This window comes from Dendropsophus ebraccatus, chromosome 8 (genome assembly GCF_027789765.1).
Source record: "Dendropsophus ebraccatus isolate aDenEbr1 chromosome 8, aDenEbr1.pat, whole genome shotgun sequence".
NCBI lineage: Eukaryota > Metazoa > Chordata > Amphibia > Anura > Hylidae > Dendropsophus > Dendropsophus ebraccatus.
The window spans coordinates 84,761,307-84,905,485 of record NC_091461.1 but is presented as its reverse complement, the minus strand read 5'-3'; the positions used below and the strand labels follow the sequence as shown (position 1 = coordinate 84,905,485).

Genomic DNA, 144,179 nt, shown 5'->3' with positions numbered 1-144,179 from the left:
TATAGGCTCATGCATAGAGCTATGGTTTTAATATTCCTCCTCATCCCTTAGCCCCAGACAGGCTTCTGGCCTGCCCTAAATGCCATCAGCCAAAAACAGACCTAACTCATGGCATATGGTCTTGCCCCCATACTTGTAACTTTTGGTCTCAACTGGGGAAGTTAATACGGGCCAAATGGAAATTGGAGCTACCTATGTTGCCACAGCTTCTTCTCTTCCATTCGGCTCCGGACTCTATGCGTATTCCATTGGCCCTCCACGCACTCCTGCTAGTGGCCAAAAGGTGTATATTGAGGGCATGGGTTCAGCCAGTCATGCCTTCCATGGCAGAGGTCCTCTCACAGATGAAACACTTTCTGTTTCTGGACAGGGTGGAGTGTGAAACCCAAGAGCACGGTAAAATTTTTTAAGAAATGGAGACGTTTTATCGAGCTCTTTTATACGGATGGGGAAATTAAGGATCTGATGAAGGTGTTTAGGGGGACCAAATGGTACCTGACTTCTGATATTGCTGGAACATTAGGCCGTTTGAAAATGTAGTAGTCTGATACTCGATTGTGCGCAATACCAACCGTAAAACATCTGTTTTCGTCTTTTTGTTTTAGGTACCTGCATCTGTGGAAGGGGGGGTGGGGGGAGTTCGGGGGGGGGGGGCGGGGTTATTTTGTTTTCATAGAAGCATAGTTGGAACATATCACTATAGTGGCTTATATTTTGTAAGCTGAATACGGTGTCCTTTCTCACTACCATACCGATCTATGTAGGGCATCTATGAGTGTTACATGTGATTCTTTTCTGTACGGACACGAAATGTGAAGTGTCCTCTTTCTTGTGGTGTGATTTACTATATGTGGAAAAATAATAAAAAAGTTTGAAATAAAGGGATGGGACCCATTTCGCTCTTAATGGGACAGGACCCATGTCGCTTTTAAAGGGACGGGACTCATGTCGCCCTTAAAGGGACGGGACTCATGTCGCCCTTAAAGGGACAGGACTCATGTCGCCCTTAAAGGGACAGGACTCATGTCGCCCTTAAAGGGACGGGACCCAAGTCGTTCTTAAAGGGACGGGACCCAAGTCGTTCTTAAAGGGACGGGACCCAAGTCGCTCTTAATGGGACGGGTCCCAGGTCGCTCTTAATGGGACGGGACCCAGGTCGCTCTTAATGGGACGGGACCCAGGTCGCTCTTAATGGGACGGGACCCAAGTTGCTCTTAAAGGGACCCAAGTCGCTCTTAAAGGGACCCAAGTCGCTCTTAAAGGGACCCAAGTCGCTCTTAAAGGGATCCAAGTCGCTCTTAAAGGGATGGGACCCATTTCGCTCTTAATGGGACGGGACCCAGGTCGCTCTTAATGGGACGGGACCCAAGTTGCTCTTAAAGGGACCCAAGTCGCTCTTAAAGGGATGGGACCCATTTCGCTGTTAAAGGGATGGGACCAATGTCGCTCTTAAAGGGACGGGACCCAAGTCGCTCCTAAAGGGACAGAACCCAAGTTGCTCTTAAAGGGACGGGACCCAAGTCGCTATTAAAGGGACCCAAGTCGCTCTTAAAGGGACGGGAGCCAGGTCACTCTTAAAGGGATGGGACCCAAGTCGCTTTTAAAGGGACGGGACCCAAGTCGCTCTTAAAGGGACGGGACCCAAGTCGCTATTAAAGGGATCCAATTAGCTTTTAAAGGGATCCAATTAGCTCTTAAAGAGAGCGAAGTCGCTCTTAAAGGGACCGAAGTCGTTCTTAAAGAGAGCGAAGTCGCTCTTAAAGGGACCCAAGTTGCTCTTAAAGGGACCCAAGTCGCTCTTAAAGGGATCCAAGTTGCTCTTAAAGGGATGGGACCCATGTCGCTCTTCAAGGGACGGGACCCCTGTCGCTCTTAAAGGGATGTGACCCATGTAGCTCTTAAAGGGACGGGACCCATGTCGCTCTCAAAGGGACGGGACCCAAGTCGCTCTTAAAGGGACGGGACTCATGTCGCTCTTAAAGGCATGGGACTCAAGTCGCTTTTAAAGGGACAGGACCCAAGTCGCTCTTAAAGGGACCCAAGTTGCTCTTAAAGGGATGGAACCCATGTCGCTCTTAAATTGAAGGGACCCATGTCGCTCTTAAAGGGACGGGATCCAAGTCGCTCTTAAAGGGACGGGATCCAAGTCGCTCTTAAAGGGACGGGGACATATCACTTTTAAAGGGACGGGACCCAAGTCGCTCTTAAAGAGACAATTCCCAGGGTTAAAGTTTTCTTAAAAGGAAGTCACTGTTAAAGGGGCAGTCTTTTCAAGCACTATGTATTTCCCTGGAAATGCAAATCTAGTTACATGTGTATCTCTATGTCTGATTTGTGTCTATGTATGTTCCCCCAGAATTGTAAAGTGCTGCAGAATCTGTTGGCGCTATATAACTAAAAAAATATTATATAACTAAAAAAATATTACTGTAAATTACTTTAAGAGGAACTTCTTAAGAGCCTACATTTTCAATCTGTCTGATTTTTTTCTTGTCATTATAGGTTTTGTAAAGCACTCACTACACAACATTTGCTTATCAATATAGTGTTGACTTAGCAGTGTGTTTGCTTTACAGTTTTGCAATATTTTTACGAAGAGTAAATAGCGCTCATGAAGCTTGCCAGTCCTCCGTGCTTCAAAAGTTCCACTGGCTCTGTGTAAGTTTGTACATACAAATTGATCATTGACATTTATTTTTGTACTGTATCCCACCCAAAATGTTTATTCACAGGAATATGCTCTAAAAATATTTTTTCTTGTTACCTTGTTGTTGTCTGGTGCTCACACATTAACATGTTGCTGCCATATAAGAAAGCATAACAAATACGATATGCTTACCGTTCTGCGCTCCCCCGGTGTGCTGGGTGTACCCCACTGTCTTTTGGTCTATAGCTGACGGTACTTCCAAGACAAGCCCTTCTCTGGAGTGACAGCCTGCTCAGCCAATCACTGACTGAGATGGGACAGCGCAGTGGGCAATGATTGGCTGAGCGGCTATCACACTTGAGACAAGCTTATCCTGGGAGTAACAGCAGCTACAGACTGCTGGGAACACTGACGATACCGCAACAGGACACTGCGGGGAGCGCAGAGAGGTAAGCACAACATGTTTTTTATGTTTTCTTATGTGGCAGCAACATGTGAAAGTGCCTTTTCACAGCGGTTACTAAGGGGCTTTATTCTGATACATATGCTTTTTGATGCCGCATGTATCAAAAGGCTCTGAGGCGCTTCTGCGCCAGCATCGCAGGAGATCAGCTGTCAGTATGACAGCTGATTTCCCCCTGTAACCTGTTAAATGCTGCTGTTAAATCATGACAGTGGCTTCTAAAGGGTTGTTGGCACATGCGCCTGTATACTCACATGATTGGAGGTCCCACGGTGAGGTCCAAGCTTCCGATTGTGTCCATGGGAATCTTCTGAAGGCCCCCAGGATTGCCATGTATATTCCTCTACGATGTGGCGACATTAAAAAACAGTTGCTATACAGAGAAGCATTTTGGATCCATACATTAAATACCATTGAACCGCATGGTCTGAATAAAGACTATGAAGTCACACTTTTAACATGACTTTTCTTTTTTATTTATTTCTATTACAGATCCAAAGATTGGCTGAAAATACACAAGATAACACACAAACATATTGATTGCTGAGGATAAATCACAAAAGGGTCCTAGAGTGCATAGCTACATATAGTATATAAAGCCGGGTGCACAACCACTATATAGTAAGACTACCAAAGTATACGAAAACACAGTATATAGCAACAAATGCTGGCACACCAAAGTAATCAACAGTCAAACAATACTTTATTATATATCATGATAGATAAAAAAAAAAGTTCATACAGAAAATTAAAGATACATGATCATAAACCCCTAAAAACAATTAAAACCTCCCAAACATCTAGAGCTGTCGGTTATAACCTCAGCTCACTCCCCGTCCTATACAATAAATGCGACCGCCCCTGTATAATGAATACAAGTACCTAGAAACACCAAAGTGCTAATGCATAAACAATCAAAATACAAAGTGCCATTATAATACAGTCAAAGTGCAATAAAAAAACAGATACTAAGGGGGACATGTATCAACGGGCGTACAGGGTTTTTTCGGCGGAAAGTGCTGATTTGCGCATTATTTTATTTGCAAATGGCCGATTTGCGAATAAAATATTCGCAAATCGGCACTTTCCGCCGGGGGCGGGGAGGGGGTGTGAAGGGGGCGGAACGGAGGGCGAAGACTCAGAGTCCACGCTATTCACTATCCGTTCCGCCAAAAGATACGCCGAAAACCTACTCCAGTCCTCAGCTGGCGTAGGTTTTCGGCCGTGCGCACCGGAGCGCACGGAATTTATGTAGAGGCAGTCCTACATTATTAGTGTATCGGGGGATCATAGAATAATAATAATAATTTTTATTTATATAGCGCCAACAGATTCCGCAGCACTTTACAATTCTGGGGGTACATACATAGACAAAAAATAGATATTACAGAGATATACATATAATTATCCATACATGAGGAGTGAGGGCCCTGCTCGCATGCATCAGCTTACATACTATCAGGAGGGGGTGCGAGACAAAATGGCAGAGGGGCAAAGTGCATCATTGTTCTTATGGTCTGGCCATCTTTATAAATGCAGGTAAGGGTGGGTGAACCTGTCAGCCAGTGCCTGTGCCGCCTGGGGCCCTGACTTCCGGCACAGGAAGCTCACGTCAGAGGCACTTCCTGTGCCGGAACGGGACACCCCGGCAGCCACACATCAGCTGGGGACCAGACGAGGCTACAGGAGAGAGGATCGCCGGAGGAGTGCGTCGTTAGGTGAGTGAGTTGTTTTTTTGGTTTTTTTTTATCTGCTTTGAGGGAAGAAGGGGCGATCTATAAGGGAGGGGGGGGGGGAAGAGGGGGCCATCTATAAGGGGGTGGGGGGGAGAGGAGAAGGGGCCATCTATAAGGGGTGGGGGAAGAGGGGGCCATCTATAAGGGGGGGAGAGGAGAAGGGGCCATCTATAAGGGGTGGGGGAAGAGGGGGCCATCTATAAGGGGTGGGGGGAGCGGAGAAGGGGCCATCTATAAGGGGGTGGGGGAGAGGAGAAGGGGCCATCTATAAGTGGTGGGGGAAGAAGGGGACATCTATAAGGGGGAAGGGGGCCATCTATAAGGGGGAAGAGAAGAAGGGGTCATCTATAAGGGGTGGGGGGAGAGGAGAAGGGGCCACCTCTAAGGGGTGGGGGAAGAGGGGGCTATTTATAAGGGGGGGGAGAGGGGGCCATCTATAAGGGGTGGGGGGAGAGAAGGGGCCATCTATAAGGGGTGGAGGAAGAGGGGGCCATCTATAAGGTGTGGGGGAAGAGGGGGCCATCTATAAGGGATGGGGAAGAGGCGGCTATCTATAAGGGAGACTTGGAGAGGGGGCCATCTATAAAGGGACAACAAATGGGGAGAGGGGGCATATATAAAAGGGCATGCATGGAGGGGCATCTACTATAGTGGACTACACAGTGGGCCATCTATAAGAAAGAAGGGGCTACAGAGAGGAGGACCAAATACTATAGGGGATGCTCAGAGAGAAAACACCACACTGAGGATAGAGGTTACTGCTACACTAGTTATGTCTTCTCCTCCTTCTCTATATTACACAAGATATCTTCATATTACACTTCTGCTCATATACAGTCATCCAGCATCCAGCAAGAGAACAGCACAGATCTCCCCCCCCCCCCCCCCCCCACACACACACACACAATGGACTCTTCCAGCTCAGAAACAAACTGCCAAATAGCATACCTCCCAACTTACCCCGGATCCAGCGGGACATGTCCCGCCATCTTGGGGTCATGTTAGCCCCATGTGTCCCGCTAGCCCCCCCAAGCCTAGCCCCCGCACCCAGTTAGGCTGGCGGAGCAGGAGACATCAGTTTCCTGCTCTGCCAAAACTCTTCTGGCCAAAGACGTCGTTCTGCCTCCGGCCACAAGAGGACGCTCTCTCCCCCATAGCTCCAGAAATTAGTGACGTCACTCATGCGCACAGAGAAGGCAGAAGAGACGCTGGAGAACAGAGGAGCTCAGCTGCCAAGTTGAGTAAATGTTTTTTTTGTTTTTTTACTGTAGAGGGGGCATTGTCCACATGGGAGAGAGGAGTTCTACCTACCAAGGGGCAATGGCTACCTCAGGGGGGGCTTACTACCAGGGGGCAATGGCTACCTGAGGAGGGGGGGACTTACTACCAGGGGGCAATGGCTACCTGAGGGGGGGGCTTACTACCAGGGGGCAATAGCAGCTGCATACTGCTCCACAACTACAACTCTCAGTATGTCCTGACAGCTGCATACTGCTCCACAACTACTACCCCCAGCATGTCCTGACAGCTGCATACTGCTCCACAACTACAACCACCAGCATGTCCTGACAGCTGCATACTGCTCCACAACTACAAGCCCAGCATGTCCTGACAGCTGCATACTGCTCCACAACTACAACCCCCAGCCTGTCCTGACAGCTTCATACTGCTCCACAACTACAACCCCAGCATGTCCTGACAGCTGCATACTGCTCCACAACTACAACCCCCAGCATGTCCTGACAGCTGCATACTGCTCCACAACCCCAACCTACAACCCCAACTGCAGCCCTCAAGATGTTGCAAAACTACAGGCTACTACCTGGGGATAGAGCTTTAGCTACTATATGGTCTTACTACTATATGAGGGCACAGAGGTGGCTTACCTACAATAAGAGGGCACAGAGGTGACTTATCTACTATATGAGGGCACAGAGGGGCCTAAGTACTATTTGAGGGTCCACAGGAGGCCTAATCCCTACAGGGTGGCATAGAGTGAGCACTGTTAAAGTGCAGAGCAATATAGATGGGGACTTTGTATAGATGGTGAGAATGGGCCAAAAGCAAAAAGCCTAAAATATTTGTCTGGCAGATTCTTCAGGGACGAGGCATTTCCAGGAGTGGTTTTCATGATGAACTGTACCAGATGGAGAAGAAAAGAAAAAGTGAGCAATTCTGATCAGAGAAGACGCCCCCTGGTAATAGGTGACATGGATATGAGGGTGTGGCTATGGGGTTGTGGTTATGGAGAGAGCGTGGCTATAGGGGGCATGGTGCCTTGCCGTGACTGTTCCTTTTTCCTCCCAGCAAAAGTTGGGAGGTATGAAATAGTGACCGACAACTTTTCCCCGACCGACTAATAGGGCCAGTGTCCTATCAGAATGTTGCTCATAAAACATATTTGAGCAAAACTTGAAAAATGCATATCAAAACTCAATTCTAAATCTTTTAAAGATTTTTTTAAAGCTGGAGTCGAAGTCGATACATTTTTTCCGACTCCAACCAAAACTATCTCCGACTCCACGACTCCGACTCCACGACTCCGACTCCACAGCCCTGGTGGTCACAGCAACGTTGTAAGTGACCTGGGGCTCTACCTGGGAGACAGTGCACATCTCTGTCACAGCTGCAGCAGGAGTACTGACAGTAGCTGTGGCAGCAGGTCTCCGCCTGACATTCTGTCTGGTTGATGGTTACATAGTTACTTCCCTTACGTCCCATTGGCATCACAACATATGGGGTAAATTCGCCCCTGCGAGCCCCTGGGACGAAGGAATATTTAATGAAAAAATAACAATTAAATTTTAATCCCCTCCTCCATGAGGTATAAATAGGCTCCACCTCCCCCTAGACCTCAGTCTTTTTTTACTTCGTTGCTGTTAGCCCTAGGGGACTTTGTCCCTCCTCCGTTTTTATGCTTTGTTAACCTGTTGCATTCAGGTTTTCTCTCCAGGTAATGATTGCTGGGATGCCGCTGGAGCTGGTGTCCAGGTAGTATCCTGATATTTGCTTCTGCAGGTCTTAGCTTTTAAGTTTTTCTTACCTGGTGCGTCTTGGAACGCACTCTGCGTGTCACCCGAGCCGCTGGCTTTTCTTCCATTTGCGTTCGACTGTGGAACGCATCGGCGCTGCGTGCGTCTCAGCACTGCGGCATCAGCGCCATGTCACTTCCAGGGGCCGGCAGCGGCGCGCGCTCTCTGCATGCTGGATTAGCTGTGTGTTCAAGGCAGAAGGTAAGCTGTTGCTACCTCTAGGTCTGGCTGTCTTCCTCTGGAAGGATTTTCTGTGGCTCATTTGGATCTAATAGAAAACATCTGAGTGCAAAGTGCTGTGATCTCTCTTCTATATACTTAAAAGTAAGTGTTGCTGCCACCTAGTGTCTCTTTCCGATATCACTCTAGCCAGGCTAGTGGTTTATATGTATTGTAATACATTGATTATTTGCAGATGTCTGAAATGGAGACCAGTCCTGCTGCTCGCAAAAGACCTTCTAAGGAAGCACTTAATGTGCCGAGTGTGAGACTTCACTACCTGACGGCTATGGATACCGTAGGAGGATCATTTTTTCCAGATAAGATTCATCCTTTCTTTCATAAAAATATTTATGAATGCCTAAAAATATTTATAATGCCTAAGTACGCTGTCCTTCATGCAGACCTAAACCTATGAGGAGCCTGATGTTCAGGAGGTAGTTGTATGGGTCAAGGACTATGTGCAAAAGACTTTAGCGGCTAATGAGAATAGCCGCCCTTGTCCTAAGTTAAAGACCAAATGGAGCATTTCTCTCTCTACTCCCAGCCTCTGAGTATATTACTTTATGGCTGTAGGATTATGGTCATTTTCAGTTTTACTGTGATTGATGAAGTTAGGTCATCATCTTCTTCTGAAACCTCTTCTACTTCTGAAGATGAGAAAGAATTATTCAGGGGGTATTTCACAGCTGATAGAATTCACAAGCTCTGCTAAGCTGTGCAAGCTGAAATACACCCTGAGGAAATAGAAGAGGATAGGATTGGTCCTCCTCAAAAAAGCCTAGGGCTTTTTCTGTGGGAGAGACTTCATTGTCTATGTTACAGGCGGAATGGAAGGAACCGGAAGAGGCTCCGGGTTTGAGCAAGAGGTTTAAGACCTTATATGTTCTCAAGGAAGAACAATGTAAGGACTGGATTGAGCCTCCAAAGGTGGACCCGGCCATAGCCAAACTGTCAAAATGTACTGTGCTGCCTGCGGAGGACGGATCCAATCTTAAGGATCCGATGGATAGAAGGGTGGAGGTAGCCCTCAAGAGATCATATACGGCAGCGGCAGCCCAAGGGGCAGTTTCCATTTCTTCTTTGAGGTTTCTAGAAGCCTAAGAAGATGGCTGACCAAGGTCCAGGAAAATTTGGAAGGTAGAGCTAGCAGGGACAAGGTCCTTCGCTCCTTAAAAAAGGTCATTATGGCCATTGACTTCCTCTGCGATGATGCATCTCAGGGAACCAGGTTAGCGTAAAAAAACTAGTACGCTCTCAACCGCTGCCTAAGGGCGCTATGGTTAAAACCCTGGGTTGGAGATGCTAACTCCAAAATTCAGCTCTGTAATATGGAGTTCCAGCCAGGTAGGCTGTTTGGCTGTAAGCTGGATAAATTAATGGAGGAATTGTCTGACAAGGAGGGGAAGTCCCTACCATTGTCCTATAAGAGCGGTGATTCCTTACGCAGAGCAAAATCTCCTCAGCGAGGCAAAGGGAGATACCAGTACAGAGGTCGAGGAAGAAACTATTCCAGAAGAGGTTCCGGGAAGCAGCAGAATAAGGACACCAACAAGAAACCAGATTTCTGACGCAGAAGCTGTCCAGTGGGAACACGTCTGAGTTTGTTTCTCCCTGCCTGGGAAGAATTAAGAAAAGATCACTGGGTGTTAAATATTATTCAAAATGGTTATGTCCTTCATTTATCATCTCTTCCTTCTCCAAGATTTCTTTTGTCAAGAAATCTTAAGCCAGAAAGACACTTAGTCCTAGAGACGGAAATTCTTTACCTCCTTTCCATTGAGGCTTTAGAGGATGTTCCTCTATCCGAGATCGGTCAGGGAGTTTACTCCCCAGTGTTACTAGTGCTGAAGCCATCCGGAAATTGGAGGCTTATTATAGATTTGCGATATCTAAACAGGTGCATCGTAAAGAAGACGTTCCACATGGAGAACATAAGATCGGTAAAATCTATCCTCCAGGAGGGAGATTTTATGGTCACCATAGATCTACCGGATGCATATCTTCATGTACCGATTCTGAAGGCTCACAGGAGAGCCTTCGCCATCCAAATCCAGGGGAAGGTAAGACACTTACAATTCAAAGTCCTTCCATCCGGAATACCTCCGCACCCTTTGTTTTCACTAAGGTAGTGTCACCATGATGGTTCGCTTCCGTTTACAGGGGATAAAGTTATCCCTTACCTGGACGATTGGTTGATTATGACTCAGACTCAGGATCTTCTGAGAGTTCAGTTGAACTATGTCCAGGACATACTTCAACAATTAGGTTGGCTTATCAACATAGAGAAATCAGACTTAATTCCTAATTCCTCCTCGTCAGGTATCCATAAGAACATAAATGCGCTTTCTAGGGCTCCTTGCCTCAGCTGCGGACGCGGTGCCATGGGCGTTATGGCACATGAGATTTCTTCAGAGAGAAGCACTAACAGTATGGAACCGAGGACTGAAGGACTTGGATGCGATGATGTTCTATCGACTCAAACAAGACATTCTCTAATGTGGTGGAGACAAGTCAAACATGGAGTTTTATTTTCAGAACCACACTGGATAACCATCACGACAGATGCTTCAGGAACAGGTTGGGGAGCTCATCTGACAGTCATCACGACTGCAGGATCTTGGAGTCAACAGGAATCCGCTCTGCCCTCCAACGTGAGGGAGCTCAGAGCGATTTACCTAGCTCTTCTTCATTTTTCTCCTCCTATTTTACAGAGAGCAGTCAGAATCCGGATGAACGACATGACCTGTGTGGCGTACCTAAACAGGGAGGTACCAGATCCCTTTCTCTCCTCAGGGAAGTAGAGAAGATTTTTCTGTTAGGCAGAAACCAGAATAACCAGACTCTCTGCGATTCATATCAGGGGTGTCGACAATATATTGGCGGATTGAGTCGAGGCCTGACATTACCGGGGGAATGGTCTCTCTCAAGGAGAGTGTTCATTCAGTTAACCCAGAGGTGGGGGCTTCCTCAGAGAGACCTCATGGCATCAGCAAGCAATGCCAAACTGAGGAATTTCTGTTCCCTTTACAGGGCAGACAATCCCACGGTAGTGGACTCAATGACAATACCATGGACATACCAGCTGGCGTATATCTTTCCTCCCATAGCCATGATTCCCAGAGTTTGACTAAGATCAGTCTAGATCAGTCGTCAGTAATAATAATAACTCCCTTCTGGCCGAAGGGGTCATGGTTCACCCTGCCCATGAATATGAGCATAGGGGAATTTTGGAGATTACCTCTGCATCCGGATCTAATATTCCAGGGTCAACATCTGTGCAGAAATCTTTCCAGCCTCAGCTTGACAGCTCGGAGACTGAGAGGACCGTATTGGACTCTAGTTTTTCTGAGAAGGTATAGTATACTCTTTCTCACGCTCGTAGTAGCACTACAAATAAATCTTATGCACGTATTTGGAAGATTTTCAAGATTGGTGTGCAAGCAGGAGTATTGATGGACTTAAACCTTCTACTCCACAGTCATTGGAGTTTTTACAGGAAGGCTTCTATAAAGGATTAAAACCTAGTTCCATCAAGGTGCAGATAGCAGCCCTCTCTGCACACCTAAACTCACGTTTCTTTCAGATCTTGGAGGTAAAGAATTTTGTTAAGGCTAGACTAGGCCTAACCTGGTAAAGCAGGTAGACCCATGGGACTTATCCTTTGTGTTGAGACGCCTGTGTCTTCCTCCCTTTAAACCTTGGGAGGAAGTAAACTTCAAGTTAACATTGAAAGTTTCTCTTTTACTAGCCATTACCTCTGCTAAGAGAGTTGGAGAACTTCAAGCCCTTGGCTCCGCACCTCCATACGTGATTTTTTCCCAAGACAAAGTTATCCTTAGGTTCCTTCCAGGATTCCTGCCTATGGTGGCTTCATTTGCCAACATCAACCAGCCAATAGTATTGCCTGTATTTTCACCTACTGGATCATCTAAAGAAGACTTGGATCTTTCTTTATTGGACGTATCCAGAGCTATCAAGATCTATCTACATAGAGTAGGTGATTTTCGTAAAGACAAGAATTTCTTTATCCCTTTCGCAGGAAAGAACAAGGGGAGAAAGGCTTCAAAACCTTCAATATCCAGATGGATCTGTGACTCCATTGCCTTATGTTACTCTTCTGCTGATCTGGATCCACCAGAATTTACCAGGGCTCACTCTACTAGAGCTGTGGCCTCCACTTGGGCAGAGCGTGCCGCTGTGCCACTTGAGGACATATGCCAGGCAGCTACCTGTTTGTCTTTGACTACCTTTGTGAGATATTTCAGGCTGGATACTTCTTTTCTTGTCAAGAACAACCTTTGCAAGATCTGTTCTTAATGCGGACGTAATAAATAACCCGCCCATTGGGGATAATGCTTGCTAATTCCCCATATGTTGTGATGCCAATGGGACGTAAGGGAAGCTAAAATTATTATGTTAATTTGTTTTCCCTAAGACCCATTGGCATCACAAGACTCCCTCCCTGTGTTTTATGTTTCTTTATAATTAGACTGAGGTCTAGGGGGAGGTGGAGCCTATTTATACCTCATGGAGGAGGGGATTAAAATTTAATTGTTATTTTTTCATTAAATATTCCTTCGTCCCAGGGGCTCGCAGGGGCGAATTTACCCCATATGTTGTGATGCCAATGGGTCTTAGGGAAAACAAATTAACATAATAATTTTAGCATAGTTAATACGGTTGAAAAAAGACACATGTTAATCAAGTTCAACCAAGGAGGGGATGATACAGGGAAGGGAAGCCATGCATTTAACTCCCTAAGCTCCCGCTGTCTTTCCTGCGATGCGCATGGCATAGGCAGTATTCCAGAGAATACCACCTTGGAGGTCCTTCCCTTCAACTTAGCACCTAGTTCTCTAAAATTATTTTTAATAGACCTCCACCTACCTTGTATCCTGTCATTGGTTCCCACATGGACCACGACAGCTGGGTCATCCCCAGCCCCCCCAAGTAATTTATCCACCCTTTCCACCACATGCCGAACCCTGGCACCAGGGAGACAGCAAACCATTTGGTCTTGGCGACAAATTATTCTATCCGTCTTCCTGATTATAGAATCCCCTACAACCACTAACTGTCTAGGCCTACCTACAATATCATCCCTCCCACTACTAGTTGGACTGTTCCCCCGGCTGTTAGGGAGAACAGGTTCCACTAGAGCTGCCATTTCTGACACGGATGCCCTTGCATCATCACCTAACTTGGCAATTTTGCTTGGGTATACAGTAGGAGAAGTGGCCTTCCTTTTTTTGGATCCCTTACTGGTCCCTCTAACTACATTAACCCAGCTAGTTATTTGGGCCTCCTGATCTATATCACCACCCTCCATCTCTAACCCACTAACTTCCTGCTCAGTGAGCCGAAGTTCCCTCTCAAGGTGGCCATGTTCCCTCAGTGTTGCAATATGCTTCTCCAGATCTCTAACTTGAGCTTCTAGATGGGCAACATGCTCACATCTGTCACAGCGGTACTCACCCTGGAACTCCTGCTCCAGTTGTGCGTACATGCGGCAGACTGCGCACTGAATGAAACCTTCAATCTCGCTAGCCATCATCCTCAGTGCAACTAAAACAGTGAAAAAGAAAGAGATTTAGCACTTACCAGAACTTGTAACTCCTTTTTTCAACTCCACTTATTTTCAACCACTTGTCAGCAAGCACAGTGAGCAAGCACACACAGTGAGTGCTGAGCCTTGATTTTTTTTTTTGTAAATCAGATTTTATTTTCAGCTTTTTGAAGAAGAATAACAAAGAAAAGTAGCAAGATAAGCAGACATCTGGGAGGTATTCCCAGGAAGGCACAAAATGCATTCCAACAATAAAATGATACCAGCAGTACATACACCTATAAACCTCGTAATCAATCGTACGAACCGGTGTTGGGTATGTCATTGCTAATCACCTCTGGGGTCCTCTAGATTACACCGAACACATGCCCATGTATGCATGGGTCTGCAATATAGGATGCTATGAACACAACTAAGAAACCAAGAGAGGAAGAATGAAAGAAAGAGAAAGGGCAGGGAGGGGGTAGGAATAGGGGGGGGGGGGAGAAAGGTAGGCCAGGGGAAGCCTGCGTGCCATGTCGTCTCCAAAGCGGAAAGAAAAAGGGTCCCCCCGACTAGCTGCTTATGTTAACCTCTGGACAAACAGCGGGCTCGCCTTATACACTGTCCAAGGGAGCCATTGCTTTTCCACCTTTGAGCCCCGGGCCTGGTCCTCCCCCATCAGAGACTCCATCCTGTATAAAAAATCCATTTCATTCACCCACTCACCAAAGGAGGGCGGGGTCGTATCTCTCCAGTGACGAGGTATGACCGTGCGGGCTGCCGTCAAAAAATGGCGCAGCAGGCCCTTCCGTATGGCGGAGACCGGACCAGGGATCAAAGATAACAGTACCAGGCTCGGCGTAGGTGTGATTGGTTTGTCGGTTACCTGTGTGTATGTCTCAAAGACTGCTTGCCAAAACGGGCGCAGGGCCGAGCAGTCCCACCAGATATGTAGCATCGTACCGACCTCTGTGCCGCACCGCCAGCAAAGGTCCGACACCTCGGGATAACAGCGGTGGAGTAGTTGCAGACACCTATACCACCGCGTCAAGATTTTGAAATTTTTCTCTTGCGCCAGGCACGCCGTAGGCATCTTGTGGGACAAGGTAAAGATCTTAAGTTGGTCTGCCGGTGACAGGGAGATCTCCAGTTCCTTTTCCCAAGCAGCAATGTAGGGCAGATCTCTGTCAGCCTCGCACTCTAGGAGAATGCGATACAACTGGGAGATGACTTTGCTAGGAGGGGACGACTGTAGCAGTAAAGACTCCAAGTCCGTGGCAGTTGTCCTCCTAATTCCCTCTGGAAAGTGGAGCTTGAGGAATGCCTGAAGTTGTGCATGTTCTAGCCACGACAGCGTCCGCTCAGGGCAGGTCAGCTGCAGCATCGAAAGAGGCGGGAGAGACATCGCGACCCCAAAAACCTGAACCAGCCTGACACCCTCAGACGCCGACCAACACAAAAAGCTCTCTCTACCACATGCTGGTGCGAAGGCGGGATTGTCAAATAACGGGGTCATCAACCCCATGCGATGCGACAACCCCAGACGTGGTAACAGTCGGTCCCATACCTGCAGAAAGTCACGTGTCAAATGTGCCAATGAGGACAGCTGCGGCCTCTTGACCGGCATTACCCAGGGTAGAGATTTCAATGCTAGCGGAGTCAGCTCTGTTTCAATTCCCACCCACTGCTTGGATGTAACACCGTGGAACCAGTCCACTACCCTTAGTAAAATCGCCGCCCTATGATACAGCAACAGGTCAGGTAGTCCCGCTCCCCCTTTCTGTTTGGGGCGAGTTAGCATCTTATATTTCAACCGAGGTCTAAGAGAGCCCCAGACAAATTTTTTCAAGAGCCCCTGGAGTTGTCTCAGGTACATGAGGGGGATACTTATGGGGATCGACTGAAAGAAGTATAGAAAACGTGGCAAAATATCCATTTTTATGGCGTTCATTTTGCCGAACCAGGACAGCTGGGATCAATTATAGGATGTTAGTTCTGCTTTAGTGCGGGCCAAGAGAAGCGGAAAGTTCAGGGCGAACAACTGCGAGGAGCCGGTGGGAACATTCACACCCAGATATTTTATAGCCTTGTCCTGCCACTTAAATGAGAAGGAGCTGCGCAACTGATTAACCGTAGCGAGTGGAAGGGACACATTCAGGGCCTCTGTTTTCGTATAATTAGCTTTGAAATTGCTAACCTGGCCAAACCTGTCGAATTCCCGAAGGATCGCTGGGAAAGAGATTAGAGGGCTCGTCACGTAAAGCAATAGGTCGTCGGCGTATAACGCCAGTTTGTGGTGAGAGCGTGCGAGCTGAATGCCTGTGATGTCAGGGGATGCCCTCAGTGCCACAGCAAGATGTTCCATTGCCAACACATATAGCATGGGCGACAGAGGGCATCCTTGTCGCGTGCCGTTGGCTATGGGAAACGGGGCGGACAAGAGGCCATTGACTCGTACCCGAGCGGTGGGTCCTCTATAGAGAGCCATGATCTTCCCCAGCAATCCCTCTCCCAAGCCAATCTGGCGAAGGGTAGCTTGTAGGAATGACCAATGGACTCGGTCGAACGCCTTTTCGGCGTCGACCGAGACCAAGCATGCAGGCAAGGCAGATTTTTGGTCATGGGCCATTAGGAGCAATGTCTTGTTAAGTTTGTCTCTGGCCTCTCTCCGCGGCACAAACCCCACCTGATCCAGGTGGATAAGGGAGGGTAGGTGTAGAGCCAACCTGTTTGCTATAATTTTGGAATAGAATTTCAGGTCCACATTTATCAAGGAGATGGGGCGATAATTAGCACAAAGAGTCGCGTCCTTCCCAGGTTTGGGAATGACCACAATCGTTGCCATAAGGGACTGTGCCGGGAGGGGACAGGTTGAGGAGATGGCGTTAAGGGCCTTAACCAAGAAGGGTGACAGTTGTGGCGAAAATAACTTAAAGAATTGGGCCGTGAATCCGTCCGGTCCCGGACTTTTCCCGCTAGGAGTCTCTTTTATAACTGCTGCCAGTTCCGCCTCGGAGAAAGGGCTGTCCAGCTCCGCGGCCACCTCCCCTCCTAGGGATGGGAGTTTAGTGGCGGAGATGTATGTCTCTACTCTCTCGGAAGCTTTCCGGAGACATGTCTGCCAGGGGGCCTCTCAGGTTGTAAAGAGAGTGATAAAAGTCCCTAAAGGCTTCCACAATATCTGTGGGGGAGTGACAGGTTCCTCGCTGAGGCGTAGTGACCGAGGGGACATATGTGGTTAGGGATCTGGGATGGAGGAACCTGGCTAGCGCCGCTCCACATTTGTTGGAATATTCATAAAAGAAGCGGCGCATACGCTCTCTAAAGCGTGCGTGTTTCTTATCTAGGAGGCGTTGTAATTGCGTCCTATGTTTGATCAGCTCCGCTAATATTTGTGGGTCTCTTGTTTGCTTATGAGCCGTTTCCTCTGTATGGATTTTGGCCAGTAGTTTTTGTATCTGAGAGGCATACTCTCTTTTCAGTCGAGCCCCATGTTGCATCAGAACGCCCCTAAGTACACACTTAAGGGCTTCCCACTGGAGGGGCAGGGGGGTGTCGTCAGATCTGTGATTGGTTAAAAAGTCATCTATTGCCTTTTTGATATCGGCCTGACAGACGATATCCCTCAGCAAGTTAGGGTTGAGTCTCCACGTCCATTCTCGTGGGACAGCGTTAGGCAGAGGTAAGATCAGCGTGACTGGGGCATGGTCAGCCCAGATCATCTGGTCGATGGACGCCCGAGGGTGCCAGGCAAGAAGGTGGTGGTCTATAAGAAAGAAATCGATGCGGCTATATGAATCGTGCACCGGAGAGTAGAAGGTGTAATCCCTCACCCTGGGGTGCAGGACCCTCCACACATCTACCAGCCTAGAATCAAAAAGCAGTTTTTTCCATGAGTGGGATTGAGATGATGACAGTGCCGACCTGCCCGAGGAGGAGTCCATTCCTCTATCGAGGACCAGATTAAAATCACCCGCCGTGACCAGGAGCCCTTCTGCGAAGTCGTTCAGTTCGTTTAGGAACCGTCGTCCCGTCTAGACCTGCTGCTGATTGGGAAAATAGAAATTAGCAATAGTGAAAATGCGTTCCGCAATACGAAGTTTGAGAAAAAGATAGCGGCCCGAGGGGTCTGCCTTGGAGCCTAACACAGAGGCCTGTAGCGACTTGTGGAGAGCTATGCTCACTCCTTTAGTTTTTGCCTCCGGATTGCTGCTATGGTACCAATGTGGGTAGTATCTGGTCGGTAACACCGGGATGTGTCCTGTCCTAAAATGTGTTTCCTGAAACAGGAGTACATGTGCTCTTTGTTTGTGCATGTGGTATAAAAGCTGTGAGCGTCTCTCTGGAGCGTTGAGCCCTCGTATGTTCAGGGAAGTGAGCTTCAGAGACGACATGGCGCGGGGGGGGGGGGGGGGGGGAGTAGACAGGCAAAAAGGGAGGGGAAGGGCAGGGAGTGAGGGCAGGGAATGAGAAAAGCGCAGAGGGAAGAAAGAGAAGAGGTGGAAGAAGAAGTTGACAAGACTGTCAGAAGAAGGTTGTCGGCCTACGGCCAGAAAAACTTAGGACAGAGGGAGAGAAGTCTGTCCGCCTCAATCCACTAAGGACAGAGGAAAGAGAAGAACTGTAGCGACTGCGTTAACACCAACGCGTCAAAAAACTGTGGAACAGTGACTGGAACTATGACAGTTAAACATTCCATGCCTGTAAACCTATAACCTGCATGCTTAATTAGGACGTGGCGCCCTCAAAATACTGAGATCCTATCCCCTGATATCATCCCTGAGCTGGGAGTGAAAATATCATTGTGTCTCGGGCGGGGGGGGGGGGCGGGGGGGGGGGGGGGGAGGGACGAAGGGAGGAGGAAAAAAAAAAAAAAAAAAAGGGGGGGGGGACAAGGGAGGGGGGGGGAGAGACATGATAGGGCGAGGAGCGAATGACATGCATTCGGATGAGGGTGTACATTAATCATGTAAAGCATAAAGCATATAAAACATATAAAACAAAACATCACCTCTCAGGCGTCCCCCTCCCACCGCCCCCAATGGTCACAGTTGTATAGAGGCCTCGAGAGGGAACCGCATTCCGGAGAACTGCAGTAAGGGGTAAAACAGCACCAGCCTCCCGTAGAGATATCGCTGCGCCTCGGCATTGCTCTGGGGGTATCAAGAGCAGGGCGGTAAATAATTATAAATTTTTGGGAGCACATAAAACATCAACAAGACGGATCACAAGCCGATGGGCTTATAAACTGTGACCCCCTAAAGTTCTGGGCGAGTTGGGTCCTGGTCCCGTGCTGAGGAGCGTCGTCTCCTTCTCCTGTTCTGTGCAGGGCGGACTTGCATCCTAGGTCCCCTGCGCGTAGGAGGCTGAGCGAAGGGTGGAAGAAGCGGCCAATCATCTATGGTGACCTGGGGCAGTTGAAGCTCATCCAACAGTTGCGGCAGATCACCTGGGGTGCGCAGGTGCAGAAAGCGGTTATTGTGGCGGACCTGCAGTTGAAAGGGGTATCCCCACGAATAAAGGATATTCTTTTCCTGCAGTAGGGAGAGAAGAGGGCGGAGAGCCCGCCATTTCGCCAGCGTGGCGCGGGAAAGATCCGTGAGGAACAACAAGGTAGCTCCATCAAAGTCGCTGAGCCTTGATTTAAGCACCTGAGATCAATTAACCCCACCCCCAGGTGCAGAGCAGACCAGAAAAAAAACAACTGTTTGGACCTGTTTAAATAAGCAACTATGGTACTAGCTATCTATGCACTGCAGCAATGCACACCACACAATTGCACAAAAACAACAATATATCAGTCACTCCAAACCCACAGAATCACCAACAACTCCTTTTTTCAACTCCACTTATTTTCAACCACTTGTCAGCAAGCACAGTGAGCAAGTGGAGCTTTGGAACCTGTGGTAGTGACCAAAATAATCTGTTCCTCCATTGCTTTCTGCCAGTGATTAGCTTCCCAGGTCTCGTTCCAGTCCTGTGACGCAGTGGGCTTAAATGGCTCTTGGATATAGAACTTAGGTCTGGTGACAGCTGCTGCCCATTTCTCCCTCTCAAAGGTATATGGCGTATAGGCAATAATCTCACCCTCCTTCAGGTTGTGGCGAGTGGTAGGAATATAGGACCTTTTGACAGCCCGACGACTCACACGGATATGCTCACCAGTGTATGAGTCCTGGATAACCCCGAAGCCTTTCTCCATATCAAAGGATATCACAGTACCTCTCCGCCTCTCCATGGGTTTCTCACCAGGACGCGGTTGGTCAAATTGTCTGATGAACTCTTTCTGTAATTCTGCTGCGGTCACCCGCCGGGTAGCTGTGTCGCTTGTCCGTGGTGGAGCTGTAGCTGCTGGGGCTGTCTTGCTCTGTGCATTATCCCGTCCTGCTGTCGGATGACAGAGAGGTGACTGCTTAGCCGGGACAATGTCCAGGAGCTGCTGCGACTTATCTTTCCAGGCTCCTTGTGGCAGTGGAGGTCGTAGAGACGGTCCCGCCTCAGGAAGGTTGCCGCCTTGCGGCTCTGCTGCGGCCGGAGTCTGGAAACAGAACAGTGGCACAGGGATAGCCACGCAGTCATCTTCATCAAAGGCAGCTTCTGCCGCATACTCATCCTGTGCCAGACCGGTGATGGCAGGAACTGTTGCTGCAGTATACACGGGCTTCTCTCCAGAAGCAGCTGACCAGCGGTCCAGGGCTCCCACAATTTTCTGATATAGCTTGGGTCGCAGCATCTAACACGTGTTGCTCTCCGCTCGCCATCTTGTCGCAACTGAGGGTAGAGTCATCACTTCCAGTGAAGTGCAGGGGACGTACAGGGGCATCGGCCTCCACAATCATGGCCGTGCCGGAAGCACAAACAAGGAGGTATTGCACCATCAGGGGTCCTCCCGGAAACAACTTGATGCTCCTGAGTTCCGTCAGGGGGCAGTGTTGAGACTTTGGCGTGCTTTCTGCAGAACTTTCCCACACTTCTGAGCAGTTTTCCCGCATTTTGGCTGGCAGGCTGTTTGAAAGTTGTGGCGCACTTGGCAAATACAGGATACAGTCACGAAACAACAGGGAATGCCCCCTTACTGTTATGCACACTGTCAGGGCAACTTTCGTTGGGGCACTTATCTTCAAGGCAATTGGTGGTCCAGTACTCAGTCCTCGGTGACTTGCGTCTGCAATAAAAACCACACAGTTTTTGGCAATCCTTATACAGTGAAGCACACACCATACACAGTTCTTTAAGGTATCTAGAATAGACAGGTGACACGGCTGGTCACTTGCTAGATGGTGAAGTGTGATGCCATCATTATGGTGGTTGGCCGAGATGCAGCCGGACCCAGGGATATTGTATTATGACGCCAGTGCCGGTGGGGCACACAGATGTGGAGGCACACCTGCTTTTATTTTACAGGGCCGATTACACCTTGTTTCCCTTTGGTCAGTGACCTACCGGGCTGCTACGGGGTCCCTTGGGATGTTATCATGGTGGGCAGGAGTGGTGCAGTGACCCTCACGGACTGTCGGTACTGCCACCCACAGAAAGGGGATATGTCCCAAAGCTATGGTGTACACTGTGTAGGTGCGAGTCCCTTTACCATAAATAATCTGTAGTTTACTGTAGAAGTACTGGTGTGCAGTAGAACATACAACTTTGCATAGGCAATATACATTTCTCTTGAGAAAACACTTGATAGTACACTTGATAATACACAAGGTAGAACACTTAATAATACAGGATGCAGATCTGTCATAGTAGTGTAGTAGAGGGTACAGTCGCGCCGACTGAGTTGCATGCTGAGAGTTACAAAGAACCAAAGAAGCAGAGAGGAGGATGTTGTGAGAGTCCCAACCCAAGTAGTACTGTGCTTCGCCAGGATGTTGGAGGATGAGGTAGATGAATACTTAGAAGAAGAAGAGAATCCCTACGCCCGTGTTTTGACCTTTGGGTCTTTGCACCACCTTATGCCCACTAGATTTGGGGGACCCATCCTAGAGGGTGACACAGGGGCCAGACCTTGTTACCTGGGGTGAGCAGAATGCTGAGGGTTCCCTGCTTATAACCATGCTGTCAGATAGAGTTCATAGGCTCCTAGCAACTTTGCTCTATCTAGATCAGTTCCTAGCTCTGTGGCTTTTGTGAATACTGCACTGTGACTCTCCTAGTCCACGGCGTGGGTTGAGATGATCTCTGACTTGTCCTCTCCTTTAAGGGCTTAACACTGCATAGTGTGGTATATAGTCAACTGAAGGAAAACTGTTAGCTGTGTCCTGTCTCGCTTCCTACCCATACGGGGACCTGACTAAGACTAAAGACTGAAGCTGGGGAACTAGCAGCGGGTCAGTAGGGAGCTTTCTAGCTTGCGTCCTTCCCCTACAATGTCCAACACAAAAGACTCCACACTTATTGTCACCCATGTGACTTCCTTCCCCAGCGTATCTAAAGTGCACTGTGAGTGGGTGCTGCATGAAATATAATCTCTGATTCCTTGACCCGTCTGCTGAAGTGAAACTAGATGTTCGCTCTATGTTTGCACAAACCATGCACCCGGTGCATGGGTAACAACCCACTCTTTGGGTGCTAGTACTAGGCACGTAGTGACTTTGAACCAGGAGGTCCTTTAAGTTTTTACTCCTACGGGCTGTCATGAGTGGGGAATCTGATTTTTTTTGCTAACACTGAGTCAGTGCCCAGCACCAACCAGTGTTTTTTTCATAATTTCCCTTATTTTCTCCCAGTCAGAGTTATAGGTGGAAATGAACCTGATTTTATTGTCACTCTCCTGTTCTCTTCTCGTGTTTTTTGCCCTTATGTAGCCTTTCTTAATTTTTCTCCCACTGTATCCCCTTTCTCTAAATCTCTCCTTTAAATCTGTCCCTTGTCTATCGAACAGCTCATCAGAAGAGCAAAAACTGTCCGATCGGCACAGCGCCAATTGTAGCTGGCATATGCGCCAGACGCGTGCAACAGCGAGTTGACTGAGGTGGTTTTACACTACACATCAGTCTGAATCATACCATTCGCATTGATCTCCAATTGAACATCTAGAAATTCAATTCTGGTTTTACTATACTTATAGATCAAGTGGATATTAACCTCATTGAGGTTGAATGGCTCATGAATTCTTGGAGCTGGGACTCCGACCCAAAAAAACCCCAACAAAACATCATCAGTGCCACGTATCTGTAAATTAAAAATATCCTGAAAAACAAAAACATTTGTGTGTTAATATGAAGTTAAATAACTGTAAAATCAAATCGCAGGTGTCAGAGTCCCAGTTTCTCATCCTCAAGAAGTCCAAAGAAAAAATCTAAGCAGCATCAGTAAAGCAGTGTATGAGCTTGGGTACATGTCTTACCGGACCTAGGTCCGTGTAGGTATCCAAAAATTGATTACCACTGGTGTGATTAAAGTGAAGATTTCTTTTGGATGTGCAGTCTCATCCTCAAGAAGAATTCTACTGCCTCTAATCCCACCTCCATGCAGATCCCATCAATCCTAGCCAGGGCAACCGTATTGTCTCGAATATATAATGGCAAATTCTCCACCATAGGTTTAAGGTAGTGATCTACAAATTTGCAGATGGGATCACATAACCCATCTATCCCTGACACTATAGGACGCCCTAAAGGATTGAGGGGATCTTTGTGGATCTTAGGTAAAAGGTAGAATGTCGGAACCTGGGGGTACAGCTGGAGCAAAGCCTCAAAGATCTTTTTTGGGATAACACCATTATCCACAGCCCTTTGTAAAATGGATATTAGTTCTTTCATAAAACTATCCAGCGGGTTGAAGGTTAGTTTTTTATATGTGGATCTATCCCTTAATTGTCTTAGGGCCTCCTTCTCATATTTTTCTATTGGCAAAATGACAATATTTCCCCCTTTATCGGAGCCCTTGAAGACCAGTCATCCATAGCCTGTAGCTCCTTAAGGGCCCGACGTTGTGCTGCATCCAGATTGTCATCTCTTAGGGTCCTATTACACTGAGCGATTTTTAACAATTGACGGCTAACGATAAACGATCGCAAATGAGATTGTTTATCATTAACCTTAAATCCTTCACCATATTACACAGAACGATAATTGTTAGTTACAATCGTTATTATGATCATTATTGCAATCGTTACTATGATCGTTTACTGCTTCTGATCCCAGCAAAACAATGGGGACTGAACGATTAGTGAAAAAATGCGGAACTTGAGCGAACGAACATGGAATTACAGCGAATGATTAGCGAACGATTAACGATAATTTTAGGTTCAGATCTAAATCAACGATCAACGACATAAGAACGATTTTTCGATCGTTGCCTGCAATTACACAGAACGATTATCGTTTAAATTCAGACGATTTTACGATTTTTCGCGCTATAATCGTCCCGTGTAATAGGGCCCTTATTGATGGCCGGATTTGGCGGAATTCCTCCTCAACCAATCTAGTAAAGATGTCAATCTGGGGGCATAACATTAATGGGGGGAATGTTTTATATTTTGGAATGATGTTATCGGGGAACCTATCTTGTCCCCGACTTTCCTGTACCTGCAATAAATCCTCTAAAGCATGTAATGCCCCTATTTCCAATTCCTCCTCACTGTTAGGATCCGGTCCTGGTTTTATGTTTGCTGTGTTTGTGGGCATTTCTGCCTCTTTGCAAGATGGCCACTGCAGCTTCAGTGGCCATCTTACCTGCTCTCCGAGGCTATAATAATGTGTGCACCTGTGCCCCTCCCTGCCTGAGTATCAGTTAGAACTCAGCTTCTGTCTGCCTCTAGCTTACAGACTCTCCTGTTTGTATATTGCTGCGGTCCTCTTATTCCAGAGTCCTGCTACTAGACCTCCTGATTATTACTACTGCTGCACATGGGATCACTCTGCTGTTTAAACTCCTTAGCAAGGTTTACCTAGTGCTACACATCCTGCCTGCTGTCTCTCAGCGGCGCTGCCGCTCACCTACCCAGGACCCGCTCCTGCTGTGTGTTATCTTCCTACAGATCCGTTAGTGGAACAGCCGCTTACCACCTCCAGCTCTGCTGAACCACACTCTGCTCACCTGCCGGACATCATCCAGCGCTGCAACAAAACGTGAGTCTGCATATACTTACTGTTACTGTTATTTGCTGTGTACACCCCTACCAGCCATAGGCTTCCACAAAGTATCCACACAAAGTGTAACAAGATACTCAGGCCTACAAGATGGAGGCTGCTGGGTCTGGGGATTTGGAAGCCCGTATTAAGAGACTTCATCAAATCACATCTTCTATACATACTGAAGTGCAGTCTCTAAAGACTAAAATAATTGCTCTGGAGACTCAAGCAAATGAAAATGTGCATGAACTTAACATAGCAATCCACGATTTGCGCGCTAGGACCACCTCTGTTGAGGCGCAGATGCCAGCTTCCCCTGTAGTACTGGGTCCTCCTAAATTGCCACCGTTCAGGTTCGGTGGAGATCGTGACAAGTTCCGTGGCTTTGTTAATCAGTGTCAGCTATACTTTGATGTACACGCCAGCCAATTCCCGAATGACCGCGCCAAAGTACTCTGTATCATCATGCTTTTGACACACAAGGCTCTAGCATGGGCAAATCCACTAATTGAGACCGGTGATCCCTGTTTGAACAGTCTGACTCAGTTCCTGGCTGGCATGAGGCTAATGTTTGATGATCCAAATCGTCGCATCACCGCAGAGACCAACTTATTGGCGCTCCGACAAGGCAGACGTTCTGTCACAGAATACGCCATGGAATTTAAGAGATGGTCCATTGATACGGCTTGGAATTCTGAGGCCCAACTCCCTCTCTTTAGGAAAGGATTATCTAGCGCCATCAAGGACGAGCTGGCCCGCAGTGAGGCTCCCTCAGAATTTGGAGATTTTGTATATCATTGCATTCGGATAGATATTCGTTTATCTGAACGGAGACAAGAGAAGTGGGCAGCATTGAATTGAAGGGACAGTCCATCAGCTTCCCCATCTGCATATCCAAGGGAACCTTCTAACAAATCCCCACAGGATGTTGAGCCGATGCAATTAGATGCAGTACAGAGATCAGAGAGTAATGCTCGCAGAGAGCGCAGGCTGCGGGAAGGTTTATGTCTTTATTGTGGAGAGTCTGGCCACTTTCTTATAAATTGCCCTAATCGGCCTCGCAGAACAGCCGCAGCCTTGGCAGAAGTTGATCTGTCTGACTCTGAATCAGAGCACTCAGAAGCATCAGAGCAGTTGAATGCAGTTATTCAGACCCTGTCTTCTGTGGCACCACAGCTTGAGAAGAAGAAAAAGAACACCCATTGCTTCTTGCCTATTCAGATTTGGACCAGCAAGTGCTGGGTCTCCACTTCAGCTATGGTGGATTCCGGGGCTAGCGGCAACTTCATGGATCTTGCCTTTGCCAAGGAACATGGTATTGCCACCCAACTAAAAGCTTCACCTGTGCTTATGGAGACCGTGGATGGTTCCCCCCTGGCCTCAGGGCCGATAGATCAGGAAACAAGACCCCTGAGGATCTCCATGCCACCCGACCATCAAGAGATACTCTCTTTCATGCTCATCTCCTCTCCTCATTTTCCAATCATCTTAGGCCTCCCATGGTTGAAGAAGCAAAACCCAGTTATCAATTGGGAAACTAGGGAGATACGCTTCCCAGCAAGTAATACGTCAGCCATTTGCCCAGCCAAATCTATTCCTGACAGTGTCTCAAACTATCTTCCATTAGTCTATCATGACTACTTGGATGTATGCGACAAGAAGAATGCGGATAAGCTTCCTCCGCACCGGCCGTACGACTGTCCGATTGAGCTTCTGCCCGGTGCAGCGATACCGTTTGGTCACATCTATCCCCTGGCTGGACCAGAGTTAAAGGCCCTCAAGGAGTACATTGATGAGAACCTGGCAAAGGGATTTATCCGTCCTTCTTCATCCCCAGCGGGTGCTCCAATTTTCTTTGTGAAAAAGAAAGATGGGTCCCTTAGACCCTGCATTGATTATCGGGAGCTGAATAAAGTAACTGTCCGGAATCACTATCCGCTTCCTCTGATCCCTGAACTTCTGGAAAGAGTTCGCCGTGCCAAAATTTTCTCTAAATTAGATCTTCGTGGAGCTTACAATTTGGTGTGGATCAGACCTGGGGACTAGTGGAAGACTGCCTTTCGGTGTCGCTATGGACATTTTGAGTACCTCGTCATGCCATTTGGGCTTTGCAATGCCCCAGCTACTTTCCAGCACCTTGCTAATGACATCTTCCGGGATCTCTTGGATCAGTTCATGGTGGTCTATCTCGATGATATTCTTATCTTCTCCAATACCCTACAAGAACATCAGGAGCATGTGAAGACCGTTCTGGACCGCCTTCGAGTAAACCATCTTTACATCAAACTTGAAAAATGGGAGTTCCACAAGACTGAGATCCAGTTTCTGGGCTATGTAATCTCGCCACAAGGGTTGCATATGGATACCAGCAAGATCCAAGCAGTTATTGATTGGCCAGTCCCAAAGAACATCCGGGAAGTACAACGCTTTGTAGGCTTTGCCAACTTTTACCGGCGCTTCATCAAGCACTTTTCAGAGATCGTCAGTTCTATCACTCAACTTATCAAGAAGGGGACAGTATTTCATTGGACACCTCAGGCCCAGGCGGCATTCACCCGCCTTAAATCAAAATTCACATCTGCCCCAGTATTAATACATCCTGATCCAGAGTTGGCATTCATAATCGAGGTGGATGCCTCAGATTGTGCTGTGGGGGCTGTTTTATCCCAGAGGACGGGGGAAAAAGGTCTGTTGCACCCCTGCGCGTTCTTCTCTCGAAAGTTATCATCTGCTGAGAGGAACTATGATGTTGGAAACAAGGAGCTACTGGCGATCATCTCCACGTTCAAGGAATGGAGGCATCACTTGCAGGGGGCTTCTCAGCAAATTGTCGTACTCACCGATCACCGTAATTTAGAATTTGTCCGATCAGCAAGATGTCTTTCCCCCCGACAGGTTCGCTGGAGCCTATTTCTAAACCAATTTAATTTCATCATCTCCTACCGACCAGGCTCCCGTAACAGCAAGGCTGACGCCCTTTCCCGGATGTTCTCTACTGAATTAGATTCTGCTTCATCATCTAAGACCATAGTACCAGATGCTATTGTAGTAGGAGTGATACAGAATCAAGACCTAATTAATATCTTTAAGGAAGCCTATGCCAATGACCCTCTTTTGTCCCAGCCGGCTGATGACGTGCACTTAACCTTCAAAAGTGGAGTATGGTTCCAAGGTCAATGCCTATATGTGCCTAAAACTGCTAGATTAAGAGTGCTGAAACTGATGAATGACTCCAAGGTGGCAGGTCATAAAGGGGTACAGAAGACTCAGGAGTTCCTTTCACGATTCTTCTGGTGGCCCGGCTATCAGGGGGATGTTAAAAGCTATGTCCGCTCCTGTGAGGTCTGTCCAGGTGTAAGACACCCAGGTCTGCTCCGACTGGACTCCTATAACCGTTGCCGGTGCCTTCTCGTCCATGGGGTTCCATCTCTATGGACTTCATTGTTGACTTGCCCACCTCTAAGGGAATGAACACCATTCTAGTAGTGGTTGACCGATTGACCAAGGCTGCTCACTTCATACCCTGCTCTGGACTACCATCTGCGAAGGACACTGTGGAATTAATTATTCAAAATGTCTTTCGGCTACACGGGGTCCCCGACGAAGTCATTTCAGACCGAGAAGCCCAATTTATGGCAAGATTCTGGCAAGGATTTTGTTCGGCATTGGACATCAAGGTCTGCTTGTCTTCTGCTTATCATCCACAGTCAAATGGACAGACCGAACGGACTAATCAGACCTTGGAACAGTACTTGCGTTGTTTCATCAGTCATTTGCAGGATGATTGGCTGGATCTTCTCCCTCTGGCGGAGTTTTCCTACAACAACTCCCAGAGTGCCTCCACAAAGATGTCACCCTTCTATGCCAATCTGGGGTTCCATCCCAAGATTCTACCAAGACTGCCAGTTGATGTTGCCATGCCAGCAGTTGCAGAACGTGTAACAGCTCTTCAGCAAAACCTGGAAGTGCTGAAGGAAACCTTGACCTCAGCCCAGGAGAGATATAAAAGATCTGCTGATCAGTCTCGTAGACCAGCACCCATGTTCAAAGTAGGAGATTCTGTCTGGCTCTCCACTAAAAATTTAAAAATGAGAGTACCTTCTCCGAAGCTTGGGCAGAAATTTGTGGGTCCATTCAAAATAAGTACCATCATAAGTGCAGTGGCTGTTCGGCTAAAGCTCCCCAAGACCATGAAGGTCCATCCAGTATTTCATGTCTCACTATTGAAGGCTGCTGTCCCTAATCCTTTCCCCGGACGATCTGCCCAACCACCCGCTCCGGTATTGATTGGTGGTGAGGAACAATTTGTGGTGGAGGAAATTCTTGATTCCAGGATCCATAGGAACCGGCTGCAATATTTAGTCAAGTGGGAAGGGTATCCAGCCGAAGAAAATTCTTGGGAACCTGTGGAAAATATTAATGCTCCCCGCTTGTTATCCGAGTTTCACCGAAGACATCCTGGAAAGCCTGGCCAAAGGGCGTCCGGAGGCCGCTCCTGAGGTGGGGGTAGTGTTAGGATCCGCTCCTGGTTTTATGTTTGCTGTGTTTGTGGGCATTTCTGCCTCTTTGCAAGATGGCCACTGCAGCTTCAGTGGCCATCTTACCTGCTCTCTGAGGCTATAATAATGTGTGCACCTGTGCCCCTCCCTGCCTGAGTATCAGTTAGAACTTAGCTTCTGTCTGCCTCTAGCTTACAGACTCTCCTGTTTGTATATTGCTGCGGTCCTCTTATTCCAGAGTCCTGCTACTAGACCTCCTGATTATTACTACTGCTGCACATGGGATCACTCTGCTGTTTAAACTCCTCAGCAAGGTTTACCTAGTGCTACACATCCTGCCTGCTGTCTGTCAGCGGCGCTGCCGCTCACCTACCCAGGTCCCGCTCCTGCTGTGTGTTATCTTCCTACAGATCCGTTAGTGGAACAGCCGCTTACCACCTCCAGCTCTGCTAAACCACACTCTGCTCACCTGCCGGACATCATCCAGCGCTGCTGCAACAAAACGTGAGTCTGCATATACTTACTGTTACTGTTATCTGCTGTGTACACCCCTACCAGCCATAGGCTTCCACAAAGTATCCACACAAAGTGTAACACTCACGTTTGTTCCACATTTCCGCCCTTGCATGGAGCTTCATCAACAACAACTTCCGTGAGAATAAATGAAGGTCTTTTAGTGCTTTTAGGTAAAAAGGTTAAACCTTTAGACAACAGATCAGGTTGGACACCAGTGAGGATATGAGAGTTCCACACGCGCCGGATATGCATTCCAGCGCTGAGTGGCCAGAAGCGGAAGTGACGTGATTCCGGCAAGGCCCGGTCGTCAGCACCAACGTCATCAACAGGCATCGGAGATCCCGAGATTATAGTTAAACCACACCCTCCTGAGGAAACGATACAATGCGAAACGTGCGTTTAGGGGGTTAGGGGGCAGTCACACATGTGCGGCAATCATATGGGTGAGTCTCTGTGATGTAACTTATATTGTATATGTGTCTCTGGTTACCGGATTGTTACATGTATATCCTATGTGGGATTGCAGTGATATATAGGGAATTAATCAGATGGATGCATGTTGATTAGTTATAAAATTCCATCCAGAGCAATGACATGATTGTTTTGTGAATAACTATAAGCTGCTGTGTGCACTGTCACTTTAATTCTGGTCTGTCTTTTTCTTTATTTGTTTTGTGGTTTATTATTTTTTTTATAATGTATGGCATTTTATTGTGAAAACTAGCCTTTTTGTTTCTGAGTGTATAATTCTGTTACTTCCTGCAGTCTTTGCCAATTCTTTTTGCTTGGTAAAGTAAGCCAACAATGGTAACAGCTTTAGTGTGTGTTCTGGGATCAGGGATGTTGCACAACCTGGTGAATTTCTCCATCTCAGAACATTTCACAACATCAGATAATCTTAACAACACATCTAAATATTTGATGTTAAAGGCAGGTAGGGGTGGCCCAAGAGGAACATTACTGATGACCCCTCTGTCACCTATAGGTGCCCCCATGACCAGGGCCTAAAAGAATCAGTGGTTCTGAAGGAGAAAACTAAAAAGTTGCTTCTTCCTGGAGGAGGTTCTTACTATCTTACTATAAAATTTCATGATAGATCTTCCCACCATTTTCTCCTCCTCACCATCTAAGAGCCATAACTTTTCCCCCACTGGTAGTCATATGACAAGTTATTTCTTTGCATCGCTATATTCTGACCCTATGACTTTCTTATTTTTCTGCTTATACAGCTGTGTGAGGCTCATTTTATGCATGGTGAATATTTCTTGATTAAGGCTATGTTCACACTATGTAAAAGTACGGCCGTTGTTGCCATGGGCAACAACGGCCGTACTTTGCCCGTGTATGCACATTGCCTCTACTTCTATAGGATCCCGGCTGGAGCTTATACACATTGTATACGCTCCGGCCGGGATCCCATGCGGCGCCGCAAAGAACTGACATGTCAGTTTTCTGCGGCCACAATTCAGTGAATTGCGACCGTAGAAAGACCTTTCAATTCACACAATAAAGCGAGCACACAGGAGGGAGCTGTCCAATGCGATCAATCTGTCTGGCAGCCTCTGCAGAGGGTGTGGCGATTGCTATCACCACTCAAATAAGTATCAAAACTGTGCAATAAAAAACGGATACCAAGACTACACCAGTCTCTCACTGTCAGTATCTGGGGGATGAAAAACAAAAAAGTGGGTAAGGACAAAGATAGCTGTCCATAATATCCCCTACTCTAGTACCCTAAACCCAGGTAGACTGGTCGCCCTAATAAGAGCATAACTACTAGTATTAGGGTCCCTAGGCTTAGGTTCCAGAGAGGAACTGCTCTTATTAAGGTTACCACCCTGCCTAGGTTTAGGGGACTGGAGTAGGGGATATTAGAGACAGCTATCTTTGTCCTGAGTTCTATAAGAGCCCCTGCTGAGCCAATTACACCATTTTAGTTTGTCATCCCCCAGATACTGACACTGACACATGGGTGTAGTGTTGGTATCTTGTTTTTATTGCACAGTTTTGATACTTATATGAGGCATTTTATCTATATTTATTAGGCTATGTTCACATTTGGTAGGAGGCCGTGTCAGTTTTCTACGGTGCCGCTAGGGATCCCGGCCGGAGTGTATACTGTTTCCTGATTATTTTTCCAGGAAAAAAAATGATGAATTGAGACTCAGAGTCCGCGACTCCCGTTCCGCCCCCTCCACAACCCCTCCCCGCCCCGCTGGCGTATCGGGCGGAAAGTGGCCAGACGCGAATATTTTATTCGCAAAACGGCCATCTGCGAATAAATTAATGTAAGTAAGTAATGTAAGTGCCGTAGAAATCACGGCCGTTGTTACAATGGAACTTACGTAGTGTGAACATAGCCTTAAACATTAAGGGGGAAATTTATCAAAGGGTATAAAATTTAGACTGGTGCAAACTGCCCACAGCAACCGCCCACAGCAACCAATCACAGCTCAGCTTTCAGCTCTGGTGAAAGGAAAGAGGAGCTGTGATTGGTTTCTGTGGGCAGTTTGCACCAGTCAAAATTTTACACCCTTTGATAAATCTCCCCCCAAGTTTTACTTATCTCTTCTTACATCACATTACATGCACCCAGGAACAAATACACATCACATGCACCCAGGAACACATATACATTACATTACACGCACCCAGGAACATATATACAGTGAGCTAGCACACAGACAGGAAGCTGCAGTGTCTGCCATACAACTGTCAGGAGGTTCTACGCAGAGAGGAGGTTAGCCGGGCCCCCCTGATTCTAGTTTTTGGCCCGGGCCTCTTACACTTGTACCAGCAATACATGTAAATGCCTACTTATTATTGGACAAGTTATTTCTTTGCATTGCTATATTCCAAACCTATAACTTTACAAAATAACAATGAGAAAGGGATTTCATAAAAAACTAGATGTGCATTTCCAGGAGAAAATACATAGTGCTTGAAAACAGTGCCCCTTTAACAGGGACTTTTCTTTAATGTTAAGGTTAACATTTGACATCCACCCTTTAAGTGGACTTTGGAGTCGTCCCTTTAAGAGCTACTAATGTACTGTCCCTTTAAAAGCAACTTATGTACCACCCCTTAAAGAGCGACTTTAGTGCTGTCCCTTTCATGCCGCCCCTTTAAGAGTGACTTTAGTGCCGCAACTTTAGGAGTGGCTTTGGTGCCAACCCTTTAAGAGTGACTTTGGTGCTGTCCTATTAAAAGTGAATTAAGTGCTTCCCTTTAAGAGCGACTTTGGTACTGTCCCTTTAAGAGTGACTTTGGTACTAGCCCTTTAAGAGCTATTTTATCTCCACTTTTTTAAAAAGAGAGAATTTAGCCCCCGACTCTTTAAGAGCTAATTTGACCCCTACCCTTTAAGAGCGACTTCGGTAACACTCCTTTAAGAGCGGCTTTGGTACCGACTCTTAGAGTGACTTTGATACCAACTCCTTAACAGTGACATCCACAGCGGCCTTATAATAGTAAAGAAAATTGCTCGGTTACCATGACAATCTTGTAAAAATCTGTATTAATGTCAAGAAAAATTATGTCAAGAAAAGGACCTGCAATCTTCTACATCTACTGCATCCTCTACATCTTCTATTGGCCAATAGGGAACATGTGACTGTGTGGATGTTGTCAGGCATTAAATGAAAGACCTACAAGTTTCTATGCTACATTTCAGCTATTTGCATATGTGCTGGTTAGTCTATGCTCTGTGCTCTTTGTGCTGTGGGAAGTTTTTCAACATTTTGGGTCTTTAAACGTAAATTTATTAAAAATGACAAACCTCATTGAAACAAAAAATACTTAGCACACCTGTCACCGGCGAAGGCTTTGAAAGGCAGTTTGAACGGAGTTTGTGCGCAAATGGTTCGGGCTGTATTAATTGCATAAAAAAGCTGGAAGAAGAAAGAATACAGATTACAATATAGAGCTGTTTCAAGCACTATAATAACCTTTATTAGATATTCCTTAAAAAACATCACCATCATGAGTTTTCACATGTCATAATATAAAAGAAAATTTCCCTCAAGTGCTAATACCGACAGCTACAACAGTCAGTCGTGAGGCACCGTTGACCAGTCCTGGCACGTCTTTTGCATCATAAACTGTCACCACACTGGTGCTGAGTCCAGTTCTGGGTATTGCACTATAGCAAATAGTGTACAGGCTTGTTTGTCACCAACAACTGAATTGGTATAGCAAAACAATGGATATAGCAATATAGTGGAACTAGCAATGCAAATTTCATGATAAGGGTCAGCCCACATTCCTTCTGAGGGAAAACACCGCGTACAGATCTCTACCTATAAATACCTTTACTGCAGAGGAGCTGAGGAGCAGTGCAGCCATGGAGAAGAAGATGCCTGAACAGTTCGATATGTCGCTGCCTGTAAGTAAGAAGAGACATATATAAGAATATAATCCTATAACAGTATGTAGGAGAATAGTAGTAATATGAGATACAACATGTAGAATAGTAGTAATATAATATACAGTATATAATGCTCAGAATAATAATGCATTAAGGGGGAGATTTATTAAAGGGTGTAAAATATACACTGGTGTAAACTGCCCACAGCAACCAATCATAGCTCAGCTTTCAGCTGTGATAAATTGAAAGGGGAGCTGTGATTGGTTGCTGGGAGTAGTTTACACCAGTCTATATTTTCCCTTTGATAAATCTGGGCCTTAGTGTCCAAATAAATAGTGCATACAGTGCCCAAACATGATATGCAGTGCTCAAATACTGTATACAGTGCTCAGATAAATAGTGTATACAGTGCTCAGATAAATAGTGTATACAATGCTCAGATAAATAGTGTATACAGTGCACAGATAGTGTATACAGTGCACAGATAAATAGTGTATAGCGTGGTCAGATTAATAGTGTATAGCGTGCTCAAATAAATAGTGTATGTGTGTGTGAGTATGTGCGCTAACCCCCCGCTGCCCGCAGCCCCGCAGCCGAGAGCATACATTACCTGCTCGGCGACGCGGCTGCATGTGAGGCTCCTGACTCTGGTCCCACTCAGCTGAGCGGGATCGGAGCCGGGAGCCTGACAAGCAGCCACGTCGCCAAGCAGGTAATGTATGCTCTCGGCTGCGGGGCTGTGGGCAGCGGGGGGTTAACTCATACTCACAGGGGAATGTTAATCCCGCTGTGAGTATGTGCTATCATAGGGATAAATGGCACTGGATCCGCAGCGGATTTTGGCACTGGATTCGCAGTGTGAAATCCGCTGCGGATCTGGTAGGTGTGAAGGCACCGAAATAGTGTATAGTGTGCTCAGATAAATAGTGTATACAGTGCTCAGATAGTGTATACCATGCTCAGATAAATACTGTACATACAAGGGGAGAGATTTATCAAACATGGTGTAAAGTGTAACTGGCTCAGTTGCCCCTAGCAACCAATCAGATTCCACCTTTCATTCCTCACAGACTCTTTGGAAAATTAAAGGTGGAATCTGATTGGTTGCTAGGGGCAACTGAGACAGTTTCACTTTACACCATGTTTGATAAATCTCCCCCAAGATCTATAAATAGTGAATAAAGTGCTAAAATAGTGAATAAAGTACCCTAATAAATACTGCATAAAGTGCCTAGATAAATGGTGTATATAGTGCTTAAAAATATAATGAACACAAATGTGCCCAGTATTAGGTACTATGCACAGAACTACCACACAGACTCGACCATGTCTCTACTATAGTTGAATCCATCCCATTGCATAACCCTCATATATACTAATAAACTAATAAACAAATCCACTTCACTAATTCTATCGATTTCTGCTGGTGTACCTTCCTCTTTTCATAGATGTGTAAGGGTCAGGGCCAATCATTCAAGAAGTGGTGGAGTGTGGGTATTGGAGTTGTGGTGCTGCTGATCGGGATCATCGTGGTTGCGACTTTAATTGGCATTTACATGACACAGAAACATACGGAGAAGGTGAGTGTTACAAATGATACAGGTGATGGCAAGAAATGTTAGCCCAGAGAATTATTACTTTCCTAGACGTCCTACAGCAGCAAAACAATGGGTTAAGTTTATGTCCCCAAAGATACAGTAAGTTTTAGTTCTTCTGTACAGGAAAGAGACTTGTATCAGAGATATGGTTTTTCTAATATAGTGGTTCCTTGGTTTCATTGAATTGCGGCCGCAGAAAACTGACATGTCAGTTATTTGCGGCGCCGCACGTGATCCCGGCCGGAGCGTATATGATGCGTGTATGCTCCGGCCGGGATCCCATAGATCAATAGGCAGTGTTCACAGGCGTACAAAGTACGGCCTTTGTTGCCCATGGCAACAACGGCCGTACTTTTACGTAGTGTGAACATAGCCTCATTGTGTCACCGAATTATTTGCAGTACTTTATCATTTCATTGTAGTCCCACCCACACAGCGCACTGTATTCTCTACCTGTAACACAGATATTGGAATAAAGAACTTTTTGATTTTAATTTTACATTTTTTTCTTTTCATCTCCACAAACGTATAATGATCAAGCATATTTTATCTTTGAAGTTGAGCCCCACAATAAGGACTTTACTGTTTATGCCTTGTTTTTTGTCTAGGTGGGATTGGCAGTGCCGGCTCTGATCCTCTGTTCTGTTTAGCATCATTCAATTGTGTTACTGCATCATTTTTTATGCAGTACTTCAATGAAACTCCAACATGTGTGAACATGGCCCTAATTTTATTTCAGAGTTTTGCACAATCAGCGAATTTGCTGGACCTGCTTCTGGCCGGTCAGAGATGGTGAATCACTCAGGGGATTAGGGGATCCAGCCAAGCCTCCTGTGAGATCACGCCCTGCCCCCTGTCTGCATCATCAGCCTGTGCTCAGCAAACACGCACAATGTGAGACAGAAGCATGGAATATTTGTCTCCTAAGGTGAGACAGCAGTGGGAGCAGGAGACAACGTGGATTGGCACAGAGGCCATTTTTCTTCACTTCCTGGATTTCTATCAGCTACCAGTGTGGCAGAACCATACAGATACGGTAACACATTGTATAGACACATCTATATAACTTTTAATGTACTTTTAATAGAAAACAAGTTTTCCTTATCCGGAGTTCCCCTTTAAGGTCATGTAAACAGTAAGTGTGCCCTACTATTACTGTTGTCTTTAGCTAATATGCTGTAAGCGGTCCCTTCAATTTAGCATTGTTGTATAATAACCTTTCACGGCAGAGAGTGATCCCTGCTTAGGTTATATATACTATTAATGATGATATGTGTTCCTGTGATTGGGTTTGTTAAAGCGAATGTACCACCGTTACATTGCTTTTCTGATATTTACATCGATAGACTGGCACCGCTGCTGGGTTGCCGGTGCTGCAGTCTTTTTCTGAACCGCAGCCCGATTCCCGCGTACGGTGTCAGTGTATTTCCAGGCACCGACAAGGGGTGAAGCACTGGAGGCAAGACGGCCTGCTCCCAGTGGGAGAAAAACCCCTCCCCTCTATGATGCGGCTCCATTGATTTTGATTCCATTGATTTCCGGCTCTGTGGTCTAAGCACATGCAGCGAGTGTACCCTGTGGCCCATGCTGTACCTTACTGGTGAGTGTATTTCTGTGCTACTTTTTTTCCCATGTGCCATAATGGTGCCGCACTCTGGCTCTGGCATGTGGTCGTGTATGTGTCTGACATCATGGTGTACCATAAGTGACTAGGGACACTGTGTGCTCCTCTTTCAGCACTGGTAGTAAGGTTATTATTATTAAAATCTTAAGTCCTAGTTCCAGATGGATTCCAGATAAGAGTTCATCTAACTTCCAGATTCAAGTCCATCTCTAAAATCAATCCAGAGATTTCTGAAACTTGGGAGCTGGACCTAAAGTTGATCTTGCGGTAGCTAAACTGTCAAAAAAATGCAGTCTTTCCCCTTGAAGAGTCTTCACTCCTCTGTACCCACAATCTGCCCCCCCTAAAGCGTCTGTACCGTCAAAATCTGTCCTGGGGTCCTTTCGACAGGTGATGCAGTTATTGGCCTGAAAAACAAGTTTTAAACTTGCAGCCCTGTGTCAAATAGCACTGGCCTAGAGTACCCATTCCCTAGGCCTGTACCGCCTTTCCGACCCTCCTCTCTGCCCTCTTCATCATTTGGAACGCCCCAGGGAGGATTTCTCCTATTCATCACCTGTTTGAACACTGCACATGTGCCTTAACGATCCAACACATGTGCATTGTTCAGACAAGTGATGTTTAGAAGAAATCCAGTCTGAGGCATTCCTAATGATGAAGAGGGCGGTGCAGGCCTAGGGCACGGGTACACGCCATTTTGACACAGCGCTACAAGTTTAAAAGTAGTTTTTTAGGACAATAACAGATTATGGGTACAGAGTTGCTTTAAAGACCCTATGGTTAAGAAGGCTAATGCCTTAGCGAAGAAAGCTTACTCTGCTGTTTTGTCTCCAAAGCTTCTATGTCAGCTGTCCCTTACCAGGGCCCTTCGCACTTGGCTAAGCCAATTTACTAAATATCTGCAGGAAGGAGTCTCTAGCAAGGACATTTTAAAGGAGCTTTCTACAATGAAATCAGCTGCAAAGCTCCTGTGTGATTTTACGTTAGACATGCTTCACCTCTCATTTAGAAGCCTTGCCCAAACCACGGTTGTTTCAAAATAATGGCAATTTTTTGCCATTAAATGGCGACCATCCACTCAATTTCAACATTGTGTGAGCATAGCCTTTCTGGGTTTTCAATCCACTCCTGGTTTTGGTTGCAAAATACTGACCAAAAATACTGTGTGGGAACATAGCCCCGGTGGCCAGCCTCGGACTGGGCCACCGGGGAGCCGGGGGATCCCCCGGTGGGCCCCACCCCCGGTGGGCCCCACCCCCTCCTCCCTCTTGCTGGGCCCGTTCTCTCTGTAATCATGGGCCCTCCCCTCCCCCTGCTCACCTGACTCCCTTACATCAGCTTCCGGCCTCAGCGCTGCCCTCTTCCTGCCTGTCACAAGATGCCAAGAGCAGCAGCAGCAGCAGCAGGCCCCTCTGTCCCCCCTCCCCTCTGCAATCATGTGACTCTCTCCTGTTGCTATGTGTGCAGTCGGTGCACAGGAGAAGGGGGAGAGGCTGCAGGTTGCCCGGCCTGGCTGGGAGAAGAGAAGATGGAGACAAGAAGACTGAAGCTTCCTGCCCTGCTGAACATGTGAGTGAGTGTGTGTGTGTGTGTGTGTGTGTATTTGTCCATCTTTGTCATCTGTGTGTGTCTGTACATCTATGTCATGTGCTTATGCATGTGAGTGTTATATATGTGTCTATGTAATGTGCATCTACCATGTATATAGTGTATATTATGTAATGTAGTTCTATAGATGTTTTATATATGCTTTTGTATCTGTGTATCTATGTTTGTGTGTCTGTCATGAGTCTGTGTGTGTTAGTATGATTAGATGTACATATGTGTGTTATGTCTGCATGTTAGGCAGTATGTCTATTTGTGTATATATGTATACAGTGTGTGTCTGCAGTATGTCTATTTGTGTATATATGTATACAGTGTGTGTCTGCAGTATGTCTATTTGTGTATATATGTATACTGTATGTATGTGATAAGAAAAAGTTCACACTCTGGAGGCCCAGTTGTGCAGGAGATCCATGAGGCTTAGGGCCCTATTCCACAGGCCGAGCAACCATGTAAACGAGCGCCGATCTGCTAGATCGGGGCTCGTTTACTGGGCCTATTACACGGCCCGATGCTCATGAAACAAGGGCTGTGAAGACATTGTTACCAATGTCCTTGCAGCCCTTGTTTCATACATTACCTGTCCGGGCCGCAGATCTTCTTCCCCCGGTCCCGCGCGGCAGCATCGGCTTCGGAGCAGAGCTGTCTGAACTGACAGACCGCTCAGCCAATCACTGGCCGCCGCGTTTCCGGCCAGTGATTGGCTGAGCGCTCTGTCAGTTCAGATAGCCCCGCTCCGAAGCCAACGCTGCCACGCAGGACCGGGAGAAGAAGATCTGCGGCCCGGACAGGTAATGTATGATGCTGCTGAAATTGTCAGTCACCGCCACGCAGCGCTATTCAACCGTAGCAATGCGCTGGTGGCGAACGTCTATTTTAGGTCTGAACATTAATGAACGATCAGCCAATTCGGGTCGAATCGGGCCAATTCGGCCGATTATCGCTCCTGTGGAATAGGGCCCTTAGGCTCTGATCAGCTGATTCAGGATTCTCATATCAAAGATGATAGGTGTTGTAGTAGCTATAACAGTAAGACTTTAATCAATGGATTCATGGATTTTAAAACATGAGCCGTTATGAAATAATGGTCATTATTTGTCATAAAATCACGGCCATCTACTAAATTTCAACAGTGTGAACATAGCCTTTCTGTGTTTTCAATCCATGCCTGGTTTTGGTTGCAAAATACTGAGCAAAAATACAGTATGGGAACATAGCCTAAGACACCATGCTTCCTGCTCCTTTTCCTCTGGTGCACTCCCATCTGCTTCTCCTGGTCCTGACTCACTGACAACTTGCTCAGCCATTCATTATGAATATTTGCAGTCTTTAACCCCTTAACGACAAAGGGCGTATAGGTACGCCCTATTGCCGGTAAGGGCGTTCAGAGCGGGGCCGCACGGCGACCCCGCTCTGAACCGCGGCGGTCCCGGGTGCCGCTTGTAGCCCGGGACCGTAGGTATTAGCGGGCACGGTCCGATCGCCGTGCCCGCTAATACAGTAATCAGATGCAGCTGTCAAACATGACAGCTGCATCCGATTACCGGATCCAGCGTCTCCCTGGTGTCTAGTGGCGGAGATCGCTCCTCCGGGATGTTATCCCGGAGGAGCGATCTCCGTTTCTGAAGCCGGCCGGGGACCGCTCCAAGATGGCGCCGTCCCCGGCTCGGCACTCGTTTACTTCCGGCTGCAGCAGTGCCTATCTCATGGATCTCTGCAGCATATCTATGCTGCAGAGATCTCAATGAGAGATCAAAGTGTATATACTAGAAGTCCCCTAGGGGGGAATAACCCTAACCCCAGGGGGGAATAACCCTAACCCCAGGGGGGAATAACCCTAACCCCAGGGGGGAATAACCCTAACCCCAGGGGGGCTTCTAGTATATGTGTAAAAAAAAAATATATAGTGTTGTTGTCAATAAAAATCCCCCTCCCCTAATAAAAGTCTGAATCACCCCCCTTTTCCCAGGTTATAAATAAAAGTAAACAAATAAATAAATAAATAAACATGTTTGCTATCGCCGCGTGTGTAATCGCCCGAACTATTAATTAATCACATTCCTGATCTCGTACGGTAAACCGTGTAAGCGCAAAAAAATCCCAAAGTGCAATTTTGGTCGCATCAAATCCAGAAAAATTGTAATAAAAAGCGATCAAAAAGTCGTATATGCGCAATCAAGGTACCGATAGAAAGAACACATCATGGTGCAAAGAATGACACCTGACACAGCCCCATAGACCAAAGGATAAAAGCGTTATAAGCCTGGGAATGGAGCGATTTTAAGTTACGTATATTTGTTGACAATGGTTTGAATTTTTTACAGGCCATCAGATACAATATAAGTTATACATGTTATATATCGTTTTAATCGTACCGACTTAAGGAACATGCATAACAAGTCAGTTTTACCCGAGGGCGTATGGCGTAAAAACACATTTCCCCCAAATAAACAAAATGCGGGTTTTTTTTTCAATTTCACCACACTTTGAATTTTTTTCTGGTTTTGCAGTGTACTTTATGCAAAAATTCAGCCTGTCATTGCAAAGTACAATTAGTGACGCAAAAAATAAGGATAAGGGCTCATGTGGGTCTCTAGGTGGAAAAATGCAAGTGCTATGGCCTTTGATGCACAAGGAGGAAAAAACGAAAATGCAAAAATCTAAATTGGCTCTGTCCTTAAGGGGTTAAAGTGTTAACTGTTATTTGAAGGAACTTTTGACATATGAGAGGTTTAGCTTGGTCGGGGTCTCTCTATGATAGTAACAGCCAGGTGAAGCATCACTCCCAGACCTTGTGCGCAGTCCGGCTGATTACAGGTCACAGTCTCCACTATATTATATGAAGCTCGTTTCCTGTAATCAGCAGAACCCATACGATATAGTACATGTTATTATATGGCCCAGATTGCAACCAGGCTCCTTAGGGTCCATTTACACAGAAAGATTATCTGGCTTCAAATCTTTGGCAGATAATCTGTCAAAGCCAGAAATGGATTTGAAAAGAGGAGAAATCTCAGTCTTTCCTTTATGACCTGATCTCTGTTTATAGTCTGTTCCTGGCTTTGGCTTCAAATCTTGAGCAGATAATCTGTCAGATAATCTTTCTGTGTAAATGCACCATTAGACTTGGGTGTTGGGTGTCTCAGTCCTGACACCAATTAAACTTTTAATCATGTCTGTCTGACATTTTGTATTGACATTAAAGGGGTACTCTGGTGAAAAATATTTTTTCCAAATTAACTGGTGTGAGAAAGTTATACGAATTTGTATATTACTTCTAATTAAAAGTCTCCAGTCTTCCAATACTTACCAGCTGCTGCATGTTCTGCAGGAAGTGGTGTATTCTCTCTAGACTGACACAGTGCTCTCTGCTGCCACCTCTGTCCATGTCAGGAACTGTCCAGGAAAGGTTTTCCATGGGGATTTGCTGCTGCTCTGGACAGTTCCTGACATGGACAGAGGTGGCAGCAGAGAGTGTCAGACTGGAGAGAATACACCACTTCCTGCAGGACATACAGCAGCTGATAAGTACTGGAAGACTAAAGATTTTTCATTAGAAGTAATTTACTGATCTGTGACTTCTATAAACAGATTTTTAAAAAATGTGTCTCTTCTGCTGGAGATTGTAATAGAAAAGCAGACTAGATCATTTTCTCCTTCATCTTCTATGTTTCTAAGGCTGTGTTCACACGTGACATTTTTTATGTGTTTTTACAGCAATATTGTTGGAATTTCATTGAAGTTTCTACATAAATGGTGCAGTTTTACCACAACTGCATAAATCAGTAACAACTGTATAAGTGACTGGCACTGCACTAGCATTGCTGGTCACATACGCAGCTCTATGCAAAGTAACGTGGAAGGTTTGTCGCTAATTATGTCTGTGTATGTAGGGTGGGCCCCAAGAATCAATTTCCCTGGTGGGCCCAAGGTACCCCAGTCCGACACTGCCTAAGGCTGTAAGAAACATTAATTCATCAGTCTGTATTCCTACCTATGTGTGGTGTCTTGCATCCCTTTGAACTAATAGAAGAACAGGATATAAAATTCTTCTCTTGGAAGATTCTCTCTTTTGTTGCTATCTCATGCCCATGAGCTGCAAGCTTTGTCTTCAAGAGAGCCCTACCTAAGGGATATTAAAGATTATCTTTCTCTCTGTTCTATGCCAAGTTTCCTTCAATTTAAAACAGGAGATCATATTACCATGTTTTAATTCAGTAAGGTCTGAAAATACCACCAGGGCACAGTCTATGAACTCCATGGCTGCTTCTTGGGCAGAATCAAGAAAAAATCTGAAGCATTATAGACTAGACATGTCTGAAACTTCAGTTTTTAGCAGACAAGGTGCAAAGTGCTTCAGTGTTCTGCAAAATGAAACCCACCCTTGGCACTGCTATTTAAGTCCAATTGTTGTGCTGCTATAGGACATCCAGGAAGGGATAACATTTTAATTCCTAAAATTTTCTTTTCCTGGAGTCCTTAGGCAACACAAGTCAACACCCATCCTGAAATCCAGGTCCAGTCTTCTGAAGGCAGATTTTCTGACACATGAATTCCGGCCAGTATAGAGAGTCACGGCTCAACGTGTCCGTCATTCACATGACTGCCTTCTCTCTGTAAGCGCTCAGATGGCCTGGGATACACAGGACTTTCTGTTTTATGACTGTTTCCTGTTTCTTTGTTTTTTTTAGAAAAAAACTGTCAGATTATAGGAAGTGCCGTGTTAACTAAAAAAAAAATATAATGAATGTAAATTGAAAACTTGCTTTATATGACATCTAATGTTCATTTAGATTTTGAAAGTTATAACGACAGTGACATTTTAAGTCTCTTCTGCCTTATTCCAGTCGACGTAAACTTCACTCATTGTTGTGCTGCCTATGGACTTGAGCAAAAGAAATTTTTTACGTAAGCAAACTTTCCCTTTTCCCACGGCTCACAGACGTCCTTTATTTCTACAGATGGTGATGTTAGACTTAAATGACAGAGATGGGCAGAAGGTTCGGCAAACAATTTCGGTCAACGAACAAGAAAATATTGCCGCCATTTTTGTCAGCAGCAAGAACTATTCTGCTACCACATTGTATGATTACAGGAAGGTAAGATGTAGACGTCCCCAGTTGCCAGTTTCCCCTGTAGATAATATCCCCAGCTGCCAGTTAACCCCTGTAGGTAATAACCCAGTTGCCCCTGTAGGTAGTAAGCCCAGTTGCCAGCAGGTTTCCCCTGTAGGCGGTATCCCCAGTTGCCAGGTTCCACTGTACTGTAGGTAATATCCCCAGTTGACAGTTCCCCATAGGTAGTATCCCCTGTAGGCAGTATCCCCAGTCGCCAGCAGGTCCCCCCTGTAGGTAGTATCCCCAGTCATCAGCAGGTCCCCTCCTGTAGGTAGTATCCTTAGTTGCCAGTTCCCCCTGTAGGTAGTATCCCCAGCTACTAGCAGGTCCCCCCTGTAGGTAGTATCCCCATTTGCCAGCAGGTCCCCTCCTTTAGGTATTTTCCCCAGTTTCCAGGTCCCCTGTAAGTAGCCTTAAGTATCCAGGTCCCCTCCCCTATACTCCAGAAACCCACACTATTTATACTGTGTTGCATATACATCTTGCACTTATATTTTTTCCCACTTAGAACCTCATTGGAATCAGGACAATAAACAGCAACGTGTGTTGTGTTCTGAGGATGGACAGATCCCAGATTCCATCTATACAGGATATGCTCACACTGATGGATAATGCCAAGAACAATGTAAGTGTCAGTAATGCTTTGACTATAGGGGGACAGGGGCCACAATTCAATCTCTGCACAAGAACACCTTTCTATATACACAATAAAATTCCTATAATCCGCCAAAATTGGCATATGCAGATAAGTTTCGAAGTAAATTTACCAAATATATGAAACCATAAAATATGATCTGCTCACTGATGCCAGGGAATTTTACTTTCTAACCCTTCTCTGTATAACGCATCTCTACTATTTGCTCAGAACCCATCCAGTGATGATGAGATTACCTATCGTGTTACACTGGAGCAGGCAGCAAACCCTGTAGACGTGGGGATGAGCGTGAACCTTCTTTGCAGCAATGTCGACATCTACTGGGCAAAAATGGTAAGATTATAATCTTCACCTCATACAGTAATATTTGTGGGATTTATAAACATAGTTACTCAGATTTGTAAATTACTTCTATTTCAAGCCTTCAAGTACTTGTCAGCTGCTGTTTGTCCTGCAGGAAGTTGCGTATTCTTTCCAGTCTGAAACAGTGCTCTCTGCTGCCACCTCTCTCTGTGACAGGAACTGTCCAAAGCAGTAGTAAAAATTCCCATAGAAAACCTTTCCAGCTTTGGACAGTTCCTGTCACAGACAGAGGTGTCAGCAGAGAGCACTGTTACAAACTGGAAAGAAACTTCCTGTAGGACATACAGCAGCTGAGGGTGCAACAACCTTGGGACCAGCGCCGTTTCTATAAGAGGGCGGGCCGGGCGACCGCACGGGGCGCCGACAGCTAGAGGGCGCTGGTGTCACTCCCGGCCGCCCGCCCACCCCATCATCTGCCCCTCTGGCCGCCCCTCCACCTACTGCCCCTGCCCATCTGCCCCTCCGCTGCTGGACCCCATCACCTGGCCCGCAGCTCTGCTCAGCTTGTGGTCTGAGGCTGCATTCTGCCTCCGGCCACAAAAGGCCGCTCTCTCCCCCCAGAGCTCCGGCATAGGAGTGACGTCACTCCTGTGCTTGTGCTCAGAGCGGGGAGAGAAGACGCGGGACGCCGGACCTGCTGTTCTGCATTTAGGTGAGTATATACTATTTTTTTGTTTTATGCAGAGCCTACAAAGTTGGGAGGGGGTCATAACAACAGGGGAGATGCCTACGTAAGGGGGGGATCTAACAGGAGAGATGCCTACATAAGGGGGGGGGGGATCTAACAGGGGAGATGCCTACATAAGGGGGATCTAACGGGAGATGCCTACAGAAGGGGGGGGGATCTAACAGGGGAGATGCCTGCATAAGGGGGGGATCTAACAGGGGAGATGCCTACATAAGGGGGGATCTAACAGGGGAGATGCCTACATAAGGGGGATCTAACAGGGGAGATGCCGGCATAAGGGGGGGATCTAACAGGGGAGATGCCGGCATAAGGGGGGGATCTAACAGGGGAGATGCCTACATAAGGGGGGATCTAACAGGGGAGATGCCTGCATAAGGGGGGGATCTAACAGGGGAGATGCCTGCATAAGGGGGATCTAACAGGGGAGATGCCTACATAAGGGGGGGGGATCTAACAGGGGAGATGCCTACATAAGGGGGGATCTAACAGGGGAGATGCCTACATAAGGGGGGGATCTAACAGGGGAGATGCCTACATAAGGGGAGGATCTAACAGGGGATATGCCTGCATAAGGGGGGATCTAACAGGGGAGATGCCTACATAAGGGGGGGGGGATCTAACAGGGGAGATGCCTACATAAGGGGAGGATCTAACAGGGGAGATGCCTACATAAGGGGGATCTAACAGGGGAGATGCCGGCATAAGGGGGGGATCTAACAGGGGAGATGCCTACATAAGGGGGGATCTAACAGGGGAGATGCCTGCATAAGGGGGGGATCTAACAGGGGAGATGCCTGCATAAGGGGGATCTAACAGGGGAGATGCCTACATAAGGGGGGGGATCTAACAGGGAGATGCTTACATAAGGGGGGATCTAACAGGGGAGATGCCTACATAAGGGGGGGATCTAACAGGGGAGATGCCTACATAAGGGGAGGATCTAACAGGGGATATGCCTGCATAAGGGGGGATCTAACAGGGGAGATGCCTACATAAGGGGGGGGGGATCTAACAGGGGAGATGCCTACATAAGGGGAGGATCTAACAGGGGAGATGCATGCATAAGGGGGGATCTAACAGGGGAGCTGCCTGCATAAGGGGGGATCCAACAGGGGAGATGCCTACATAAGGGGGAGGGGGTCTAACAGGGGAGATGCCTGCATAAAAGGGGGGGGGGGGTCTAACAGGGAAGATGCCTGCATAAGGGGGATCTAACAGGGGAGATGCCTGCATAAGGGGGGGATCTAACAGGGGAGATGCCTGCATAAGGGGGTGAGGGGGGCTAAACCATTATGGGGATGCCTACATAGCAGGTGAGTAGGGCTAACTGAGGAAATGTCTATAAGAGGCAGGGGGCTAACTACCAGGGGGAGTGCCTACCATGGGGATGCTTTCTGCTGGGGGGCTAACTAACTACCTTAACTGGGATGTCTCCTACATTGGGGTTACTATATATATATATATTAACTATCAGGGAGATTACTTACAGGGGGTATGGCTAAATGCCTAAGGTGGTGGGGGCTAACTAACGGGGGATCACCTACAGAGGGAATACTACATACTGGTGGGCTTACTATTGGAGGGATCCCTACCTGCTACGTGCTGTGGAGACTACCTAAATGGGATTAGCTACATTGAGGACACTACCTTGGAAGGGGGGGCAACCTGAACAGAGAGGCCTAACTTCTATACAGATGCACACAGGGGGGCCTGTAGACACTATTACTATATGAGGGCACAGCAGTGGATCCTACATACAGGGGGCAACCCACATACCTACTGACTTTACTGCACATGACACAAAAAAGTGAAAGTTGTTGAAAAAGTGCGGAGCCTAATGGTGCGCTTACACGTAACGATAATTGGCCCGATTGTACGATTAACGATGTCGGAGTAACAATTTTTATTTTCATAACGAGCAGCGTTTAGACAGTACGATATATCGTATGGAAAATTAGTTTTGCGATCGTTTTGCGAACGCTTAAGCCTATCTCACACATTGGTCAAATCGGCGAACGACTGTTCACACGGAACTATTTGCGAATTTTTTGCGAACGACGATTTGATAACATGTTGAAAGATCAAAATGAGCGATGTATCGTTCGTCGTTTGATCGTTCGCTGCGTTTACACGTGCGATTATCGTTCGAATTCGTTATCGCGCAAATTCGTACGATAATTGTTACGTGTAAACGCACCATTAGATGTTCCTCTGGCAGGTTCAGAAGAGATTAATTGTTCCTGCAAGAAATCATCATGGAGGTCTAGGCCAGATGGAGAGGAAAAGGAAAGTGACACCTCAGACCAAAGGAGACGTCATCTGTGAGTTACTGAATTACTTTTTTTTGTGCCTCAAATTGAAAAGGGTTGAATACCACTGCTCTATGCCATACTACACATACTGCTTCTTCCTAGTAACAAAGGCCCCCCCCCGACATCACGGGGGGGGGGGGAGGGGCGCTTTTAGCAAGATTCGCCCTGTCGTTAAAATTACCTAGAAACGGCCTTGCTTGGGACAGCAAATGGGGGACACATCAAAAACTTTACTCCAACATTGCAGAATCTGGTTTTGATATTGCACTCATTACACACACACAAAATCCCGGTTATCTATCAAAAATCACTCAGTAAGGCCTCATCTAGGCATCATCTGCTTCATCTCCCCTGAAATCCATCATGTGGCAGACAGATACTGGGCACAGGAATCACTCTTTGCCTCCCACAGGTGCATCAACTTCTCAGGCACAAGGGCTTGTGACCTTTTAGGTTTGGACCTAAAATCGTCGGGTGCCGACCACGCATCACTACATGTAACAGCAATGCGGAGCCGACACATCGTTTACTAATTCAGATCGGCCCTCGTTTATTCAAATGATCGGGCCGTAGTCTGCCCGTATAATAAGACTCTTGTGTGGTGCATGGACTCCCTCACAGACACGGTTATGAAAGTAGCATTCAGTTCCAATATTAATAAGGTCATCCCTCCCAGGGATGTGCTGTGACCCAATAAGAGGTCCCATAGGCCAGGTCTAGTCAAGTCCTGTCATGAAAACCTGTAGCAGACTGTAGTAGTAGCAACTTGACTGTAGATAAGCTCTCTTTTGGAAAAACATATCCACTTGTCTCACTAGCACATTCAGGGGAAATTCCCCACAGCTGAGAAATTCTCACTTTCCTCCTTCCAACTTACAGACCAGGACTAATGCTGCGTTTACACGGAACGATTATCGTGCGAATTTGAACGATAATCGTACATGTAAACGCAGCGACGAGCGAGAAATCGTTCATTTTGATCTTTGAACATGTTCTCAAATCGTCGTTGGTCGTTCGCAAAAAATTCGCATATCGTTCCGTGTAACCAGCCATTCACCGAATTAAGCTATGTGCGCGATAGGCTTAAGCCATCGCCAAAGGTTCACAAAAAATTTTTCCATACGATATATCGTTCCGTGTAAACGCTGATCGTTATAAAGAAAAAAACGTACTTTGAAATCGTTAATCGTACGATCGGGCGAATTATAGCTCCATGTAAACGCAGCATAATTTGATGTAATATCCTGGAGGGAATTCATTGCAGAAACAAGCATCACCCCAAGCTGTCTTGGACTACTCTCACTAACCACGCTCACTGATAAAATGATCATAACCAAGTAATAAGAGATTATATATTTCTTTTTCAGGAGAGTCCGAGAGATGTGAGACGGTTTAAGCTTAAAAAGCCTAGTTGGCTGAAGAAACCAAAGTGGAGCGTTGTTGCAAATATTGCAATACCCTTTGGATAAAATTGTACCTGCTGCTTTTATTAACAGAAGAGGGACACAGTGTCTATGATCTACATAGCAACCAGACTTCAATCCATTTATAACAAAAAATTTATTTTTACTTTTTTACTTTGCAACCAGATTTAAAACCTCCAATCTTTGTAGGCTGCACTAAGAAGGGAAAACTGCAAGATAGAAACAAATGGGGAGATTTATCAAACATGGTGCAAAGTGAAACTGGCTCAGTTGCCCCTAGCAACCAATCAGATTCCACCTTTCATTTTCCAAAGAGTCTGTGTGAAATGAAAGGTGGAATCTGATTGGTTGCTAGGGGCAACTGAGCCAGTTTCACTTTACACCATGTTTGATAAATCTCGCTTAAAGGCTTCTAAATAAAAATGACAATGTCTTGATTTTTAGCAATGATCAATGTGATTCATATAGTAGCGGGTGGCAGTGCTGTGTCATGTGATAGCTGGCTATATCCTGATGTCCCTTCATTTTATAATCATGTATCAGAATAAACTTTGTGATTTGTGATGGAGATGATGTCTATATGGTGATTCTTGAAGTATGTATCACCCCAATTATGCCCCAACCTCACCCTTAGATATTGGAGGTTTTTTTTTCTAAACTCCTTTGAGCTCCAGATGGAGATCAGGAGCTGAAATCAGGCAACTACATCAGAATATTTGACACCAGTGAGGTCCGTGATCAGATGTTCAGAGCATCTGCAGCTTTGGGGCCCAAAAAGAAAGAGGTTCCATCTCTGGTTCCCCCACCCTTCACCCCATGTGCTTGACAAAGGCAGATGCCGAAAATCACATGGGGGCAGGAGCCTGTGGTAACCCAGGGGATACTGGTATATATAACTGTTTGAGAGGTAATCCATCTTTCTGTGTATTTTTTCACTTACTCAGTTGTTTGCATGGTGCACTGATCATTGTATACAAACTTGGGAATTACATTTAACCCTTTGAAGACCAAGCCCAAAATGACCCAGTGGACCGCACCAATTTTCATTTTTGCATTTTCGTTTTTCCCTCCTCCCCTTCTAATAGCTCTAGCACTTTTTTTCTGGGAATAGGTGTACTGTGTAATGGCATCTTTCATTCTACCATAACATGTATGACAGAACCCCCAAAATATTATTTATGAAAATATAAATTGGTGAAATTGGAAAAAACAATGCAATATGGTAACTTTTGGGGGGTTCCTGTATCTACGTAATGCACTATACGGTAAAAGCGACATGATACCATTATTCTATAGGTCAGTCTCAACACAACCATATGCAGGTTTACACAGTTTTTCAATTTTTTTATTTTTTTTTTAATTGAAATTCTTCTTTTTTTTTTTTGCAATTAGTTATTAATAAAACGGCCCTTTTGTAACTCACAACGGTTTTAGTTTTTCACCTATGGGGCTGTATGGGGTGTCATGTTTTGCCCCATGAGCTCTTCTTTTTATTAATACCCTATTAAGGTAGATCGGACGTTTTGATCACTTTTTATTAATTTTTTAATATATAATGTAACAAAAAATTGGTAATCCTGGTACCTTTTCCCCTCTTTTCGTTTACGCTGTTCGCCGTACAGAATGACCATTGTTATATTTTAATAGATTGAACAATAACACATGCTATGCTATATAATATGTTTATTTAATTATTTTTATATGTTTTATTTATCAAATGGGATAGGGGGGTGATTTTAACTTTTACTGGGGGAGGGGCTTTGGGGGTATTGTAAAAAAAAAATTTACTTTTTTTTTTTTTTTTTACACATTTTAAGTCCCCCTGGGGGACTTTTACATTCAATACTTAGATTGCAGACATTGTACAATGCTATGCCATAGGCATAGCATTGATCAGTGTAACAGGCGTTCTGCTGATTGAGCCCGCCTGTGGTAGACTCAATCAGTATAGCGCCGATCTGACCGCACAGAGGTAAGAGACCTCTGGCGGTCCATTAAAGCGATCGGGACCTGTGGGTCCTGATCGGTAAGTGACAGGAGAGGCCTATGTCACACTTAAACGCTTATTGTTAAATCGTTCGAATCTAAACGATAATCATTCGTTTGAATAGCAGTTAAGGACTAACGACCGAACAAGAAATTGTTGATTGTTTCATAATATCTGGACCTATTTTTATCGTTAATCGTTTGCATTGAATAAGAAGTCGTTCGGTCATTCCCAGTAGTGACGAACGCAATAGCGACAACAAGACGACCGCAAGTAACGATTATCTTTCCATGTAAATGGGTGAACGATTTCAGGTGGTTTGGATAGTTTATCGTTAACGATTATGCGAAGGATATATACCCATGGAAGGGTATATATATATATATATATATATATATATATATATATATATATATATATATATATATATATATATATATATATATATATATTATATAATATATATATATTATATAATATATATATATATATTATATAATATATATATATATATATATATATATATATAGTTCACATGGGTAATACATAGTCATAATGGAATAGTCTATACCCACAATTGTCCACAAGATGGCATTGTAGTATTAAATGAATATAAAAAGATCCATACTCACAACTGTCCACAAGATGGCATTGTAGTATTAAATGAATATAAAAAGATCCATACTCACAACTGTCCACAAGATGGCATTGTCAGAGACTTAGGGTGGTATTACACGGAACAATTATCATTCGAAAAATCGTTAAATCGTTCGGATTTGAACGATAATCATTTCGTGTAATAGCAGGCAACGATTAAAAGACCAACGAGAAATTGTTGATCGTTTAATAGGATCCGGACCTATTTTTATCGTTTGATCCTTCGCACATTGTTCGCATATCGTTCGGTGGAATAAGAATTCACAGCTGAAACGTACGCAATAGCGACGACTGAACGACCGCAAGAACGATCATAAATAACGATCATCGTTTCGTGTACTTGGGCGAACGATTTCGGGTCGTTTGAAAATTGCTTGGTGTAATAGTACCCTTAAAGTGTCAATGTCGTTTAACCCCTTAGTGACCGCCGATACGGCTTTCTACGGCGGTCACTAATGGGCCTTATTCTGCTGCCATCAGCTTTTTACGGCGATGGCAGAGAATAAGGCTGCGGGGCCGGGACGGCCCCCACCCCATCCCCCCGGCTACCGGAGGTAGCTGAGGGGTTGGGGCAGGGTGTGAGGTCCGTCCCGGCCCCCCCCCCCTTACCGACGATCGCCGCTATTAACGTTATAGCGGCGACCGTCGGTAAATGAGAGTACCGGTGCCGCCGCCACCTTTCATCTCCCCCCGCCGTGAATCTACGGCGGGGGGAGATGAAATAAGTATCCCCCAGACCTCAGATCAGCCCCCCCTAGTGCCCCGATAACTAACCCCCCTCCCCCGGCGGCCATCATTTCCAAGATGGCCGCCGCTATCGCTGTGAACCGACTAACGTCGGTTCACAGCGATTAAAAGGTTAAAATGAATGAAAGCCCCATGCTCTCCGCCACCGGAGGTAGCGGAGAGCATGGGGCAGTCATCCGGGACCCCACAGGGGGGTCCCGGTACAAGCGATCAGCGGTATATACTATATACCGCTGATCGCTTGTGCCATGTGCTCCCGGCACTTTTTATCCCCTGTCACCATGAATGATTGGTGACAGGGGATAAAAAGTGATGTCCCCCCACCCCCCAAGTCGCCCCCCACCCCCCCTGTCACCCCCGTCCCCCAGTCACCCCCCCCTTCCCCATATACTCACCGGATCGACGGAGCTCCTTCCTCCTCGACGTCCTGGCTGGTTATGAAGTGCGCATGCGCTTCACAACCAGCCAACTCTGAAAATTTAAAGTGACAGAGACCAATTTGGTCTCTGTCACTGAACTATGATTACTGAGATAGAAAATATCACAGTAATCATAGTAATACAGTGAAAATGAATATGTAAAGTACAAAAAGTGACAAACATACAAAAAAATAAAACACACACTTTTTATTATAGTAATAATTGCAGTTTACTCCCAAATTACCCCTAACCCCTCCCCAGATTACCCGTAACCACCGCACGTTGCCCGTAACCACCGCACGTTGCCCGTAACCACCGCACGTTGCCCGTAACCACCGCACGTTGCCCGTAACCACCGCACGTTGCCCGTAACCACCACAAATTGCCAGTGACCCCCTCCAGATTGCCCGTAACCACCCCAAATTACATGTACCCACCCCAGATTACCTATAAGCACTTCAGTTTATCAGTAACAATCCCAGATTGTCTGTAACCCTTCCAGGTTGCACATAACCCCCCCAGGTTCCCCGTAATCATGCCAGATTACATGTAACCCCCCCAGATTGCACGTAACCACTGCGCGTTGCCTCTGACCACGCCACAATGCCTCTGACCACGCCACGATGCCTCTGACCACGCCACAATGCCTCTGACCACCGCACGTCGCCTCTGACCACCGCACGTCGCCTCTGACCACCGCACCTTGCCTCTGACCACCCCAAATTGCCAATGACCCCCTCCAGATTGCGGTGCCCATGTCAGATTACAGGTACCCACCCCAGATTGCCTATAAGAACTTCAGTTTATCCGTAACCACCCCACATTGCCCGTAACCACCCCACGTTGCCCGTAACCACCCCAGATTGTCAGTAAGCACTGCAGGTTGCGCGTAACCACCCCACGTTGCCCGTATCCACCTCAGATTGTCTGTAAGCACTGCAGGTTGCCCGTAACCAGCCAACGTTGCCTGTAACCACCCCAGATTGTCTGTAAGCATTGCAGGTTGCCCGTAACCACCCCACGTTGCCCGTATCCACCCCAGATTGTCTGTAAGCACTGCAGGTTGCCCGTAACCACCCCACGTTTCCCGTAACCATCCCAGATTGTCTGTAAGCACAGCAGGTTGCCCGTAACCAGCCCACGTTGCCCGTTACCAGCCCACGTTGCCTGTAACCAGCCCACGTTGCCTGTAACCAGCCCACGTTGCCTGTAACCACCCCACGTTGCCTGTAACCACCCCACGTTGCCGTAACCACAGCAGGTTGCCCGTGACCACCACACGTTGCCCATAACCACCACACATTGCCCGTAACCACCCCGCGTTGCCTGTAACCACCCCACGTTGCCTGTAACCACCCCAGGTTGCCGTAATCACAGCAGGTTGCCCGTGACCACCCCATGTTGTCCGTAACCACCCCAGATTACCTGTAACCACCTCAGGTTGCCCATAACCACCCCTGGTTGCCCGTAACCACCCCACATTACCTGTAATCTCATTTTTTTTATCTTATTTTAGTAACTGCGCTATTCTAATAACCATTACTAGCTGCGGTTTTGCTCCTGTAAATCGGCGCTCCTTCCCTTCTGAGCCCTGCTGTGTGCCCATACAGTGGTTTATGCCCACATATGGGGTACCGTTGTACTCAGGAGAACCTGCGTTACAGATTTTGGGGTACGTTTTCTCTCCTGTTCCTCGTCAAATTGAGAAATTTCAAACTAAACCAACATATTATTGGAAAAATTCGAGTTTTTCATTTTTACTGGCCAATTTTGAATACTTTCCTCTAATACCTGTGGGGTAAAAATGGTCACCACACCCCAAGATGAATTCTTTGAGGGGTGCTCTTTCCAAGATGTGGTGACTTTTGGGGGGAATCTATTCTGCGGACACTACAGGGGCTCTGCAAACGCACCTGGCGCTCAGAAACTTCTTCAGAAAAATCTGCACTGAAAATGCTAATTGGCGCTCCTTCCCTTCTGAGCCCGGCTGTGTGCCCATGCAGTGGTTTATGCCCACATATGGGGTACCGTTCTACTCAGGAGAACCTGTGTTACATATATTGGGGTGACATTTCTCTCCTGTTCCTCGTGAAATTGAGAAATTTCAAACTAAAGGAACATATTATTGGAAAAATTCGAGTTTTTCATTTTTACTGTCTACTTTTGAATACTTTCCTCAAATACCTGTGGGGTCAAAATGCTCACCACACCCCAAAATAAATTCTATGAGGGGTGCACTTTCCAAAATGGAGTGACTTATGGCGAGATTTTACTCCGCTAGCACTACAGGGGCGCTGCAAACGCACCTGGCGCTCAGAAACTTCTTCAGCAAAATCTGCATTGAAAAAGCTAATTGGCGCTCCTTCCATTTTGAGCCCTCCTGTGTGCCCATGCAGTGGTTTATGCCCACATATGGGGTACCATTGTACTCAGGAGAACCTGCGTTACAAATTTTGTGGTACTTTTTTCCTCTTGTTCCTCGTGAAATTGAGAAATTTCAAACTAAAAGAACATAATATTGGAAAAATTTGAGTTTTTCATTTTTACTGTCTACTTTTGAATACTTTCCTCTAATACCTGTGGGGTCAAAATGGTCACTACACACCAAGATGAATACTTTGAGGGGTGCACTTTCCAAAATGGAGTGACTTTTGGGGGGGTTCTATTCTGCAGACATTACAGGGGCTCTGCAAACGCACCTGGCGCTCGGAAACTTCTGCAGCAAAATCTGCATTGAAAAAGCTAATTGGCGCTCCTTCCCTTCTGAGCCCTCCTGTGTGCCCATGCAGTGGTTTATGCCCACATATGGGGTACCATTGTACTCAGGAGAACCTGCGTTACAAATTTTGGGGTACTTTTTTCCTCTTGTTCCTCGTGAAATTGAGAAATTTCAAACTAAACGAACATATTATTGGAAGAATTCAAGTTTTTCATTTTTACTGTCTTCTTTTGAATACTTTCCTGTAATACCTGTGGGGTCAAAATGGTCACCACACACCAAGATGAATTCTTTGAGGGGTGTACTTTCCAAAATGGGGTGACTTATGGGGGGTTTTCTCTCTGCTGACACTACAGGGGCTCTGCAAACGCACCTGGCGCTCAGAAACTTCTTCAGCAAAATCTGCATTGGAAAAGCTAATTGGCGCTCCCTTCCTTCTGAGCCCTGCTGTGTGCCCATACAGTGGTTTACGCCCACATATGGGGTACCGTTGTACTCAAGAGAACCTGCATTACAAATTTTGGGGTGCTTTTTGTCTCATATTCCTTTTGAAAATGAGAAACTTTAATCTAAACGTATATATTATTGGAAAATTTAAATTTTCAATTTTTTTACTGCCTAATTGTGAATACTTTCCTCCAGCCCCTGTAGGGTTAAAATGCTCATTATACCCCTAGATTAATTCTTTAAGGTGTGTAGTTTCCAAAATGGGGTCACTTATGGGGGTTTTCAGGATACCAGACTTCTAAATCCATTTAAAAAAAGAACTGGTCCCTAAAAAAATCAGTTTCACGAAAATGTGATAATTTGCTGATAAATTTCTAAGCCCCATAACACCCTAAAAAAGTAAAATATGTTTACCAAATTATGCCAGAATAAAGAAGACATATTGGTAATGTGACTTAGTAACTAATTTATGTGCTACGACTTTCTTTTTTTAGAAGCAGAGAATTTCAAAGTTCATAAAATGCAAATTTTTTAAATTTTTCATGATATTTTGATGTTTTTCACAAAAAACACACAAAGTAGTGACCAAATTTTGCCACTAACATAAAGTGCCATATGTCACGAAAAAACAATCTCAGAATCGCTAGCATACGTTAAAGCATCACTGAGCTATGAGAGCATAAAGTGAGACAGGTCAGATTTTGAAAAATTAGCCTGGTCATTAAGGCCCAAACTAGCTGCAGCACAAAGGGGTTAAATTTTTTTTGCAGAAATCAATAGCAAAGGTGATTACTTTGTAATTGGGTTTATAAGCCAAAAAATGCATTTTTAGCAGTTTAGCAGTTTGAAGCTCTTCCCCCTGTCTTTATGGTTTTCTATGGAAAGGGGAGGGGTGGAGGGAGATGAGGCACCAAAACAGGACAACAAAGAGTTAATTTACAGCTACATCTCCTCTGAAGTCAGTGATCTCTCTGACTTCTGAATACCGGCTTTCACACAGCTCCCACTGTGTAATGATCCTTTGTTCTCTGCTCTCTGATGTTGACTAATCTCCCTCCTCCACCCTCCCCTCTCAAAGTTGACAGCTGCATCTGAATCCTTTATGCAGCCGATTCTCTGGTGTCTAGTGGCGTGGATCGCCCCCCCCCCCCCCCCCCAGTATATGTGTAAATAAAAAAAAAAGTGTTCCTGATCTTGCACCGTAAACGATAGAAAGAAACACATCATGGCGCAAAAAGAATGACACCTCACACAGCCCCATAGACAAAAGGATAAAAGAGCTATAAGCCTGGGAATAGAGCGATTTTAAAGTGACACTGTCACCCCATTTTGTCATTTTTAAATAATTAAAAATGTTTAAATGACTAATGTAGCTGTCTCCATACCTTATTTCAGATTGTTAATCATGGTGCTTGTTCTTGAGAAAAGTGTACTTTTATCCGCTTGTTACTGCGCCACATGGGCGTGGCTTAGTCTCTAATGCGCCACATCGCTCCGTCCACTACACCAATGACTCAGACCCCTTTCGTGACGGCAGCAGCCTCCAACTTCTTTGGCCCTCTCCTCCCATGCTGGCATCTCTGGGCGTGCACGTTCAAATCAGTCTTAGCGTGATGCGCGTGCGTCCCATTTATGTCCCGCGCAGGCACACTTGCTGATTGTGCTTGTCCTGCATTAGCCGGCCACCAGCACCATCCTGCAGCAGTGGATTTCATCTGGCCCAGGCACGGTGGAGTCATTCCTTTAAAGTCCATCTGTGTCTGATGTTGCTGCGGCTGTGAAGGAGTCCGTACAGCCAGCAGCGATTCGATGCGGTATTGCGCAGTCTCAGTCCAAGCAGGTAGAACAATTGTGGCCGCCCGGTGACATACTGCAGCTTCCTGCTCTGTGACAGACTGGCCGCCGAATCTACTTTTCCGGCGCAGGCACAGTACAAGCAGGACAGCCGCACTGCGCCTGCGCAATACCGCATTGAATCGCTGCTGGCTGTGCGGACGCCTTCAATGCCGCAGCGACATCAGACACAGATGGACTTTACAGGATAGCGGAATCAGCCAGCCCATAGAATGGTGTCTATGTAGCCGGAGGAAAGGCGCGCGGCTGTGAGCACGTTCTAGCGACGTAATTCGGCTGAATTTATCCGCGAGAATTCCGTAGTCTGAACCTGCCCTTAGTATGTGTGCCCACTGTATATACTGACAGCAGCTCCCTGTGTACCTCATAGAGCTAAAATCAGACTCTCCTCCTTCAGGCTAACTGCCCTGCACTGAGCAATTTTACTATAAAGTGGCCAACCCCTTAATATATGCCATGAAGTCATACAATGATCAACGTGTGTGTGTGTGTGTGTCTCTTTTGGTGGTCCAGATGACCTATATACCAAGAAGTTAGACATTGGCAAGTAAAGGCATCAAAAGTCTTTCAGCATACAAATCACTGACTGTAAATTATCCATCCGTGCACAGAAGACACCAATTATTATATATCTGAAAGTGAAATATATAGTATTTGCCATAAATGTAGGGGTGGGATCTCCATCCAGCAGCTGTGTCACACATGTGCCGTTACCTACGTCTAATCTACCTACCATATTAACTTGTCTGTCATTAGAGCTGAACATCACCATCCCTTCACTACTATATGTCTACAGAGAGTCTGACTCCTGGGGATCGGAGTGGATCCTTCTGAGAGTAGTGTCAACTTTTTTTGTTCTTTCCTCTGAAAATCTTTTATCTTATGATTCTTCGGGGAATAATAAAATTGAAAACCATTTGTGCGGATATAGCTGAGAAAATGGATCTTCCACAAAATGAACCATAAGTGTTGGGAGGCATGATCCAGCCAACCACAAGTAGCAGACTTTACTTGTATTCAGGAAACTGCAAGTACTAGGCATCACTGGTATCCAGGCAATCACAGGTACTAGGCATCAGTGGTATATAGGCAACCACAGGTACTAGGCATCAGTGGTATATAGGCAACCACAGGTACTAGGCATCACTGGTGTCTAGGCAACAGGTTACTAGGCATCACTGGTATCTAGGCAACAAGTTACTAGGCATCACTGGCATCCAGGCAACCACAGGTACTGGGCATAATGGGTATCCAGGCAATTACAAGTACTGGACATCATTGGTATATAGGCAACAAGTTACTAGGCATTACTGGTATCCAGGCAACCACAGGTACTGGGCATCACTGGTATCCAGGCAACCACAAGAAGCAGGCTTTACTTGTATTCAGGAAACTTCAAGTACTAGGCATCACTGGTATCCAGGCAACCACAGGTACTGGGCATCACTGGTATCCAGGCAACCACAGGCACTGGGCATCACTGATATCCAGGCAACCACAGGTAATGGGCATCACTGGTATCCAGGCAACCACAGGTACTGGGCATCACTGGTATCCAGGCAACCACAGGTACTAGGCAGCTCTGGTATCTAGGCAACAAGTTACTAGGCATCACTGGTATCCAGGCAACCACAAGTACTGGGCATCACTGCTATCAAGGCAACCACAGGTACTAGGCATCCCTGGTATCTAGGCAACAAGTTACTAGGTATTACTGGTGTCCAGGCAACCACAAGTACTGGGCATCACTGGAATTCAGGCAACCACAGGTACTAGGCATCACTGGTATCTAGGCAACAACAGTAACTAGGCATTACTGGTGTCCAGGCAACCACAAGTACTGGGCATCATTGGTATCCAGGCAACCACAGGTACTAGACATCACTGGTATCTAGGCAACAACAGTTACTAGGCATTACTGGTATCCAGGCAACCACAAGTACTGGGAATCACTGGTATCCAGGCAACCACAGGTACTAGGCATCACTGGTATCTAGGCAACAACAGTTACTAGGCATTACTGGTGTCCTGGCAACCACAAGTACTAGGCATCATCCGGCAGTACCGGCCGGATGATCTTAATTTCTGCTGAAGTGTGAACTGACATGTTCTGTGCGGCCATTATTCAATGAATAGCGGCTGCAGTAAACTGACATGTCAGTTTTTCGTGCGGCTGGATGGAATTCCGGCCGAAGCGTATACAATGTGTGTACACTTTAGCCGGGATTCCATTCATTCACATAGAACGCATGTTTTGTATAAATCACGGCCATTGTTGCAACTTGCAACAACGGCTGTGATTTATACAAAACATACGTTGTGTGAACATAGCCTCAGTGTGAATGCACCCTAGGAGAAACATGGCAACTTTCTTGCAGAGACAACACGAATCTTGTTTCTAGTTCAGGTGTTGTTTGCAATTAAGATCTTTTCACTTCACTGGAACTGAGTTTCAAAACCTGCACCCAAACTGGAGGCAAGAGGGGTGATTGATATCTCTGGAAGAAACTGGCCATGATTTTCTAACGCTGCGTTCAAACACAGGTTTTTATGCAGAATTATACAGCAATAAAAAGTAAAAAAAAAAAACTATCTTTTTTGTTAACAACTTGTATGGTCGGTGTTAAATTACGGCCCCTAAATCCAGTGATTTATCTTTCTGGAGGGAAAATTCAATATTTTAAATTGATCTGTTGGCCAAATATGGCCACATTGGAACATTTTAGGGCCATGAAAATACTATATGAGCACAGCTGGAAAAAAAAAAGTTTTTTTTTTTTAAATAAACAGGTCCTAAATAATGCGCATGATTAATTTTTTTACTCAATTACAACCAATTTTTCCCTAGAGTGTGTGCGCACTGAAAGCCAATTCGACATAGGGTTCAATGGAGCACATTATTACATGTATTGTTCACTAAACTTTATATTGGTATTAGTATTACTGTGTGTGAACATAGCCTCAAGAGGTTATATAACTCCAGACTTCAGCAAATACACAGCTATCATAAAATGCTGACAATACAGAGATAAAGAATGTCAAAGCAAGTTAATGAATATTTTACTTTTTCCTAAACTGTGTTGATAAGGGGAGGGAGGCTAGCCATCAGCAAAGTCATCAATATGTGAACCTTTTGCTGCATAATTAGGACAAATGGCTTATTGGTGGCATCATTAGCAGCTGTTTGTTAGCACTGAGCAAGAAAGATCATCAAAAGCTACTCCAGCCTCAGACAGCCAGATAATAGACATTATCATAGACACACAAATAAACACCTAAGCAAAAACCCACCCACAGTGAGCTTTGTAAAGCAGAGGTAATCATATATGACTGGGTATCGGAACCGTCCTGCATAGTGCTAATGAGTCAGACAGATGACATTTTAAAGGTGGTCTGATAAGTAAAAGTTTTTTTGTAGAGGTTGGGGTATTCAGCTTAGGCCCCTTTTACACAAGGCAATCATCAAGCGAATAAGCATTTCTAGGAACACTCATTGCCCACAAACTCCCCCCCCCCCCCCCCCCCCCCAAAAAAAAAAAACAGCAATCAGCTGATGAACGTGAAACATGTAAATAAGTGATGCACATCCAACAATAATGCATTGAAAGGTCTGCACAATTGTGAAGGCACAGCAGATGAGTACTGTTCACAGAGTTCGGTGCTCACTTGCTGAAGTCTGTCAGCTTGGTAAAAGGGGCCTTAAAGTGTACCTATCATTTAAACAAACTTCTGACATGTCAGAGGTTTGTATTGGTCAGGGTCTGGGTGCTGAGATCCCCACCAAAATATGTTTCATTTTACATTTTAATGTATGAATATATATCTAGTTTTCTTTGTGACACCACCGCTTTAAGGCTTGCTTCATAAACAACTTTTGTATAGTTTTTTTCTGGCCTCCACAAACACATCAAGAAAAATCGCCATTGGCATTCTGGTGCCTTTTTGTTTATATGTTTATTGTGTTTGGTGCAACACTAGTGTTCAGGTTGCTGTTCGGACCTGAACATGGACTTGGACTTCACCCAATTCACAGATGAAATAAACAAATCAGTGAAAAACAGATAGAATTCTATTGGGGATCTGTTCTATTGGAGGATCGAGGCATGGATCATCTGAGTAAACTAATAGCATATAATGGGCCCTAAAATTGTCCATGGCCTCAGATCCATGACCACAGACAATTTCACAGGACATGTGAATAATGTCTTATACTTACCTTTTCAGACTTACCTTCCTGCCTGTTCCCTGCTGACCGCAGCCGCCACTGACAGTGCCAAATCAGTCTCTGCAGTCACAGGCTGCTGTCCTGTATCAGTCAGTGATTGGCTGAGTGGTCTGTCGCTGCAGAGATGGGTTCGGCAGTGTCAGCAGCGCCTGGGTTGAGAGGGGAACACAGAAACAGGCCTGGAAAACATTGGGGGAGCCGTGAGAGGTAAGTATAATTTATTATTTACTTTATTTAGTATAAACTTAGTGCAAATCGCTGTCACACAGAGCGATGCATGGTCAGTGACCATGATCTTTAAACTTGCTGAAAGAAAGTGATCAGCCGATGGTCGGCTCCTCGGCTGATTGTTGCCTTTATTACACAGGGCGATATCTGTCAGAATTAGCTTGATGATCACTCCGTTGTGAGAACATAGCCTAAAGGCCCTATTACACCAAATGATTACCAGCTAAACTTGGCCGTTCTGGCCAATAATCCTTTGGTGTAATAGGACATAAGAAAATACCAGCTGATCTTGGTCTTTCAACATGCTGAAACATTGTTGCAGGTTGCAATAATGGCCTTTGTTTATTGCAAAAATACAGCATGTGAATGTGGCCTAAGAGTGTTGGTCCAAACAGAGCCCCAGATATGGAAGTCATATGAATTTTTTGAGCCCATCACCTCTCTTACTGCTTGCCTTTGGTCAGGAAACCTAAACATTAACATTTTCCAGTTAAATGGTTTAATTCGCTTTGTTTCCCCAGAAAAAAAGATGTATGATTTCATAATTCTCACCTTGGTAGCCTAGTACTTGGAATTTGCAATGACCATATAATGTATTAAAGAGCTTTTTTTAAGTTATCACCTGTTTTCAGGATAGTTCATAAATATCTGATTGGAGGTGGTCTGACTCCCAGCACCCCTGCCAATCAGCTGATCGATGGGACTGTCAGGAGCAGGAACTCTACTTCACTAAATACTGATGACTCATCATAAGGATTGACAATCAATAAAAAATAATTCCTGGAAACCCCCTGCACATATTTGTTATATTCATTATATTGTATATTTAATAGTAATGACTTTTTAATTGATTTTATAGATAGTAGTTGATTATTTGGTTATTTTATTACTATATGACAGTACATCAAATGGGGGTGAAAAGGTACAGCAGTACAGAGCAAAGTTCAGCATAAGGCCAGCCTGCCATAGACATAACAATATTGAATGTTCAGCCACAAATACTGTGATCAGTGCACTAATAGACTAGTGGAGACTTACTACTTCTACCTTGCTTTCAAACACTGCCAATAAATTTAGTATATGTAGTTCCCGGCCATATGGCCATTATTTTTTCACTTAGTTTCAAGTTATTTGCCAATAAGTTTTGTAGTTTTCCACATATTGTATAGGTAAGTTTCAACAGCATTACAACATAGCATTTCCCAGAATGCACCACCAGCCAGTCTATAACATGTCCATAGTTCAGAGACAGTGAAATATAAACAATCAGATAAGTAAAACTGTTCTTATCAGAAAGCTCTGCAGTGCTGTGGATAAAGTAGACAGTTCTTGTCAGATCCTCCATAAAGTGAGATAGAGGAGACGGCTGGGTTCTGACACCAGGGGCACATCTGGAGAGCATCCGTCACGTGGCCACACACACAAGGGTCTGACACTGTAAAACACACAAATAGTAAGAGTAAAGGTAGTATTACAAGTCCAAACATTTACTGTAAAGGAGTACAGATCTGGTAGAGACGAGTCCAAGGCTTGATTACTGTGTGTGAACTGCTTTGCTACCAATCATTGGATTATTTGTGTGGCCCTTTGCTTCCATCATTCCTTGGCTGCACATTTCTGTATTGTGGGGCCAACAAATATTTGTATTTTTAGCAAGTCAAAACAAAGCGTTCAGCACACAAATGGGTATTTGATAGTTTGACAGTTGAATGCGCAATACACTGCGCAATATCAGTTTATTATTCTATGTAATAGTTTCTCTGGAATATAGACAGTGGTAGTAGTCTCTGGTAGACTCTTAAAAAAATACACTGCAGATGACAGCTATTTATTGCGTAAATTCAGCTTTAATTTACTTCTTAGCATTTTCGGACAATAATTGTTCCGTGTAATAGAAGACAACGATCAGCCAACATGAACAATGTCGGCTGATTGTTGTAGTAGTTTGTCTTTCAACATGTTGAAAGACAAACGAGTAAAATAGCAGCGATATGCTGCAGTTGCTCTGTAGAATAGGAGCTGCAGCAGCAGACAGCTGCTATCTGCCATGGGCTGCCCAGACGATCTAGCGAGCAATCACCCGGGCAACCCCCCGCTGACACCCCCCCTCACCTGTTCGCTGCCTCTGCGTGTAATAGCACCGGCAGCGAGCGAGGAACGAGGAGCAAATGAGCGCTGACAGGTTAGACCCTACTACTCTGCTAATATAGGCTAATGGATAAGTATGAGGTTACCTTTAATGTTTCTCCCTGGTGCACTAGGGACGTTACTTTACCCCTAGGTGCACCGATACATCTGTCTGTTTCTGTAATCACTCCTCATGAATATTCAATCCCTCTCTGTAGCGGCCTTGAGTTATGTCTTTGCATAGAGGTGGATGAATATTCATATGTGTTATTATGAGTGTTAGTTGGCGATAGAAGTGGCGAGAGTATCTAGGGGTACCACCTAGTGCACCAAATGTTCTTATTATGATATTACTATAATCTCATCCTTACAGGTTAGTATAGTCCAACCTGCTTAGAGAGACAGGAACGTATATGGGCCCATCTCTAGTTGTGCACTGCTAAATATTGTGCTACTATTTATAACACAATACACACAATTAACACACTACACTATTCTTATAGAAAATAAGTATTTGAAGACATTCTTTTAGCATGGTGGTGTCACTTAATATTGGACGCTCCATCTGTAATGTGACTAAAGCACATTGCCTTAGACAAAACTATGATGGTGGGGAAAAGAAGGGTCAGGAAGTCCGGACACAATTTTGCACAAAAGTTTGTCTAATAATTGTAAATGATTTTCTTAAGACATGTTGAATTAAAATATTTACTTAGGTTTACATCACATACATTAACATTCAAGTGGGGGTCATGGGCCCACACAGCTGCTGGTCTTCATTAAATACTGCTAATACTGGAATTTAGTTTTTGTTTTTTCTTTGTTTTTGTTTTTTTAAGAAAAGAAGAGAATAGAGGGAGTTGAGATAATGCTGTGAAGCAGAGAAATATAGAAATGTGGAGAAATGTCCCAGAGTTGGCTCCCTGCTGGCTTCTCCCTGTCCCGCTTGGTTTGAATGACAGGTCTCTCTAATAGTGTACAGTGAGGGGCCTGTCAATCAAGCTGAGCCAGGCAGGGAGAAGTCAATGGGGAGCCACCTCTGTGATTCTCTTGCTAGGATAGGAAATGTTGCATTTGAAGTGGGTTTTTTTTTTGGTTATTTATAGGAATATGAAAGTTAATGCTGACTATGATGAAAAACTGTCAGAACGCAGAGCAAAGAAACCACAGTGCACACGTGGCCGACAGAACTGAACCGTGGAGCAATGAAAGATGGCTACATAGAAAGGTACCAGTTACCTAAATGTTGTTGCAGACCACGTCCTCACCTCATATAATTGTGCTCAGACAGATGCAAAATAGGGGAGGGGGGGGGAAAGGATAATAAAATTAAATTTACCTTTTTCCCATGACACTTCCACCATTGCCATTCCCACATAGCTCAAGACCAACTGCACAGCACTTGACAGAGTAGGCAACTATTATTTTTATGGGTATTTATTTAAAAAAAGAAATATACAGTGGTACCTTGGTTTTTAGACTAACTGGATTCAGAGTGTTTTGAAAGAAGAGCTCACAGTTTTTAAAAATTTTAACTTGGTTTAAGAGCATTGCTTTGGTTTAAAAGCTCCCAGTACTGGGTGGGAGGGAGAGTGGAGGAGGGGCATGGTCTGCATAGCGGGGTCTACAGCCATGTACTCTGACTCAGGAAGTCTCCACCAACCTTCCAAATCATAGCAGATCCACTTCAGGCTGGTGCTTACATCAGGGGACAGGACTGTGGAGGTAATCTCTTCATAGCTGTAACCCCTCTCTCCCCAGACAGAGAGTGTGCTGTATTTATATGTCCACATATGCCCTGATCATTCCTTCATGCTCCCTGCCGTCTCTGTCAGCCCTTGTGTTTCCCATCCTCTCCATTCCTTCCATAATGTGCCTGCACTTGCACTCAGCCATACACACTGCTGTATAGAAAAGTTTCTGTCACTGTCCTCCTGCACAGCTCTGTCATTCTCTTGTCCTAATTGGTCCATGCTGAACATACCCTCCTTCCCCATTGCTGTCATGTGACCACACAGATCTCTGACCGCTGCCCTGCTTCTCTATTCTGGCCTGTTGTACTACGAGGGGAGGGGGAGGGGGGGAACCAGTTTTCTGCATTTCAATGATTTCTTTTGAGAAAATTTGCTTTGGTTTAAGAGTGGAACGAATTATGCTCGTAATCCAAGGCACCACTGTAAATACACCTGGAAAACCCCTCTAAACAATCTGCTTCTAAAGACACTAGATCGTCCAGGCAGCCCATAGCATATAGCAGTGTCTGCTGCCGCTGTTCCTATTCCACGGGGCGACGGCAGCAGATCGCCGCTATATAAGTTGTCTGTTTTTCAACAATCGACTGCAATGATCAGCCGACATGAACAATTTCGACTGATTGTTGCCTTCTATTTCACGGGATGATTATTGGCCGTTCCGTGGAATAGGGCCTTAATGTCTTAATGAGTCAAAGCTGTTTTGATAACAAACAAGCAAGAGAGGGCAACCATTTTTAAAGTGAACCTGTCACCTGGAAATCCAGAACAAAAGAAATAACAGTATTACATGGGTGTTGGGGAAAGAATACATGTATTACTTCTCATTTAGTTGTTTGTGATTGCAATCTGCTAAAAAAATAAATAAAAAATGTTACAAAAAATGATACATTGAAGTGCCAAAAAAGTGTGGCCCAGGCAGTTCAGAGCATAAAACAGCATTCAAGGACAGCTAAATGAAAGGTAATCTGTGTATCCTTTCCCTAAGGTTCTATTCCACGGGCCGAGCAGGGCCCAATCAACTATGTAAACGAGCGCCGATCTGCTAGATCACCGCTCGTTTACTGGGCCTATTCCACGGCCCGATGATCGTTGAGCGAGGGCTGCAGGGACATCGTTACCAATGTCCTTGCAGCCCTTGCAGCATACATTACCTGCAGGGCTTCGCCTCCGCTCTGTCTTCCTCCCCGAGTCCTGCGCGCTCTAGCTTCAGAATGGCCTGTCAGCTGACAGGCCACTCAGCCAATCACAGGCCGCGGCGGTCCCAGCCTGTGATTGGCTGAGCGCTCCGTCAGCTGACAGGCCATTCTGAAGTTAGAGCGCGCGGGACCCGGGGAGGAAGACAGAGCGGAGGCGAAGCCCTGCAGGTAATGTATGCTGCGCTTCTCAAATCGTCGGTCGCCCGCCGCGCACCACTATTCCACCGTAGCGATGCGCGGTGGGGGAACGATGATTTTAGCTTTGGCCCTAAATGAACGATCAGCCGATCACACGATCATCGGCTGATTGTTCTCTCTATTCCACCGAGCGATAATCAGCCGAATCAGGCCGAATGGGGCTGATTCAGCCGATTATCGTTCCTGTGGAATAGGGCCCTAAGGCAACATGTTCACGTTCTGTGCACAGTCTGTAATTAGGGATGATGTGCAGCAGAACAGAGTTCAGAGCTCCTGGTATTATCATTCATTATGATACCGGGAGCTCCAAAACTGTTTAAATCTTTAAGCTACTGTACTGACACTGTGCATGGAATGTGTTGACGTAGCCTAAGGGCTTTATTACACGAATCGATAATCTACCAAATCACGCCAATTCAGCAGATTGTCGATCTGTGTAATACACACAATGATCAACCGATGACAACAATCGCCGGCTGAGCGTCTCTTTTGGTCCTGACTTAAAATCATTGGCCACTGACTGCGCATCGCTACATATAATGTGTGGCCAATAGCTGCTGAATGTGTAAAAAAAATAAATAAACTTATACATACCTCTTCACCTAATGTCCTGCCAGCTTCGGCCCACTCCTGGCAGTGCCTGAAGTAACAGGCCGCTCTGCCAATTACTGGACGTAAAAGAAACAGATCTGGCTAGTCCTGTGTTTCTTAAATGAGGCTCCACTGGCTTTTTTTTTGCAATCACTAGCCGTGGCACTGTTTCGTGATTGGCTGAGCGGGCTGAAGCTAGCAGGACATCAGGGAGCCCAGACAGGTATGTATAAGTTTATTTTATTTTTTTTACAAAGGATGCATGGACATCTCTAGCAATTATCGGGCCGATCGGTGCAAATATGGGCAGATCGGTGCTCGCTTACACTAAAGGCCCTATTACACCAAAAGATGTCTGACAGATTATTTTACAGATTTTTTCAGCCAAAGCCAGGAATGGATTTGAAAAGAGAAGTCTCATCTTTACGACCTGTTCTCTGTTTATAGTCTGTTCCTGACTTTGGCTAAAAAAAATCTTTTTTTGGTGCAATAGGGCCCTAAGTCATCAGGCCGTGTAATATGGCCTTAATGGTGGTTTTACACAGAGCGATAATTCGCCCAATCGCACGATTAACGATTTTGAATGAACAATGTTTTTTTTATAACGATCAGCGTTTAGACGGAGCGATACATCGTACGGAAAAATCATTATGCGATCGTTTTGCGATCGCTTAAGCCTATCTCACACATAGGTGAAATGGTTGAAAGAATGTTTACACGGAACGATCTGCAAATTTTTTGCGAACGATCAACGACAATTTGAGAACTTGTTGAAAGATCAAAATGAACGATTTCTCGCTCGACCCTTAATCGTTTGCTGCGTTTACATGTACGATTATTGTTCGAATTTGATCGTTATCGTGCAAATTCAAACGATAAATCGTTCTGTGTAAAACCACCATAAGGGTCCTTGTACATTAAACAATCTTTGGCCATCTGCAGCTGCAAACAAGAACCGATCAGGGACATCCGCTCTTGTTTGCAGTGCCAGGCTGCGCAAACGATCACTGCATCGTTCACGCAGTCATTTAAATATATTGCTATTGGTCGGGCATCCCCAGTTTACATAAGGAGATGTGTGGCTGATAGCAATAAATTTTTAGACCTGCGCAAAAGATGCGATCAGCCGATGAACGGGCATTTCCCTGCTCATCACCTGGTTGCTGATGTCACAGTTCTATAGGTAAATAGTAGTGATGCTCAAAATTGTTCCTGGATTCACTAGGGTACACAATGTAATTTTCAGACACATATCTGAAAGATAAAAATCATATCATCCAACAAAACATTATTTCCATTACATACATGTCATATAAAGTTTGGATTTTTGCCACCTGCTTAAAGGGGATTACAATTGTAATTTTTTAACTAGTGTTGTGTAAACTATGTTGTGTAGTTGCTGTGTATGTGTGTTCACTCCCTCCTGCAAACATTGTCTGTTTTGTTAGTACAGGATAGTCCAAAGAAGCCCAGCACTGTCATGCCATCCTGTTTATGAAAGGGAAGGTCAATGTACATTGATAATTGTGACCCTGTGAGCTTCATATACAGGATGTCTGCTAAAGTCCCTGCTGTCTCCACCATAGCAGCCCCCTCCCTTTCAGGATATAATGAGGGAGGGGGTGATAATTGAGTTACCATATCACTTAGAGAGCAGCACAATCAGGCAAAAGGCTTTAAGAAAAAAGTTAAACATCCTCCTGAGACATTGGCCTGTTGAAGTGAAAGGGGTGTCCTGGGAGGGGTGGGAGGATCTATAAATTAGAGTGTGTATGTCTAAAGTCAGAAAGAAGAGACCTGGAGGAAGCACTGTGAATCAAAGACTGCAAAAGATGGATGAGGAGACTAATAACCTGACCAATCTACTGGGGATGCCTGATTGTGAATATGATGAATGGGAACCATCCGTTGGACTCATACCAGCAGCCTACCTCCTTATTTTCTTTTTGGGCATTACTGGCAATGGGCTAGTGTTGTGGGCAAGCCACCGTCGTACAGACAGGCCACGGGCTGCGGACTCCTTTATTTTGCAGTTGGCAGTGGCTGATTTGGCTTTTGTTGTGACTCTTCCACTGTGGGCCGTCTACACTTCCCTTGGATACCACTGGCCCTTTGGCAAATTAGTTTGCAAACTTAGTGGTTATCTTGTTTTACTCAACATGTATGCCAGCGCTTTCTGCCTAACTGGACTAAGTTTGGACAGATACATAGTAATTGTTCTTTCTCCTGGTCCTGGTCATCCACGTTCCCCACTCTCCAGCCCTCTGGCAACCATCATTACTTGGGCAATTGCTGGACTTCTTGCTCTTCCTGCCCTCATTTTCAGGAACACTGGACAGACTGATGACATTTGGGACAACAGAACACTATGCTACATGGACTATTCGTCTGTGGACAGGAGCAGTCAAACTCACCTATGGGAAGCTGGTTTGGGATTTTCATCCACTCTGTTGGCTTTTGTGGCCCCATTCTGTGTTATCCTCTACTGCTACGTGGGCATTGGACGCAGAGTCTCAGGTCACTTTCATTTGCCCCTGGTTGCCAGCCGAAAAAGGAGATTATTAGCTATCATGATTGGACTGGTGGTCACATTTGGAGCATGCTGGCTTCCTTTCCACCTAGTGAAGAGTATCTATGTCCTCATGAATGCAGAAGTTTTGCCTCTGAGTTGTGCTATGCATGTGTTCCTTAACAACCTGCACCCCTATGTTACCTGTTTAGGTTATGCTAATAGCTGCATGAACCCAGTTCTCTATGCCTTCCTGGATCCCAGATTTAGAGGTCACTGTCGTAGGTTGCTGGGATGTGGAAATTCCTACAAAAGTGACACAGAACAAGCAGCAAATCAAGAGAAGAAACCTGGAGGAGGCAGTTTCTCCGCCGAAATTGCTGAAGACAGACATAAGCCTATAAAAGTTTCTACAGAAGAAGAAGAGCTGGCTGGAGTACAGGACTAAGCACAAGAGTGTGAACGGATCTATATCCTACGTTGTTTGTTTTTTGCTAGTTCTGGACTTGTTTGTAAATTTTTGCTGTATGTGAGTTCAGAACTTTTTTTCATAGACTATTTTTCTTTGGAAAGGGATGCTATTGGATTTCAGTGAACTTCTTAAGACATCCCTCAAAGACTAGAGCACTTAATAGACTGCTTGGGGGTTACTTCAAGTTACTGTATTTTTATTAATTTGATGTTTAATTGTTTACAATTTGATGTTTATTTGTTAGCAATAAAGCGAACTATTGTTAGTGATGAAGTTGTATGTCTTATTTACTGGGTGGTACAATGTTTTACAGCACAGATATTCTTTGACCTAGGGCCAGACAGATTTGAGGGTTATTTAGTGTGATTTTTTTGCCTGTCAAATCTGTCACTTAATAATAGCTCCTTGTTGAAGGATTTAGGGTAAATTCACATGTACAGGATCTACAGCAGATCCTTTATATGTTAGTGTACCCTTTAAGGGATACTCTGGCACAAAAAAAAAACTTTTTATATAATGCTGCCCTTATGTAAAGCATAATTAACATCTTAAACATAATTAACATCTTATTATAAAGGGTTACTCCAGCAGTTTTTTTTTCTTTCAAATAAACTGGTTTCAGAAAGTTATATAGGTTTGTAAAGGACTTCTATCTAAAAATCTCAAGTCTTCCAGTACTTATCCGTTGCTGTATGTCCTGCAGGAAGTAGTGTATATTTATTTCAGTCTCTCTGCTGCCACCTCTGTCCGTGTCAGGAACTGTCCAGAGCAGGAGAGGTTTTCTATGAAGACTTACTACTACTCTGGACAGTTCATGTCTCGGACAAAGATGTCAGCAGAGCGCACTGTGTCAGACTGAAAAGAATACACCACTTCCTGCAGGACATACATCAGCTGATAAGTACTGGAAGACTAGAGATTTTTTAATAGAAGTAAACTACAAATCTATATAACATTCTGAAACCAGTGGATTTTAAAGAAAAATATTTTTGCTGGAGTACCCCTTTAACCTTTCCATGCTCCCCTTGTGTCCTTCTATGGTGTCTCTGGGTCCCCTGGTGACCGCAGCCGCCGCCATTTCACAATTGAAGAATGTTGGTTCAATGATGTATCTTTGTATTCATCATAGGGCTATGTTCACACAACGTATCTTTTCGTAAAAGTACGGCTGTTGTTGCAATCGGCAACAATGGCCGTACTTTTTACAAAAAGATACCTTGCTTAGTCCTCTATGGAATCTCTCAGGGTGCCGTAGAAAACTGACATGTCAGTGAATAGCGGCCGCAGAAAACCCTGTCAGTGCACACTATGGAGTGAGCCGCTTCGGCCGTACGCTCCATAGTGTGAAGTGGAGAGTTCCGATGCGGGTTTGTGCGGATGCACCCGCATCAGAACTCAGCGGCACTAAAAATCATCCGGCCGGTACTGCAGGGATGATCTTTTTAGAGACCAGCCGTTCTGTGACCCGGCCAGGTCATGGAACGGCTGATCTCTCACTACATGTGAACATAGCCTAGTAGTGTAAACCTTCCCCTAAAAACGTATCAAAAAGGAATAGTATGAACACCTATAGGTCCTATAGGTCCTTTTAGATAATTTCCTGATATGAATGTTAATCAACTATATACAAGCTAATCTATGCTCATTTAGGGTGTGTTCACAGTCAGTTTTTTTTTTATTGCAATTATTGAAGCCACAGATTCTTTAAAAAATGAAAGGTGGAATCTGATTAGTTGCTAGGGGGAACTAAGACAATTCTACTTTACACCAATTTGATAAATCTCCTTCATAGTGGGACAGCACCTCTAAGAGATGTGGAACATTAAAATAGAAAACAAATGTTAAAAATACAACAGAAATGCAAAGTGCTTTTGCCCCCAAAAATCCCAAAATTGTTGCATGCCTATATCTTTAAGAGGTAAATATGAAATGCAATACCCCTATTGGGGGAAGATTTATCAAACATGGTGTAAAATGAAACAGATTCTGTTGCCCCTAGCAACCAATCAGATTCCACCTTTCATTTTCCTATGAGTCTGTGAGGTATGAAAGGTGGAATCTGATAGGTTGCTAGGGGCAACTGAGCCGGTTTCACTTTACACCATGTTTGATAAATCTCCCCCATGGTGTTTTTAAGTTAGCAACGTTTTTCAGTGCACTCTCCTGCTTCAGTTCACTACTCCTGTACTGCATTTTTTTCTGGCTTTTCCCCCCAAGAGAATCACAAACTAAAAATACTCACAACCGCCACAAAATCCTATACTAATACACACTAACTTGAAAAACTGCAGGTTTTTAAGCGTTTTTCACCCAAAAAAACACCATGCATGCATAGGATTGCAACTGAAGGGTTTATATAGCCCTGCAGTTCCTGACACAGACATTGGAGGCAGCAGAGGAGGCTCGTTAATGGAAGTAGATATGTACACAAAAAAACTATACTAAAAAAAAAAAAGAATTAAATTAAAAAATTACAAAAAAAGTTATATAACAAATATATCTTAAGGCTGGGTTCACACTACGTATATTTCAGTCAGTATTGTGGTCCTCATATTGCAACCAAAACCAGGAGTGGATTGAAAACACAGAAAGGATCTGTTCACACAATGTTGAAATTGAGTCGATGGCCGCCATATAACAGTAAATAACTGCCTTTATTTCAATATAACAGCAAATATTTGCTGTTATTTTAAAACAACGGCTGTTATATTGAAATAATGGCAGTTATTTACTGTTATATGGCGGCCATCCACTCAATTTCAACATTGTGTGAACAGAGCCTTTCTGTGTTTATAGGAGGACCACAATACTGACTAAAATATACGTAGTATGAACCCAGCGTTAGAGTGCGTTTACACATACAGGATCCGCAGCAAATTTGAGGACGCAGATATTAATGTAACTAAACAACTGAACACAGCATCAAATCTGCACCATGAAATCTTCAGGGGAAAAAAACTTTCACATTAACCAGTTTCAGAAAATTATACAGGATTTGTGATTTACTTCTATTTAAAGTTTTTCAGTACTTATCAGCTGCTGTATGTCCTGCAGGAAGTGGTGATTCTTTCCAGTCTGATACAGTGCACTCTGCTGCCACCTCTGTCCCTGACAGGAACTGTTCAGAGCAGGAGAGGTTTTCTCCTGCTCTGGACAGTTCCAGTCATGGACAGAGGTGGCAGCAGAGTGTACTGTGTCAGACTAGAAATAATCCACCATTTCCTGCAGGACACAAAGCAGCTGATAAATATTGGAAAAAAACAAGTGCAACAGCAACCCACAGGTGCAAGTTCTTATCGTATAATGGCCTCTCCTGGGCTGAACAAGCCTACAACTGGGCAGATAGAATCCAAATAATCTCTTTTTATAGCACCCTTGGGAAATCAAGGAGAGGCCATTGCTAATGTGAAAATGCTGGAGTAGGGACCATGTTTCTGAGGACACCTTAACATGGTGACATGGTACTGTCTGTTTGATCAAATAGTTTGCTAAGATCCTCATTTTTTATTATCTACGGGGCAGGTTTTTATCGTGTGTACACCGGGGGAAGTATAAACGGTTAGAGCTTTCACTTGTCGGTTGCTGTTGCACTTTTTTTTGTCTGTACTTAAGCCACATGCAGCAGGCGTGCAAACCTGCAGTTTGAACAGAGGCATACATTTTTCTTTTTTTTTTTTTGATAAATATTGGAAAACTTGAGATTTTTAAATAGAAGTAAATTACAAATCTATAGAACTTTCTGACACCAGTTGATTTGAAAAAAAATATGTTTTTCACCGGAGTACCCCTTTAACAGCAGAGTAAAAAAAAAAAAAAAAAGGAATGTTACAAATTAACCACAATATGCTTTTAAAATCTGCATTTATGTTGCAGATTTCCCATAAAATCAATGGGAAAAGTACTAGATATCTCGGGCAACCCCTTTAAGCATATATGTAGTATTAAATATCTCACAACATTAACATATAGTAAAGCAGATTTCTTTGACCCAGTCTGTCTCCATAGTGTACCTATTGTATTATTCAAGAGTTTTAGACCCTACTTTTACATGCCTCTGCTTCCATTTACACTGTCTTAGCCCTTGCTTTGATGTACAGTATACAACTATGTATGTTGATTCAACACAAGTTACCACTTCCTCCTGCTGTCACCAGGTGACATTTTCTCATTGTGGTTGGTGTTTTGTTGTTGCTATCTCCCCTTATTAGTACTGAATAGACTATGAGGTGAAGTGCTGATTTATTCGACATCTACCTAATTCCTTGAGTATTTTGTATATTGCCTATAGAAGACGTATCACATGGTAGACACAAGGGTGGGGATTTACGAAGACCGGCGTACAAGTACCAGCAGGATACACTAAGAGGCGTACGCTTTTAAGTGAATGCGGACGGGCGCACAAATCTGCGCCCGGCGTACAAAATCTACACCTGACTTCCGGTTCCGGCGCGTATGGGATGGCAGCAGTGTGAGTGAGCTCCTCCACCCTCCGCTCATAATATCGCTCCCTGCTCTGACTCCTGACATTACCGGCCCTGCCGGACCACATCTCTGACTCCTCTAAGTGCCGAGGAGTCGGAGGCACCACTTCATTAAGCGGGGAACCAGTTATACACCTCCCCATAAGCCCTCCTTCATTTACCTCACAGCTCTGTCACAGGGACACCTAAGATGGCGCCGACACGAGGTGCTGCTGCTGAGGCACACACAGAGGAAACACATACCTCACAAATCCCAGTGCCGGATCTCTGTGACACCATAATACCAGGACTAAATATGTCTTGCAAGGCACTGGCAATTCAAGTGTCCAAGATGATATTAAATGACATAAAATCCTCTCTTGAGGCCACTATAGTTTCCTCCCTAGCAACCATACAAGGAGATATAGCAACACATACCTCACAGATTACTAAACTTCAGGAGAGAGTCAGCTTGTTAGAAGATGAAATACATTCTACAAAAATAAAACTACAACAGAATATAAATGTCACAGCTTCATTGCAAACAAAGACTGATGATCTAGAGAACCGCTCTAGGCGCAACAATTTACGTATTATAGGTTTACCTGAATCCATTTCAGCCATGCAATTACATGCTATATGTTCTCTAGAAATTCCCCAAGCCTTGGGTATCCCCGGTCACATTACTGTGGAAAGAGCTCACCGTGTGGGACCCCCACCAGCGAAACAAAAGCAAGATGCAAATAGAAAAGAACAGAAACCCAGACAAGTGATTGTCAAGTATCTGAATTATAATGATAAAAACAACATTTTACAAAGCTTTAAAAAATCTACAGTTGATGTTGCAATTCGTGGCCACAAAATCCTCATGTTTAATGACTACTCCGCAGCAGTGGTTCAAAAACGTAAAGCTTTCGCACACATTTGCTCGACATTGGTAAAAAATCAAATACGATTTGCTCTTCTTTATCCTACCATACTGAAAGTTTTCAAATCGGATGGTTCAGCCTCTCTTTACAGTTCTCCTGAGGAAGCCATTTCTTCCCTTAAAGATGTAAAGGGTCTCACTCCACCTATTCAAGACAAGCACAAGAGAAGACGTTTGGATAGTCCTACTGATACGGTAGAAAAAATGGAATGATTATGAACGCCATCTCTATTCTGTTGGACGCTATGCTGCTCATTAAAACTGAGTATTTTTTTCTCTATTTAGTCCTATATATGTTGACTAAATACTATATTAGGGACACCTTGTTACTACATTAATATTTTCTTTAGTCTAGGTAGTAATTCATTTGGTGGTGTGTGTGTGTGTGTAAGTATGTATTTATGTATGTATATGTATATATATGTATATGTGTGTGTGCATGTATATGTATAATTCCACCTTGTATGGTTTTAGGTTTAAGTACAACTTCTTTAAGTACTAATCATTATATACTGGCTCTTCCTTTTATTTTATTTTATTTATTTGCTTCCCTGTGACAACTCACACATTTCTCAGGAGGGTAGGGATGCGTATGTCTTTAATTTTAATATATACTCATTTAGTGGAGCGGAGGTTGATGTGACCTCTCCACCAGTTATTTCTTTCTCTTTATTTCTTCTCCATAATGCGGAGTTTGCGAATGCTTCGAACATTGGACAATACGAAAAAAGTGAAGTCCACATCTCACTTTATTCGCTTAGTTTATATTGTTAACTGTTTTATTCTTAGGTATATCACCTTTAGTTTGTCTGAAAATGCTACATGCTATCCTCTTTTTCTGCCTGAAAGGGTTACCCACTATGTTATTGTGCTTCCAGGGTCTCTTCTTAACACCTCCTCTTCTATTAATATTGTATGAAATTAATCACTTGGAATGTTAAGGGACTACTTTCCCCATCTAAGAGGACTTCTATACTGAAACACCTTAAGAGACTTAGGGCCGATATAGTATTATTGCAAGAAACACATTTAACTGAATCAGATTATTTCAGACTCAAACGTTTTTGGGTGGGTGCTGTTTATGGTTCACCAGCTATTAACCGTAAAGGCGGAGTAGTTATTCTTACACATAAAAATTTAGCCTGTACGGTATTATCTCAATATCAAGATGATGAAGGCAGGATATGTCATCTTCTTATTGACACTCCAGCGGGCAAATATAGCATATATAACGTCTATGGTCCCAACACTAAGAGACCTGATTTTTTTAAAACAATTGGAAAACCTCATTCTGCAAGATGACAATAATCTTAAAATAGTTGGTGGAGACCTAAATACTGTTCTTAATACAACTGAAGATAGAAAAAGAACTAAGACCCCTACTGTATATACTTCATCAGATAATATTTTATCCAACTTCCTTAATTCTACCTCCCTATCTGATTCTTGGCGTCATCTACACCCAGATGGTAGAGAATACTCTTTTTACTCTCACTCCCAAACGGCCTGGTCAAGAATAGACTACTGTTTAGTGTCACCGGACTCTCTTGGCAGAGTAGAAGACTCTGAAATTCATGATATAGTAATTTCGGATCACTCCCCTGTTAGTTTACAATTAAGAGATATTTTTCAGAAGGGATCCAATATTATTTGGAGATTTCCTTCTCATTTAGCTAATGATGAATCATTTATCAAACTATTAAAAAAATGGTGGTCAGACTTTTATTCTAACAATGCTGAACATACACAATCCCCAATACTTTTCTGGGAGACTGCAAAAGCAGTTCTAAGGGGCCAAATAATTTCTTATGTGGCTGCCCAGAAGCGTGAAGCACGTACAAACTATCTTCTACTTTCCCAAGATCTGCGCTCTACATACACTCTTTTCCTGTCTTCCCCTACAGATGACAATAAATCTAAATGGACAGCAGCTAGACAAGCTTTCGAAATTGCACAGGAAAAACTCAATGCTATATATAGAGATCAATACATATCCCGTTTATTCCGCTATGGTAATAAATCAGGGAAAATGTTAGCTAACCTTGCTAAAGGACGTAGACCTACTACACATATCCCTGCTCTCAAAGATACAGCGGGTAATATACAAAAAGATCCCAAAGTCATATCACAACTTTTACAACAATTTTACCGCTCACTATATTCCAAAGATAGGCTTGATCTAGCTGCTGGTAAGAACTTTCTAGAGTCATTAACTCTACCTTCTCTTGATACCCCTTCTCTTGATTCTCTCAACGCCCCAGTCACATTGGAGGAAATTACTGCCACTATCTCTACACTTCAAAATAACAAAGCTCCAGGCCCTGATGGCTATAGTGCATAATTTTATAAATCTATGTCTTCTGTCATCTCCCCCACCCTTCTTTCTACTTTCCAAACTATTCTGACTGACTATCACATGCTCCCCTCGGGAGATACTGCATATATCAAAATACTACATAAACAGGGGAAGGATCCGACATCTCCTAATTCGTACAGGCCAATCTCTTTAATAAATGTAGACCTAAAATTGTTGGCAAAGATTATGACCAATAGATTGGCAGACATCCTACCATCACTAATAGGCAGCCATCAAGTTGGCTTTATAAAAGGACGTTCTGGTGTCACTAATATAAGAACAGTACTAGCGGCCCAGTCTGGTGTCCAATCTGGGGGTCGTTCCAGCCACTCTCCAGGTCTGTTGGCAATTGACGCCGAAAAGGCTTTTGATAATATCAGCTGGGAGTGGCTGGACATGACCTTAACAAAATTTGGTATCACAGGACAATTTAAAGATTTCCACAATATACACATCTTCGAAAGCTAGAATTCATACCCCGGGTTTCCTTTCAGATAGCTTTCCCTTACAAAAAGGTACCAGACAGGGTTGCCCCCTATCCCCTCTATTGTTCAATTTGGCAATGGAGCCTCTTGCTAGATATCTTATTTCTTCTGACTTTTTCTCAGGCATACGGGTTGGTTCCCAAATCATCAAAGTTACATGCTTTGCTGATGATACTTTAATATATTTAGATAACCCAGATCTACATGTTCCGGCAGTATTAGATGCCTTAAAATTTTTTGGTTCCTTCTTTGGGTTTAGAATCAATATACATAAAAGTCAACTTCTTTACCTAACTCCACATAAGAGGTCTACTTCGGGTCCTGCGGGGGTCTCCATCGCTAAATCCTATATTACTTATCTTGGAATCCAGATTGGCAGAACTCCCTCCTCACTATATTCCCTGAACTATCGCCCTATAATTAAGAGCATAAAACAAGATCTCCAGAGATGGGAATCTCTACCATTGTCAATTCTAGGCCGCACCCACTTAATCAAAATGATGTGTTTTGGAAAACTGTTATATCCAATGCAAACAATACCCCTTTTACTCAAACATTCTGACGTTTCCCTACTCCAATCATATTTCACTAAATTTATTTGGCAATCAAAGAGACCTCGTATTGCCTATTCCACTCTCTGTCTCCCTACTTCTAAAGGTGGCGCTCAATGCCCAGATATTAGATTATATAATTTAGCCGCTCTCTTTCGCCATGCTAAAGATTGGATTATGGACACGTCATATTTCTCCAATATTTTAATTGAGAAAGCTTTAGCAGCACCTTGGCCTTTACCCACCCTGCTACATGCTAAATTACCAGAACTACCCCCAGAAATTAAGAGAAATTAAGAGAAGTGACACCATTGCCACATGGAAGGCGATACGAAAATTATATGGTTTACCCTTTTGCCTATCGAAAAGATTTCCTCTGTGGCATTCACCACTTTACCCACCTGACTCAGACAAATTAGATTACTCAGAGTGGCAGAGTGCACATGTTTCTTCTGTTGGGGATCTGCTGGATACTAATTCCAGCACTTTCTTATCATGGGATATCGTCAGAACACGATTTAAATTGTCTTCATTTAACCTCTTAGGGACCAAGCCTGTTTGGGCCTTAATGACCAGGCTCATTTTTCAAAATCTGACCTGTCTCACTTTATGCGCTTATAGCTCAGTGATGCTTTAACGTATGCTAGCGATTCTGAGATTGTTTTTTCGTAACATATGGTACTTTATGTTAGTGGCAAAATTTGGTCACTGTCTTGTGTGTTTTTTGTGAAAAACATCAAAATATAATGAAAAATGTGAAAATTTTGCACTTTACGAACTTTGAAATTCTTTGCTTCTAAAAAAAAAAGGCACATGACAAAAATTAGTTAGTAAGTCACATTATCAATATGTCCTCTTTATTCTGGCTTCATTTCGTAAACATATTTCACTTTTTTAGGGTGTTACGGGGCTTAGAAATGTATCAGCAAATTATCAAATTTTCATGAAATTTCCAAAACTGATTTCTTTAGGGACCAGTTCTTTTTTTAAGTTGATTTAGGAGGCTTGTATACTGGAAACCCCCATAAGTGACCCCATTTTGGAAACTAGACACCTTAAAGAATTAATCTAGGGGTATAATGAGCATTTTAACCCTACAGGGGCTGGAGGAAAGTATTCACAATTAGGCCGGAAAAAAATGGAAAATAGAAATTTTCCAATAATATATTTGTTAAGATTAAAGTATCTCATTTTCATAATAAACATGAGAGAAAATGCACCCCAAATTTTGTAATGCAGGTTCTCCTGAGTAGAACGGTACCCCATATGTGGGCGTAAACCACTGTATGGGCACACAGCAGGCCTCAGAAGGAAGGGAGCACCTATTAGCATTTCCAGTTCAGATTTTGCTGAAGAAATTTCTGAGCGCCAGGTGCGTTTGCAGAGCCCCTGTAGTGTCAGCAGAATAGAACCCCCCCAAAAGTCACCCCATTTTGGAAAGTACACCCATCAAAGAATACATCTTGGGGTGTGGTGACCATTTTGACCCCACAGGTATTAGAGGAAAGTATTCAAAAGAAGACAGTAAAAATGAAAAAATAGAATTTTTCCAATAATATGTTTGTTTAGTTTGAAATTTCTCAATTTAACGAGGAACAGGGGAGAAAACTCACCCCAATATATGTAAGGCAGGTACTCCTGAGTAGAACGATACCCCATATGTGGGCATAAACCACTGTGTGGGCACACAGCGGGGCTCAGAAGGGAAGGAGCGCCAATTAGCATTTCCAGTTCAGATTTTGCTGAAGAAATTTCTGAGCGCCAGGTGCGTTTGCAGAGCCCCTGTAGTGTCAGCAGAATAGAACCCCCCCAAAAGTCACCCCATTTTGGAAAGTACACCCATCAAAGAATACATCTTGGGGTGTGGTGACCATTTTGACCCCACAGGTATTAGAGGAAAGTATTCAAAAGAAGACAGTAAAAATGAAAAAATAGAATTTTTCCAATAATATGTTTGTTTAGTTTGAAATTTCTCAATTTAACGAGGAACAGGGGAGAAAACTCACCCCAATATATGTAAGGCAGGTACTCCTGAGTAGAAAGATACCCCATATGTGGGCATAAACCACTGTGTGGGCACACAGCGGGGCTCAGAAGGGAAGGAGCGCCAATTAGCATTTCCAGTTCAGATTTTGCTGAAGAAATTTCTGAGCGCCAGGTGCGTTTGCAGAGCCCCTGTAGTGTCAGCAGAATAGAACCCCCCCAAAAGTCACCCCATTTTGGAAAGTACACCCATCAAAGAATACATCTTGGGGTGTGGTGACCATTTTGACCCCACAGGTATTAGAGGAAAGTATTCAAAAGAAGACAGTAAAAATGAAAAAATAGAATTTTTCCAATAATATGTTTGTTTAGTTTGAAATTTCTCAATTTAACGAGGAACAGGGGAGAAAACTCACCCCAATATATGTAAGGCAGGTACTCCTGAGTAGAACGATACCCCATATGTGGGCATAAACCACTGTGTGGGCACACAGCGGGCCTCAGAAGGAAGGGAGCACCAATTAGCATTTCCAGTTCAGATTTTGCTGAAGAAATTTCTGAGCGCCAGGTGCGTTTGCAGAGCCCCTGTAGTGTCAGCAGAATAGAACCCCCCCAAAAGTCACCCCATTTTGGAAAGTACACCCATCAAAGAATACATCTTGGGGTGTGGTGACCATTTTGACCCCACAGGTATTAGAGGAAAGTATTCAAAAGAAGACAGTAAAAATGAAAAAATAGAATTTTTCCAATAACATGTTTGTTTAGTTTGAAATTTCTCAATTTCACTAGGAACAAGGGAGAAAAAGCACCCCAAAACTTGTAACGGAGGTTCTCCTGAGTACAATGGTACCCCATATGTGGGCATAAACCACTGTATGGGCACACAGCAGGGCTCGGAAGAGAAGGAGTGTCATTTTAGTTACAGGCAATATGTGGGTGTTTACTGGTTATCTGGGGTGGTAATAGACAATCTCAGGGTGTTTACTGGCTATCTGAGGTGGCAGCAGGCAATCTGGTGGGGTTATGGGCAATCTGGGGTGGTTACGAGCAGTCTGTGCCAATCTGGGGTGGTTACGGTCAATCTGGGGTGGTTACGGTCAATCTGGGGTGGTTACGGTCAATCTGGGGTGGTTACGGTCAATCTGGGGTGGTCACAGGCAATCTGGGGTGGTTACGGGCAATCTGGGGTGGTTACTGGCTGTATGGGGTGGTTATGGGCAATCTTGGGGTGTTTACTGGCTATCTAGGGGTGGTTACTGGCTATCTGGGGAGGTGACGGGCAATCTGGTGGTGTTCACTGACTATCTGGGGATGCAACTGGCAATCTGGGGTGGTGACAGAAAATCTGGGGTGGTGACGGGAAATCTGGGGTGGTTGCGAGCAATCTGTGGTGGTTACAGGCAATTTGGGGTAGTTACAGGCAGTCTGTGGCAATCTGGGGTGGTTACGGGCTGTCTGGAATGGTTATGGGCTATGGGGGGGATACGGGCAATCTGGGGAGATTACGGGCAATCTGTGGAGATTACGGGCATTCTGGGGTGGTGACAGGCAATCTGGGGTGGTTATGGGCTGTCTGGGATGGTTATGGGCTGTCTGGGATGGTTATGGGCTGTCTGGGATGGTTATGGGCTGTCTGGGATGGTTATGGGCTGTCTGGGATGGTTATGGGCTGTCTGGGGTGGATACGGGCAATCTGGGGTGGATACGGACAATCTGGGGAGGTTACAGGCAATCTAGGGTGGTTACGGGCAATCTGGGGTGGTTACGGGCAATCTGGGGTGGTTACGGGCAATCTGGGGTGGTTACGGGCAATCTGGGGTGGTTACGGGCAATCTGGGGTGGTTACGGGTAATCTGGGGTGGTTACGGGTAATCTGGGGTGGTGACGGGTAATCTGGGGTGGTTACAGGTAATCTGGGGTGGTTACAAGTAATCCGGGGTGGTTACGGGTAATCCAGGGCACTTGACTTTGGTGACAGGCGTAAAAAAGTGTCGGCACCATTTGGAACAAGCGATCAGTGGTATATAGTATATACCGCTGATCACTTGTACTAGGACCACACCGGGTGGTCACCGATCATTGCCCCATGCTCTCCGCCACCTCCTGTGGTGGAAAGAATGAAGCTTTGATCATTTCTAGGAATCCATCACTGTGAACAGAGTCTGTTCACAGTGATGACGGCGGCCATCTTGTATCAGATGGCCGCCCAGGGAGGGGAGGGTCAGTGGCCAGGTCACTAGGGTTAATTCTGGGGATGGGGGGACATGTTTTCATCTCCTCTCACTGTGGATTCACGGTGAGAAGAGATGAAAGCGTTCAGCTGCGCTGGCAATGCCCGTTACCGGTAGCCGCCTTTATACTGATAATAACGGCGATCACCGGTGAGGGGACTGGCCGGGACTGACCCCACACTCTCCCCCAACCCCTCAGCGACCTCCGATAGCTGAGAGGAGGAGGCTGCGGGCATTACCGGCGCCGCTGCACTATTCTGCACCATCGCCATAAAGAGCTGATGGCAGAAGAATAGAGCCCATTAGTGATCGCCGTAAAAATCCGTATCGGCGGTCACTAATAACATAACACATGTATTCTCTGGGTCGCTACGGTTACGGCGATACCACATTTGTATAGTTTTTTTTTAACTATTACCGCTTTGGCGCAATAGAAACTATCTTCCTAGCCAAAACCCACAAAAACTGTCCCTGCATTGCAAGATCCATAGCGTTCTCATCTTTTGCGCGACAGAGCTGGTTTTGGGCTTATTTTTTGCGGGAAGATCTGTAGTTTCTATTGATACCAAGTTTTATATGTACATGACTTTTTGATCTCTTTTATGACGTATTTTCTAAAGTGGATTGATAAAATACAGCTATTCTAGTACTGTTTTTTTTATTTTTTTTTTACAGCGTGTGTCGTGCAATATAATTATTGATATAGTTTTATAGATTGGGTTGTTACGGACGTAACGATACCAAATATGTATAGGATTTGTGTTTTTGATCACTTTTATGTAATGTTTTATAGTGTATGGGGAATGTAATGCATCTTTATTATTGGGGGGGCTGGGGGGGGGCTGTGTTGTGTTTGGTGCACACTTTTTTTCACTTTTACACTAGTGTACATTACTGTACACTAGTGTAAAATACTTTGATCACTGATACAATACATTGCAGTACCTGATGTACTGCAATGTATTGTATCATGCCTCATGCTGACAGGCAATAGCCGCGGCCACCCCTGTCAGCATCAGGCATCTCCATGGTGACCTCGGGGACCTTCATTAGGACCCCGGAATCACCATGGAGACATCGGGACCCCGGACGGCGCCGCGGGACATCGCGATCATGTAAGTGAACCACGGCGCCGTCCGGGATCCACCGGGACCCGTTAGATGCCGCTGTCATGGTTTGACAGCGGCATTTAACGGGTTAAACTGCCCGGAGCGGAGAATTCTCCGCTCCGGGCAGTTACAGGAGGGTGTCAGCGGTCACACTGACCGCTGATCACCCGTCCTGCAGCCGCCGCCGGGCGGTAATTTATTCCGATGCGCCCGCCGTTAAAAGGCGTACGCATCGGAATAAAGCCCATTAGTGGCCGCCGTGAAAAGGCAGCATGGCGGTCACTAAGGGGTTAATTTACCTCAATACGATTCTATAATTGAATTTCTTACTTCCAGAGTGCGGGACATAGCAGAAGCAGAAAGTGATATAGAATTTGATAATCTATTCCCAACACCACCGGTTCATAATTCTTTATCACATACATATGGAGAACTTAGATCACGCTCTCAAAAGAATTTATCTAGACAAATTTTTTTCAAAAAATGGTCCTCCGTAATTTTTTCAGAGGATCTGACCCAACAAATATTGAGAGGATCTCAACTAGTGCATTCTGCCACTCCTAATGTGGTTCTACGTGAAATACATTTACGCTTTATACACAAGGCTATATATGCCTTTAATATTCCTTTTTCCAACTCCCACACTTCTCACATAAACAGTTGCCCGAAATGTTCACTTCCTAAAGCAGACTTGTTTCATTGTGCCTGGGCCTGCACGCGAGTACAGGAATTTTTGGACTCTGTGCGGCTCTATCTTTTGTCCACTTGGGGCCATGCCATACCACTTCTCCCTCTTAGTTATCTTTTTCATTTTATTGATATAGACTCTACTACTCCCTCTCCTAAATTACTTACTTCTAAAGGAATTCATTTAACTCTATTAGTTTCCCTGAAATGTTTATTAAGACACTGGACACTGGATACTCTACCAGACATTTCTGAGGTAATCTCCGCTCTGAAGGAGATCTTTCATTGGGAACTTTTGGATGTATTGCGCACCAAAGAAAAATCAACAAAAACATTTATGTCCAAATGGACACAATTTCTAATTCATGATTTTACTATAGAAGAGAGAGACTCTGTCATTAATCAATTTAAGGACACTGATTGGTATTGCATGGCCGCCCAAAAGGGAACTCTGGGAGCACTCCAAATATCTTAAGCTTTTCCCTTTCTCTGTTAAAGACAATTCTCTCCATTCTATTGGTAGCATATTTGAATATCTGACATCTATACCATGTTTTAAGGTGAAATTATAAATTACTGTTTTTCTACTTATGTTTTTGGTAAGACTACGTTGTATTGTATATGATAATTTATCTTTTAAGGTTATTACAAAGGCTCATTGTATCTGTATGATATTGTAAACATACAATCCTTTGTTGCCTGTGAGCGACTTTCTTTTTGAATATGTAATGAATTTTCAATATGTATGTTCAAATATTACATAAGCCACTAATAAAATATCGTTTAAAAAAAAAATAAAAATCTACAGGTGTAGATTTGCGTCATGATTTGCGCCTGCGAGCAGACGTAAATCATGACAAATTAGGCGCGGAAGGAGGCCACACCTCCTACCTGCCTTGTCACCCCCCCCCAAGCTCTGCCAGCCCGCCCATCGAGCGAGCTGGGCGTACGAGAGGCGTATGCCAGGGAGAAGGGACGAATCTGCACCTTCTCCCTGGTGTACTCTTCGTAAATCCCCCCCAAGACGTTGACAATTAGAAAAGGCAACACCAAAGGCGACCTTTTTCTCCTGGAAAAACTTCTCCTTTAGATGTTAACTATGGGTAGGAATCTAGAATACTATTTTTTGTCCGTGGCATAGTACGCTAAGTATGGCATTTTTTCAGTTAGGCTAGGTTCACACTGCGTTTTTGCTGTCTGTATAACAGATTCATTTTATGAAAAACAAACAGACGCAAAAACGAATGGTAAAACCAGATGCAGTTGTATGCCATATGCCATGAACCGGATACCAAGGACTTACATTATAAGGCTATGTTCACACACAGTATTTCCATTAATCTTTTGGTTAGTCTTTTTGCAAACACAACCAGGAGTGGGTTGAAAACACAGAAACTATGGAGATCTTTCTATTATAATTTTGCCCTGTCAGTTTCACTCCTGATTTTGGTTGAAAAAATACTGACCAGAAGACTGACAGAAATACTGTGTGTATGCATAGCCTAAGGTAGAGGGTTTAAACAGATCAGTTGTTTTTTTTCTTGTTTTTTTTAGCATTCACAAACACATGGTTGACCATGTTTTTCTTTACGTTCAAACTAAACATTTAAAAGAGGATCTGTTAAACAGACAGCAAAAACGCAGTGTGAACGTAGCCTACGTTATGGCAATTTTCCTCCCATAGCTCATTTGTAAATGTGTATGTGCATTTTTTTCTGTCATTTTTTTCTTCAAACTCTTCAATGGAAATCCTAGGATTACCTCAACAAACAATCACATGATTTTCAAGTTTCAAAAAATAATTGAATTTAATCATATACATTAATGGTGCCCTTACACGTACAGGATCCTCAGTGGATTTCACGCTGCGAGTTCCACAATGAAATCCGCTGCGATTCTCTGTCCTTTCATTTTCTATGGCTTCACATACTTGCAGCAGATTTTTCATTCCGCTGCGATAATGTAGCCCTTTCCCACTTAACCCGGCGCTGTCAGGCTAATACGTTACCTCCCGTGCTCCTGCTTGCTTCTCAGGCTCCCTGACGTCCCGCTCTGCCAATTATAGCGCTGCCCTGGCGCCCTTTTTGTATATTTAAACCTGTGTTATGATTGTAAGCACCATGCACTTTATCTGAGGAAGAGAGCTTGCACTCCCGAAACGCGTCATTGTGTGCATTATCCAATAAATGCTTTTTGTGCTTTTTATATATTGTTCCTGATTCATCTTTTGGGGCAACGCTGGCATTTTCTAGTACATTTTCTATGGGTTATTAAGCAACATGCAAGTTTCATGACTGCAACCAAGGGTAACTGGAATCCATGGCGGGTTATGGCATATGTACCAACAGAAGCACAGGGTAATTTCTATACTAAGTAACTGATGCAAGCCCACATGTTGTGTGGAGCAGTCTGCAGGTAAGAGTAGCCTCTCAGAGACCCACAATGGTACATTAGGAAAAATAAGTGCTGATGGTCACATGGTGCAGCCCAATTTAATGAGCGGTACAAACTTAAAAAGGCAATGCCACAGTAGCATCTTGCCCAACTTCAGCGCCAGTGTTATTCTGGAGAACTCCTTTTACAGTCAAAAATTCTGTTTCAGGATATCCTGCTTGTGGCAGAGGGTCAGGGATGTCTCATAAACTACTGAGTCACACGATTTCTTCTTCTTGAACTATTTTCCTCTATGTCAAATTGTATGTTTCCTCTCTGTCTCTTCCTTTAGTTTTGAGTTTTGTGATTTTTCTAACTTCAAGTGCCTATCACTTCTTCCTACTTCCTTCGGACTGTGTTTTACTGTGAAATAAAAGATTCCCTTTAAATAGATAATAATATAATAATAATAATATAATTGTGGGCCTGTGATCTGGACCAGTTCATGTGTAAAGTCAGATTTGGGTGAAAATGTGATTTTAAATGGATATTTCATAGGATATGCTTTAAATGTCTGTGAGATTTGGGCCCCACCTCTGGCTATCTTTAGAACATCCGTTACCTCTGCCTAGGGCTGGGCGGTATACCGCAAAAATACCGATACCGTCTCTGGCGTCGGTTAACCGACCTCAACTCTGCCAGGACGGTATCTGCGGTATTTCCCCCCTCCCTCCTCCTCCTCCTCACCGGCGGCCGCATGCTCTGCTCCACTCCGTTTAATCTTCCTGAGGAGGAAGACTGGAGATCTGACAGGCTGCGCACAGGCGTGCTGTGTGCTCAGCGCTGCCGCTGCTTCCGGGCGGCTCTGGAAGCTGCACGGTGTGCCCTGCCTCCCCTCTCCCGTACATAAAGTGGCTGCTGGGGTCAGGTATGGGTCGGCACATCCTCCCCCCACCGGGCACCGCACTGTGTCCCGCACAGGAATCCTCAGCGTCCCGTTATCTTTTGGCAGTGCTGGAAGCAGCCGTGTGTGACGCTCTGCCGGTGACGCTGCCGGCAGATATATGTGCTACAGCACTGAGGTACGGGGGGCAGAGGATTCCTGTGCAGGAGAGAAGAAAGGATATGCAAAGTAGCCGTGCAGGAGAGAGAGAGAGAGAGAGAGAGAGAGAGAGAGAGAGAGAGAGTGAGTGCGGTGCCCGGTGGAGCATGGAGGTGCCGACCTATACCTGACCCCAAGTGTATGTGCGGGAGAGGGGGTGGGGGGGTCCAGAACAGCTTGTGACTGGGGGCAGATATTGGGTAGAAAGAGATAGATAGATAGATAGACAGATAGATAGGAGTCCTATCTATCTATCTCCTATCTATCTATCTCCTATCTATCTATCTATCTATCTCCTATCTATCTCCTATCTATCTCCTATCTACCTACCTATCTATCTATCTACCTACCTATCTATCTATCTACCTACCTATCTATCTACCTACCTATCTATCTACCTACCTACCTACCTATCTACCTACCTACCTATCTATCTATCTATCTACCTTCCTATCTATCTATCTCCTATCTATCTATCTCCTATCTATCTCCTATCTATCTCCTATCTATCTATCTCCTATCTATCTATCTCCTATCTATCTATCTCCTATCTATCTATCTATCTATCTATCTATCTATCTCCTATCTATCTCCTATCTACCTACCTATCTATCTACCTACCTATCTATCTACCTACCTATCTATCTACCTACCTATCTATCTATCTATCTACCTACCTACCTATCTATCTACCTACCTACCTATCTACCTACCTATCTACCTACCTATCTATCTACCTACCTATCTATCTCCTAACCTATCTATCTCCTATCTATCTATCTCCTATCTATCTATCTCCTATCTATCTATCTCCTATCTATCTATCTCCTATCTATCTATCTCCTATCTATCTATCTATCTATCTATCTATCTCCTATCTATCTATCTATCTATCTATCTCCTATCTATCTATCTATCTATCTATCTATCTATCTATCTATCTCCTATCTATCTCCTATCTATCTATCTCCTATCTATCTATCTATCTATCTATCTATCTATCTATCTATCTATCTATCTATCTATCTATCTCCTATCTATCTATCTATCTATCTCCTATCTATCTATCTATCTATCTATCTATCTATCTATCTATCTATCTATCTATCTCCTATCTATCTATCTATCTCCTATCTATCTCCTATCTATCTATCTCCTATCTATCTATCTATCTATCTATCTATCTATCTCCTATCTATCTATCTCCTATCTCTCTATCTATCTATCTATCTATCTATCTATCTATCTATCTATCTATCTATCTATCTCCTATCTCCTATCTCCTACACAAACAACAAAAGTCCACGGCACCCGGGCAGTAAATAAGGAGAGTGGGTGCCACCCCTGCACTGTGGATCCTCGAGTGCAGAATATACCCGTCCAAAATTAGGGTACCGGCACTCCAAATGAAGAATAAGTGTTTTATTTCAGCTCACAGGAACAAACTAGCCTTGGCTAGTTTGTTCCTGTGAGCTGAAATAAAACACTTATTCTTCATTTGGAGTGCCGGTACCCTAATTTTGGACGTGTGTGTGTGTATATATAATATATACACACACACACACACACACACACACACGGAGAGACTTATCAAACATGCTCAGTTGCCCCCGGCAACCAATCAGATTCCACCTTTCATTCCTCACAGACTCTTTGGAAAATGAAAGGTGTAATCTGATTGGTTGCCGGGGGCAACAGCCAGTTTCACTTTACACCATGTTTGATAAATCTCCCCACAGTATAAAGACAGATATAGCAAAAAATATAGGCAGCACAATAAACAAACTGTGGGTGCCAGCAGACGAATCCCAGACCTTGGATCAAGTCAGCTAGTAAAAAATACTCCGATGGTAATACAAACGTGAAAACGTGAATTTACTCCATAGAACAATGTGCAGCAAACTTCACAAGTAATATACAATGTTTTGGCATCTCCTATGCCATTTTCAAGTGCCACTTGTAGGAGGTGCCAAAACGTTGTGTACTACTTGTGAAGTTTGCTGCACATTGTTCTATGGAGTAAATCCACGTTTGTATTACCATCGGAAAATGGGGTTTTCAAAGGGGTGTGGCTTTTAAAGGGGGCGTGTCATAATTATCGTTCAATTTATCGTTACCGCGGCTACATGTACGATAAACCGCGATATTGATTTAGGCCATTATCGCCCAGCCCTACCTCTGCCCCTAAAACCCTATTAGGTGTGCTGCCAACTTTGCTTCTGGCATGTCTTTCACTGCTTGTTTCTAAAGGATAAGGGGAGAAGCAGCTGACAGAAGTCCTGTAGTGATTCATCTTTGGCTCCTAGACCATCATCTTACCCTCGTAGGCCAGAATTAGTTCTAATGGAGGGTATACATGAATTTCTTGTCACCGTCGACTCGTTACAACTTTCTAACTCTAAATCAACAGTAGATGTGACATAAAGCAAGTTTGCAATTTACAATTTTATTTATTTTTTTAGTTATCATGGAAAACACGGCACTTCCTGTTTTCTGACTTTTTTTTCCCTCAAGAAACAGGAAACACTTTCAATAACAGAAGTAAATCAGGTTATATATCAAGACAGAACTTAGCAAGTAAGAGGGACAAAATGCTGCTTAATGGGTGTGTGTATCTAAGGGTGGTATTACAAGGGATGATTATCGTTCAAAAAATCGCTACATCGCTTGGATTTGAACGATAATCGTTTAGTGTAATAGGTAACAATTTAACAACCAACGAGAAATCGTTGGTTGTTTTATAGAATTTGGGCCTATTCTTATCGTTGATCATTTGCAAATCGTTCGCATGTAATAAGATGTCATTTGGTTCGCAGTAGTGACAACAGGACGACCACAAAAACGATCATAAGTAACGATCATCGTTCCGTGTAATTGGGTGAACGATTTCAGGTCGTTCGCCGTACAGGTCATTTGAGATCGTCTATCATTAACCCCTAGGCAACCCTGGACATACCCGTACGTCCAGCGCCACCTCCACGTGCTCAGAGCGGGGCCGCGGCTATTAGCGAGCATGGTCCCATTGCCGTGCCCGCTAATAGAGTAATCGGATGCAGTTGTTAAAGTTGACAGCTGCATCCGATTACTTGATGCAGCCGTTCCCTGGTGTCTAGTGGGAAGGATCGCTCCACCAATTTTACCCCGTCCGGGGTCAGCGCCGTAATGGCGCTGATCCCGGCTCGGCACTCGATTGCTTCCGGCTGCAGCAGCCAGAAGCAATCGATGTGCCTATCTCATCGATCTGTGCTGCATATCTATGCAGCACAGATCTCAATGAGAGATCAGTGCACTTATGCTAGAAGTCCCCCAGGGGGGCTTCTAGTATAAGTATAAAAGTACAAATAAAAGTGTTGTTAATAAAAGTAAGAATCACCCCCCTTTTCCCATGTTATAAATAAAAATAAACAAATAAATAAATAAACAAACATGTTTGGTATCGCTGCGTACGTAATCGCCCGAAATATTGATTCATCCCATTCCCGATCTCGCACGGTAAATGGCGTAAGCGCAAAAAAAATCCCAAAGTGCAAAATTGTGCATTTTTGGTCGCATCAAATGCAGAAAAATTTAAATAAAAAGCGATCGAAAAGTTGTATATGCGCAATCAAGGTACCAATAGAAAGAACACATCATGGCGCAAAAAATGACACCTCCCACAGCCCCATAGACCAAAGGATAAAAGCGTTATAACCTGGGAATGGATCGATTTTTAGGAACATTTATTTGTTAACAATGGTTTGAATTATTTACAGGCCATCACATACAATGTTATACATGTTACATATCGTTGTAATCGTAACGACTTGATGAACATGCATAACAAGTCAGTTTTACCCCAGGGCGAATGGCGTAAAAACAAATACCCCCCAAATAATCAAAATGCGTTGTTTTTTTCAACTTCACCACACTTTGAATTTTTTTTTGGTTTCGCAGTGTACTTTATGAAAAAATTCAGCCTGTCATTGCAAAGTACAATTAGTGACGCAAAAAATAAGGGCTCATGTGGGTCTCTAGGTGGAAAAATGCAAGTGCTATGGCCTTTTAAGCACAAGGAGGAAAAAACGAAAATGCAAAAATTAAAATTGTCCGGGTCCTCTATGGGTTAATTGTCGAAAAATCGCTTTGTGGAATAGTACCCTAAAGCCCCTATTACATGGGGCGACTAAAGGAGCAAACAAGTGCTGTGAAAGCTCACTTGATCTTCGTTCCCCGCTCGCTGCCACAGTTATTACACATGGCAGCGACGAGCGGGTGAGTACAGGGGGGATGCCCGGTTGATCGCTTGATCATCCGGGCAGCTCATCGAGGATAGCGGCGGTCTGCTGTCGCCGCTCCTATTCAACGGAGTGATGGCAGCAGACCATTGCTATCTAAGCAGTTCAACCTTTCAACTTGTTGAAATGACAACATGACAAATGACTGCAATGATCAGCCAACATCCTTCATGTCGGCTGATCGTTGCTTTCTATTACACGGGACGATTATCGGCCAAAGCGGATGATATCGGCCAAATACGGACGATGATCGTTCCGTGTAATAGGGCCTTTAGTCATTTACGTGTGATACTAACAGAATCGCGCAGCATTATCTCCCCTATAATGTGATGCTAAGCTAGTTAATGTACCTAAGCCAGTCATATGGTTTACTGTCTCAAAGAACTGCGCAGCACTTCGTCCACATCATGTGATGTTGAAATAGTGTGTCCCTGAGCCATACTGTTTGATATTACCATATCTCCAAACAGTCTAAGAATCATGTGTCATATAGTCTCGGAGTATGCGACTCACATCTTTATAGTCAATAGGTTGTCTCCCTGGTATGTGTTAGAAAAGAGTCACTATTGTACGGGAAAGTGTTTATTAAGTTTGTACAGTGAGCAGTATTAATAGCTGGAGATGGTTATGGTAAGCGGGCTGGTACAAAAGTGAGCACATTTTGTAAGATGTCATGTATATCTTAGAAGCCTAGATGTGTCTGGGATGCAGTAGACATACAGTTTTCAGGGACCGGGAACTCAAATCCCAGGACATTTCCCTGACATAGGGTCGCTATACACCTTCAATAACTGTCAGCCACCAGTCGCTCCCAACCCCTTTCCTCCTCGTACATAGGAGTGTTCGGCACAGCCAAATGTTCATGTGTTTTCTATGGGGAGAAGCTCTGGCAGTGGCCTATTTCTCCAAGAACAAAGGGGCCTGACGGTTACATTTCATCATGCCCAAGCCCTATCTCCACTGAGATCATCAGTTGAGATTCAAGATGGTGGTGGCCTATAGTCTGTAACCTTTACTGACCTCTTTTGTATTTTTTCTTTGTTTGACCTCACTTGTCATGCAGATCTTTGAATCTACATATTACCACTTACTTGTAATTTATGCATATGTAGATACTTCTGCCTTTTTAATGACCTGATTTCACATTATACGCTGCATGAGGGCCTTATATATACACTCACCGGCCACTTTATTAGGTACACCATGCTAGTAACGTGTTGGACCCCCTTTTGCCTTCAGAACTGCCTCAGTTCTTCGTGGCATAGATTCAACAAGGTGCTGGAAGCATTCCTCAGAGATTTTGGTCCATATTGACATGATGGCATCACACAGTTGACGCCAAATTCTGACCCTACCACCCGAATGTCGCAGCAAAAATGGAGACTCATCAGACTAGGCAACGTTTTTCCAATCTTCTACTGTCCAATTTCGATGAGCTTGTACAAATTGTAGCCTCAGTTTCCTGTTCTTAGCTGAAAGGAGTGGCACCCGGTGTGGTCTTCTGCTGCTGTAGCCCATTTGCCTCAAAGTTGGAGGTACTGTGCGTTCAGAGATGCTCTTCTGCTTACCTTGGTTGTAACGGTTGGCTATTTGAGTCACTGTTGCCTTTCTATCAGCTCGAACCAGTCTGCCCATTCTCCTCTGACCTCTGGCATCAACAAGGCATTTCCGCCCACAGAACTGCCGCTCACTGGATGTTTTTTCTTTTTCGGACCATTCTCTGTAAACCCTAGAGATGGTTGTGCGTGAAAATCCCAGTAGATCAGCAGTTTCTGAAATACTCAGACCAGCCCTTCTGGCACCAACAACCATGCCACGTTCAAAGGCACTCAAATCACCTTTCTTCCCCATACTGATGCTCGGTTTGAACTGCAGGAGATTGTCTTGACCATGTCTACATGCCTAAATGCACTGAGTTGCCGCCATGTGATTGGCTGATTAGAAATTAAGTGGTAACGTGCAGTTGGACAGGTGTACCTAATAAAGTGGCCGGTGAGTGTAAGTGCTATATTTTACTTTGTTTACTTACTTTGCTTAGGTGTGTTTTTTATACTAAAATATCCAGCAGGACCCCTGATTCCTTATAGAAGCCCCACATACAAACATAATACTAAGTTGTCTGCTTTCTTCTCTCTGGTGATCATTAGAGATGAGCGAACCTGCCGAGGTTGGGGTTCGTATGAACCTGAACTCTCGGCGTGATTCCCGCTGTCTGCAGCCTCCATGAAGAGGGTGGATACAGCCAGAGGGCGGCCTGGAAAACTGGGATACAGCCTATGGCTATGGCTGTATCCTAGTTTTCCAGGCGGTCCTCCGGCTGTATCCACCCTCTTCATGGAGGCTGCAGACAGTGGGAATCAGATGCCATGAGTTCAGCTTCATACGAACCCGAACCGAATCATCTCTAGTGATCATCATCATAGCGTCAATTGGGACCCCTAGAGTGAGCAACTTGAGCTCATTTAAAAGTATATTACACCAACATATGCAAATATGTTGGCATTTATAAATACATAGCCAAGATTTAAGCTGATTATTGAGAGAAACTAATATTCTAATATTTAAGTGATGCATTTTAGGCAACCTTTGCTGTCACCCTCCTCACAGACATTCAGCACCATTGTCCAGAGCTGTAGATGAAGGAAAGGGAGCAGGAAATTATTCTAGAAAGGAAAGGAAGGAGCAACACTTCAGTTCAGCATCATCTTGAGGGAAGATTCTTCCTGTTGTATGTCTGTTTCCTTCTTATGCTGAGATAGTGTATGAGCTTATTACCTACCATTAGTAGTACATCTTTAGTAGATAAACACTTGACTGAAATCCATATTTTTGTCAATATAGGTCAGTATTATAGCAGTGATAGGGGACAATGTTTATATAATTATATTCTTTTGGGGTCAGTGATGCCTATATGGATACGCAGTGTCTGGCTCTGGACAGTAACATACTGTGCATATTTATGAGGCCATCATGTGTGGTCACTGACTGTCTGGGGGGGGGGGGGGAGACTTGTTGACTTGTTTGGATAAAAAACAGACTCAGCCTCTCAATCTTTTAGCCTGGACAGTTAGGCCTCCTCCTGCTGAGATGCTGATTTCTTTCACACATCTTGCAAACACAAACTTCCTTTGTCTGCATTTAACCCTTCCTGCTAAGAAGAACTATTTGATTTATTTGGTTTATTACAGGGGTTTATTATCCCAAAGGTAAAAACGGCAATATATCTTTTTCTGCTATATGGTGGACATGTCACAACATAGTACAGGCTCTTAATCCCTTAAAGGGGTTATCCCTTGAAAATCATTTTCTTTCAAAACAACTGGCTTCAGAAAGTTATACAGATGTGTAATTTACTTATTTTAAAAAAAAATCTCAAGTCTTCTCATACTTATCAGCTGCTGTATGTCCTACAGGAAATGTTGTTTTCATTTTAGTCTGACACAGTGCACTCTGCTATCATTTGTGTCTGAGAGAGGAACTGTCCAGAGCTGCTGCAAATTCCCATAGAAAACCTTTCCTGTTCTGAATAGTTCCTATATAGAACAAATTATCATTTGCCGCTTACAGAATGACACATACCAATATTTTGCCTTTTTCCGCTATTTTGCAGGATATATATAGTGTTATTTTTGCATTGACATAGCTACAGTAAATCTTTGGGGGGGGGCTCATGTTTTAAAGGGGTATTCCGGTATTACCAAATAGTTTTTAAATAAAGCTATCACTCCAAGCTATATAATTTACTAATACAGTGTTGTCACTAATTGTACTAATTGTTACAGCATGTTTTAGTTGATTTACACCTTTTAAATACATTGTGATAATATCTTCTGCTCCCAGACCACTCCCTATCTCCCAAGGCAAAGCATCATTCTCTGATGTCACCATTTTTGACCAGCCCTTACAGCCTACATCACAATCTCCCTGTCATATACACACATATATATATCTTTATTGGGACATTTAGTGAAGAATAAGGTTTACAGCATGCTGCCTTGTGCTGAAGAATGTCACAAGAAGATGAGTGAATACAGAAGTTTTTGCAATGTTTCGTGGTGAGCCCGTAATGGCAAACCTACAATTACAGGCAGCACTATGGACTACGGAGAGCCCAGCATTTCCCAGCTTGAACTTTGGTGGAAGTAGAGGCCCATGTCACCCCTTACTGCTACCACTTAAAGGGGTATTCTGCTCAAACTAAGCATCCTCCTCAGCCAATCACTGACTGAGACCGGACAGCACAATGACCAGTGATTGACTGAGCAGACTGTCACAGCCGAAACAAGTCAGTGGAGATGTATCAATCTGTGTGAAACAACTAGTGTAATCTGCCCAGAGCGACCAATCACATCTCAGCTTCCATTTTAATAGAGTTTTTCTTTTTTTAAATATTGGCAAATTACACCAGTTTTGGTGACAGATCTGAGTGTCTGAGGCTATGCAGCAATGAACTGCATAGCATCATGCTGCTCTTAAAGAACCTGGTTGTACCACTTTCTTCTTCACCGCAGATAATCCTGGCCATCTGCTCCATGCTATCTCTTCCTGTGTTTGTTTGTGTAGCAGGGATTGTGGTTTGGCTATGGAGGTCACTGTGACATCCTAGCAAGACATCAGGTATCTGCTCTATAATCATCATTCTTTACAACTGTTTAGTTTTTAATGCACATGCTGACAGACTAGAGGAAGCAAAAGATAGCAGCAGAGCTTAAAGGACTTGGGAATATTTATATAAACTTTTTATGTATAAACTAAATTTGTAGTCCAATAATTTCTCCCCTAAAATAAAAACTTCTCACAAAAGTGTATGCATTATAACTAATTTGTATCCAGACATTTGGATCTCTTAGGATGATTTTTAAAGTAGATAAGGGGGCGGCAAGTACGCCTTGTTGTGCTGCCCCGATGCAGCACACTGATTGGCTGAGTGGGTCGTCCAGCCGGGAACCCCCGAAGCAAGTCAGATTGTGGAGTTGGTAATGTATAAGCTCTGGTCGGCCAGGGGTTAAAGGGGCGGTCTCCCGACATAGTCGCAGCGGGATGACATTATCAGCTAGTATGGAATACATATTGGGGTGATGTGATGCAAAATCAATGGAAAGCAGTCCTGTGTTTACTGTGCAATAGTAATGAGGGCAGTGGGCAGAAAAGAAAGCTAAGAAGGAAAGTATGCAAATGGACTATGTAATCAGGGAAATGCATGATGGGAAATGTAGTTTCCTATCTTGGTTATATATCAGCTTTTAGAAAAACGTGTAACTTGGAAATGGCAGCAGCTAGAAAGGCAGGAGACCACTTAAAATACTCTGGGGACTTGGGGAGTAAGACCAGCAAGTATTTTATTTTTGCGCTCATTCCCTCAATACCCTAACCTTTTTAAATGGTTTCTTTACCCCCTCCATGGTCCTCTCTAGCCTCCTCATTGGTATGGCCTGAAATTCCAAATTCAATTACCATCACCATATCTTTTCTACAGGAAGTCTACATAATGCGGGAGGGGCTGCCTGGATGATCCTTAGATTGCCCGGATGGCCCATGGAAGAGAACAGCGCTCTGCTGCTGGCGCTTCTATTACACAGAGTGCTGGCCTATTGCACATCATTTTTATTTGATCATGTTAAAAGACCATGATCAGCCGACATTGTGCCTTGTTACCTTGTGTAATTGACTCCATAACCATGTTTTAGCTTATATCCTGATGTTGTATGCCAATGTTTTGTTTTATGTGCTGTACTAATATTACACTAACATTTATACACATTTACATATACATTGAAGAGTGACAGTGAATAAGCACAAAAATTATTTATTCCATTTTATCCAGTACTTTTTGTCCAATGAGTAGAGTCCTACAATGAAAGATCACTGTAACCCACTTCTGGCTATCATGATTAGCTTCCCTGTTAACATGCCCCATATTGTGGCTGGTCTGAAATTACACGACAATCACCAGGGATATTTCTGTGTTCCCTGAAGTCTGAGGGGTCTGCTTGGATGCTTTGTGCACACTCTCAGGTAAGTCCAGGTATTCAGGAAAGAGAGTCTCTTTTGCACTGCTTGAAGCTGTTGCTGCTATCTCCTGGTCAAGGTCCTTTGTCAGTTTTTCTGTGTGATCATCTTTACAGATGGCTTCAGCTTGGCATGCATTATCCATGGAAGAGGTGACGTCTTGGGGTCCTGCCTCCCGGGTGTCTGGGTGCTTGCGACTCTTGTGAGCAGCAAGATTATCCCTCTTCTCAAACCGCTGACCACAAATATCACAGGGGAACTTATAGAATGAATCAGCATCATGTTTCTTCATGTGCCAGTTCAGAGAAGCCTTCTGTCTGCAGGTAAAGCCACAGAACTCACACCTAGGAAAAGGAGAGATTAAATAGGGTTTAAATCCTATAATGATGACAATAAAAATATTTACTTATATCGTGCCAACATATTCTGCCGCACGTTACAATTTGGAGGGTGCATATTCCTCCAAGAGGCTTTACAATGCATATCTAATCCTAACTGCCTTGTGCTGTGACAGGGTTTCTAGATATAGCTTCTTGTGGACCCTTATGTGCATCTACCTGTTTTTATTCATAGTAGCATTCTTGATATCTAAAGTTGCAGTCAGGTATTGTTTCTGTTACCACAGAGCTAAAAGGGGACGTGGGGTCAACAGGTGATATGCAAGGGCCACATGAACATTCTAGCAATTTTCATGCAGCCAGGGCCTTGTAATATTGAGCTGTGTAACAGGCTCTGTAAATGAGCAGCTCAGGCTAATTTGGCATGCTACCATTCAAGGCTACAGCTACTCCACCCTGTATGAGCCCTATGCTGTCAGACTTCAGAAAGTAAGCAGGTGCTTGGCTAGTCCCTAAGCGGGAGATCACTTCATATACAGGCTTAGGCTATATTCACACTACGTATATGTCCGGCCGCGGAAAATATGCGTATACGTATGAAACTCCGGCCGGGACTTTACGCAAGTTGCGGCCGGATACGTACGGACCGCAAACTTACGCCCGTAGTGTACTTACGCTTCCTGAGCGCTCTTCGTAGCGATCTGACAGCGGTCTTTTACTTGGAAATCTTCGCGTAGCCCCGGACACCCCACAGAACCTTTTGGATCGGCACAAAAAGCTTTCAAAATGAAGAAATCACCACTCCGTACGGGACCGCATGTTACGCTACAGGCGTAAGTTACGGCATTTTCATCCTTAAACAATGGTCTGGTTCATTTTTTACGGCGCCGCATACGATCCGGGCGTTAGTTCGTACGTAGTGTGAACTGTGCAGCTGTAGATCGTATACTTTACATTGTACGCAAACTACGTAAGTTTCCGGCCGCTTATTCACGGAACGTGCTACGGCCGGAAACTTACGTAGTGTGAACCCAGCCTTAAAAGATACAGCTTATGCTGGGTTTACACGGAACAATAATTTGCCCAATCAAACGATTAACGATTTTGAAGCAACGATTTTGTTTTTATAACGATCAGCGTTTAGATGGAGAAAAATCGTTAGAAGATTCGTAAGTTATTGCGATCGTTTTTAAGATCTTTTAAGCCCATTTTTTACATAGGGTGAATCTTTGAAGGACTGTTTACTCGAATCGATCTGCGAATTTTTAGCGAACGACGATTTGAGAACATGTTGAAAGATCAAAATGAACGATTTTACGCTCATCGCTTGATCGTTTGCAGTGTTTACACGGAACGATTATCGCTCAAATGCGATCGTTATTGCGAAAATTCGAGCGATAATCGTTCCGTGTAAACGCAGCATTTGTGTTGGCTGTCCATCTTGTTGTCATTCTGAGACCTAAGATCAGTTATAATTTGGCTTTGGCTGTCCAGGAATGATGGATAATACCCACCAAGGTGGTTATTAATATTTTTGCCAGTATTAGTTGGATCTTGCATTGCCTGAGCATAGGCTTATTATACGGAGAGGCCAAAGTACAGTATAGGCCTGTCCCGGCATGAGGCCACCTTAACATGGTGGGATAGTTTACCATTATTTTTATGGAGTTTTTTTTAGAAAGTGGGGGGGTTACTTTTAGCAATGTTCATATCTGTATTGGGTCTGTATCTTGCCATTAGTGGTGAGCTGTTGCATTTTTTGTGTTTGCAGTTTTGCAATAGCCAGAGGGCTTCAGGTTGCTGATTCTAAAGATAAAGGGGTACTCCTGACCCCTGGCCGGGGAAGGGTTGGTTGAAAGCAACAATGTCCACTTACGGTCCCAGTGCTGGGCCCACATCACGTTGCTCAAGTCCCTGGCCGCTTCCTGGTTTAGGTGGCCTTCTCCTGTGCTTCATTTATCATGATGGCGTGAATCATGGAACAAACCTACACCTGCTCCCGATGCAAAACGGATACAAAGCGGATTCAAAACGGATGTTTTTTCACTAATCACGGGGGTAGATCGTGGACTTGACACCCTCAAGTGCTTTTAAACCTTGTGTAATTGACAAAGGGGCACCTAAAGAAAGCCTGTCATCCCGGCTGCCGCGGTGAAGCCCTCCAGACCCCTGGATGGAGCCACCTATACTTACCCCTTCCTTGAAGTCCCAGACCCCATCCCGCTGCCGAGAAATCCCTGTCAGAAACCGTGCACACACTCACCAGAGAAGAGTCCGACGACCATAGGGAATGACTCATCTCTGATATAAGAGGCTCCAGCCGGGGTGACAGGTTCCCTTTAAAACATGCTAATCCAATGGAAAGTCACTCTATCTGTGAGGTTTATAAAGGTCCGTATTAAAGTGTCACTGTCGTTTTAGCTTTCAAAATCTAAATCAACAGTAGATGTGATATAAAGCAAGTTTGTAAGTTATTCATTTTAGTTATCATGAAAAACACGGCACCTGTTTTCGGACTCTTTTTTTTTTCTCAAAAAAAAAAAGGAAACAGTCAGTTCACAGGAATTCCTGTGTATCCCAGGCCATCTGAGCGCCGACAGAGAGAAGGCAGTCATGTGACTGACGGACACATTGAGCAGTGACTCTCTGTACTGGCCAGTATATTGCAAACTTGTTTTATATCACATGTACTTTTGATTTGGATTTTGAAAGTTATAACGACAGTGACCCTTTAAATGTACTGAGTCTTTAAAACCTTGCTACCTGGGAAAGCACTCAGATGGTCTGGTGGGTGAATAATATAACCTCAATAGCTGGCAAAGAAATAAATCCATAAGACAGGGAAAATGTATGATAGTGGGTGGGTCCCACAGCTGGGATACCCTTGATCTTGAGAATGGGACTCCTAGAGTTTCTGTCTGAAAAGAGCAAAGGTATGCATATTCAACCACTGCTCCATTGACTGTCTAAGCTAAGGGAATGCAGAAGGCACTGTACTTTATCATCTTTGGCACACCCACAGATAATAAATAGTGACCTATGTGCACTGCTGCTATATTCAGATGGAAGCTTTGGCAGTTCAGTTTTCAAGATTGTGGGCAGAAGGGGATATCAGTGATAAAATTACCCTCAGAATCATAGCATATTCCCCATCCTATGGATAGGCAGTAAGGGGGAGATTTATCAAACATGGTGTAAAGTGAAACTGGCTTTTCATTTTCAAATGTTTTCCATGTTTGATAAATCTCCCCCTAAGTGTCCATGTTCATTTTCTGGAAACCCTGAATGACAATGGCACTGGAACAATATTCATGAACCACAGGGAACGCCATATGAAAAACTGACATACAACAAATTTTACACAGACACATATAACAGCTATGTTTTTAAAGGGAAGCAATCAGCAAATTTGTGCTGATTGGGCCCCCAGAACGTCTGCACAGATAGACGGGTCTACTATTGTGTTGGGGGTTTCGGTCTCCGTAGCTTCATGTCCCGGTAAATTGCTTTGTAATCATGCGCACAGGGCAGAGGAAGAGCCGCAACTAATCATCAGAGCAGTGTCCTAGTCATAGCTTATTGTGCTCTGCCTTAATAATTGACAAACAAAGTTGCCACTGTGTCTGTCAATCACTCCCGCTGAGCATGTGGACAGGCAGAGAGCCTAGCTACGGATAGCTCTCCGCCCAGATAGGTCATGGCTCTCCCCCTGCCTCGGGCATCAGATTAAAAAGCGATTTTGTAAAGTTAAAAAATTAATAAAAATTTAAAATCACAAAAAAAGCGATTAACCAGGACATGGAGCCAGGAACCCCCGACATAATAGGAGACCCAGCTGCAAGGTTCCATTAAGAAGGAACAGCAAGAAGTATTAATAATGCCTATATGCAAATTACCCATATTATCTGGCTATTATACAGAGCTAGCTGTAACTTACTGAAGGGGCTTCTCCCCTGTATGAATACGTCGGTGTATGATGAGGTTGCTACTGCTCCGGAATGCACGTGCACAGAATTCACAGATAAAGTCCCTGCGGTCTGACAAAAATCAAGTACAAAACAGAGAACATTTTACTTAACACTAAAACCTTTGAGAGAAATTGATAAATATAATGTACCTGCTTTAAGAAACTTGGATGACAATCAATACTACTACCGTTACAGCTCTCACTGGGGTTGTCACCCAGCTTTCCCAGACCCCTAAAGCATCTCTCCATGTATGTGGTGATTCAATATCGACTCTAATATTACTAGATGCATAGGAAGACCTTCCATTTAGGACTCAAGGAAAACCTAGTGCCATCCTTTGTGTGATATCACTGACTGATCATTTTAGTTACCACCCAGAAACAGGAGAAAGAAGATTTTACAATCTGAAGGGAAAGGATGACTTTAAAGGACTTTAAAATTGTTCAGTGTACAGTATTAGTAAGTGTACTCACTGCACTTACTGACAGCAGCTCCATGTGTACCCCTTAGAGCTAAAATCGGACTCCCCTCCTCCAGGCTGTGTCCTGCTCTGTGGTGATTCTGTCCTTAAGATGGCTGACATGGAGGAGCATGTGACCATGCCCCTCCCTCTGTGTCTTCCGTAGAAATATACAGGCTCAGTGGAGGGCATGTGCATGGTCACATGCTCCTCCATGCTCACCCATCTTATAATGACCAGTCAGCATACAGACCAGGATGGCACAGCCTGAAGGAGGGGCGTCTGATATCAGTGCTGTAAATCACACAGGGAGCTGCTGTCACTATGTACATGTACTTTACGATGAACAATTTTAATATGAAGTGACAAACCCTTTTAAAGAGGACTTGAAAGAAAAATGTTTTTGCCAAAATTCAACTAAAGTCAAAAAGTTATATAGATGTGTAATTTACTTCAATTTAAAAAAATCTCAAGTCTTTCAGTACTTATCAGCTGATGTATGTCCTGCAGAAAGTGGTGTTCTCTTTCCAGTCTCACACAGTACTGACACAGATGCCACCTCTGTCCCTGACAGGAAGTGTCTAAAGAAGGTAAGGTTTTCTGTGCAGATTTGCTACTGCTTTGGTCATGGACAGATGTGGCAGCAGCGAGCACTGTGCAAGACTAGAAGGAATACACAAGTCTTTTTGACAAGTAGATTTTTTTGGTGTGTTCTTAACGTACCACTATGTCTTTTCTCGTGTTCTTTAAGATGCTTCTTAAAGTTAAATGTCTTCCCACACTCTGTCACTGAGCAGCGGAAGGTGCGTTGGTTCATGTGCTGGTATTTTTGATGATACTGAAAAGTTAAATGGAAATTTAAAAAATTATACTAAAAGAGGCTTTTAATACATTTTGTATGACTACTCCACATAATGATCAAGAATTGCAGCGCTATCTCTAGATAAAACAGCATTCCAGCTAGACAATTACAAATCAAATTTTGTAGACTAAAGGCCGTATTACAGTGCACGATAATATGTGGGAAGCGAGCACCGACATGTCAATTCAGCACTCATTTCCCCCTCATTCCCTGCTCTCTGCCTCTGTTATTATACGCACATAAAATGAGTGGGAGGGGCCACCCGAACGACCCTTAGATCGGTCGGGCTGCCCATAGCTGTGAGTGGCGTACTGCTGTTGCAACTCCTATTACACAGGGCAACGCAAAGCAGTCGCTGCACACATAGGTATCTTTCAGCATGTTGACAGACCTAGATCAGCTGACATTGTTCATGTTGGCTAATTGTTGCCTTTCAACATGTGCGACTAAACAATTATTGGCCTGAACGGGTAGTAATCAGCAAAGTAAGGCTGAGTTCGCACTACGTTTTTTGCCATCTGTTTTTTCCACCCGTTTTTGCAAAAAAACGATGCAATTGTGTGTATCCGTTTTGATCCCTTTTTTTTCGTTGACTTCCGATTATAAAAAAAAAGCAGTTCCAAAAGGCATCTATTTTTTTTTAAATAATATAAGTCAATGGGAAAACGCATCAAAACGGGTGCACACAAACTGTCTGCAAAAACGTAGTGTGAACCCAGCCTAGGGCTGATAATCGTTTAGTGTAAAAGGGCCTTAAAATGTAGGATGGAGGAGGTATCATTTCTAGGTTTATAAAAGTTACACATTGATATGGAGGACTATTTTGAGCCATTTAATGCATGTATGCTCATAGAATAAGACCATGGGGAGGAGCAGGGTTTTTGCATCATAAAGGTTAATTTTAATATCTAAAAGATACAAAGTATGCTATTAACTCCAGCAATGTTTTTTTGCATAAGGATGTAAAATGTAAATGGCTGCCCTGCTTCTGCACACTGTAACTAGCCTATTCACATTTGGAGTTTACAGCTAGACCAGAAGACATTTTCCTAATGCTTGTCTATGAGCCTCTCAGATGTATACTGCGAAAGTGACCTTTGGTCCACACAGCAGGCACTGTGGGAACTGGCAATACAGCAGGGACCACAGTCAGCACCATAACAGAAATCTGCATCAGCTATGGGGATATAGATTCAAGTTACACATTTACTGGCATGAATTACAATAAATTTGCCGGGCTTTGAGAGGCCACACCTCTTCACCCTTTGATCGTCTCCTTTCTAATAAGTTATGAGCATGGCATAAAATCCTAAGATAAAAACTGGTGTACACTACACTTTTTTGTTTCTTTTTTTTTTTTCTAAATAAATGTTAGAGACGTTAAAGCTCTTCACACCGCCCAGGTAACAAGAGGCTGAGGCAGACAGTGTCTGTCTGTTTTACTTACATTCAGATACTGTCGCTTTGAAAAGATCTTCCCGCAGTCATCATATTCACACATTAGCAGCTCCTGCGGTGTGGCTTTCCTGCAGAATATACATTTGACCATTAGTCGTATCTATACACTGGATGATGTGTATCTGGTGCCCAGGAAAGTGGAGGAATTGCCAAAGCAGCCAGACTGTGTCTTTTATTTTCGAACATGCCTCTGAAACGTGATTGGTTGTTAGATGCAACTACTCTACGGAACCTATAAATCTACTGTGTGATCCAGAGAGAGGCAAAAAACCCATATGAGGCAAATGCCAATTTCCCCATACAAGGGGAAAAATTTCTTCCAGAATGCAATATGGCAATCAGAATAAATCCCTCTTGAACATTTTTTTACATTAATTAATCTTTGTCCATCCATGGCCGCAAACGATTGCTGATCAGCACCGCTTGTTTGCAGTGCCTTTAAAAAGCACAATGAATCCATTTATATGTATTGCTATATGGCGCACATCTCCTTGTTCACACAGAGAGACAAGCGTTTGATAGCAATATATTTTGCCACAATACGAAAGATGAGAATCTGGCTTTTTCACACTCTTCTGTTGGCTGTCACTTTTTCACGTGCCAATTATTGGCCAAAGAAGCGTTTCTAGCAACACTCCTGGCCAATTATCGCCCTGTGTAAAAGGGCCTTTACTCTCTATTGTAGTACTTCTCTACTGAACAGAGCCTTAAGGCCTTATTCCATGGAACAATTATCGGCGGTCACGGTCGATAATCGTCCGGTCGAATTGACAGCAACGATCAGCCGGCTGATCGTTGCGATGTTTGTCTTTCAAACATGTTGAAAGACAAACGACTGATACAGCAACGATTTGCTGCTGTCGCTCCGTGGAATCGGAGCGTCGGCAGCAGACGCTGCTGTATCCTTTGGGCTGCCCGGACGATTAACGATCCCCCGGGCAGCCCCCCCACAGCCCCCCTAGACTCACCCGCTCGCTGCTGCCGCGTGAAATAGCGGCAGCAGTAAGCAAGGAGCTAACGAGCGCTAATAGCGCTCGTTTGCTCCCGTCAGTCGGCCCGTGGAATAGGGCCTTTACTGAAAACAACAAATGGATACTTGGGCCTCGCCAGACAGACCAAGAGGATGCTGGGGCCTCATCATCAGTGGTGAAAGACCGTACAAAAATAAAAACTACTGTTCAGTCTACTATTCATTTCTTTCCTAAACTCTCCATACAGCAAAACCGCTAGTTTATTCATCAGGAACAAAGTCTACATATAAAACAAGCGCCCACTCGTATGGATATACACATGTAAAGAATCATCACATACATATAGTATTTACAAAACCACAACAGATTGTAAAGCTACCTTTATTGATTTAACTGCAGAAATAAAAGGGCTTGCCCAGGCTATACTAACCCTGCTCACCTTCTTACCACTGTAGTTATGGCAGTTCACACTCCTCTCTTGCTTCCCGGGATGTTGCAGCCATGCAGTAACTGCCCTGGTCAGCCAATCAGAGGCTGCTGCAGTGTCTCACCTCAGTCAGTGATTGGCTGGGTAGGGCAATTCTTGCATAGTTGTGTAGTACTTGAGCAAGGGCACTTTAAACCATGGGCATTTTTCCTAAAGCTGCGTGGAATCAACACTCAACAACTCAACTCCCTACAATCCTCATTGTCCCCAATCTCATCCCTCACCTGCCCAAACACAGCCACACAACACTACCACAACACCCTGAAAACTACCCTAGACTCTGTAGCTCCCCCTACACTCCGCACACCCCGCCACAGATGCCAGCAGCCCTGGCACACCTCGGAAACTCGCTTTCTTCGGCGGTGCTCTAGGACGGCTGAACGTCTGTGGAGGAAATCTAGAACCTCTGCAGATTTCATTCATTACAAATTCACCCTCAAATCTTATTACTCTGCCCTTCACTTTGCCAAACAATCTTATTTCACCTCCCTCATCTCTACCCTGTCAAACAATCCAAAACGCCTTTTCGACACCTTTTATTCTCTTCTCAAGCCCAAAGTTCAGTCACTGACTTTGTGCTCAAGATTGACTCCACTAAAACTGCTCTCACCAAGGTGTCAAACGACCTCCTGAAGGCCAAGTCACAAGGAAACTACTCCTTGCTGATTCTCCTGGATCTCTCAGCAGCGTTTGACACTGTGGACCACCAGCTCCTCCTTTCCATGCTCAGCTCTCCTGGTTTTCTTCCAACCTCTCTGACCGCTCTTTCAGTGTATCCTTCTCTGGCCCTACTTCTTCTCCCTTACCTCTCTCTGTTGGAGTTCCCCAGGGATTAGTCCTGGGTCCCCTCCTCTTCTTCCTCTATACAGCCCCCATCGGACAGACCATCAGAAGGTTTGGCCTGCAATACCACCTCTATGCCGATGACACCCAGTTATATACTTCTTCCCGTGACATCACCCCTGCATTTCTACAAAATACTAGTGACTGTCTATCTGCTCTCTCTAACACTATGACCTTTCTGTTTCTCAAAATGAATCTCTCTAAAACTGAACTTCTTGTATTCCCTCCCTCTAACAAACCTAAACCTGACATCTCACTCTCAGTCTGTGGTACTAGCATAACTCCTGTGCATAAAGCTCGATGTCTGGGGGTAATGCTAGACTCTGATCTATCCTTCACTCCCTATATTCAAGCTCTTGCAGGCTCCTGTCATCTTCATCTTAAAAACATATCCAGAATCCTCCCTTTTCTCACCACTGAGATCGCTCAGACTCTGACTGTTGCCCTGATCCACTCCAGTCTTGACTACTTTCTCTAAGCTCTCCCCTCTCCAGTCTATCCTGAACACAGCAGCCAGACTCATCTTCCTCTCCAGCCGTTATACTGACGTCTCCCACTTGTGCCAGTCACTGCACTGGTTACCCATTAAATACAGAATACAGTTCAAACTCCTCACCCATAAAGCTCTCCACAACTCTGCCTCTCCATACATCTCCTCCCTCATCTCCACCTACCATCCTACCCGTGCTCTGCGTTCTGTTAATGACCTTACACTAAGGGCCCTATTCCACAGGACGATTATCGTTCAGATTATCATTAAATCGTTCGAATCTAAGCGATAATCGTTTAGTTGAATAGCAGTTAACGATTAACGACCGAACGAGAAATCGTTGATCGTTTAATAAGAGCCGGACCCATTTTTATAGTTGCTCGTTAGCAAATTGTTCGCATTGAATAAGACGTAATTCGGTCGTTCGCAGTACTGACGAACGCAATAGCGACGACCGCAAAAACAATCATAAGTAACGATTATCGTTCCATGTAAATGGGTGAACGATTTCAGGTCTTTTGCAATAGCGGTTGTTTGGATCGTTTATCGTTAACGATTATGCGAACGATAATCGTCCCGTGGACCTCTTCCATAATCAGAACCTCTCACTCCCGCCTCCAAGACTTCTCTCGTGCTGCACCAGTTCTCTGGAACTCCCTACCCAAAGACCTCAGACTTATTTCTAACACCCCCACTTTCAAGCGTGCCCTAAAGACTGCAGGTGCACTTATAACATTTCCTAATCTCATCTTCCTCTCTGCTATCCCTTCTGCATCCTTTCTATAATCTCTTTGGTGCCATCTACTTTGTACTTGCTACCTTAGCTCAGAAAATGGCTTGTGACTGGCTTGCCCAGTCACCTATAGGCACTTTGAGACTCTATGTACAATGACTGGAACATCAACAAATAAAGCCCTTGTTGCCACTCGTGTCACCGCCAGTAATCCCAGTCTGTACGCTCTTGAGAGCAGGTCTCTAATTGTGTATTTTTAATTTTATCTTAATTAATTCATTGTATAATTTAAGTATAACCTGTATTGTATTTATATATTTAAACAAGCGCTGCGGAATCTGTTGGCGCCATACAAATAAATATTATTATTAAAGCTACTAGACAAGGCCTTTAACTCCCTACTTTATTTTACTGTGAAGGGTTAACTGTTTTTGAATTTGCATACTTTTTTCATACATTGGCCTGCAACTATCTGACACAGACGTATTTTGTCTCTCAGGCCAAAATGTCAGATATTTACATGACTTACCTGATTCTCTTCTTACATATTTGAGCCAATTCTTCGTCTATAAGTGATTTGCGCCTGGAAAAGATAAATTAAAGAAAAAATAATATTATTATGCAATTCTGTTTCATTCCTATTGTAAGCTGATCAGGAAGAATTTTTCATTTTAGTTTACATTCTCTTTTTAAAGCAACTGTACCATCAGGCACTGGAGGTGGGCCGGACCACCTCCAGTGGGAGGAAACCCCCTCCCCTCTATGACTCGGCTCCATTGATTCTAATAGAGCCACGGAATAGAGGGGAAATTGTTTCCTCCCACTGGGAGTGGGCCGGCCCGCCTTCAGTGCTTCACCCCCATGGCCCGATGCCCATGAATAGAACTGTCCCCCTCCCAACCCTTATGTCTGCTTGATTGACAGTCAGTTGGAAGCCCTATTTCAAAATCCTGCACAATTCTTAAGCACACTGCGAAAAAAAGGTGAAAATTCTGAGCGGAATCCCCGCTGCAGACCCTGCTCGGAATTCTGCCTGCCCTCAGTATAGGGTGCCTCCACTGAAAGAATGGACATGTAAATTCTTTCAGTGGTGAGCCACAGAGACTAGTGGTACCCTATAATTAACATTGAGGCAGGCGGAATTCCAAGTTGAGTCCGACTGTTTTCCTCAGTGGGAATGGGCCCTTAGAAGCACAGGTCTGCTGCAAAGACATTTGACAGGTAACCCAGCTCAACAATGCTTGATTCTTGCTTGGTGCTGAAAAAGGGATCATGAGGCTGTATGTATGTTTCAGTAATGCAGATCGATTTATGGGCATAAGCTTGTAAATTTGTACTTACCGGCTTGTCCTTTGACCCCTGCCCTGGCTACTCTGGGGCTCCTGTCCTTCATGTTCATGTAGTTCCATTTGGGTGTTCCCTTCCTCCTCTCTGACAGTTCTTGACATTTGTGTTCTCTCATTCTGTGGCTTTGGCGGAGGCGCTTCCTTCTGTTCTTCGACAGCAGCTAAACTATAGGTAAAGAGAATATAAAGAGAGAATATAAACAATGCATTTGCATTAATAACGCATTTCAAAGGACAGCTGATTTTTCCTCAGGTTTATACACTGTTATAGGCTAGAAGCATATAAATTGAGGCAGACAGTGGTCAGCCCTGGAAGAAATTTGTCATGTAATGGAAACCTGTACACAGTGATGTCATTCTGTGATACTTAAAAGTCCTGGGGTTATTTAGGCTCAAAAAACATGGCCACTGTCTTCTAGAAACAACAACTATCTTGTCCTCAGTTATATGTTTATACTTTAAAAAAATTTGGATCATTAATCTGTGGGTGCAGTAACATTGTTTCCATTGATAAGTATATGCAACTGGGCAACTCAGAGAACCAAGGTATCTAGACCATTTTTCTCACAAACCTGTATTGGGCTGAGCAGTTAGCTCATTGGGGATCCTGAATAAAATGATACTTAGGGTGCCTTTACACAGAGAGATTTAGATTTAGAGCTTGCCTGTGTGAATCAAACAGAAGGGCAGAAGTGTATATGTTATTCCTGCACATGCTTTCATCACGGTTGGATAACTGTGATCTTATAACATGGAGACAGAAAGAGCTACATATACAGAGATAGCAGGAAATGGAGAGACAGAGAGTGAGGTGAAAATTGATAGGTAGAGAATAGACAGAGAGAGAGACAGAGATAATAATGAACATTTTGATAACAACCACCCAACTTTTCCAGGTGCTGATCAACCAAGCTTAGAAAGTAGTCAGCCACTCACAGGAATTAGGATGAGTTGAACATGTGTCTGCACCTAGGAAAGCAGGGTGATGTACAGTGTGCACTTACCCCTCACTCTCTGTCTCTTTCCCTCTTCTCTTACACTTCACCCTTCTCTGTCTCCATTTCCAGCTATCTCTGTATATCTCACCCTATAAACCTCTCCCTCTCACACCCGTTCAGCACACATGTTGTTATAAGATCACATGAAATCCTGTGCAGGAATAACATATACACTTATGCCCTTCAGCCCGATTCACACATACAAGCACCCTGCTTTCCCAGGTAGCAGAGTTGTGCAAACAGTCAGTAACATACAGGTATATGTGAGGTAATTCCACTGGCCCATAGGAAAGTAGAGGACTTGCCTGTGTGAAGCTAACAGGAGTATATTGTAGCTTGGATTGATATATGAGAGATTCCCTCAGTACAACATGCCCACTGACAGGCTAACACAAAATGGCCGCAGCTAGAGATAATAGGGGTCAACAGTCATAGAAAAAATAGAAACTACAGAACATTCTGGGCAGCAGCTGAGAGCAGAAAAGTGGCTGAAAACAGCAGAACAGATTAAGCATCCATATGTGAGTAATGTATATGTTGGGGAAAGTAATATAAATGTGGGTAAAGTACCCCTTTAAGTATGAATGTAGCAGCATGCCAACTCTTCATGTCTCTCACCCTTCCAAGTTCTCTGAAGGCGTTTTTTGTCTGGTAACATCCTCGGTCAAGGACTCCTGAATGTGACTTATCCTTTTCAAAAGACCGGTATTTGGAGCTGATCCAAAAAGTACATCAGCATCTTGGCCTACAGGAAGAAATTTTCCTTAGAAATAGTTTTTTTATGTGCACACACACACACACAGATATATATATATATATATATATATATATATATACTCTAATTGATCACTGTTTAGTACCTTTCACATCACTGCTAACTCTGGTTACACTGCTTGTAAGCAGAGCTTTGAATTGAGATACTCGTTCTCTCATATCTGTTTTTGTGTGACAACCTTTGTTACCACGAGGAGACCTTCTACAAGGATAGGACAATGCTGTCTTTGGTTCATTCAGTAAGGCTTGTTGGTAGGACTGTGAGAGCTGGTTACAAGTTTTCTGATGTCTGCATGTTTGACCTAGAAAAAGGAGCCGACAATGTACGTTAAAGGCTATGACCAGAAAATGACCTGTCAGAATATCATTTTTAAGAATTTTAGGTGATTTTATTCGCTTACAGTAACTGTTTAAAATAAATCTTGAAACCTTGCAGTTTTTACTCTGGCCACTAACTGTTATAAGCTGTAAGAGACCATTTTTAGCAGGACCCTCATTATTATCAAAGGCAAGGTTAGAATGAAAGGTAATACCTATATATACATAACACAGGATCCACAAGAGGTGATGGTCACAGCTCATCCCCTCTTCCTCCCAGGAGAGGAGCAATGGAAATCCATCACGGACCCCTAACCCCTATGCCCACAGACATCATCTAATGGTGCAGACACAAGACACCCCAATGCATGTTGCAGGTTCGGCTAACTTTAGTACTAAAGGGGTTTTCCAGATAGGGAACAAGTAAGAGATTGAAAGTGGTCCGACCTCTGTACCCCCCACCCCCCTGGCCATTTCCATATCGCCCCCAGCTCCTTTGTTTTGTATAGAGCCACATGTACGGCATGTGACCCACAGCTCTATTCATTCTCTATGGAGTCGCCCGGAAAGAGCTGAGTGCTGTACTCATCTCTCTCTGGCAACTCCATTCATTCCCTATACAGAGGTCGGACCCGGTCCCCATGATCTTTTACTTGTCCCCTATCCTGTCCTAAGGGGCAAGTAAGTTTTAAGTTGGAGTACTTCTTCAAGTGTATGGGAACCTTCAGTCGGCAGATTGCTTCATTATTACCTTTCAAATGCGGGGTGGCCACACAAACCATCCAGCAATCATTTGTGAAGCCATGCTGCACATTTGTCGAGTTTTGTATTAAAGGAGTTGTTCAAATGAACTGGTGCCAGAATGTGCCAGAGATTTGTAATTTACTTCTATTAAAAAAAAAAAACTCAAGTTTTCCAGTACTTATCAGCTGCTGTATGTCCTGCAGGAAGTGGTGTATTCTTTCCAGTCTGACACAGTGCTCTCTGCTGCCACCTCTGTCCATGCCAGGAACTGTCCAGAGAAGTAGCAAATCCCCTTAGAAAATCTCTCCTGCTCTCCAGACTGTAAAAAATACACCCCTTCCTGCAGGCCATACAGCAGCTGATAAGTACTTGAAGACTTGAGATTTTTTTTAATACAAGTAAATTACATATCTCTGGAACTAATTGATTTGAAAGAATTTTTTTTTCCGTGAAAAACCCCTTTAAGCTCAGAAAATTTGTGGCAGTTTACAATATCAGTGTATCCTCCTATTACACGGAGGAATGCACGGCCAGTGATTTTTAAACATGCTGAAGGACAACGATCAGCCAATGATCAGCTCCTCAGCTAATTCTGTCTTTATAACACAGAGCCTGATTTGGCAGATAATCGCTATGTGTAATAGAGCAGTAAGGGTCCTTTGCGAACACAGATTTATCTAACAGATTTTTGAAGCCAAAGCCAGGAATGGATTTGACAAGAGGAGAAATTTCAGTCTTTCCTTTTTGACCTGTTCTCGTATAGTTTTATAGTCTGTTCCTGGCTTTGGCTTTAAAAATCTGTCAGATATCTGTGTGTGTAAATGGACCCTTAGGGCCCTATTCCACAGTAACGATAATCGGCCGGATCGGCCCCATTTGGCCCGATTCGGCCGATTATCGTTCGGTGAAATAGAGAGAACGATCAGCCGATGATCGTGTCATCGGCTGATCGTTCATTTAGGGCCAGACCTAAAATCATCGTTCCCCCACCGCGCATCGCTACGGTTGAATAGCGGTGCGCGGCGGGCGACCAACGATTTGAGAAGAAACAGCAGCAGCATCATCATACATTACCTGGCTGCAGGGCTTCTTCTCTGCCCTGTCTTCATCCCCGGGTCCCGCACGCTCTATCTTCTGAATGGCCGGTCAGCTGACGGAGCGCTCAGCCAATCACAAGCCGGGACCGCCGCGACCTGTGATTGGCTGACCGGCCATTCAGAAGATAGAGCGCGGGGGACCCGGGGTATTACTTCTCATTTAGTTGTTTGTGATTGCAATCTGCTAAAAAAATAAATAAAAAATGTTACAAAAAATGATACATTAAAGTGCCAAAAAAGTGTGGCCCAGGCAGTTCAGAGCATAAAACAGCATTCAAGGACAGCTAAATGAAAGGTAATCTGTGTATCCTTTCCCTAAGGGCCCTATTCCACGGGCCGAGGAGGGCCCGATCAACTATGTAAACGAGCGGCGATCTGCTAGATCGCCGCTCGTTTACTGGGCCTATTCCGCGGCCCGATGATCGTTGAGCGAGGGCTGCAAGGACATCGTTACCGATGTCCTTGCAGCCCTTGCAGCATCATACATTACCTCGCTGCAGGGCTTGTCCTCCGCTCCGTCTCCTCCCCGGGTCCCCCGCGCTCTATCTTCTGAATGGCCGGTCAGCTGACAGGCCACACTCATCCAATCACAGGTCGCGGCGGTCCCGGCCTGTGATTGGCTGAGCGTTCCGTCAGCTGACCGGCCATTCAGAAGATAGAGCGCGTGGGACCCGGGGATGAAGACAGCGCAGAGAAGAAGCCCTGCAGCCAGGTAATGTATGATGATGCTGCTGCTGTTTCTTCTGAAATGCGCGGTGGGAGAACGATGATTTTAGGTCTGGCCCTAAATGAACGATCAGCCGATGACACGATCATCGGCTGATCGTTCTCTCTATTTCACCGCATGATAATCGGCCGAATCGGGCCAAATGGGGCCAATCCGGCCGATTATCGTTACTGTGGAATAGGGCCCTTATTTAGTCTATTGTGAAGTCTGGTGACCACTGTGCAAACTGCAAGATTTACAGAATAATTTTTCATTTTATATTCTAATGATATATGCTCTTTAAGAATAGCTATCAGACTTTACCAAAAGTAGGCGTTTCAGGCTTCTTTTTGGCTAGGTCCCTGGAGATGCTTTCCTGGATATCTTCTGATACCTGGACACTCTGAGGTCCTGTATCTTCAGCCTCTGAGTCTTCAATTTCTGCTGATGGAGCTGGTAATTCAGGTCTTATACTTTGGCTGAAACCCTCATCAGATGTTAGTTCCTGCTGCTTTTTTGAATGATTGGTTTTCAGTGGTCCTTCATTTCCGGGGGTCATGTCCTGCCTCTCTTCTGGTATGTACTCAGTTATTCTCCAACCATCATTACATTGCTCTGTCTGGACATTGTCTGGACAAGTATAATGAGTTTTATCTCCACAGGACTTGTTTCTGCATAACCTTTCTTGTATGTCAGTGCTGTTTGGTTCTGTCTCAGGTCTCTGAAGGCCTTCCCTGTTCTCCATATTAACCAATGGTCCTTCTTCTACAGTTACCTCTTGTCCGACTGTCTGGTTTTGTTGCATGGATGAAAGGTTTGTGACATCTTCCATTTGGTTATTACCACCAAGTCCTGTGCTATGATCATGTGGATCCCAATGAAACTGATGATCTTTGCAACCCCATAATAGAACTGGTGTTTCAGAGGCTTCTGTTGAAGTTGGCTGTGCCAAGATGGTAGGGGGAGAACTACAGTTTCTACCATGTTGGTGACATAAGAAAGCCAGACGATGAAGAGATGGGACTGACACAGAAAGCAAGATGACAGCTTTTGGAACTATTCAAAAAGAAAAAAATATTATATAAACAAAAATATATTCATATATATATATATATATATATATATATATATATATTATACATACAGACAAACAATCATTTAGATCATCCCAACAATGGGAGAATTAGCTTTAGGGTTCATTTACCATCTGCTGCGAATCCTGTACCCATAAAACTCCTATTACATTGGCCGATTATTTCCTAAATCATACAGATATTGCCCTGTGTAAAAAGACCAGTGATCAGCTGACAAACAAACAAATGCTCACAGGCTGAGAATCACTCGGTTCTGACGTGTCAGAAAATAATCTGCTGTCAACTGCACATCTCCCCTTGTAAGAGGTGATGTGAGATTAACACTAAAGCCATCTTTTGATAATTACGGCCATAAATAATTATTGTGACCATTAATTACCAATGTTATTATCAAAAGACGTATGTCAAAAAAGATGGCCGCAAAACCATAGTAAACCATATTAAACAGAATATCTTTTTTCTGGAAACAGCACCACTCTTGTATTCATTTGAGTCTGCGTTTGAGCTGCATAATTCTACATAATAGGGCAGGCACAGTAACGGCCCTTTTACACAGAAAGATTATCTGACAGATTATCTGCCAAAGATTTGAAGCCAAAGCCAGGACTGGAATTGAAAAGAGGAGAAATCTCAGGCTTTCATGTATGACCTGATCTCTCTTTATAGTCTGTTCCTGGTTTTGGCTTCAAATCTTTGGCAGATAATCTGTCAGATAATCTTTCTGTGTAAAAGGGCCCTTAATCAATAAGTAAGCTAGTATGCTTTGCCATAAACTTAATAAAAGGTGGCCTACCCCTTTAAGTCACTGTAGTGAAGTAGAATGAATGATGGGGCCATAATGCTTTACTGTCCGATTCATTTTAATGAGGTAGTGGTCAACAAGGAGCTCTGGAGACAGAAATTTTATATTTGATAGTGTCGATGGGCTCTGAATATGACACTTTGCATTCTAAGTTACAGGTTCTTACCCCTGGCCCACTGTTGTATAGTTGTACCTTTCCTGAAGCTGATGGTGGATGCCAACTTTAAAAAACTGCTTTTTAATTGTCAGCGAAGCGTCAAGGAGACTGGCACACCTCCTTGTTTGGTCTCACTTCCCAACTTCTTCTGTACTGACGAACAAAGATCTGTATGTCAATCAAGGGGGGCGGGGCAGAAATGTGAGGGCAAGTAAGGAGGCATACAAGGCTTTGCTACTCAAGCAGCTTGGCACTGTGTCCTTGACACTTACATTATAAATACTTATATTTATAATCTTGGCAACCACCACTATCAGCTCTAGGAAAGATATAGTTTGCTTGTATACCATAACAGCTAGCTCCTAGCAGTGAGCAGAGCAAATTCCCTTCAAATTACTACATATACTCTCCACTTTTATTGGAGTTCTAGGTTCGTGTCAGCCCTTCAGAGACAGAAACTATGTCTTACCTGGAGTCCTAGGGCTGGTAACTGTCCTATAACTGCAGAGAAATAAGAAATTCTTGTCAGACTGTTAACAATGAAAGCACTGTAAGGGTAGCTTCACACGGGCGGGCTCGCTGCGAGATTCTCGCTGCGAGCCCGGCAGGTCCTGTCAGTTTCCATAAACTACATACTTGCTGCGGACCGCAGCGAGTATGTAATTGTACCGCGCTTAACCCCTTCTACTCCCGCCGGCTCCCCCGCTGTAAGCAGCATACATTACCTGTCCTTGCTGCACGGGTCCGGCGTCCTGCTCTCCCGCCCGGCCAATCAGTGGCTGCGGCTGGGCAACACACTAATTGGCCGGACGGGAGAGCAGGACGCCGGACCCGAGCAGCAAGGACAGGTAATGTATGCTGCTTACAGCGGGGGAGCCGGCCGGGAGTAGAAGGAGTTAAGCGCGGAACAATTACATACTCGCTGCGGTCCGCAGCAAGTATGTAGTTTATGGGAACTGCCAGGACCTGCCGGGCTCGCAGCGAGAATCTCGCTGCGAGCCCGCCCGTGTGAAGCTACCCTAAGTAAACAACTGTTTAAAGCGAATGTACCATCAGGTACATTCGCTTTAATACGACCCACGGATAGATCGGTGCCGGTGCAGCGGTCCATTTTTTGAACCGCTGCCCGGTTCGCGTGTATGGCGCCGCTCTATCCATCTGTTAAGTAAAACTGGCTCAGTTGCCCCAATCAACCAATCAGATTCTACCTTTCATTTTCCAAAGAGTCTGTGAGGAATAAAAAGTGGAATCTGATTGGTTGCTAGGGGCAACTGAGGCAGTTTCACTTTACACCATGTTTGATAAATCCCCCCCATGGTGTTTTTCCATAAAAACAACCTTAAAGTGCCATGAGCAACAGTTCTAAATGAATCAATTTTTTTTGCAGAAAAAATGTTAGCTGGAAGTCCATAGGGAAATGTTCTTATATTCTTCAATAGAGATCATAGAACCTCTTATAGCTGTGTTTTAGGATTGTACTGGGTTTCAGGAGGGAGACATAAGGCAATCAGTAATGTCTGACATACCACAAGTTACTTGAAATGACAATAATGCCTCAAAGAATGACATATCTTGTAATGAGAAAAACATAGTATTTGTATACAAGGGTTTTATTTGCAAACCTCATATACTACACACTTTTTGGGCGGAAAGAAACACTACAAAAACTGGTGACATTTGGGGACAAGTCCCGAGACACTGTAATGCTCTCTGAAGTAAATAGGGCTTTATGATAAATGCAATATACTGCGGCTTAATATACAGTATCGAAAACCACGAAATCCTGGTATTGCACTGTTTTTGCCCCCTATGGTATCAAACTCGTACTGGAAATTGGGTGCATCTTTACTGACCTGTCCAACAAAAATTTGGCAAGTTGAGAGTGAAGAGAAAAACCCAAATGATCTTTCAGGGCACACCATTCATCAAGGTGAGAGCCAAGACGGACCCTGCACTTCCCTCGCTGAGCATCTAGAAGACGCCTCTTCTCACGCCGAGCTGCTTCCTAGAAGAATATGGGCATTTTAAAGCTAGGTTTAACAATCCCATCATCTTAGGCTGGGTTCACACTACGTATATTTCAGTCAGTATTGTGGTCCTCATATTGCAACCAAAACCAGGAGTGGATTAAAAACACAAAAAGGATCTGTTCACACAATGTTGAAATTGAGTGGATGGCCGTCATTTAATGGCAAATATTTGCTGTTATTGTAAAACAACGGCTGTTATATTGAAATAATGGCCATTATTTACTGTTATATGGCGGCCATCCAATCAATTTTACCATTGTGTGAACAGAGCCTTTCTGTGTTTTTAATCCACTCCTGGTTTTGGTTGCAATATGAGGACCACAATACTGACTGAAATATACGTAGTGTGAACCCAGCCTTATACAAGTAATGTATATTTATTGCAGACCTATGAATATGCTTCAGCATACAGAGTATGACTATGTTCCCACACAGTATTTTGCAACTAAAACCAGGAGTGGATTGAAAACGCAAAAAGGCTATGCTCACATACTGTAGAAATTAAGTGGATGGCTGTCATTTAGTGACAAGTAACAGCCATTATTTCAAAACAACAGCCATTGTTTTAAAATAATAGCAATTAATTGCCATTAAATGATGGCCATCCACTCAATTTCAACAGTGTGTGAACATAACCTTTCTGGGTTTTCAGTCCACTCCTGGTTTTAGTTTTAAAATACTGAGCAAAAATACTGTGTGTGAACATAGCATAAGGATAGATTTGCATATGAAGAAACTGGCACAGATTGGTAGGAACCGGACGACGATTTGAAAAATGGACTGTCCCACCGGGTTCTCCCCATCAGCGCTGACAAGTTGATATATCTTTTTTTTTCTTCTAATATCCTTAGTAGTACATTCACTTTAAGGCCACGTTCACACACTGTATTTGCTGGTAAAACAACAGCCGTTATTTGCAAACAGTGCTTATGTGAATGGGACAACGGCCGTAGTGTATGTGCACTGTATACGCTACGGCTGCTGAAAATAATTAACATGTTTATTTTCTCTACTCTATCTGCCCCATAAGCAGTTGTTGTTGCAGGGAATTGAACTCAGGACCCTCAGTATGGGAGGCAGCACAGTTACCTCTACTAACATGTCTATTTTCTCTACTCTATCTGCCCCATAAGCAGTTGTTGTTGCAGGGAATTGAACTCAGGACCCTCAGTATGGGAGGCAGCACAGTTACCTCTACTAACATGTCTATTTTCTACTGTCGCAGTTTGGTGGACATCAGCCGTAGAAAATGGTCTATGCTCACAGTGTAAAGTACGGCTCCGGCTTACTTTACACCGTGGTCAATTGCCCGGACTCCAATTAAAATAAAATTATGTTCATCCGGCTGATACTGCAGTATCGGCTGGGTGAACATGTAAGGCCCCGTTTACACGGAGCCAAAACAACGGAATTCTGCGGCAGAGTGTCCTGCAGTTAATGAATGGGAGGGCTCCTGCCGCTCTCCACTCAAAGAGATGACATGTCAATTCTTTGAGCGGAGAGGGGAGGAAGCGGACACGCTCTCCCATACACTTACTGTGGGACTCTGAGCACAGCGATATTGCACCATTTACCATTTGTGCTCAGTGTGAATGGGGCCTAAGACAATGTCCGTTGTTCGTACACAGTGTGAACATAGCCTCATTATTGCCTATGAGATATCCAAAAAGGCTCCAGTAATATGCAGGGGTCCAAATACTCTTATTCATTTAGTATATAGTTTATGTCATAAAGTACACACAGTGCCATTTAAAGCATATAAGCAGAGCTTTCCATAGCCTTGGCATACAGATCCAGCCCCCCCGCTATAATACCCCGGATACTCTTTGCTAATGCTATAATAATGCAACCGATAACATATCCCAGCAGGGAACGAGTGAAGTGTAACTACTCCCAGCTCCGCCCCCTCAGCAAGATGGGTCTGCCGGAACTTATTGTCCCTATCAGACGGCGCTGATTAACCCGCCGTGACGTCACTCACCCGGGGCCTGACTGACTCTTTAAAGTAGCAGCGCGTCGAAACCCCACAACCCTCACCTGCATCGCCCTTTTAAGAGGGGGGTCCACCACTCCTCGGCCCAGCGTTGATTCAAACTCGTTGTTGATTAGGTTCAGTGACGTAATTACGTGGGCGTGAGCTAAAGGACGTCTCACGTCACGTGCTCAGTTTAAAAATGTCCACATAGCGCCATTTTAACTAAGGGAAACCAGTAGTACTGCCATGAGGTAACAGATTGAGAAATGTTTACAAATAATCCTGATTATAATAATCCTTGTTGTGGCAGATAAGTACATGTGGTAGAATAGTGCAGCCAGGGTATAAATACTGAGCATAGATAGGCGACTGCATATAAAAATACTACTATATGTACTCAGCATTGGCTGTTATGGGGTCTATGTTCTCCAGGTTCTAGGCAGGTTCTATGTAGGGTGAGTTCTATTAGCTTTGTACATTTGGCGCCTCTAATTTCAGGCAGATTTGACAGGAATAAAAAATTGCCATTTTTCCTGTTAAAAAGGAAACAGACCATGCCAGAAACTAATGGAAGGGAACATAAGTGAAGAAGAACAAGCACCGATCCTGAGCTTCACAAGGATCAGTCAGTCATGTGGCTGGATTGTTTGTGCGGCTCTCCATTTCATAAGGGTGCGTTCACACTGAGGAATCTGCACGGAGAAGTTCCTGTAAAATAACAGGAAACTCATCTCATTACATGACAAACGTGTTTTGTAACTGAGGTAGGAATGCCCCTTTAAGTACTTAACGTACTCGCTGCTTCCATTTATTCAGCAGATTTAGTGAGAGGTGTCGTCTCCCTAAAAAATCTGCCACTAGGCAGAGCTGGCCACGCACAGAACAGAATGTCTACCCCAGCTTGGACTTGGAGTATTTATGTGCTATGATTTATGCCAGCTCTGGACTCATCAACAAGGTGCAGAACTTTAGGCTTTGTTCAAACACCGTAAAATAAAATAAAAATATTTTAAGTGCTATAATTTGCTCTGCCCTTTCATCTCAGCTCTAAACTGCTATAACATACAGTCTACGGAATTATATTGGAAGTCTATGGAACTTCTGTCAATTCTGGAGGTCTCATAGGCTAACCACACTCTTATTAGCTATTTAGAGTGTAGATAAGGGTCTGAGTGCATTCGCCCCTTTGTTCTAGCAATAGGCAATCAATGCAATGCATTTAAGTCAATTACATTGCGGCAATAACGGACGTCTTTTTAAATAGAAAAGGCTATTGCTTTTATGTTGTGTGAACGTAGCCATAGTCTGTAATTCATCCGCCCCTACCCAATGAGTGACCTGCTTAGTTGATCCAAGTTATTTGCCTAGTTTGTGACAGATGTTGTCTGCACAGACATCAAAATAATTATCATGTCAATTATTTTCGGACATCTATTGCAAACAGTGGACGTTATTATTTAGTTGTTTACACCCAATTTTTCTTTTTTTCACCATCCTTTCACCCTTTCTACTATTAAATACAATGGCTTTTAAATTAAAGACACACCTGAAGGACAATTAGTCCACCTAAACAACAATAATGTAATAACAGCCGTCATTGCACTGACGGACTTAATTTTAAACAGAGGAAAAAACGTGTGAACATAGCCTGTTAGAGAAAAAGTCAACTTACTTCTTGAAGTGTATTATCTGAGTTGACCACTAGATGGCATTCTAGGCCTAGAAATAGGAAGATTTATGAAACAGCCTTATTAAAAAATGCTAGCCATAGCAAGAAATCAGTGCTCAGCTTTTTACTATTAATAAACTCTGGAAAAATGAAAGCTGAGCTGTGATTGAATGCTATTGGCATCACATGACATTCTTCCAGATTCTAGGTTCTTGGTAGATGGTGGTTATGCAGCCATGCATTTACTTATTGTGAACATTCAGAAAAATGTTTTTACTAGTCCTAGATAACACACAGCTGTTTTCTTCTAGAAACCATGCCACTCTTGTCCCCGGTTTGTGGGTAGTATTGCAGCTCAGTTCCATTGAAGTGAATGGAGCAAAGTTGTAATATCACACATAAACTGAAGCCTTTTTTTGGGGGGGGGGAGGTATCCTATGTTCAATGTGGAGGGAGGAACGTAGGGGAGGAATCGGGCTAGTTTTTTGTTTTCTCCTTCTCGCATTTATAAGGCCGTAGCGCCGGGATTTTTTTACCTACAGACCCGCATGAGCCCTTGTTTTTTTGCCACTATTTGTACTTTACAATGGCAGACTTAATTTTTCCATAAAGTATGCTGCAAAGCCATAAAAAATAATTTTGTGCAGTGAATTAGAAAAAAAAAGGAATTTATTTTCATTTCAGGGGGGTTTCATGTTTACACCATTCGTTCTATAGTAAAACTGACATGTTATATATGTTCCTCAAGTCAGTACGATTCCAACAATATGTATTTTATATAACTTTTATTCATCTGACTGCTTTTAAAAAATTAAACTAAATGTGTTTAAAATTGCTCTATTCCCAACCTTATAACGCTTTTATCCTTTGGTCTATGTGGCTGCGTATATGTGATGTGAGGATGATCAATATATATTCACGATCTTGAATAAAATATCCCTGATCACTCATATTTCACTCATATATTCACTAAGCTCCTCACCCCCCCCCCACACACACACACACCTTTTTTGTTTCTTTTTGAAGCTGGTGTCCTGTTTTCCTTTGGGCACTAGATGTCATGGCTAGATGGATTGGGGCCATATAGTGAGAGTCCTGGATATTAACAGGTTCGCTTATCTCTTACCAGACTGGGGGTGCAATAAAACGTCCTCATGGTGTAATGGCTTTATGACAAGGGGTCTGGCTGCAATATGCATCCAGAGTTCACGCAGGAGACAATCAGAGGTCACTGTAGACGTCTATGGAGAAATTTGACCTCTTCAGAAAGATGACAAGCTGTCATATTCCAGAGGTGAGATTCGCTACAGGTCAGCAGGGTAGGGAGAGGGACCCACCATTGTAAAAGCAAGAAAGTGGCTCTAGGGGAACCCAGGAAAACCTGTAACTCCCCTAATCGGGTACACACCAGACCCATGGTTGGTATGCCCGTGACCGGCAGGTGATGCCCCGTAGTTTGATGCCCCTGGAATGCTGATCGGAAACGCGCCTGCCAAGTTATGAGGATTTGAAAATCTTCAGGCAAGCGTCTCCGGTCATAAAAGATGGACCATTAGCTCATTAGCATAGTCCCTGTCAACCACCCTGTGAGGTCAGAGGAGGGAGGGAGACAACTGCTCTCACCATGCTTGATAAGGCAGGGAGTATGATGGGAGAGTGTTCAACACTTGGGGAACTTGTTATGAGTGTGTTGGCCCGCCGTTCCTGCTAATCCCCATAGCGTTCCAGTTCCAAACAGCCCGATAGCAAAGTAGGTTCTGGTTTTCTCCTTTTTATTTTAAGAACTGTTTTAACTGTGTATGTATGTGTCTGTATATTTTGTACCATCTCTTTTTTTATTGTGACCTGTACTGTATGCACTGTCCTTTTTTATTTGATATTAAATTTCACTTTAATAAGAGCTTTCCTGTGTTCTAAAAAGGCCCTATGTCTCTGAAGTAAAACGTTACCAGGGGTAAGTGATTACCATAAGATTGTTATAGACGTAATTTGTAGTTGCCTTAGGTGTGCATAAGGGTAAGGTGTCACGTCAGCCTTATTGTGACGTGTGGTGGCAGCAGAAAACGTGTAACTGGGTGTTAGGTTCTGGTTGGTAGCTGATCCAAGACGGTCCGAGGTGAGCCCGGTTGCCTACTAGCCAGAACCTAAGTCACGGGGATCGTGACAAATTGGTGGCAGCGGTGGGATATCTTAGAACATTAAGTCTGTGGAGTAATAAATTGCTCTGTACACTTAAGGGCTGAGTTATCTGTAGCAGACTTTCTCAGTCTACAGGAAGGCTCTCAGTGCATACACTTGGTTATAACAGACATATATATATGTGAAACAGTTTTTCCCCTCCCCTGTTCTCTGTTCTTCTATCCTATCTTTTATTTGGCAAATCCCTGCTAAAATGGCGGAGGCATATCGAAACTACACGAGAGATGGGCTACGCAGCCTTTGTGAGCAAAGAGGTCTGGAAGGAGGGAATCGCAGTAAAGACCAGCTGATCCAAGCATTGATGGAAGATGATGCCCGGCCAGAGCAGCCTGTGGTCACCACACCATCATCGGAGGCAGCAGAGGGTCCGGTTCTGGAATCCATGGGGCACCAACGTACCGGTAGCGCCAGTCCCCAGAATGGTACGGACTCTCCTTTACCTTTGATTCTCCAACAGATGGCCGACTGCGACCAAGCTTTGCGGTTGGAGCTTATACGGGAATTTGCAGCAGCAGCAGCAGCACGCGAACGCCAAGCTGAACGAGAATTCACCGCACGACAGGCAGAGGCCGAGAGGCAGCATCAGCTGGAACTAGCACGTGCCCAGAGGTCCAGTAATTTCCCACCCAACCGTGAGTCCAGTGAGACGGGACACCTTAAACCCCGTTTAGATCACTTCCCGGTGATGGAGAAGGATGGGGACCTGGACACGTTTCTCAGAGGCTTTGAGAAAATTTGCAGACAGTACCAGTTGTCTTGTGAGCAGTGGGCGCGGTACTTGACCCCAGGACTGAGAGGCAAAGCCCTGGAGGTTTTTGTCTCCTTGCCCAGAGACAAGGACGGTGACTATGAGGCCATTAAGCAAGCCCTCATCCAGAAATACAATCTCTCGCCAGAGATGTATCGGAAACGATTCCGGGCTATGCAGCGTGGACCTCATGACAGTTACTCAGATGTCGTTGATGGATTGAACACCAACTTTCACCAGTGGATCGAAGGACTGTCTATCCACACCTTTGAGGATCTCAAAGACCTGATGGTCAAGGATCAGTTTTTGCACCTGTGTCCCGCAGAAGTTCGTCAGTTCATCTTGGACCGAGAACCCAGAGACGCAGCGCAAGCAGCCAAGCTGGCCGACACCTACACTGCCAATCGGCCCCCGCATCAGAAGCCGGCAGTGACCAGCTGGAAAGGGGGTAAGCAGACTTCTACCAACTCTGTCCCTGCTACTCGACCCTCTGGGGGTTCTACCCCTGTGGTCCCCACCAAACCTGTTGCTGATACCCGCATCTGTTTTATGTGTCGCAAAGGGGGACATATTAGTCGAAACTGTCCCCAGAGAAAGAAACCAACCCCTGTGCCCAAATCACCTGTTTCCCCATCTACTGTTTTGTTCGTAAGTGGACGGGGAGGGAAGCTTAGTGATAACATGCAGGCCGTTACCGTGGGTAACAAAATCACGATGGGCTTGAGGGACACTGGGGCGGAGATCACCCTGGTTCGCCCGGAACTGGTGAACGAAGAGGACTTAATCCCTGGGAAAACACGAACTGTGACTGGGATTGGAGGAGTGAGCCCCGCTTTGCCCATGGCGAGGGTATTTCTTGACTGGGGGGCTGGGAGTGGAATAAGGGAGGTGGGAGTGACGGATCATATTCCCACGGATGTCTTATTAGCCACTGATCTTGGTTCCTTAGTCTCCCACTATGTACCTGCTGATGTCAGGGAGGATTCACAGGTTCCTGGCATTTCGTGTGAATCCCCCTCATTGGTTGGTGCTAGTGCGGAGGTCTATAAAGATGACCTCACTGTTTGTACTAACCCTTTAAATGTGATAAACATGGGTACTAATCCTGATGCCAATGACATAGGTAATGAATCTGATGTATATAACCAGGACTGTACCAGGCTTCCATCTGTCCCCCTCACCCCTGATCCTCAGCAGGTGGGCGGAACAGATTGTAAGTACATAGCTGTGGTGACACGTAGTGGGCGGGGCCACTCTGACACAGTGAGTGGAAGCTCCTCTGCGGTGTGTATACCAGCAGCTGGAGGGTCAGCTGACAGCTCACAGCTGACTCAAGGCATCAGAGCAGACGAGGTGATGTCTGGCAACTCTCAAAGTGACTGGGCCCAATTTCAGGCAGCTTTGCTGACTGATGGGACGTTACAGAAACTGAGAGAGCTGGCTGATAGCACCCCGGCTGAATCGGATACCGAGCGGATAACCTGGGATCAGGGCCGTCTCTATAGGCAGATGATTCCCACCGAGGATCAACCGGAATGGGTGCAGAGTAGGCAGCTGGTAGTGCCTCGTCCATTCCGGGAGCGACTACTGCAAGTGGCCCATGAGATACCCCTCGCAGGCCACTTGGGTATCCGCAAGACCCAGGACCGGTTGAAACAGCGTTTCTATTGGCCGGGTATGGGAAAAGAAGTGGCTAACTTCTGCCGGTCATGTCTGGTCTGTCAAAGGATGGGAAAGCCTGGGCATGTCCCCAAGGCTCCCCTCATCCCTTTACCGATCATAGATGAGCCGTTCCAGCGGGTGGCCGTAGATATTGTAGGACCGTTAGCAGTACCCAGTAGTTCTGGCAAAAGCTACATTCTGACCGTGGTAGATTATGCTACTAGGTACCCAGAAGCAGTTGCCCTATCCTCCATCAGGGCCGATAAAGTTGCGGATGCACTTCTCACCATCTTTTCCCGAGTAGGATTTCCTAAGGAGATGCTGACGGATCAGGGAACACAGTTTATGTCTAACTTGATGGAGTGCCTCTGCAAGAAAATACAGGTGCAGCATCTGGTCGCCAGTGCCTATCACCCACAGACTAATGGTCTGTGTGAGCGGTTCAATGGCGTCCTCAAGCAGATGCTCAAGATGCTTGTGGAGTCCCACGGACGGGACTGGGAGCGGTACCTCCCGCACCTGCTATTTGCTTACAGAGAAGTACCTCAGGCATCCACTGGGTTCTCTCCGTTTGAGCTCCTCTATGGAAGACGAGTACGGGGTCCCCTAGATCTCATCAAGGAATCCTGGGAGGGAGAAGTGGGTCACCCTGACGTCTCGGTCGTAGACTATGTACTAAGATTCAGGGAGAGGATGGAAACCCTGACCGGCCTGGTTCAGGAGAACATGGCCCAGGCGCAGGATAGTCAGAAAAGGTGGTACGACCGAAATGCCCGAGAGCGCATTTACGCCGTCGGCTAAAAGGTGTGGGTACTAGTACCCATGCCTCAAAACAAGCTGCAGGCCGCATGGGAAGGTCCTTACACCATTCACCAGCGGGTGAATGATGTGAACTATGTCGTCACTATTGATCATATTCGCAAGAAGCACAAAGTGTTTCATGTTAACATGATCAAGGCCCATGTGGAGCGTGACACGTGCGTCATGCCAGTGTGCAGTCTGCCAGAGGAAGGGGAGAGTGACAGTCTAGTTGACGTCGTAGCTGACGCAAAGACCGAGGGGACCCTAGCCGAGGCCCAGCTGAACCCACAGCTAACAGAGACCCAGAAGTCCCAGCTGTGGGCGGTGCTGAACCCTTTCCTGTCCACGTTCACGGGGAAACCCGGGAGGACTAGCCTTGCGGTGCACCATGTAGACACGGGTGCGCACCTCCCTATCCGACAGTCAGCCTACCGGGTCTCCTTAGAGGTGCGGGCGGACATGAAGAGGGAGATAGAGGAGATGTTGGGCATGGGCGTGATCCAGAGATCCCATAGCTCATGGGCCTCACCGGTTGTTCTTATCCCTAAGAAAGACCGGACAACTCGTTTTTGTGGGGACTATCGGAAACTGAATGCCATCACGGTGTTCGATGCGTATCCGATGCCCCGCATTGAAGAGTTACTGGATCAGCTCGCCGGTGCCCAATACATCACGATTATGGACTTAAGTAGGGGATACTGGCAGATTCCCATGTCCAAAGAAGCCCAGGAGAGGTCAGCCTTCATCACGCCATTTGGGCTGTACGAGTATGTCGTCATGCCCTTTGGCATGAAGAATGCCCCTGCCACATTTCAGCGCTTGGTTAACCAGCTGCTCGAGGAGTTTGAAGGGTTTGCAGTAGCTTACCTGGATGACATCGCTGTGTTTAGTCAGACCTGGGAGGATCACCTGTCCCACCTGTCACAGGTGCTACAGCGGATCCAAACAGCCGGGCTGACAATCAAGCCTGGAAAGTGTCAGATGGCCATGACAGAGGTCCAGTACCTTGGACACAGAGTAGGGGGAGGGACCTTGAGACCCGAACAAGGTAAGGTGGAGGCTGTTGTAGCCTGGCCCACCCCCAAGACCAAAAAGCAGGTGATGTCCTTTCTAGGGACTGCAGGGTACTATAGGAAGTTCATTCCCAACTATAGCACTCTTGCAAAACCCTTAACGGACCTCACAAAAAAGAGATTGCCACAAGTGATTAGTTGGACCCCAGATTGTGAGCAAGCTCTAACGGCGCTAAAGCGGGCCCTGGCAAGCGCACCAGTCTTGCAAAGCCCCGACTTTAACCGCCAATTCATCGTTCAGACTGACGCCAGCGCATATGGCCTAGGTGCTGTGCTCAGTCAGGTCAATGCAGCAGGGGAAGAGCATCCCATACTTTACCTGAGTAGGAAACTGCTATCTAGGGAAGTAGCATACGCCACGGTGGAGAAAGAGTGCTTAGCCATCGTGTGGGCCCTGCAGAAGTTGCAGTCGTACCTGTATGGGCGCCGATTTACGGTCATTACTGATCACAACCCTCTGAGTTGGTTACACCGGGTAGCTGGTGACAACGGGAAGTTGCTGAGGTGGAGTTTGGCGCTGCAGCAGTATGAGTTCACCATTCAACACAAGAAGGGAAGTAATCATGGTAATGCTGACGGATTGTCCCGGCAGGGCGAAGTGGTCGAGGATGGCGTGGGATATTGATGGATGGATCAATAGTCCCGTGCCATATCTCAAAGGGGGAGGTGTGAGGATGATCAATATATATTCACGATCTTGAAAAAATATCCCTGATCACTCATATTTGGCAAAGCTCCTCGCCCCCCCCCCCCCCACACACACCTTTTTTGTTTCTTTTTGAAGCTGGTGTCCTGTTTTCCTTTGGGCACTAGATGTCATGGCTAGATGGATTGGGGCCATATAGTGAGAGTCCTGGATATTAACAGGTTCGCTTATCTCTTACCAGACTGGGGGTGCAATAAAACGTCCTCATGGTGTAATGGCTTTATGACAAGGGGTCTGGCTGCAATATGCATCCAGAGTTCACGCAGGAGACAATCAGAGGTCACTGTAGACGTCTATGGAGAAATTTGACCTCTTCAGAAAGATGACAAGCTGTCATATTCCAGAGGTGAGATTCGCTACAGGTCAGCAGGGTAGGGAGAGGGACCCACCATTGTAAAAGCAAGAAAGTGGCTCTAGGGGAACCCAGGAAAACCTGTAACTCCCCTAATCGGGTACACACCAGACCCATGGTTGGTATGCCCGTGACCGGCAGGTGATGCCCCGTAGTTTGATGCCCCTGGAATGCTGATCGGAAACGCGCCTGCCAAGTTATGAGGATTTGAAAATCTTCAGGCAAGCGTCTCCGGTCATAAAAGATGGACCATTAGCTCATTAGCATAGTCCCTGTCACCCCCCCTGTGAGGTCAGAGGAGGGAGGGAGACAACTGCTCTCACCATGCTTGATAAGGCAGGGAGTATGATGGGAGAGTGTTCAACACTTGGGGAACTTGTTATGAGTGTGTTGGCCCGCCGTTCCTGCTAATCCCTATAGCGTTCCAGTTCCAAACAGCCCGATAGCAAAGTAGGTTCTGGTTTTCTCCTTTTTATTTTAAGAACTGTTTTTACTGTGTATGTATGTGTCTGTATATTTTGTACCATCTCTTTTTTTATTGTGACCTGTACTGTATGCACTGTCCTTTTTTATTTGATATTAAATTTCACTTTAATAAGAGCTTTCCTGTGTTCTAAAAAGGCCCTATGTCTCTGAAGTAAAACGTTACCAGGGGTAAGTGATTACCATAAGATTGTTATAGACGTAATTTGTAGTTGCCTTAGGTGTGCATAAGGGTAAGGTGTCACGTCAGCCTTATTGTGACGTGTGGTGGCAGCAGAAAACGTGTAACTGGGTGTTAGGTTCTGGTTGGTAGCTGATCCAAGACGGTCCGAGGTGAGCCCGGTTGCCTACTAGCCAGAACCTAAGTCACGGGGATCGTGACATGTGACTTTTTGATCATTTTTTTATTACAATTTTTATGGATTTAATGTGACAAAAAATGTGCAATTTTGATGTTGCGCTTACGCCGTTTACTGTGCAAGCTCAGGAATGGCATAATTTAATAGTTCTGGCAATTAAGCCGCGATTCCAAATATTTATTTATTTATTTTTATTTATAAAATGGGAAAAGGGTGGTGATTCAAACTTTTATTAGGGGAGGGGATTTTTTTTTTTATCAATAAAACTAGAGATGAGCGAACCGGGTTTGGGTTCGAGTCGATCCGAACCCGAACGTTCGGCATTTGATTAGCTGGGGCTGCTGAACTTGGATAAAGCTCTAAGGTTGTCTGAAAACATGGATACAGCCAATGACTATATCCATGATTTCCACATAGCCTTAGGGCTTTATCCAACTTTAGCAGCCACCGCTAATCAAATGCCGAAAGTTCGGGTTCGGATCGACTCGAGCATGCTCGAGGTTCGCTCATCTCTAATTGTCACCACTAGGGCTAAAATTAAGCTGAGACTTCCTGTTTCTGTTGTGATAAGAGGAGTCTGCTATAAAGCAATCTGTACAGCACTGCAGCAACATGTGACACCAGTACATAGAGGAAACAATAGCAGCTAACTGTGGAATGACCTCTTCACAGGTCACAGAGCACGCTCAATGATGTTTCACATTCATCTCAAGAGAACAGACTCTGTCTATTGTCGTCTATGTCCATGAGTCTTACTGTAAAGCATGACACTAAATGCTGTAAAAAAAAACAGCTTATGCAAGATGGCAGACCCATAAAAATGTACAAAAAGTGCAATAAAAAAATTGCAGCTAGAAAATAGAAACAGATAAGAATAAAAGAACAAATTGTAGTATATGACTCTAATCAGTAAAAGAAAATGTAGGTGACTCATTCCCTTTACAGATACTTTGTTCTTTTCTTTATCATTTGGCTTACAATAAAAATTCTGCTGTTTGGGATTTAGCAGCAACATCCTGTTTTTTTCTGCTTTGTTCACTTTATTTATCTCTGTCATTGAGGTAAGATGTATTCACAGTTAAGATTGAAGAACACGGCTGCTGCATATGCATTTTTACATATAATCCATCATTCTATAGGCTATATGAGGTGAATATAATTTGTACACATACATGTTCGCCCTATGTGGTGCTTTGCTTGTGTGCTTCTTTTCCACGTTTTTTCTCAGAAAGGGAAAGGTCAGGGTCTCCCAGGCAGAGAGGAAGGAGGGGCGATGCTGGTCCAGTGGAAAGCCCAACATAGCATAGGGTAAAATATGCACCAGCCAAAAAGACAGAAATGGCTGCACATCGCACCCATGGTTGACACGAAAGCTTGTTCAGCTACATTTAAAAACCAACATCAGAAGTTAGTATATAATTTGATCAAACCATATTGCCTCATGTACCAACGTGCAGGTCTCTGATACAAATTATATACCAACATCCTGGCGTTGGTTTTTAAATGTAGCTGAGTGGCATTAGTGTCAGCCATAGGTGTGATGTGCAGCAGCTCCTTTCTCTCCATGTCATGTTTTATAGCATAGGGTAAAGACAGGGAATGTTGAAATGGTCCAGAGCCCAGACAGAAAGATTCAAAAGATGTAGAAAAGCAAGAAAAGAAAGCAGGGAAGCGAGGAGAGGAAATGGTGATGTTGTAGTGAAAGCCAAGGCACACGGCTCTAAGAGGTCTTGCAGAAAGGGTATGGTTGGCCAATTGTTAGACATAAGCAAATATCGGTCCCTATAATGACCTGTGTTGGCCCATGCTAGACAGGGAGGAAAAAACTGCATTATGGAAAATAGAGAAGAGGGGAAATGGGTAAGGAGCCTGAGGTCCCAAAGACAGGAGTTATGCTTCTTTAGCATGAAAAGATTTCAATCAACAAATTACAAATCATGCCTAATCTTCACCTATAAAGGTATACAGTGAAACCTTGGATTAAGAGCCTAATTTGTTCTGGGAAGGTGCTTGTAATCCAAACCACTCATATATCAAAACTAATTTTCCCATAAAAAAAATAATTGAAACACAGACAATTTGTTCCACATCCCAAAAATAAGGTAGGTAAGGTGTTCTGTATCAATAAACAACACAGTATCATTAAAGAAGGGGTTAATAAGTTAACTCTCCCTCCACACATATAACTCCCCTAGGTGGCTGCAAACCTGCTTGTACTAGTAGTGGCCGCCTGGAGCCGCTATCGGTGAAGTGGTTAACTCAGCGGTCAGAGGGAAGTAGCTGTCATACACCACCCAGCGCCACGTGTAGGCAAGATGGAGCGACACGTGTGTGGCAGCTGTGGGAGATGTCTGGACAAAACCTAGGGGAGTCTAGGCTGCCTGAACAGTGGAGTAGGAGAGCGCCGCAGCCTCACGCACACTCAGTCCTCCAGCAAGAGGGAGAGGAGATATAGGGTCCCTGATGCGGACGGGCCCAGAGAAGAGCTGGAAGGCGCCTGATCACCGGCAGAGTTGATCAGGTAGCAGTGGGTTAAAATGAGAGGGCTTTCTACTCAATACAGTATCAGTATGGGGACACAGGGGGCTCGTATTACGAAATCTTGCTCTTATGGTACTTTTACACGGTGCGATAATTCGCCCGATCGCACGGTTAACGATTTTGAATGAACAATGTTTTTTTTTATAATGATTAGCGTTTAGACGGAACGATACATCGTACGGAAAATTCGCTATGCGATCGTTTTGCGATCGTTTAAGCCTATCTCACACATAGGTGAAATCGCTGAAAGAATGTTTACACGGAACGATCTGCGAATTTTTTGCGAACGATCAACGATGATTTGAGAACATGTTGAAAGATCAAAATGAACGATTTTTTGCTCGTCGTTTGATCGTTCGTTGCATTTACACTTACGATTATCGTTCGAATTTGACCGTTATCGTGCAAAAACGAACGATCAATCGTCCCGTGTAAAAGGACCATTAGACTAAGTTACTTGTAATCCAATGTTTCACTGTAAATCAATGCCTTAGGGCAGAGAGAGGCGCTGCATGCCTTAGGTACAGATGATGTAGGCCACGCCACAAAAATAAAACTACAAATTTTCTCCAAAATATCTGCACCGGCCAACTACTGAACCAGACACTGCATGAGGACCTGTTAATCCAAGATCTGTCTTGGGGTCTGTTCGGCAGGTGATGCAGTTATTGTCCTAAAAAACAACTTTTAAACTTGCAGCCCTGTGCCAAACTGCTGTGGCTATCTGTGCCCTAACTTTGCACCACCAATCTGTCCCTCCTCCCCACCCTCTTCATCATTAGGAATGCCTTTAGAACATTTTCTCCTGTCTGAACATTGCACAGGTGCCTTAACGATCCAGCCCATGTGCCGTGCTGTCACAGCTGATAAATAGTAGATAATCTGCCTGGAGCATTCCTAATGATGAGGAGGGCGGGGAGGAGGGACAGAGAGATTGTGCCAGCCTAATGCATACACAATCTAGGCCACGGCCATATGGCACAGGGCTGCCAGTTTAAAAGTTGTTTTTTTTTGGACAGTAACTGCATCACCTGCCGAACAGACCCCAGGACAGATCTTGGATTAAAAGCAGGTATCTGAATGTACAAGCGGTTTGGGGGGATCTGATTGTGGGTGTAAGCCATCAATCATGTTTGACCAGAACACCTGGTTAAGGTAAAAGGTACCTACTAGAGATTTTAACTAATGCTGGGTTTACACGGAACGATTATCATGCGAATTTGCACGATAACGATCGAATTCGAACGATAATCGTATGTGTAAACGCAGCGAACGATCGAACGACGAGCGAGAAATCTTTCATTTTGATCTTTTAACTTGTTCTTAAATCGTCGTTCGTCGTTTGCAAAAAATTTGCCAATCGTTCCGTGTAAACAGTCCTCGCGCGATAGCCCGGCTCCCCGCTCGCAGCACCGCCCGCCGACCGGCCCCCCGCTCGCAGCCTGGCCCCCCGCTCATCCGCAGCCCCCTGCACCAGCTCGATCGCCACCCCGCCGCTGCTCTGATCGCCACCCCCGCCGCCGCCGCTCCGATTGACACCCCCCCGCCGCTGCCGCTTTGATCGCCATCCCCGCCACTCCGATCGCCAGCACTGATTGGCTGAAGAGGAGCCGTTTGAAATTCCCGGCTCACCTCTTCAGCCAATCAATGCAAGGCAGCACTGATTGGCTGAAGAGGAGTCGTTTGAAATTCCCGACTTCCCTCTTCAGCCAATCAGTGCACTGAAGAGCGGAGTCGGGGATGCCGACGACATGCTACGCGGAGCATGCTCGTGGCCGGGCCGGCGGGGTCGATCGGAGCGGCGGTGGGGGGGGGGTGGCAATCGGAGCGGCGGTGGGGAGGTGGCGATCACAGCGGCGGCGGGGGGGGTGGCGATCACAGCGGTGACGGCGATCGGAGCGGCAGCGGGGGGCCAATCGAAGCGGCGGGGGTGGTGATCGGGGCGGCGCAGGGGGCCGGGCTGCGAGCGGGGGGCCGGGCTGCAGACGGGACGGGCTGCGGGCGCGCGATCGTAAAACGATCGTAAAACGATCGCAAAACGATTCTTCCGTACGATATACCGTTTAAACGCTGGTTGTTATAAAAAAAAAATAATAATTCGAAATCGTTAATCGTGCGATCGGGCCAATTATCGCTCCGTGTAAACTTAGCATTAGGGTCCATTTACACAGAAAGATTATCTGACAGATTATCTGCCAAGGATTTAAAGCCAAAGCCAGGAACGGACTATAAACTATTAAATAGAGATCAGGTCATAAAGGAAAGCCTGAGATTTCTTCTCTTTTCAAATCAATTCCTGGCTTTTGCTTCAAATCTTTGGCAGATAAGTAGGTTCTAGTGATAAGCAAATCGCTGATCTCAACGCATTGCTTCGGTTGATCATTGCTCAGCTCATCAAGCCTGCAGCCTTTCAGTGCTGCTCCACTCCCTGATGCTCCACCACAGGTGCTGGGGAAAAGCTGGGTCCAATCCTTGGAAACAGGGAGAGTGGCAGAAAGTGGAGCAGTGCTGAAATGCAGGCTTGATGAGCTGAGCAATGATCAACCGAAGCAATGCGTTGAGATCAGCGATTTGCTTATCACTAGAACCTACTATTTCAAATGTGCAGCAGGATACCTTTTCAAAACTCACTCTGCTCTGCCGTCTGTTTCTAAAGCGAGCATACGTGTATTACAATGCAGTCTATGGCTATGTTCACACAACGTCAAAAATATTGAAAAGGCAGATGATTTTCATCCATCCATTTCATTCATTTTTGATGACTACATTGGCAATGCATTAAAGTCAATGGGAAGACTGACGTCCAATGCACACAGTAACATAGTAACATAGTAAATAAGGTTGAAAGAAGACAAGAGTCCATCAGGTTAAACCTAGGGAAACCCTACTGTGTTGATCCAGGGAAGGCAAAACCCCCCACGAGGCAGACGACAACCACCCCACCACAGGGACAAAACTCCCCCCCGACTCCAATGCCAACCAGAACAATCCCTGGATCAACGTATCACCGGAAATATAATGCCCATAACTTGTAATATTATATTGTTCAAGAAAAGCATCCAGGCCTCCCTTGAACTTATTTAATGAATCGGCCATGACAACATCATGTGGCAGAGAGTTCCACAGTCTTACCGCTCGTACTGTAAAGAACCCGCGTCGATGCTGATGATAAAATTTTCTTTCCTCTAGACCAGTGTTTCTCAACCTTTTCAGGCCAAGTACCCCCATGCGACAAGATGCTCCAGCCGAGTACCCCCAACGATGCCATCCATTAATAACATTGCCCAGGGTAGATTTACATGTACGTTTCACAGCAAAATCCACTGCGATACTCTGTACTGTTATGGCCTATGGCTCTGCATTCTCACAGAGGATTTTCAATCTGCTGCGAGAATGTAGCCGCTGCCTATTTACCTAATTAGCTGCCGGCCCTTAACAGATCATACTTACCTCCCTGTACTCCCACCTGCTTCTCTGGCTCCCAGCTCACTGACAGCCCACTCATCCAATCAGTGGCTACGGTGGGACTGTGCACTGATTGGCTGAGCAGGCCGTCAGTAAACCGGGTGCCAGAGAAGCAGGTGGGATATATCCCACAGAGATGGATATGTCCCCCTGGAGCCAGATACCTCCCCCCATGTAGTCAAGAGGCCTTCTTCTATGTAGCCAGATATCTCCCCCATGTAGTCAGATACCTCCCCCATGTAGTCAAGAGGCCTTCTTCTATGTAGCCAGATATTTTCCCTATGTAGCCAGATACCCCTTATATGTAGCAAGATATCCCCCCATGTAGCCAGATACCTCCTCCCCATGTAGTCAGATACCTCCCCCATGTAGCCAAATACTTCCTCCCATGTAGCCAGATACCTCTGCAATGTAGTCAGATACCTCCCCCATGTAGCCAGATACCTCTCACCCATGTAGCCAGATACCTCTCCCCCATGTAGCCAGATACCTCTCCCCCATGTAGCCAGATACCTCTCCCCCATGTAGCCAGATACCTCTCCCCCATGTAGCCAGATATCTCTCCCCCATGTAGCCAGATACCTCCCCATGTAGTCAGATATCTCCCCATGTAGTCAGACACCTCCCCCATGTAGTCAGATATTTTCCCATGTAGTCAGATACCTCCCCCTACGTAGTCAGATACCTCCCCATGTAGTCAGATATCTCCCCATGTAGTCAGACACCTCCCCCATGTAGCCAGATACCTCCCCCATGTAGTCAGATATCTCCCCATGTAGTCAGATACCTCCCCCTATGTAGTCAGATACCTCCCCTATGTAGCCAGATACCTACCCCCTTGCAGCCAGACATCTCCCCATGTAGTTAAGATACCTCCTTCTATAGCCAGATACCTCCCCATGTAGCCATATATCACTTTTCCTTTTCCTCTCCATCTGGCCCAGACCACCATGATGATTTCTTGCAGCTACAATTTACCTCTTGCCAGAGAACCTGCCAAACATCTTAGGCATCACAGTTTTCCTTTAACGTCCCTCCCTTTTTCCTACCTATAGGCTCCCATACAGTAATAATTCCGCTGTTTGGTGTAATGCGCTGTAAAGTGAGTAGGTGTGTGGGTTATCCCTGTATTTAGGATCCCTCATTAAAAATAATATCCCCTTCCATGACCCTCCATATAGTAATAATGCCTCCTGCCCTGCCCCCATAGTAATGCCCACCATTCTACACCCTCCCCCTCCTGCCCCAACAAACAAAAAAAATTCATACTCACGTTATCCGCCCATGGGGGGGAGGGGTCTTCCTCTCTTCTCCAGCCTCTGAGCCACAAGGAGATTAAGGGGAGAGTAAGGTCTGAGGGGGAAAAGAAGGAAAGAGGAGGATAGAGGAGGTGAAGGGGGAGTGGAAGAGAGAGAAGGTGAAGGGGGGAGAGGAAGAGAGAGGAGGTGAAATGGGAGAGGAAGAGAGAGGAGGCGAAGAAGGGAGAGGAAGAGAGAGGAGGTGAAGAAGGGAGAGGAAGAGAGAGGAGGTGAAGGGGAGAGAGGAAGAGAGACGAGGTGAATGGGGGAGAGGAAGACGGGAGAGAGGAGGTGATGGGGAAGAGGAAGACAGGGGAGAGAGGAGGTGATGGGGAAGAGGAAGACAGGGGAGAGAGGAGGTGATGGGGAGAGGAAGACAGGGGAGAGAGGAGGTGATGGGGGAGAGGAAGACGGGGGAGAGAGGAGGTGATGGGGGAGAGGAAGACGGGGGAGAGAGGAGGTGATGGGGGAGAGGAAGACAGGGGAGAGAGGAGGTGAAGAAGGGAGAGGAAGAGAGAGGAGGTGAAGGGGGAGAGGAAGACAGGGGAGAGAGGAGGACAGAGGAGGAGAGCGGTGATGGGGGTGAGAGGAGGTGGTGGGGGTAGGGAGGAGGTGGAGGGGGTACAGAGGAGATGATGGGGGTACAGAGGAGATGATGGGGGTAGGGAGGTGATGATGGGGGTAGAGAGGTGATGATGGGGGTACAGAGGTAATAATGGGGGTAGAGAGGAAGTGGAGGGGGGACAGAGGTGATGATGGGGGTAGAGAGGTGATGATGGGGGTAGAGAGGAGGTGGAGGGGGGGTAAGAGGTGATGATGGGGGTACAGAGGAGGTGGAGGGGGGAGAGAGGTGATGATGGGGGTACAGAGGTTAAGATGGGGTAGAGAGGTGATGATGGGGGTAGAGAGGAGGTGGAGGGGGTACAGAGGTGATGATGAGGGTAGAGAGGAGGTGGAGGGGGGAGAGAGGTGATTATGGGGGTACAGAGGTGATGATGGGGGTAGAGAGGTGATGATGGGGGTAGAGAGGTGATGATGGGGGTAGAGAGGTGATGATGGGGGTACAGAGGAGGTGGAGGGGGTAGAGAGGTGATGATGGGGGTAGAGAGGTGATGATGGGGGTAGAGAGGAGGTGGAGGGGGAGAGAGGTGATTATGGGGGTACAGAGGTGATTATGGGGGTACAGAGGTGATGATGGGGGTTCATAGGTGATGATGGGGGTAGAGAGGTGATGATGGGGGTAGAGAGAAGGTGGAGGGGGGAGAGAGGTGATGATGAGGGTAGAAAGGAGGTGGAGGGGGAGAGAGGTGATTATGGAGGGAAAAGAGGTGGAGGGGGGAGAGAGGTGATTATGGGGGTAGAGAGGTGATGATGGGGGTAGAGAGGAGGTGGAGGGGGGAGAGAGGTGATGATGGGGGTAGAAAGGAGGTGGAGGGGGGAGAGAGGTGATGATGGGGGTAGAGAGGAGGTGGAGGGGGGAGAGAGGTGATGATGTAGTGGTGCACTGGGGGCTTCTGCTGCAGTGGATTGTGGACCGGGAGATGGGGCACCCCACTTCCACAGGCAGCAGCGTCAACCGTAGGACGAGGGGGGCCCCATCTCCCGGTCTACAAACCACTGATTGACCGGAGAGAAGCGGCGGCAGGTGGACATGGGGGGCGCCCCATATCCTGGTCCACAATCTACTGCAGGAGCCGCGGGCGGGGTAGCACCACTACCCCCTCGCAACTCACTGTCTCTGAGGCCCTGCTGGTCCGGCCGCCTGCGGGGACATCAGCCTGCCACCGCCGCATCTCCTCTCCTCTCCGTCAGGTCACCTCAGGCAGCCTGTTCGGGATTCGTCCCCAGGCTGCCGCATATCCTCCTGGAGCCCCCGGCTGGACGCTGCAACCCGATCCGGGAGCCGCGGGGGAAGAGCGTGAGGCTCCCGGATCGGGTTGCAGCGTCCAGCCGGGGGCTCCAGGAGGATATGCGGCAGCCTGGGGACGAATCCCGAACAGGCTGCCTGAGGTGACCCGGCGGAGAGGAGATGCGGCGGCGGCAGGCTGATGTCCCCGCAGGCGGCCGGACCAGCAGGGCCTCAGAGACAGTGAGTTGAGAGGCTGCTGGTTTGTATCCTCGGACTTCATCCTTCCCCCAGCAGCCTCACCATGTCCTGTACAGAAAGCTGGTGAGGCTGCTGGGGGAAGGATGTGAGAGCAGCGGCGGGGACAGGTGCCGGGACATTGCTGGGTGATAGCAGTGTCCCGGCACCCAAAATATTTTTTTCCCCCACCTCCCGGCGTACCCCCTCAGCCTGCGGCGCGTACCCCCTGGGGTACGCGTACCGCAGGTTGAGAAACACTGCTCTAGACGTAGAGGATGCCCCCTTGTCATGGTTACAGACCTAGGAGTAAAAAGACCACTACAAAGATCTCTGTACTGTCCATTCATATATTTGTACATTGTGATCAGATCGCCCCCTAAGACGTCTTTTTTTCTAGCGTAAATAACCCCAAGCTTGATAACCTATCCTGGTACTGTAACCCACCCATTCCCTTAATGACCTTTGTTGCCCTCCTCTGCACCCGCTCTAGTTCACCTGTGTCCTTCTTATATACCGGTGCTTAAAACTGTACACAGTATTCCATATGTGGTCTGACTAGTGATTTATAAAGAGGCAAAACTATGTTCTCATCTTTAGCATCTATACCTCTTTTGATGCATCCCATTATTTTATTAGCCTTGGCAGCTGCTGCCTGGCACTGATCACTAAAGTTGAGTTTACTGTCCACCAATACCCCCAGGTCCTTTTCAGAAGTAGTTTTACCCAGTGTTTTATTATTTAACACATAACTGTATTTATTATTTCTATGGCCCAAGTGCATAACCTTACATTTATCCACATTAAACTTCATTTGCCATTTCACTGCCCAAGCCTCTAGCTTCTCCAAATCCCTCTGTAATATGATATTATCATCCTCTGTACTGATTACTTTACCCAGTTTAGTATCATCTGCAAAAATGGAGATTCTGCTCTGTAGCCCCTTAACAAGATCACTAATAAAAATATTAAAAAGAAGTGGACCCAACACTGACCCCTGTTACCCCACTAGTAACTAAAACCCAATCTGAATATTTTCCATCAATGACCACCCTCTGTTTTCTATCACACAACCAGTTACTTACCCATTTGCATACGTTTTCCCCGAGTCCCAGCATCCTCATTTTGTAGACCAACCTTTCATGCGGCACAGTATCAAATGCCTTTGAAAAGTCCAGATACACAACATCCACAGCCTCCCCCAGGTCAAGTCTATAACCGACCTCTTCATAGAAGCCGATCAGATTAGTCTGACAGGATCGATCCCTCATAAATCCATGCTGATGCTGCGTCATAAGATTGTTTTCATTAAGATACTCCAGTATAGCATCTCTTACAAACCCCTCAAATACTTTACCTACTATAGATGTTATTGTGTATTATAGTGTATTGAATAACGGACGTTTTTGCCACAGGCGTCAAAATAATGAACATGATCATTATTTTCGGACGTCTTTTGCAAACAGCGGACGTTTTTTATTAGTAGTTCACACACAGTTTTTCTTTTTCCACCGTTCTTTCTCCTTTTTTACTATTAAATTCAATGGACTTTTCAATTAAGCCACCCCCAAAGGCCAATTAGCAATCCTAAACTAAAATAATGTGCAAACACCAGTCATTGCACTAAGGGGAGTCTAGACAGCTAAATGACGTCCGTTATTTTACACTCAAAATAACAGCCGTCATTTTAAACACAGCTATAAAAACGTTGTGTGAACATAGCCCAAGGAAGCAGATGACAGAGCAGCAGGAGTTTTGAAAAGGTATCCTGATGCGTGTTTGGTATGATAGGTATACTCGGGATGAGTGAATATACAGCAAATAGCTTTGTTATCTCGGCTGTCGGCTTATCAGCCAGCTGCCTTTAATATCTATGCCACTCCTTCCCTGTTGCCTGGAAAAGAAGGATCCAGTCCTG

At 44.9% G+C, this 144,179-nt stretch overlaps 4 protein-coding genes and 1 long non-coding RNA gene across 6 annotated transcripts; 3 read left to right on the top strand and 2 right to left on the bottom strand.

Moving 5' to 3' along the window:
* The first annotated feature begins 38,841 nt into the window (after positions 1–38,841).
* Positions 38,842–49,740, top strand: LOC138798702 (gastrokine-2-like). Its single transcript, XM_069979254.1, has 5 exons — positions 38,842–38,898; positions 43,896–44,033; positions 44,560–44,676; positions 44,917–45,039; positions 49,437–49,740. The coding sequence occupies exons 2-5, from the start codon at positions 43,896–43,898 to the stop codon at positions 49,536–49,538; spliced, it is 480 nt and encodes a 159-aa protein (XP_069835355.1). The 5' UTR covers positions 38,842–38,898; the 3' UTR covers positions 49,539–49,740.
* A 10,386-nt stretch (positions 49,741–60,126) lies between these two features.
* On the top strand, positions 60,127–71,892 carry LOC138798701 (apelin receptor-like). The gene is made up of 2 exons (XM_069979253.1): positions 60,127–60,194; positions 70,096–71,892. Exon 2 carries the CDS (start codon positions 70,415–70,417, stop codon positions 71,597–71,599), a length of 1,185 nt encoding a protein of 394 aa, XP_069835354.1. The 5' UTR covers positions 60,127–60,194; positions 70,096–70,414; the 3' UTR covers positions 71,600–71,892.
* Positions 63,650–76,480, bottom strand: LOC138798703 (uncharacterized). Of its 2 annotated transcripts, XR_011364140.1 has the most exons (5): positions 76,348–76,480; positions 71,356–71,457; positions 71,057–71,176; positions 69,799–69,896; positions 63,650–64,211 (listed from the first exon to the last, which is right to left on the bottom strand). It is a non-coding gene; the product is annotated as an uncharacterized lncRNA (long non-coding RNA). The 2 variants fall into 2 exon arrangements; XR_011364141.1 differs by lacking the exon at positions 71,356–71,457.
* Positions 76,481–99,962: 23,482 nt separating this feature from the next.
* On the bottom strand, positions 99,963–122,962 carry LOC138799517 (zinc finger protein 692-like). Its single transcript, XM_069980810.1, has 12 exons — positions 122,885–122,962; positions 120,671–120,822; positions 119,287–119,318; positions 117,089–117,820; positions 113,986–114,201; positions 113,744–113,870; positions 112,123–112,293; positions 111,311–111,364; positions 107,247–107,325; positions 105,661–105,775; positions 104,447–104,546; positions 99,963–100,515 (listed from the first exon to the last, which is right to left on the bottom strand). The coding sequence occupies exons 1-12, from the start codon at positions 122,888–122,890 to the stop codon at positions 100,098–100,100; spliced, it is 2,202 nt and encodes a 733-aa protein (XP_069836911.1). The 5' UTR covers positions 122,891–122,962; the 3' UTR covers positions 99,963–100,097.
* Positions 122,963–126,883: 3,921 nt separating this feature from the next.
* Positions 126,884–129,901, top strand: LOC138800059 (uncharacterized). Its single transcript, XM_069981866.1, has one exon. It carries the CDS (start codon positions 126,884–126,886, stop codon positions 129,899–129,901), a length of 3,018 nt encoding a protein of 1,005 aa, XP_069837967.1.
* The last annotated feature ends 14,278 nt before the right edge of the window (positions 129,902–144,179 follow it).

Excerpts from the sequence above, each read along its gene's own strand:
- LOC138798702 (XM_069979254.1), top strand. The coding sequence starts at position 43,896 with ATGGTGATGTTAGACTTAAATGACAGAGATGGGCAGAAGGTTCGGCAA. Across the intron at positions 44,034-44,559 it reads CATTGTATGATTACAGGAAG|AACCTCATTGGAATCAGGAC; the intron begins GTAAGATGTAGA and ends TTTCCCACTTAG. Across the intron at positions 44,677-44,916 it reads TGGATAATGCCAAGAACAAT|AACCCATCCAGTGATGATGA; the intron begins GTAAGTGTCAGT and ends CTATTTGCTCAG.
- LOC138798701 (XM_069979253.1), top strand. The coding sequence starts at position 70,415 with ATGTCTAAAGTCAGAAAGAAGAGACCTGGAGGAAGCACTGTGAATCAA.
- LOC138799517 (XM_069980810.1), bottom strand. Across the intron at positions 113,871-113,985 it reads AGTTAGCAGTGATGTGAAAG|GCCAAGATGCTGATGTACTT; the intron begins GTACTAAACAGT and ends TTCTTCCTGTAG. Across the intron at positions 100,516-104,446 it reads ACAGGGGAGAAGCCCCTTCA|GTGTGAGTTCTGTGGCTTTA; the intron begins GTAAGTTACAGC and ends TCCTTTTCCTAG.
- LOC138800059 (XM_069981866.1), top strand. The coding sequence starts at position 126,884 with ATGGCGGAGGCATATCGAAACTACACGAGAGATGGGCTACGCAGCCTT.